The 144179-nt window shown below is 45.2% G+C and overlaps 2 protein-coding genes across 2 annotated transcripts; both read right to left on the bottom strand.

Moving 5' to 3' along the window:
• Window positions 1–1548: 1548 nt before the first annotated feature.
• gja9a (gap junction protein alpha 9a) lies at window positions 1549–3087 on the bottom strand. The gene has a single exon (XM_070898486.1). It carries the CDS (start codon window positions 3085–3087, stop codon window positions 1549–1551), a length of 1539 nt encoding a protein of 512 aa, XP_070754587.1.
• Window positions 3088–26170: 23083 nt separating this feature from the next.
• rhbdl2 (rhomboid, veinlet-like 2 (Drosophila)) lies at window positions 26171–119949 on the bottom strand. The gene is made up of 8 exons (XM_070898487.1): window positions 119830–119949; window positions 78248–78486; window positions 74217–74365; window positions 66295–66407; window positions 62928–63028; window positions 52773–52833; window positions 52179–52240; window positions 26171–26350 (listed from the first exon to the last, which is right to left on the bottom strand). The coding sequence occupies exons 2-8, from the start codon at window positions 78449–78451 to the stop codon at window positions 26171–26173; spliced, it is 870 nt and encodes a 289-aa protein (XP_070754588.1). The 5' UTR covers window positions 78452–78486; window positions 119830–119949.
• Window positions 119950–144179: the final 24230 nt, after the last annotated feature.

The following is a 144179-nucleotide window of genomic DNA, read 5'->3' as shown; positions in this document are numbered from 1 at the left end:
CACATGGCCTCCGATATTTCCCCCAGGCTTCTGAGTTCCCCCAGGCCTCCAATCCACCCCATGAGGCCTCCCTGCCCCCTGCACTCCCCCCACCATCCATATGCTCCTCCAGCCCCCTTGATGTCAGCTGCTGTCTCCGCACTTAATGCCCCCAGCCCTGGATCAGCCTTCAGCCCTTGATGAGCTCCTGGCCCCACCGATAAGCTCCCAGGCCCCCTGTCATGCTCCGGCCTCCGATCATTATCCTCCCCGCCCCCCGATCATGCTCCGCTACCCCCCCCCCCTCCCGATCATGCTCCTCCACTCCCCCCCCCAATCCCCCAATCAGGCTCCTTCCCCTCACCTCCCGCGATCATAAGAACATAAGAAATAGGAGCAGGAATAGGCCATTTGACTCCTCGAGCCTGCTCTGCCATTTAATAAGATCATGGCTAATTTCAAATTCAGTTGGAGGGTGAGAAAGTTGGATCTCAAACCAGTGAGCTGAGCTTAAATAAAGGAGACTACAAAAGTATGAGAGCAGAGTTGGCTAAAGTGGACTGGGAAGATAGATTAAAGTATGGGATGGTTGATGAGCAGTGGCAGACATTTAAGGATATTTCATAACTTGCAATAAAAATATATCCCAATGAGAAGGAAAGACTGTAAGAGAAGGAATAACCATCCGTGGCTAACTAAGGAAATAAGGGATGGTATAAAATTGAAAGCAAGGGCATACAATGTGGCCAAGAATAATGGGGCCCAGAGGATTGGGAAACTTTAAAAAGCCAGGAAAGAACGACTAAAAAAATGACAGAGGGTAGATTATGAAAGTAAACTAGCACAAAATATAAAAACAGATAGTAAAAGTTTCTACAGGCACATAAAAAGGAAAAGAGTGGCTAAAGTAAATGTTGGTCCCTTTAGAGGATGATGAGACTGGGGAATTAATAATGGAGAACAGGGAAATGGCAGAGACGTTGAACAAATATTTTGTTTCGGTCTTCACAATAGAAGACACTAAAAACATCCCAATAGTGGATAATCAAGGGGCTATAGGGAGGGAGGAACCTATTACAATCACTATCACTAAAGAAGTAGTACTCGGTAAAATAATGGAACTAAAGGTGGACAAGTCCCCTGGACCTGATGGCTTACATCCTAGGGTCTTAAGAGAAGTGGCTGCAGAGATAGTGGATGTATTGGTTGTAATTTAATGAGTCCTAGATTCTGAGTCCATGATCAGATCAGCCATGATCTTATTGAATGGTGGAGCAGGCTCGAGGGCGAAATGGCCTACTCCTGCTCCTGTTTCGTATGTTCTTATGTTGTGATCAGCTGCACTTCCCTGCTCACTCCCCATAACCCTTTATTCCCTTAACGCTCAAAAATCTATCTCCGCCTTAAATGGGGAGAGATTACAAAATGCTCCTCCATCCTCAATCATGCTCCTCCAAATTAGAATTAGAATTCAGGCCCAAGTATTTGAGACAAAACAACCCCATTTTGCTCAGATCCAAGTACGTACTCTTGTATTTAAAAGAGGTAAGGTATTAATTAAACTAACGCTCATATCTGGAGATCGGTGGGAGCACGCCTGCTGCTGGCGTTACTTGCCAATGACATTCTCTGTGAGGGAGAGAGGGCCTGGGGACTGTCGCTGTTTCCGCTATGCTTCGACTCTGAGCTGGATTCACAGATTGAATCGGGGGTGGCAGGTCTGCTGGGCTGTTTGTGATCCGTTTTCAAAGCTGCCCGGGCCCTGGTAGCACTGAAGCCACATCTTCCCTTGTTACTTGGTTCAGATTCTGTGGCAGAGCCGTTGCGCTCGACCACTGTGGCGCAGTTAAGTGAGGCACTGACTCGACGTGGCTTGTGACTGGAGCTGGCTGTAATTGCGGTGAATGATGCCATAGCTGTGTAAAGTGACAGGTATAACGTACCGGCTGATAGTTCCATCTGACTAGCTGAATATAAGCCTGGGGTGGAGCCTCCAACAGGAAGGGAGACTGTGTTTGCGTGCCCATTCAACTCTTCACTCCTTTGGCTGAAAACCTCTGATCCACTTGACTTTTTTTGTCCTTCAGTGCAGCTTGATGCTGCATTAAAATGTGCATTAAATTGATTGGCCAGTGGATGCTCCTGTTGCTCATCTTTATGACTTTGTTTCCGATCATCTTGAATGGGTTTGAATCCAGGCTGCGGTGTAAATATTGGACACATTGTCGACTCCACTTGCTTCTCAAGCAACGAAGTGTAACCGCTGGGGACAGTAGGGGCCATGGTCTGTGGAGGTACACAGATTTGTTGAGCATTCGAGTTCTTCTGTGACTTGTTTATGGAGAGGTCTCCCATGTCCTCTTTTAGTTTGGGATAATATCCCAAAAGTCCCAATTCAATTTTCTTGCAGCCCAAATGAATGATTTCGAGAATGTTTAGAAACAAGGAAACTGCTGCAATGCACAACATGAATAACATGAACACCGTCTTTTCGGTGGGTCTGGATACAAAGCAATCCACAATGTTGGGGCAGGGAAAACGTTCACATTTGTACAGAGGATCCAGTTCAAGTCCATAGAGCAAAAACTGACCCATCATAAATCCTACTTCGACCACAGACCTGGTGAGAATGTGCAGGACGTAGGTACGCAGCAGAGACCCTCTGAGTGGTGCTTTGTTTAGTTTCCTGCGCTCCAACTGCCTTAACTCTCGCTCCAACCGTCGCTTGTCTTCCACCATGTTCTCAATCTCTTCCAGTTCACCTTTCAGCTCAACTTTCTTCTTCTGTCTTTCTTTCTCCAGTGCCCTGAGTCTGTACAGGGTGTGGCCCATGTACACCAGGGATGGTGAAGACACAAAGATCACCTGCAAGACCCAGTACCGTATGAGAGAGATGGGGAATGCCTTGTCGTAGCAGACGTTTCTGCACCCGGGCTGCTCAGTGTTACAGATGAACTCTGATTGCTCGTCATTCCACACGTCTTCAGCAGCCACTCCGAGGACAAGCATGCGGAATATAAACAGGATTGTCAGCCATATTTTTCCAACAATGGTGGAGTGGGCGTGAACTTCCTCCAAAATCCCTCCTAGGAAATTCCAATCGCCCATCCTCACAGCTTTATTTCTGTACAGAATCCTGACAACAGAAATGATTGGAATATTAGATGGGCCGTTTGTTCAATTAACAGTAACTTGATACCTTGTAAACTGATAGATGTTTGTTAGGCAAGGGTATTAAGGGTTCAGAATCAAGGAGGATAGATGGAGTTAAGATACAGGTCAGCTATGATTTAATTGAATGATGGAACATGCTCGAGGGGCTGAATGGCCTGCTCCTGTTCCGAAGTTCTTGTACCTAATTTCACCTAAAAGGAACATGATATCCCAGAGGAGACTGACAGGTTAATTTTCTATGATGTTATATATTGTACTTGACAAGATTATATTAGTGAATGTCCCTTCAATGTAGCCGCTACCAATAAATACCCTAGAGGTGCATGAGCATCAGGATGAACTATTTCATTGAATTTCACAAATGAAACATGTATTAGTTACTTTGGGAATCTGTAGCCTAGACACTACTGAACCATCACATCACAAATCAATAATCACACTCATTTTTAGTCAAAATATTTTTTCACAGACTCTGGGGGATTGAGTGAATATTTTGCACTGCATGGAGTATTTGTTTTTCTAACAATGAACTTTGATTAATATTGATGTATTCTTCTAAAAATTTACATATTTAATTCTAACGTCTTGCTTATCTTCACAAATCCTCTCATGCACATTGAATAATAATTACTCTAAAGATCAACTTTTATTTTGGTAAAAGTTATCTCATCAAGGGATGGAATGGCTCAATTTCAGAACCATGGAGCGCTGATATATGCCATAGGTTAGAGGGACGGGAAATAGAGCAGCATTAAACAGGTTTGTATAGAAAAGGAACAGATGGTTCAGGAGACTGAAACAATGTGGAAAACATATGCACAAAGATTTACACACAAGTGGGCTTCCCTGTAACTTCAAAGGGAAAACTATGTTTATTTTATTTTATTTTATAGATAGATGTGATTTTCCCCATGTAGATGGAAGCAGATTTATGATTAATTAAGTCTGATTGGAATCCCAGAGCTGCTAGTCATATTCTGCCACATCTGCTGGGAGCACTCTCCACGAATTCTTACAGCACAGCCAAATGAAGCATTTTATGTCATACTGGCACCAACTAGGATTTTAATGGTCAGTCAGGAGGCAAAACTTTAAAAGCGACGTGGAAAAACAGGACATCGACACATGACCTGAACATTATTGTTATGGGATCATGATTCACTGTTCCCAGCAATTTTATTCCAGAAGCATCTCCTCAGGGAAAATGAATCAGCAGTGGACACTGGGAGGTTTTGGGGGGGGGGGGGGGGGGGGATGATCAGCAGTGGGCACTGGGAGGTTTGGGGGGGGGGGATGATCAGCAGTGGGCACTGGGAGGTTCGGGGAGGGTGGGAGATCAGCAGTGGGCACTGGGAGGTTCGGGGAGGGTGGGAGATCAGCAGTGGGCACTGGGAGGTTCGGGAGGGTGGGAGATCAGCAGTGGGCACTGGGAGGTTCGGGGAGGGTGGGAGATCAGCAGTGGGCACTGGGAGGTTCGGGGTGAGTGATCAGCAGTGGGCACTGGGAGGTTCGGGGAGGGTGGGAGATCAGCAGTGGGCACTGGGAGGTTCGGCGGGGGGGGATAAGCAGTGGGCACTGGGAGGTTCGGGGAGGGGGGAGATCAGCAGTGGGCACTGGGAGGTTCGGCGGGGGGGGATAAGCAGTGGGCACTGGATAGGTTTGGGGTGGGGGGGATCAGCAGTGGGCACTGGGAGGTTCGGGGAGGGTGGGAGATCAGCAGTGGGCACTGGGAGGTTCGGCGGGGGGGGGATCAGCAGTGGGCACTGGGAGGTTCGGGAGGGTGGGAGATCAGCAGTGGGCACTGGGAGGTTCGGGAGGGTGGGAGATCAGCAGTGGGCACTGGGAGGTTCAGGAGGGTGGGAGATCAGCAGTGGGCACTGGGAGGTTCGGGAGGGTGGGAGATCAGCAGTGGGCACTGGAAGGTTCGGGAGGGTGGGAGATCAGCAGTGGGCACTGGGAGGTTCGGGAGGGTGGGAGATCAGCAGTGGGCACTGGGAGGTTCGGCGGGGGGGGGGATCAGCAGTGGGCACTGGGAGGTTCGGGAGGGTGGGAGATCAGCAGTGGGCACTGGGAGGTTCGGGAGGGTGGGAGATCAGCTGTGGACACTGGGAGGTTCGGCGGGGGGTGGATAAGCAGTGGGCACTGGGAGGTTCGGGGAGGGGGGGAGATCAGCAGTGGGCACTGGGAGGTTCGGGGTGGGGGGGATCAGCAGTGGGCACTGGGAGGTTCGGGGTGGGGGGGATCAGCTGTGGGCACTGGGAGGTTCGGGGTGAGTGATCAGCAGTGGGCACTGGGAGGTTCGGGAGGGTGGGAGATCAGCAGTGAGCACTGGGAGGTTCGGGGAGGGTGGGAGATCAGCAGTGGGCACTGGGAGGTTCGGGGAGGGTGGGAGATCAGCAGTGGGCACTGGGAGGTTCGGAGGGTGGGAGATCAGCAGTGGGCACTGGGAGGTTCGGCGGGGGGGGGGATAAGCAGTGGGCACTGGGAGGTACGGGGAGGGTGGGAGATCAGCAGTGGGCACTGGGAGGTTCGGGGTGGAGGGGATCAGCAGTGGGCACTGGGAGGTTCGAGGTGGAGGGGATCAGCAGTGGGCACTGGGAGGTTCGGGGTGGAGGGGATCAGCAGTGGGCACTGGGAGGTTCGGGGAGGGGGGGAGCAGCAGTGGGCACTGGGAGGTTCGGGGAGGGTGGGAGATCAGCAGTGGGCACTGGGAGGTTCGGGGAGGGTGGGAGATCAGCAGTGGGCACTGGGAGGTTCGGGGAGGGTGGGAGATCAGCAGTGGGCACTGGGAGGTTCGGGGAGGGTGGGAGATCAGCAGTGGGCACTGGGAGGTTCGGGGAGGGGGGGAGATCAGCAGTGGGCACTGGGAGGTTCGGGGTGGAGGGGATCAGCAGTGGGCACTGGGAGGTTCGGGAGGGTGGGAGATCAGCAGTGGGCACTGGGAGGTTCGGGGTGGAGGGGATCAGCAGTGGGCACTGGGAGGTTCGGGGTGGGGGGGTTGGGTGATCAGTGGGCACTGGGAGGTTCGGGAAGGGTGGGAGATCAGCAGTGGGCACTGGGAGGTTCGGAGAGGGGGAGATCTGCAGTGGGCACTGGGAGGTTCGGGGTGGGGGAGAGAAAATCAGCGGTGGGCACTGGGAGGTTTGTAGTGGTGGGGGTGGGGTAATCAGCGGTGGGCACTGGGAGGTTAGGGGTGGGGGGGAGGATCAGCAGTGGGCACTGGGAGGTTCGGGGTGGGGGGGGAGAGAGAATCAGCGGTGGGCACTGGGAGGTTCGGGGAGGGTGGGTGAGTGATCAGCGGTGGGCACTAGAGGAAGCTCTGGGAGAGCGTTGTCAGTGGGTCAATATTCCACACTCTACAGAGTAGCTGCTTGAGAACATCAGGTGCGCAGTCTGGGGAGCGGCCCTTGTGTCTGCAATTGCTGCATGGCCCAGGTGACTGACTTAAAAATAACAAAAAGAAATAGTAAATATATTATGAGCTCTTGAGCAATTCTACTGCACGACTGGAAAATATGACCTTTCCTGCATGTTTTCTTCTTGGTGATCATATACACAACATTGTTAAAGTTTGAGAACCTTGTATTATGTACCACAAACAGCGAATTCTCAAATCAAGACGCTGATAAATATATATTAATATAATCATTAAAATAAGCTATTTCTTATTTTATTATTTTTTTTCTAAAGTGGCATTTTTAGCCAATTTTCGTGATTCGGCACCTAAACAAAATCTATCATTTGAAACATTTCTAACTGACTGCCGCATTACAGAGAACGTTCTTGAAATTTTCAGTGTGCAACAGGAGTGCAGTTCTACAGAGTCGAAAACGGGGAAGAACTGACCTTTACTAAACCCATTGAACACTTGAGCTGTAGAATCCAACCACACGCAGGGGTCTAGGTTGTGCTCCAGGTTGAGCGATCCACTGTCGAGCTGGGAACATGGTACTTCTGGATGGTCCGTGTTAAAGTAATTGCAAACAGTGTGTGCGTGTGCCACTGATCTCCGCTACTGCCAGCACAACTTTTATAACATGAGATAAATCGATTTGCAACGGATTGCATTGTGGCTGCAAGGACAATATCCTAAATCAACATTCCTGTATTTATGGACAGGGATGCCCGGCGGGCACTTGTTGAAAACAAAATTGAATTAAACTAAAACATTTTAACAGATAAAGAAGAAAGGACTTGCATTTATATAAAACCAATATAATATGCAAATTTCAGGATTGAATTATGTATTTGTAATTAAATCATGTTGAGGATAAAGCTTGTTTTGTGAGGACCAGGTCATGTGGGTCTAGAGGGTGCAACCAGCTGATCAATAATTTTGTATTTTACAGACAGGAACGAATCAATCGGTCATGTCCGATTTCACAGTTAACTGAATAGTCTCTTGTTTCATTTTAAAACAGTGCTTCTACCCATCTATGTCTTTCTTTAACGTGTTTCGCACAAGTTGTAAGATGGTTTTGCAAGGAGCAGGCTTGTATTTGCTAGAATATAGAAGGTTATGGGTTGATTAAGGACAAAGCAGCCTGCTTGATTTCCCTTAGATGGTCTCTCGTATCGAGGATGACTTGCTTCCACACCAAAAAGGGATTCACAGGTGTTTCAATGAGGGACCTGATATTTCAGGTCCAGAACTACATGTTGCAGGGTGGAAGATCTCTGTGTGTGGATTTTTTTAACATGTGGTGGCCTTGCAGTCGTCTTGGTCCAGTGGCAAGGATTAACCAGGACGATTGGAGACTTGCTCTGCTGCACGGACCAAGTGTTGCCCCTGGGCCCTTGCATCTGCTGGGCCCTGAACTCATGCCTCTCCTGGGCCCTGATCACGTCACTCCATGATCTCTCGCCGCTCCTGCGCCCCGAACTTGCCGCTCCTGCTGTACCTGCCCAAGCTCCAATCAGCGGCCTGGATTATGAAGACGTCCAATCCAGTCGCTCTCTTCACTATCGTCGTCCTCTTGCACCAGCTCGCGCTGCTCTCTGGAGTGGCATGCCGCCACGCTGCCCATGGGAGTGTTTGATGGGACAGTGTAGAGGGAGCTTTACTCTGTATCTAACCCGTGCTGTACCTGCCCTGGGAGTGTTTGATGGGACAATGTAGAGGGAGCTTTACCCTGTATAGCGGTCCCGACCTGCGAGAGACCATCAGCGGCAGGTGGGGGCCATAAAAGGAGCGGCGAGTGGTGGCCAACTCACACACACTCATACACATATTCATACACACACACACACTCATATACATACACACACACTCATATACATACATCATCATAGGTGGTCCCTCGAACGAGGATGACTTGCTTCCACGAGTTCACAGGTGTTTCGATGAAGGACCCGATGTTCCAGTCCTGAACTTCAATTGAGGGGGTGGAAGATGCCTATGCGTGGATTTTTTTAACATGTGGTGACCGTTGCACACCAGCCATCACACGGGCTTGACAGAGCTAGGTCTTGGTCCAGTGGCAAGGATTAACCAAGACAACTGGAGAACTGCTCGGCTGCACAGACCTAGTGCGCACACGTATCGCAGTGTGGGCTGGCCCGTGCTGCCCCTGGGTCCTCAGCTCTTCTGGGCTCCATACCCTCATCTATCACACCTCCGCCATGATCTTTCGCCATTCCTCCGCCACAAACATTCACTGCATCTCGCCACAAACACTTGCCGCTCATCTGCCCCGACCTTCCCACTCCTCTGTACCTGGGTCCTGCCGATGTTCCTGCCCACACTCCAAAATGGCGACCAGGGTATTGATGACGTCACCAAGTCGCCCATCTCAAAATCTTTGCACACTTGGAGCAGCTCGCGCTGGAGGTTGAAGTGGTACACCGCTCCAGCTCTTTTATGGCCCAACCTGCGGAGTATACACACTCACTCATACACACACTCCTACGCACACACATACATTCACTCATACACATACACACACTCACACATACACACACTCACACACACATTCACTCACACTCATACACATACACACACACAGTCCGCCACGATCTCTCACCACTCATCCGCCCTGACCTACCCGCTCCTCTGCTGTACCTGGGCCCCGCTGATGTTCCTGCCCACGCTCCAAACGATGACCTGAGTTTTGATGACGTCACCCAGTCACCCACCTTGAAGTCGTCGCACACTTGGAGCACCTCGCGCTGGAAGTTGTAGTGGCATGCTCCAGCTCTTTTATCCTCCTGACATGCGGTGGTGTTCTCTCGCAGGTCAGGGTGGCCACGATGTTCCCACACTCGCACACGCTCACACACACACACACTCAGACACACATACACAATGACACACACACACTCACTCACACACCCACTCACACACACACACATATATGCACATACACACACATACTCACACACACACGCACTCACATGCTCACACACGCTCATACACAATGTTCACACTCACACACACACTCACACACACTCACTCACACACACACTCATACACACACACACACACACTCACACATTCACACACACTCACTCACACACACACTCATACACACACATGCACTCACTCACACACACACACATATATGCACATTCACACACACACACATGCACTCACATGCTCACACACGCTCATACACACAATGTTCACACACACACACTCTCACTCATACACACGCACTCATACACACTCACACGCACACACACCCACTCACACACACACACATATATGCACATTCACACACACACACACATACTCACACACACACGCACTCACATGCTCACACACACTCATACACACAATGTTCACACTCACACACACACACACACACACTCACACACACACATTACGCACACATGCTTGATTGGCACCCCATCCACCACCTTAAACATTCACTCCCTCCATCACCGGCGCACTGTGGCTGCAGTGTGTACAATCTACAAGATGCACTGCAGCAACTCACCAAGGCTTCTTCGGCAGCACCTCCCAAACCCGTGACCTCTACAATCTAGAAGAACAAGGCAGCAGGCGCATGGGAACACCATCACTTCCAAGTGACACATCATCCTGACTTGAAAATATATTGGCGCTCCTTCATCGTTGCTGGGTCAAAATCTTGGAATTCCCTCCCTAACAGCACTGTGGGAGCACCTTCACCACATGACTGCAATGGTTCAAGAAGGCTGCTTCACACCTTCTTCTCAAAGGCAATTAGGGATGGGCAATAAATGCTGGCCTTGCCAGCGACATCCACATCCCAGGAATGAATTTTTGAAAAGCAAGGTTTTTTGATTTTGAAAGCAATTGAAAGGGTAGAGAGCTTTTTCTGCATTTGGGTAGGTCTAAAACAAGGGGACAGAACCTTAAAATCAGAAGCAGGACATTCAGGAGAGAAGGTAGGAAACACTTCTTCACACAAAGGGTCGCAGAATTTTAAATCTGGGATTGATAGATTTTTGCTAGCCGAGGGTATTAAGGAATATGGAACCCACCCTACTTCATCTAACCCTATCAGCATATTCTTCCATTCTCTCCTCCCTCATGTACTTATCTTCAATGCATCGATGCTATTCACCTCACCCACTCCCTGTGGTAACGAGTTCCACATTCTAACCACTCTCTGGGTAAAGAAGTTTCTCCTAAATTCCCTATTGGGTTTATTAATGACCATCTTATATTTATGGCCCCTAGTTTTGTACTCCTCCACAAGTGGAAACATTTTCTCTATGGCTACAAGACAGTCACATGTCACACAGACAGCCAGGGGACTTTATGATTGCTTTGGTTTATCTGGTAATATTGAAAATGATAGTGTAGCATCTGCCAATAAGATGCCAAGTGTTCACCAAAACTTATGTCAAATTTTATCTTGTAACATTAATCACACCACAGATAGGAGAACTGTAGTGTGATCTCATACTTTTGCTCAGTGTCCCTGGGCTTTGCCTGTTCGCAGTGACACAGAGTAAAAGTTTTACACTAGCACTAAATTGGGCGAGGGTGGGGGGTGGGGGAGGAAGAATGTATTCACTGTCCCGTAGCTCATACCTCTTATCCTCAGTGTAAACACCGCATGGATGTGCCACCCTCTTAATAAATGAAATCTTGGGGCTACTTCAGGCCAGACATTGATGTCCAGCAACTGTCAGCAATTTGTTTGTGGAGCCAATAATTTCCGCTTAACTGATAGTGAACTGATTAACTAGGCTATGAAACATCCGTGTCCTAAAATAATGATTTTCCATTTCATATTCATCCCTTTACTGCCATTGGAATCTCTGTCACCGCTGTGGGTGATTTTGAATTAAGCCGTTTCATTTACATCACTGCAACCAACTTTCCACGAGACAGGTAACTCCCTCTCAGCAATATTTTATATGTGCAAATGCAGAAAATACCACACCATGGTTTGGTGCAACTGCATGTGGTTACGGCAGTGTGCTGTCAAAATAGCCTTTGCCACCACAGGTAGAATGATTCTGGCCAAAGTCACTTGCAAGTAAAATATCCTGAGCTTCACAGAAAAAAAAGATATTAAAGGCACGAATGAAGAACAAAATCTTCATTTGGGTCAATGGTGCCTGAAATGGAGTGGACTATACATAGCAAAATGACCCTGGTTAGTAGACATTTGGCTCCACTTCAAAAATAATAGAAAAGTAAAACTACAAGTTATTTCAACAGTTTAGAATTACGGTATTTACTGACCTTGTGCAGACACAATTGTCACATCAATTTTTTTTAAAGCTATGATTCTGAAGCAGCAAAATTTTATACTAACGACACAAACAACCCATGTTATTTTTGTTAAATGTCCTCAAAGTAATGGAAAATGCTATGTGCAAAAAAAAAAATCAATCTTTCCAAATTTAATGAGATGTCATTTGATCACTGGCTAAATGAGGTCAATCATTACAGTCGCTTACATTTAAAGGAGAGCTCAACCTTCCCCATCTTGATTGCAGAGTCAAGGCAAAGTCCCATCAGATGCTTGGTCATTTCTACAAGAAGGTGAAAACTGTGCCGTGTAATACCGTGAGCTGCGTTTGCAATTCCCCCAGCAGTAATATTGCTCGAGGCCTGGGAGTGCATTATCTGCCCAGCCACTTGACCGGATAAAATGTGGTTGATTCACACTATGCTGTTGTAGAGCACCTATCCAGAATATTGCAGTGGAATTGGAGGGCGGGAAGGCATCTTTGGTTTGCTCTCTTCAGTAAACACTGGGCAACATTCCCAAAGTGATGTCCGAACTATGTAGCCAGCAATTTTACGAACAACTTTCCAGTGAGCTTAATTTAATATTAGTACCAAGAACCTTACAGATCCTAATGATCACTGTCATCATTTATTATTTTCAAGAGGTACGTCTCCGAGCTAAGGCGACTTGCAGGACAATGTGAGTTTGATGTCTACCTGGAGCAAATGCTCAGAGACTTTTTTGTACTGGGTATTGGCCACGAGACCATCCTATGAAAACTTTTGACTGTAGAGACACCGACCCTCAGTAAGGCCATTGCGATAGCACAGGCGTTTATGTCCACCAGTGATAACACCAAACAAATCTCTCAGCACACAAGTGCTAGCAATGTTCATAAATTAACTGCAACTGTGTTTGCGAGCAGAAATGTACAGGGCAGAACCCACGAGTCTGTAACTGCCAGCAGGCCTCAGACAGATGACTCAGAGACCCCAACAAAGGATGAATGTAAGGCAATTCACACCTTGTTGGCATTGTGGAGGCTTCCATTCAGCCTATTCATGCCGCTTCAAAGGGTATGTTTGCAAGAGCTGTGGAACAATGGGGCACCTCCAACGAGCTTGCAAACGCAAGCTCTGCAAAACCTGCTAACCGCCAAGTGGCAGAGGAAGATCGGTCCATGGTGGATCAAAGCAATTTCGAGCCTGAGAGAGAGGAGGCAGATGCTGAAGTACATGGGGTGCACACGTTTTCGAAGAAATGTCCACCTATAATGCTAAACGTAAAATTGAATGGCTTACCCGTAGCCATGGAATGCGACACTGGTGCTAGCCAATCCAGCATGAGTAAAAAGATGTTTGAGAGACTGTGGTGCAACAAAGCATTCAGACAGCCCTGAGCCCCATCCACACGAAAATGAGAACATACACCAAAGAGCTTATCACTGTCCTGGGCAGCGCCATGGTCAAGGGCACCTACGAGGGCATGGTGCACGAACTGCCACTCTGGATTGTCCTGGGCGATGGCCCCACACTGCTTGGAAGGAGCTAGCTGGACAAAATCTGCTGGAACTGGGATGACATCCAAACGCTATCACATGCCGATGAAGCCTCATGTACTCAGGTTCTTAACAAATTTCCTTCCCTTTTTGAGCCAGGCATTGGAAACTTTTCCGGGGCGAAGGTGCGGATCCACTTGGTCCCAGAGGCACGACCCATTCACCTCAAGGCGCGAGCGGTACCTCACATGATGAGGGAGAGAGTGGAAATCCAGCTGGACAGGCTGCAACGTGAAGGCATCATCTCCCCAGTGGAATTCAGCGAGTGAGCCAGCCCGATTGTTCCAGTACTCAAAAGTGATGGCACGGTCAGGATTTGCGGCGATTATAAAGTAACCATTAATTGTTTCTCGCTACAGGACCAATACCCATTACCTAAGGCAGACGACCTATTTGCAATGCTGGCAGGAGGCAAGACGTTCACCAAGCTAGACCTGACTTCGGCCTACATGATGCAGGAGCTGGAGGAGTCTTCGACACACACAAGGGACTGTTCATCTACAACAGATGCCTGTTTTGAATTTGGTCGGCTACAGCGATCTTCTAGAGAAACATGGAGAGCTTTCTCAAGTTGATATCACACACGGTGGTCTTTCAGGATGACATATTGGTCACGGGTCAGGACACCGCCAAGCACCTACAAAACCTGGAGGAGGTCCTCCAGCGACTGGATCACATAGGGCTACAGCTGAAGAGGTCGAAATGCGTCTTCATGGCAACAGAAGTGGAGTTTTTGGGGAGAAAGATCGCGGCGGACGGCATTCGGCCCACAGACGCTCAGACAGAGGCTATCAGGAACGCGCCCAGGCCACAGAATGTCACGGAGCTGTGGTCATTCCTGGGACTCCTCAACTATTTTGGTAACTTCCTGCCGGGGTTAAGCACCCTTTTAGAGCCCCTACATGTGTTATTGAGCAAAGGTGAGAACTGGGTATGGGGAAAAAAACCAAGTAATTGCTTTTGAGAAAGCCAGAAACATTTTATGCTCCAACAAGCTGCTTGTATTGTATAACCCGTGTAAAAGACTTGTGCTAGCATGTGACGCGTCATCGTATGGAGTCGGGTGTGTATTACAACAAGCTAACGTTGCGGGGAAGTTGCAACCTGTCGCCTATGCTTCCAGGAGCTTGTCTAAGGCTGAGGGGGCCTACAGCATGATTGAGAAAGAGGCATTAGCGTGTGTGTTCGGGGTAAAGAAAATGCATCAGTACCTGTTTGGCCTCAAATTTGAGCTGGAAAAGCCCCTCACATTCCTGTTCGCTGAAAATAAGGGGATAAATACTAATGCCTCAGCCCGCATACAAAGGTGGGCACTCGTGCTATCAGTGTATAACTATACCATCCGCCACAGGCCAGGCACCGAGAACTGTGCGGAAGCTCTCAGTCGGCTACCATTGCCCACCACGGGGGTGGAAATGGTGCAGTCTGCCAACTTGTTGATGGTGGCGCAGCCCGCAGACTTGTTGATGGTCATGGAAGCATTTGAAAATGATAAATCACCTGTCACGGCCCGCTAGATTAGAACTTGGACCAGCCAAGATCCTCTGCTGTCCCTAGTCAAAAACTGTGTACTGCATGGGAGCTGGGCCAGCATCCCCGTTGAAATGCAAGAGCTAATTAAGCCGTTCCAGCGGCGAAAGGACGAGCTATCCATTCAGGCAGACTGCCTGTTGTGGGGTAACCGCGTAGTGCTACCAAAAAAGGGCAGGGCGACGTTCATCTCGGATCTCCACAGTACACACCCGGGTATAGTAATGATGAAAGCGATAGCCAGATCCCACGTGTGGTGGCCCGGTATTGACTCTGACTTAGAGTCCTGTGTACGGCAATGCAGCATATGTGCTCAGTTGAGCAACGCGCCCAGAGAGGCACCACTAAGTTTGTGGTCCTGGCCCTCCAGACCATGGTCGAGGATCCATGTCGACTATGCGGGCCCGTTTCACAGTAAAATGTTCCTGGTGGTGGTGGATGCTTTTTCAAAATGGATTGAATGTGAAATAATATCGGGAAGCACCGCCACCGCCACCATTGAAAGCCTGAGGGCCATGTTTGCCACCCACGGCCTGCCTGACATACTGGTCAGTGACAACGGGCCATGTTTCACCAGTGCCAAATTTAAAGAATTCATGACCCGCAATGGGATCAAACATGTCACCTCGGCCCCGTTTAAACCAGCGTCCAATGGGCAAGCAGAGCGGGCAGTAGAAGCCGTCAAACAGAGCCTTAAACGAGTCACAGAAGGCTCACTCCAAACCCGCCTGTCCCGAGTACTGCTCAGCTACCGCACGAGACCCCACTCGCTTACAGGGGTGCCACCGGCTGAGCTATTCATGAAAAGGACACTTAAAACCAGACTCTCGCTGGTTCACCCCAACCTACATGATCAGTTAGAGAGCAGGCGGCAGCAACAAAATGTAAACGATGGTCGCGCCACTGTGTCACGGGAAATTGATCTGAATGACCCTGTGTATGTGCTAAACTATGGACATGGTCCCAACTGGATCGCGGGCACGGTGATAGCTAAAGAAGGGAATAGGGTGTTTGTAGTCAAACTAGTCAATGGACAAATTTGCAGAAAGCACCTGGACCAAACGAGGCTGCAGTTTACAGACTGCCCTGAACAACCCACAGCAGACACCACCTTTTTCGAGGCCACAACACACACCCAAAGGATCAATGACACCACGCCGGACCAGGAAATCGAACCCATCACGCCCAACAGCCCAGCAAGGCCAAGCTCACCTAGCAGCCCTGCAGGGCCAACAACACGCCAGCCCAGCGAGGGCACAGCCAACACAACAGAACAGACATTTGTACCGAGGCGGTCCACCAGGGAAAGAAAGGCTCCCGACTGCCTCACCTTGTAAATAGTTTTCACTTTGACTTTGGCGGGGGGAGTGATGTTGTGTATCTGTAAAGTATGCACTCCCATGTTCCGCCACCAGGGAGCTCATCACCTGAAGTCCCAAGGGATCCCAGCATCCCTTGGGAGCACTGCATATAAGCCGGCGCCTAAGGCCTGTTCCTCACTCTGGAGTGTCTTATTAAAGACTGAGATCACTGTTACTTTAACCTCCCTGTGTGCAGCCTCATCTGTGTTAGGAACACAATAGTCTCAGTACAATCCCAGTGCTTTCTGAATCTCTCACGACTTGGGGCTGGGCGTCGACCACAGTGGGTTCTTCTGATGGCTGAACGTGAGTTGGTTGTCGTCTAAGCTCACGGTGTCTTCTTCCAACTGTTCCGGTTCGACACTGTGTGTTAGCTTGATTTGATCAATGTGTTTCCTGCACATCTGCCCATTCTTGAGCTTAACCATATAAGCCCGGTTACCCTCCTTATCCATAACATTGCCCAGGAACCACTTGGGCCCTTGACCATGGTTAAGTACATACACTGGGTCATTTACAGATATGTCGCGTGACACTGCGACGCGGTCGTGATACCACTGCTGGCGTTGACGTCGGATTTCGACATGATCGTTAAGGTCAGGATGGACTAGAGAGAGCCTGGTTTTGAGGCCTCTCTTCATCAATAGTTCCACAGGCGGGACCCCAGTGAACGTGTGTGGCCTTGTCCTGTAACTGAGCAGTATGCGTGACAGGCGTGTCTGCAAGGAACCGTGAGTTACGTGTGTCAGATTCTGCTTGATGGTTTGAACTGCCCGCTCTGCTTGACTATTGGACGTGGGTTTGAACGGGGCTGACCTCACGTGTTTTATGCCGTTGCGTTTCATGGACTCTTGAAACTCCAGGCTCATGAAACACGGTCCGTTGTCGCTGACAACGATGTCTGACAGACTATGTGTGGTAAACATGGCTCTCAGGTTCTCAATGGTGGCAGTGGAAGTGCTGGATGACATGATCACACATTCTATCCATTTGAAGTATGCATCCACCACCACAAAAAACATTTTACCAAGGAAGGGGCCCGCAAAGTCGATGTGGATTCTAGACCACGGTTTGGATGGCCATGACCACAGACTGAGCGGAGCTTCCTTTGGGGCATTGCTTAACTGCATGCAAGTGCTGCACTGATGCACGCATGACTCTAAGTCCGAGTCAATGCCAGGCCACCAGACATGGGACCTGGTGATGGCCTTCATCATGACAATACCGGGATGCGTAACTGCCGTACAAATCTCGCCCTGCTTTTTTTGGGCATTACAACACGATTACTCACAGTAAACAGTCGGACTGGATGGAAAGCTCATCTTTGCGACATTTGTACGGTTTGGTTTCATCACCCATTTCCTTGGGGATGGTTGACCAGTCCCCGTTAAGAACACAGCGTTTTACAACCGATAGGGTCGGATCCTGGCTGGTCCAGGTCTTAACTTGTTGAGCAGTGACAGGCGATCCTTCACTCTCAAAGGCATCCATGACCATGAGTAGCTCTGCGGGTATTGGCCTTTCCACCTCCGGTGTGGGCAACGGAAACCGGCTCAATGCATCAACGCAGTTGTCGGTGTCTGGTCTATGGCGAATGATATAATCATAGGCAGATAATGTCAGCGCCCACTTCTGGATGCGGGATGACACGTTGGTATTGATACCTTTGTGTTCCGAGAACAATGATATAAGCGGCTTGTGATTGGTTTCCAGCTCAAAGCGAAGCCCAAACAGGTACTGGTGCATTTTTTCTTACCCCATAAACACATGCTAAAGCCTCTTTCTCTACCATGCCGTAGGCTCTTTCTGCCTTGGACAGGCTTTGAAACGCGTATGCAACTGGTTGTAGTTCGCCTGGCTCATTGGCTTGCTGGAGTACGCAGCCGACCCCATAGGACGACGCATCACAGGTCAAAACTTGATGCTTGTATGGGTCATACAGTACCAGTAGCTTGTGGGAACACAACAGATTTCTAGCCTTCTCAAAGGCTCTGTCTTGAAGTTCAACCCACACCCAGTCATCTCCTTTCCTGAGCAGCAAAGACTCTAACACTGTGCTCAATTTGGGTAAGAAGTTACCGAAGTAGTTGAGAAGACCCAGGAACGAACACAACTCTGTCATATTCTGGGGCCTTTGATGGCCTCTGTTTTCGCGTCTGTAGGCCTGATTCCGTCTGCAGCAATCTTTTGTCCAAGGAATTTGACCTCTGGTGCCATGAAAATGCACTTCGAACGTTTCAGCCTGAGTTGCACTTTGTCCAGACGATACAGAACCACTTCCAGATTGTGCAGGTGCTCGGCGGTGTCACGACCTGTGACTAGGATGTCGTCTTGGAATACCGCGGTCCTGGGGATGGATTTCAATAGGCTCTCCATGTTTCTCTGAAATATGGCTGCCGCCAAACGAATGCCAAAAGGGCACGTGTTGTAAATAAACAGTCCTTTGTGCGTGTTGATGCGCGTAAGTTTCTTTGATGATTCAACCAGTTCCTATGTCATGTAGGCCGACGTTAGATCCAATTTGGTGAACGATTTTCCCCCGGTTAGCGTTGCAAACAGGTCAGTAACAGGTACTGATCTTGTTTCGCAACTTGGTTGATCGTGACCTTGTAGTCTCCACAAATCCTGACCGTGCCGTTGCTCTTTAACACCAGAACAATGGGACTGGCCCATTCATTAAATTCGACCGGTGAGATGACCCCCTTGCACTGTAGCCTGTCCAATTCAAGCTCGATCTTTTCTCTCATCATGTCCAGGACCGCCCTGGCTTTGTGATGTATGGGCCTTGCGTCTGGGTCTGGGTGAATCTGCACCTTGGCTCCCTTGAAGCTGCCAATTCCCGGTTCAAACAGTGAGGGAAATTTGCTCAGCACTTGAGCACACAAATCATCATCCGCTGATGACAAAGCCTTGATATTGTACCATTTCCATTTTATTTTCTCCAGCCAACTCCTGCCGAATAACGATGGGCTGTTGCCCGGGATAATCCATAACGGTAGATCATGAACCATCCCTCGTATGACATGCTTACTGCTGCACTACCGATCACTTGTTGTAGGTATGCAACTTTGCATTTATCGGACTCAGCTTGGGTCTCTCTGCCTTGGTCTGCCACAGCTTTTCGAAATTCCTCAGGCTCATTATCGATTCACTCGCACCCGTGTCTAATACCATGTATACTGGCACGCCTGTTAGCTTTACCTCCATCATTATCGGTTGGCTCTTTGTTAGGAACGCACTTATGCTCTACACTTCCTCCTCGGAGCTCTCAAATTGATCATCATCCACGTGGTGTGTCGCAGCTCACTTGCTCTGCTGTGGACACGTCCGCTGAAGATGTCCTGTCTTCGTACATCCTCTGCCTACATACTGCCTGAAGCGGCACTGATGGGGCCGGTGATTGCCCCCGCAACGCCAACACGTTGAGCTCGGATTTGCACCCGATGGTAGGCTTTGAGCAGCTCCCGTTCTCGCATACGCAGTTGAGTAGGCCCTCGATGGCGAACTTTGAGCGGCTCCCGTTCTCACATACGCAGTCGAGTAGGCCCTGCCATGTGCAGCTCTGCCGGCCATCAATGCAATTTTGTACACAGTACTTACCGTGGGGTTCCTGTTTTGTCACGATATCTGCTTCGTCTTTTCTGTGTGGACATGCATGCCTGGGTGATGGTGATGACCTTGCTGAGGTCCGGCGTCTCCGCAGCCAGCAGCTTACCTAAGATCGCCTTGTGGTTGACCCCGATCATGAAAAAGTTATGCAGCATGTCTTCCAATGCAGGCTCAAATTTGCAAGGCCCTGCAAGCTGTGTCAGGTCGGCATCAAATGCCGCTACGTCCTGGCCTTCTGGACGAACGTGCGTATAGAAATGATATCTGGATATGAGGATTTCTTCCGTGGATTTAAAGTGTTTCCGAACTAGAGCACACAGTTCTTTGTAATCCTTTTCTGTAGGAAGAGTGGGTGTGAGCAGATTCTTGATGAGTGCATAGATCATGGGGCCACTGACGGTGAGAAGAACTGCCCTGCGCTTCTCTGCATCCTTGTATTTGTTTAGGTCGTTTGCCACGAAATACTGGTCAAGACGATCCATGAAATCTCCCCAATTCTCTCCCTCACTGAATCTCTCGAGAATTCCAACAGTACTCGATTGTGATGTGCTTGCCATACTTTTTGCATGGGTTTTTTATTTGCCTCATCGTCAGTTGTGGTGTATGAAATGATACAATGAACTCCGTACTGTGAGCCAGTGACCAGGTGTAACCTGGTCAGTCTTTAATGGCTTCCAGAAGTGAAGATACAAAGGTGAAGTTCCTGTTATATACCGGACCCAACACGAGTGTACCTATGACCCTAGAACGTCTGAGGGTAGTGCCTTCTGCTGGTGGACAGACCTTATGTACATACATTACATATAGTTTACATATGTATTAACAAAATCAAATCAAAAGGCAGAGAGCACAATTACTGGTGTCGCAAAAGAGTCAGATCTGAATTTTCTGATCAGGGAATCAGATGGAACATCTAAGATCTGTAATGACATCTGTTATTTGAAACCACTGAAGCTGAGGTGCCAATTTGAAATGTAGAGATCCTAGTGATCAAACACATATACTTAAAAAATACTGCATGTACACACATACTTTGTAGTAATGCAACCTTTATGGAAGAATTCACTATCTTAGTTATGCTTCGCCTCATTTTGCCACTGGCAGATGTGTTCGGTGTGATGGCACACCTAAGTATACTTAGCTTGTTAATAATGAACTTTCACTGTGCATTGACCTGCATTTCCACATTTTTAACAAAGGTAAAGGTATCAAAATATTTTTTAAAGCATAATTAATTTAGGGAGAATTTCACTATAGTATCTGGATAATACTGAGTGGATCCAGAGCTAGATAAATATACAATAAAGTTTGTACACAACAAAATACTCCACTCATTCAACATTTAGGGAGCACAGTCCCACATTCATTTGATTTATTTACTAACAAAACATGTACAGGCAAATCTATTATTTGGATTTTTTTACCCATATGTTAACGTAAAAAATGGCATCAAAATGGTTTTAAAATAAATCAGATGTATGAGGTTCAGCTCAGACTTTTAGAAGAGGATCTGGAGCAGACTGGGCAATCTGAATCTAAAAAGTGGTTCGATTCATTCTGACAGGAAAAGAAATGTACACGGCTAACACAGCCAGATGTCACAAATTTGGCCCTGGACATTGCTGGGAGCTGAGGCACATTTGGAGAAACTGTGCAGGGTACAAAAAGACAAGTCAGGACTGGTTAAAATACAAGGTTCAAACTGCCTGACCACCAGACATTTTTGTCAGCCACTAACACATTTAAAAAATTTTAACCACTAAACATTCAACAATAGAAAAAACCCTTAAAACCATAACACATTTTAAATTCAAGTTCTCAACAGATACAAAAATGATAAAGATTTACCCCAAAACAAATGTAGAAGTTGCGTTCCTAGAACTGCATAAAATTTTAAACAATTTTTTTAAAGCGCTGTATGAATTTCACTGAAATAAAGTGAATAAAAACAATAAATTTAATAACCAGCATCTGCAAAAGCGAGGTGTGAACATGTGCTCAAACTTGGGGATCAGGCCATCAGTTCCTATAATCTCAATTCTGGAATTTTGCAACTCTCCTTTCAGCAGCACAAGAGCTGCCCGTGATGTATACTGTAGTCTCATCGAGAGGCAGAGGGTTGGATCAATACAAGGGTTATGGTACCACATTGACAGTAAATGACAGTAGAGCAAGGACAACAATAAATAAGGTTGTGTAACAAGAACCGCTGTTTCTGATTTAGGTCAGCATGTTTGATGAACATCTGCAATTTGCTTTGTGTCTGTCATTGCACCACAGGCTTTCATTGAGTGTCTCCGGATCACAATATCCAGGGACACTAAAATAATCTCACAATTTAGGGGAGTACAGTGAAACCTGTCAAGAATGGTTATACTTAGGTCAGACTTTGGCTGCACTTTGTAAGCAGATGGTATCCCAATACAGATTTAAATATGATTCATTGATGTATTTTTGGGTCATACGTAAAGCAGGCAGGTCACCATAGCGAGGTGACCTTTAACACAGGTTTCACAAACATTCTCTATGTACTCTTATTCTATTGATAAAAATAAAATATACATCTCTTCATCCTTTTTTCTCTTAAGGGAAAACAAAATATAGACTTCCTTCATTACTTTCCACAGGAGCCAACTCCTGTTAAACAAGCAATTGAATTTTCTGCACACATAATTCATCATACTCACAAGTTACCAATTTATCACTAGTTACTTACATAAATATTAGAGTTTTGATAGTTCCCGTATCTCAAGCGTATCCTGTCAGACATGTGGGATGATTGGAGGCCATTTTGTGCCCTTCCACTTTCAGACTGGAATTCGCCTCATCTCAGACAATGAAAGACTATAAACAAGTCACTGAATTGCAGAGGCCACAAGTCCTTAATTTGTGAAATCAAACATTATAAACCTTAAATGCAGGGAGGGGACTCCGGATTATCCTTCATTTTACCTCTGAGCTAATTCTAAAATACTGGTAAGTGATAATATTTAATATACCTTTAATCTCTACCTCTTAAAATTCATAACACACCTCATAAGATCACTGTGGATAAGTGAAGGTATATGCCACATTATAAACAAGGATTATTTTTACTAATCTGCAGACCTGGCATGACTTTTGCCCATTGCGAGCATGTCTCCAGGATTGTGGAGTGCATGCCCCATCATTTTCCATCCATTAAAATTGATAGACAGAAAATAATGGGAAGCATATGCCCAAATTCCTGACATGAGTGCTCCGCCTGGAAAGATCCTTGCCAGAACAGCAATTTAGTAAAATTACCCACCACCTATTCAGTCAGAACAGCATTGGGCAAGTAAACCTCCAATATGTACATCGTTTTTGGCTGTCAAAAAACCTACACCCAGTATCATAATAAATTCTTCTCAAGAATTGTCTTTTGGCTACTTCTACACAAAATAGGCAAGTAATCTCCAATCTAAGGTAATTCTATTAATATAGCAGTTGCAGAATGATGTCCTGCAAGTGCTGTAAACATGTTAGGTTTCAAGTATGAGAAAAGGTCGTCCCTCTAGTGCATTTACACTCCCATCATGGAATATAATCATATGTTTAATAACCCCAATGTTTTCGATCCATTAGTTTCTTCAGGTTCCATGAGGTTGACGCTGAAAACTTCAGAGGTGTAGTGCATTCTAGATATATTTATAAATTAGACATAGAAATAGATCAGTCCATAATAATGTCATCAATCCCAGGATGCATTGTAAAGGAAAGGAGTAAGGCTTCCCTGGATGTTTAAATTGTTTTTTCATAGACAGTTACACCGTCTACATACTGAAATTTATAACCCAAACTGCATTACGATAAATAAATCCATTTGTTTAGATATTACAATTAGCATTATTTTAACAAGAGTATTCAGCTCATTCATTTTAAATGGTTAATACCAATGTTAACATAACACCTATTGGAAAAAATCAAAGCAATTGAGTGTTCTGGTACCCCTTAATTATATTTCCCAAGTTAGATACACTCTCCACATGACATTCTGTGTCACTAGGCAACATGGACGTATCTGCCTACTACATACCATTACAGCCAGGGAATACAGAGATGTGCATCACATCTATACTGACTGAGCACAAAGTGAAGCATCTCCTCGTGCTGATAAATCTATTATCACATCAAAGAACATCATCCTGCACCACCGCTAATACCATGAGGACAGAGGCCTGGAAATTGGACAGAGACAGCCAAAGACCACCAATTAGACCAGCAGAGTATCAGAAGGAGTCTGCCAATGAGATTAATAGGACAGATATAATACAGTATATCCTAGTATGTACTGGGATAATAAAAAACATGATTTATACTTGCAGAGAAGCAAGATAAATGGCTGGGCCACCATTTAAAAAAAAAGAAAGATTGCATTTATATAGCGCTTTCATGGCCATCAGACGTCCCAAAGCGCTTTACAGCCAATGAAGAACTTTTAAAGCGAAGTCACTGTTGTAATGCGAGAAACGCGGCAGCCAATTTGCGCGCAGCAAGCTCCCACAAACAGCAATTTGATAATGAGCAGATAATCTGTTTTTGTTATGTTGATTGAGCGATAAATATTGGCCAGGACACCAGGGATAGCTATCCTGCTCTTCTCCGAAATTGTGCCGTGGGATGTTTTATGTCCTCCTGAGAGAACGGATTCTGTTTGTTTGTGAAATGGTGCTGCACAGGTTTAGCGGTGCAGTCTGTCCTTAAAAACTGACTGTTGTTTTCAAACCTGAATATGGCCAAAAAATGTGGATATTTACTCAATGAATCACAATTAGTCCAATCTGGCCACATTGTGTGCAGAACGCAGTTTGTTGCTCATCCCTTCAGAAGTGTGACTATTTGAGTACAGCAGAGATTGAGATTTCAGTACTGGGATTGGAAAAGGCTGCTGGTACCTCAACACAGCAAAGGGCCCAATTTTGGCCATGACTTGCATCAACTTTTTTGGAGTAAGTTGTTATTTCTGGCATAAGTTAGAAAATGCCATTTTCCCCCCAAAGTTTGCTCCAGAGTAAGTTAGTTAGGTACGATTTTTTTTAGGTCAGTTTTTTTTTTCAAAAGGGGCATTCCCAGACACTTACGTCAGTTTTGGCCATTTATGCCACTTTTGCCAGCAAAAAAGTACTCCAGATCCACTTAGGTCAGCGTATGTGGCCAGCTCTGAAAAACCTTGCGGGCAGTTAAGGAAAAGCAGCGCACATTCAACAGACATTAGGGCAGGGATAGGGGAGGGAAGGGACGGGAACTGGAGAGGACCTCAACATACAAGCAGCAAACATAAAGGATAAGCTCAAACCAATAAAATACAATTAAAAAAATAAGTAAATCCTACCTTATCTTTAAAGTCTGCCCGGGAAAGGCAGCCGGCCGGCCTGTGTGCGAGGCCATTCGGCCTGGGAGAGGGGAGAGAAGACGCACCGGAGAAGTTGCAGCTACTGAGCTGTTGCGCGTTTAATTGCGAGGGGGGGGGTGGGGTAAGAGAGAACCTGCTGAGCCACTCGAGATGCTGCTGGAGTTGAGTTTAATGTGGGGGCGGGGGGTTGGGGGGAGGGAGAGCCCACCGAGCCACCCAAAAAGGTCTGTCTGGGAAAGGCAGCGGACAGGCCTGTGTGTGAGGCCATTCAGCCTGGGATAGGGGAGGAAAGTTGCAGCTGCTGAAGCCAAGTTTTCTTTCTATCTTTGTCTATTGCGCATGCGCGCACGTCGGGGCCAGCACCACCGCGCATACGTGAAGGTGCCGGCAGCGTTTTCGGCGCGGGCGTTTGGCTCTGCGCCCCCCACTTCAACATCGACACCATGCCAGGACTCCGGGGACTGCACGCAGCGGCCAGGATGGGGCGGGATTTTGCCGGCGCCATTTCCAGCGCTCAAAGTTGCCGCGCTTGAGGTCAGTGCGCCGACAAAACCTGTGGGGGAAAATCTAGCCCAAAAATAGGGCAAATTAAAGCAAGGTCACATATTCAGCTTGCCAAAAAACAAATCATTTCTCTACTCATTCTCTTTCTCCAAATTCAATTCAAAACACCAGTTGCTATGTGATGGTGATTAATAAAAGTGAAGCTAAATGTACAAATAACGGCAATGGGAAGGTGCTAAGAGTAAGTTACTGGCATTGTGCGATTTTGAGCAGGTTGTGGGAACTGATTGTTCCAACTGGCCTTCAGGTGCTATGATGTGCTTTTCGTCATTCTCTGTCAGCATTGCTGTACATTTAAAAAGCATTATGACCAATCCATTCCCCCGCCCCCCCCCCCCCCTATTGTTTAAGCAGCAGGAGACAGGAAGATGTTGAATATGATGGCAAACACTACGCAGGCAACATAGGCCAAAATTGAAGCCCAAAATCTGGGATCCTTTAAGAGCTTCTGGTCGTAGCAGCTGAAAACCACGTAGCCAATGGTCATCCCAGCTAGGCCGCCTGCAATGTGAGCCACGAAGGACACCTATAAGAAGTAGAAGCATAATGTTAGAGCAAATCATCAAAAGGATTGTTTTTAATGTCACAATATACATTAATGATTTAGCTGAAGGAATTGAATGTAATATCTCCAAGTTTGCAGATGACACTAAGCTGGGTGGCAGTGTGAGCTGTGAGGAGGATGCTAAGAGGCTGCAGGGTGACTTGGACAGGTTAGGTGAGTGGGCAAATGCATGACAGATGCAGTATAATGTGGATAAATGTGAGCTTATCCACTTTGGTGGCAAAAACAGGAAGGCAGAATATTATCTGAATGGTGACAGATTAGGAAAAGGACAGGTGCAACGAGACCTGGGTGTCATGGTACATCAGTCATTGAAGGTTGTCACGCAGGTACAGCAGGCGGTGAAGAAGGCAAATGGCATGTTGGCCTTCATAGCCAGAGGATTTGAGTATAGGAGCAGGGAGGTCTTACTGCAGTTGTACAGGGCCTTGGTGAGGCAACACCTTAAATATTGTGTACAGTTTTGGTCTCCTAATCTGAGGAAGGACATTCTTGCTATTGAGGGAGTGCAGCGAAGGTTCACCAGACTGATTCCCGGGATGGCAGGACTGACATATGAAGAAAGACTGGATCGACTAGGCTTATATTCACTGGAATTTAGAAGAATGAGAGGGGATCTCATAGAAACATATAAAATTCTGACGGGATTGGACAGGTTAGATGCAGGAAGAATGTTCCCGATGTTGGGGAAGTCCAGAACCAGGGGTCACAGTCTAAGGATCAGGGGTAAGCCATTTAGGACCGAGATAAGGAGAAACTTCTTCACTCAGAGAATTGTGAACCTGTGGAATTCTCTACCACCGAAAGTTGTTGAGGCCAGTTCATTAGATATATTCAAAAGGTAGTTAGATGTGACCCTTATGGCCAAAGGGATCAAAGGGTATGGAGAGAAAGTAGGAATGGGGTACTGAAGTTGCATTATCAGCCATGATCATATTGAACAGTGGTGCAGGCTCGAAGGGCCGAATGGCCTACCTCTGTACCTATTTTCTATGTTTCTATAATCATGTGGTAACAGATTTTAGACTCAATTTAATTCCTGAAAATCAAGCTATGGAGCTCAGCACTTATTCTAATTGGCGGCATGAAATTTACATTCGTTTATGACTATTTTGCTGGTCTACTTTCACTTTCACACACTGTTACTGGAACTTGGCAGCAGCAGTCGGGAAGAATGATGGCCTTAGAAACCTTGTGCGATATTTTCCTCCAGTTACTATGTTAGTGAAAAGAATTGATGTGAGCATAATTAGTTTTCCACTTTACACACATGAGTGATGAAAAACATACCCCCTTGTGTGATTGCAGCTATTCTCTGCCCCCCCCCACCCACCCCCACTAGCCCCGCCCCCGCCCCCCTCCCCCACCACACCTAAAATGATATTACTGGCAAATAAAGGTATTTACATTTATTTTGTATTTTGAGTTGTCCAGAGACCGTCACCACACTGTTCCAAAATAGTGTTCTGCAGTGTTGCTTATGGGACAAGTTTTCATCCCTGTTTTTTTTGCTCCTGTGGAAAAATACAATCTGAGATCCTTTACGAGTTTCTAATGGGTCAGTGGATAAGTGCAGCACATGGTGTGATACAGGGCCATAAAGAGCAGATAGGTCCCAAATTCAGTCTCCAGTCTGTACTAAGTTCATTGATCTCAGCTCAGGAGGTAGTAATAGTCTTGCAATCGGTTTCATGTCAAAACTTAACCAGTGTTTCTATTGATTGCTATCCGGTGACCTTTGCTGAAAAGTCCATCGAAGAGGACATAAAGTGAGGACGAGATTGGTCTCAGCTGTGATGCCTTCCGTGGATGAACAGCCTAAGGAACATGACCACCTTGGAGAACGACCACTTGGATAGTGCACCAGAAGGCTTCTGGAATTTGTTATATAATATCCCAGCACATAGAAGAGATGGGGAGGAAAGATGAGAAAAGTAAGGGAGAAACAGTACAAGTACAGCAGAAAACGTATGGGGGCAATTCCCTGAGCCCCAGTTTCTATTAGACTGCCGCCTGGATGATCAGAAATGATATGGTTCCTAATTTAAGGTAAACTGCTTGTTTAGTGTGCTGCTTTACAGCATCAGCACTATAGTCTGTGGGGAAATCACTATTCAGGGTTGGCACTTGCAAAGTATAATCTGGCCCTTAAGCCTTCAAATTTAACTACCGTTTGTAGTGATTATCAGTTATTACACACTTGTACTGGCTGCAATTTCAAAAATGTAATAATTAGATGAGGTTTACAATCAGAATTCTCAATTGTTATACATTTTGTGGAGTGCACGAATAGGAATCCCAATATGAATTTTGTGTTGTTCTCATCATTCAATGTTGTTAATAAATGTTCCAGTGTCTTACTGATGATTTCAGAGTTAGATCCTCGTCAGTTTAATTCTAAACGGAAACACTTACGGGTAGAAATTGCATTGTACCCCGATTGGGGGCGGTAACATCGGGAGGCGGGACATTTTGCGGCAGGCGTAGAAGTCGCGCCCGGTTCAAAAAATTGGGGTTACAGTCCCCGAAAGGAAGTGGAGTGCAAAATAACGTGCTCCACGTCCTTTCTGGGGCGGTAGTGCGGCGGAGGGGTCGGGAGCGGGACACAGTGCTACGCAGTGGGTCGCGTCGCGCTGCCGGGTTGGAGGGGCTCTTCATTGTAGCTTGGGCCCCCCTCTTTAAACTCTGCAGGTAAGAACTGAGCCTCCATGGACCACTGGGGAATGGGGGTGCCGTGCCGTGCCAACAGCCGGCAACTCAAGCAGAGTGCCGGGCTGAACGATCGCAGCACGGACCCCGCAACCACGGCACGAATGGGGCGTTGAAGAAAATCGGCATAATGTTTTTAACATGGCCGCCACCTCCCCTTTAACTAGTGCCCCGCGAGTGGCCTGCAGCCAGGTTCACGTCCCCTGAAGCTGTCGCTGGCATCGCGGGGCACCGTGCACGGTGATGACGTTGTCATCGCCGGCGGAGCGGGCGCTATGGGTTACCGCCGCTGCTAAAGTTCCGCGGGGACGCTAATGGGAATCGCAAACGACCCGAATTTCTAGGCCTAAGTTCTGTATCTGAGGCAATACACTCCAGCAAGAATAAGGAAACTATTTCACAAGTTAATCGCAGAACAAATTTGGGTATCAAACGACTGCTGCATAATTTTGTCATGTGCTACACATTGCACTCCACATTGGCTCTTTAATATGTTGAGTGGTGGTGTTTATAGAGGTAACCCATAGTGTGCTATTGCTGAAGGCAAATACGAAAAACATTATTGCACACACTGGGTTATGCCTATTATTTGATAAGAAATGCAGCCTTTAAGCTTTTATGTGGCATAATATTGCATATTATTCTCATCCCTTACCACAATTTATACTTGAATAGCTTTGCACTTACCTTCTGTATTTGTCAAAGCAGAGGTTAAAGAAACTCCCAGCAGAAGGGAATCACAGCAGCAAGGAAGGAAAGCCAGAAAAATGTTAATCTATCTCAAGAAAAGCAGAAAAAAAGAAAGGCAGAATGAGGAGAGAAAGAGAGTTGATGGAGATACATTGCGGGAACCACCAGAACATTTCCAAGCAATTAAAGCTAGTTACTAAATCATTCGTATTATTCCTTCTTAACATTCTGGGCCGTGAGCCTTGCAGGCACCCAAGCTCCACAACGATTATTAAAATCCGATATTGTCGAACGTTTTGTTGCTTCTTACAGTGTGAAGAAGCTGCACATAGCTCGTTATATAGTATAAAACACAGAATAGTCAGCTTGGGGACTAGGTGGTCCTGCAGGTTAACAGTGACACTATGTGTAATTTTAACTTTGGATTATTGTGTAGAATGTGCAATATCAGCTCGGCCACCCGTTAAAAGAAAGATTTGCATTTCTATAGCACCTTTCATGACCACCGGATGTCTCAAAGCACTTTACAGTCAATGAAGTACTTTTGAAGTGTATTCACTGTTGTAATGTGGGAAACGCGGCAGTCAATTTGCGCACAGCCAGGTCCCACAAAGAGCAATGTGATAATGACCAGATAATCTGTTTTCATTATGTTGATTGAGGGATAAATATTGGCCAGGACACTGGGGATAACTCCCCTGCTTTTCTTCGAAATAGTGCCATGGGATCTTTTACATTCACCTGAGAGAGCTGACGGGGCCTCGGTTTAACGTCGCATCTGAAAGACAGCACCTCCAACAGTGCAGCACTCCCTCAGCACTGCATTGGAGTGTCAGCCTAGATTCATGTGCTCAGGTCCTTGGAGTGGGACTTGAACCCACAACCTTCTGACTCAGAGGTGAGCATGCTACCCACTGAGCCACGGCTGACACTTCAATGGAAGCAAAAACCGTCCAAAATCAATGAATATATTCAAGGCTGAGAGAGACAGATTCTTGAACTATATAGTCAAGGGTTATGGGAACTGGCAGGATAGTGGACTTGAGGCCAAGATCAGATCAGCCATGATATTATTGCATGACGGAGCAGGCTCAAGGGTCTGTATGGCCTACTCATCCTCCTATTTCTTATGTTCTTACCCCAACTTGTCCTTTCTCTCCTCGACTTTGAGTGCAAATCCAACTCAAACTGATGCGATGAAGGTCTCTTCTATCAGTGCCCTAAGAGAAATGAGCTTACAATGTCTCTGCCATTCAGGCAGCCCCGAGCAGGAGCACTAGATTACAATTACGAGCTCACACTTGGCACTGCTGCGAAGGATTTAAAGGCCCTCAGCAGTTTAAAGGGGCTACAACACAAAAACTTAGTTTGGCATACCCCGCTAAGAATTGTCCTTATGTAAAACTGTCAGAGGCCAGCTGGTGGGCATAGAGACCCCACGTGTGGATTCTGATGTTGAAATGCTGCTTCAGGAGGTCAGGTTCAGAGGCGAGATCCTCTTGCAAAAAGAGAAAATGAGAGCCACAAACGAAGGAGATGGTCAGTTACAATTCTGCCTAGTCACACACGGCCATTCAACGTCTCAAAAGGTTTATTGGCCTTGCTAAGAGACGTCCGCCACACCTTCCAAAAATGCACAGCTCTCTGCATGTCTGCCACGTGCAACCAACTGTATTAAAGTGCTGGAATAGCTTATAGGCAATGCGCATGAGGTAACGCATCCTTTATACCCTCAGCCTACACCTGGAAGTCCTACAGAAGCACACTATTTTCCACTCTCAAGTGGGCTCGGGCCAAAGATTGTTAGGATGCCGAGAGTTTGGGCATAATATTCAAATTAAGCTAAACCTGGAAAATACAGATGAGTTAGTATTAGCGCCATTGGGCGGCTGCAAGCCCTGTCCTGCCACATTTGTATGCATGGAGTGTAGCTGCTTGTTGCACAGCCCTGCTAATGTCTGGATTTTACTGCAAGTCATAGGAACATAAGAACATAAGAAATAGGAGCAGGAGTAGGCCATTTGGCCCCTCGAGCCTGCTCCGCCATTCAATAAGATCATGGCTGATCTGATTCTGGCCTTAACCCCACTTCCCTGGCCGCTCCCCATAACTCTCTACTCCCTTATCGTTCAAAAATCTGTCTACCACCACCTTAAATATATTCAATAACCCAACCTCCACAGCTCTCTGGGGTAGAGAATTCCAAAGATTCACAACCCACGGAGAGAAAAAATTTTCTCCTCATTTCAATTTTAAATGGGTGACCCCTTATTCTGAAACTATGCCCCTAGTTCTAGATTCCCCCACGAGGGGAAACATCCTCTCTGCATCTACCCTGTCGAGCCCCCTCAGAATCTTATACGTTTCAATAAGACCACCTTTCAGTCTTCTAAACTCCAATATGTATAGGCCCAATCTGCTCAACCTTTCTTCATATGACAACCCCTTCATCTCAGCAATCAACTTTGTGAATCTTCTCTGAACTGCCTCCAATGCAACTATATAAGGAGACCAAAACTGTACGCAGGACTTCCCTACCTTTATACTCCATCCCCCTTGTAATAAAAGTCAACATTCCATTTGCCTTCTTAATTACTTGCTGTACCTGCATGCTAACTTTTTGTGTTTCATGTACAAGGACCCCCAGATCCCTCTGTACCACAGCATTTTATAATCTCTCCCCATTTAAATAATAATTAGCTTTTTTATTTTCCCTACCAAAGTGGACAACCTCACATTTTGCCACATTATACTCCATCTGCCAAATTTTTGCCCACTCACTCAGCCTATCTATATCCCTTTGTAGATTCTTTGCGTCCTCCTCACAACTTGCTTTTCCACCTATCTTTGTATCATCAGCAAATTTGGCTACATTACACTCGGTCCCTTCATCCAAGGCATTAATATAAATTGTAAATAGTTGAGGCCCCAGCACTGATCCCTGTGGCACCCCACTAGTTGCAGTTTGATAACTTGAAAATTATCCATTTATCCCGACTCTATTTTCTGTTAGTTAGCCAATCCTCTATCCATGTTAATATATTACCCCCAACCCCATGAGCTCGTATCCTGTACAGTAACCTTTTATGTGGCACCTTATTAAATGCTTTCTGGAAATTAAATACACGACATCTACTAGTTCCCCTTTATCCACACTGCTCATTACATCCTCAAATAACTCCAGCAAATTTGCCAAACATGATTTCCCTTTTATAAAACCATGCTGGCTCTTCTTGACTGCATTATGGTTTTCTAAATGTCCTGCTACTACTTCCTTCATAATGGGCTCCAGCATTTTCAAAATGTTAGGCTAACTGGTCTATAGTTTCCTGCTTTCTTTCTCCCTCCTTTCTTAAATAGGGGCGTTACATTTGCTGCTTTCCAGTCCGCTGGGACATTCCAGAATTCAGGGACTTTTTGGTAGATTACAACCAATGCATCTGCTATCTCTGCAGCCATCTCTTTTAAGACCCTAGGATGTAGGCCATCAGGTCCAGGGGACTTGTCCACCATTAGTCCCATTAGTTTGCCTCGTACTTATTCTCATTCACATGGTACACATTCTTTCTCATGAAGTCAACCCATAAAATCTGGAAGGGACTGGTGACAAATTGCAGACCACCAAACTCATCAACATGTACTCCCTGCATTCCCTCTCCTGCACTTCTCCCTGGAAGTAATGGCGGAGGGGAATCGCCAATAGGAAAGCTATTTGTGTCTTGACTGAAGAAGGGACCAACAGCAAACCGCAGAAAGACAGACTGTAGGATAGTTGGCAGAAATAGAAAAAAAATCTAAAAACGTTGGGAAATACGTATTCTACAAAGCTTTAAAATATTTATTTGGATCTTTAAATTTACTTCCACCTTTTTCCTCACGCCGAGCAAGCCTGGGTGACCATTGTACACAGATGTGATCACTGCTCAGCAGTAATGACAGAAAATGGAACAAAATAACTCACCGTGTAATGACTGTCTCGTTTATACATATCCACCCAACTTAGGGGGGGCATTTCTACCATCTTCTAGAAATGACATTGGAAAGTTTAGCAGTGGCTAATGTGGGCAGGGATCTGGCATAAAGCCACCTTTTCCCACATGAGCCTCCCATTCCGCCTGTTAAGAGGATCCAAGCCGAGTGTCAAAAGTCGAAAAATCGCATTGACAATAATAAAATCAGGAAGTATGGAAATGAAAAGACTGAGCCAGCAGCGTACAAGATAGGCGTATACCCAAATATTTTCCTACCACCAAAAGGCTATCCAATGTGAGACTCCAGGTTATCAATCTAACTTTACAATCAGCATCATTCATCCTTGACTGACTGCATTCCACAACTGGTGGTCCAACTGGAACCATACTTCCTAAATATAGACTGCTTTTGAGAAATGTAACTTCACACGCAGTAGGGTTCCAGGTGAAAGCAAGGTGCAATAATACCTTTGTTCTATAAAGGCTTCGTTTTCTCTGTCAACACTGCATGTCAAAAGTATCTATTCAAAGTTTCTTTGTAAGTCTTGGCTATTTTGTATCTTTGCAAGTGTCTTAAAAAATAAAACAACATCAAAAATGCAAAGAAAGCACTGGGGTTTATTTCTAGAGGGATAAAATTGAAAAGCAGAGAAGTTATGTTAAACTTGTCTCGAACCTTGGTTAGACCACACTTGCAGTACTGTGAACAGTTCTGGTCTCCATATTGTAAAAAGGATACAGAGGCACTGGAGAAGGTGTAAAAAAAGATTTACTAGAATGATACCAAAACTATAAGGTTATACCTATCAGGAAGGATTGAACAGAGTGGGGCTCTTTTCTCTAGAGAAAAGACTGAGGGGTGACCTGATAGATGTCCTCAAGATTATGAAAAGGTTTGATAGGGTAGACATAGAGAAGATGTTTCTGTTATATATATAAACTTGTATATACTCTATACAGCCACTAGAGGGCTCATCCCCTGGAGTCCCAGGGGATCCCATAATCCCTTGGGAGCACAGGTATTTAACGAGGCCTCACAGGTTGGAGAGGCACTCTGGAGACCTGCAATAAAAGACTAAGGTCACACTTTACTTTGAGCTCACAGTGTTCAGTCTGACTCTTTCCCCATACATAACAGTTTCCACTTGCGAATGAGACCAGAACTAGGGGCTATAAATATAAGACAGCCAGTAATAAATTCAATATAATAACAGCGCATTTGGAAAGCAGTGACAGGATCGGTCCAAGTCAGCATGGATTTATGAAAGGGAAATCATGCATGACAAATCTAGAATTTTTTGAGGATGTAACGAGTAGAATGGACAAGTGAGAACCAGTGGATGTGGTGTATTTGGACATTCAAAAGGCTTTTGATAAGGTCCCACACAAGAGATTGGTGTGCAAAATTAAAACACATGGTATTGGGGGTAATGTACTGATGTGGATAGGGAACTGGTTGGCAGACAAGAAGCAAAGAGTAGGAATAAATGGGTCCTTTTCAGAATGGCAGGCAGTGACTAGTCGGGTACCGCAAGGTTCAGTGCTGGGACCCCAGCTATTTACAATATACATTAATGATTTAGACAAAGGAATTGAATGTAATATCTCCAAGTGTGCAGATGACACTAAGCTGGGTGGCAGTGTGAGCTGTGAGGAGGATGTTAAGAGGCTGCAGGGTGACTTGGACAGGTTAGGTGAGTGGGCAAATGCATGGCAGATGCAGTATAATGTAGATAAATGTGAGGTTATCCACTTTGGTGGCAAAAACAGGAAGGCAGAATATTATCTGAATTGTGACAGATTAGGAAAAGGGGAAGTGCAACGAGAACTGGGTGTCATGGTACATCAGTCATTGAAAGTTGGCATGCAGGTACAGCAGGCGGTGAAGAAGGCAAATGGCATGTTGGCCTTCATAGCGAGAGGATTTGCATATAGGAGCAGTGAGGTCTTACTGCAGTTGTTCAGGGCCTTGGTGAGGCCACACCTTGAATATTGTGTTCAGTTTTGGTCTCCTAATCTGAGGAAGGACAATCTTGCTATCAGGGGAGTGCAGCAAAGGTTCACCAGACTGATTCCCGGGATGGCAGGACTGACATATGAAGAAAGACTGGATCGACTAGGCTTATATTCATTGGAATTTAGAAGAATGAGAGGGGATCTTATAGAAACATATAAAATTCTGACTGGATTGAACAGGTTAGATGCAGGAAGAATGTTCCCAATGTTGGGGAAGTCCAGAACCAGGGGTCACAGTCTAAGGATAAGGGGTAAGCCATTTAGGACCGAGATGAGGAGAAACTTCTTCACTCAGAGAATTGTAAACCTGTGGAATTTTCTACAACAGAAAGTTGTTGAGGCCAGTTCATTAAATATATTCAAAAGGGAGTTAGATATGGCCCTTACGGCTAAAGGGATCAAGCGGTATGGAGAGAAAGCAGGAATGGGGTACTGAAGTTGCATGATCAGCCATGATCATATTGAATGGTGGTGCAGGCTCGAAGGGCCAAATGGCCTATTCCTGTACCTATTTTCTATGTTTCTATGTAATAGGAAATTCAGGAGAAATGTCTTTATCCAGAGAATGGTTAGAATGTGGAACTTGCTCCCACAGGGAGTAGTTGAGGTGAATAGCATTTAAGGGGAAGCTAGATAAGCACACGAAGGAGAAAGGAACAGAAGGATATGTTGATGGGGTTAGATGAAGAGGGGTGGGAGGAGATTCATGTGGAGCATGAACACTGACATGGACCTGTTAGGGTGAATGGCCTGTTTCTGTACTGTATATTTTGTAACCATAGCTCCATTTTTGCCATGGACAGAAGCAATATTACTAATTTCACAATTTTTCTTTTTTTAAAAAGAGAAATGAAGGGAATCCTTTTGAATAGGAGACATGTTTGCAACCAATAGATATTTTTGTGGCAAAGGTAGAAAAAAAACATTGGATGGCGAACATGAAACACTGATAGGTCCCGGTATGGACTGGAATGTCCCCTCCACACCAAGATTCAGGATTTTTGCCAATATTGGAAAAGTTAGGTGAAGGACAAGGAGATTTTCTGCTGGGCACCACTCTCGGATTTGCGTGACTCCCAGCTCAGACAATATCTTGAAGGAAATTCAAGTCATAATGCAAAAACTAAAATCAATAACCCTCCCCCTCTTTGTCTGCCATCATTTCCTGGTAATCGAGTTGCACAGTACATTCTGCAGTTACCATTGTCTTGTATCAATGTGCCAAAAGCCAAAGAAGAAAGGAAGAGCTGCTGTTTATATATTGCCTTTCACAATCTCAGAGGGTCACAAGGTGCTTCGCAGCCAATGAAGTACTTTTGTAGAATAGTCACTCTTGTTATGTAGGTACGCGCAGTAGCCAATTTACGCACAGCAAAGTCCCACAAACAGCAATGTGATAAATGACCATATAACCTGATTTTGTGATGTTGGTTGAGTGATAAATGTTGTCCAGGACAATGGGTTAACCATCCTGATCTTCTTCAAATATTTTTCTTACTTCCACGAGAGAGGACAGACGGGTCCTCGGTTTAACGTTTCATCTGAAAGATGGTACCTCATACAGTGTAGCACTCCCTTAGTAGTGCACTGAAGAATAAGCCTAGATTGTGCGTGTTATGTATGTAAACATTACCAATGTGTAAGACTTGCCACCAGGGGGTGCACCTTTGCGAGACCCAAGGTTCACCTGCACACCCTGGGCAAGCAGGTATAAAAGGCAGTCTTACCATGCTGCCTCCTCACTCTGGAGTTACAATAGAGACCAAGGGCACAACAGTTTGAGCTTAAGATGTACAGTCTTGTGGAGTTATTCTAAATGTAACAATTGGTGATGAGTAACAGATCACAAACTTTCACGCAGTTATGGCTGCCGTTGGTATTCTTGAGAGATTTGTTGAGGGTGATGATTGGGAAGCCTTCGTTGAGCATCTTGACCAGTACTTCGTGGCCAACGAGCTGGAAAAGGAAGAAACCGCGATCAAGCACAGGGCGATTCTCCTCACCGTTTCCGGGTCCACGATATATGGCCTCATCAAAAATCTGCTAACACCGACGAAACCAACGGAGAAGACATATGAAGAGCTGTGTTCGGGAACACCTCAAGCCGAAAGAGAGCATCTTGATGGCCAGATATCACTTTTATATGCACCACTGCTCCAAGGGCCAGGACGTGGCGAACTATGTCGCCAACCTAAAACGCCTTGCTGGACCGTGCGAATTTGCTGGATTTTTGGGGGAAGTGTTGCGGGACTTTTTTGTGCTTGGAATCGGCCACAAGATCATTCTTCGCAAACTGCTGTCTGCCAAATCCCTAGATCTGAGCAAGGCCATCACGATAGCCCAGGCTTTTATGTCCACGAATGATAACACTAAACAGATATCATTGCAGCATCGGAATTCACCGGCAAGTACTGTGCATAAAATAATGCCTTCAGCGGGCAGAACTGTACATGGCAGGGCCTACACGTCTGCAGAGGCTGGACCTAGGATGACTCAGAGCCCGCCGTGGAACATGAATGCGAATCCATTAACACCATGTTGGCGCTGCGGGGGTAATCATCGAGCCCATTAATGTCGATTCAAGCACTACGTGTGCAAGGGCTGTGGAACAATGGGGCACCTCCAGCGAATGTGCAGACGTGCTGCGACTCACCACATGGCAGAGTCAGCAGAAGATGACTGATCCGGCGCGGATCACACTGAACGAGTAAGAGAGGCAACTCAACCCGAGGCTGAAGAGGAAGTGTATGGGGCACACCTTCACCACCAAAAGCCCTCCGATAATGTTAAAAGTCAAATTAAACGGCATTCCAGTTTCAATGGAATTGGACACGGGGGTGAGTCAGTCAATTATGAGCCAGAAGGCTTTTGAGAAACTGTGGGGCAACAAGGCACAAAGGCCAAAATTAAGCCCGATTCATACCAAGCTGCACACTTACACCAAAGAGCTCATAAGAGTCATTGGCAGTGTCATGTTTGTAACCTTTATGTAACAACACTGTATACTGTATACACCTGAGTAATACACACCTTGACCACAGGGGGTGAACTTGTGGGAGACACTCCTCACCTGGTCATCAAGGTATATAAAGGGAGGTCCCTCGCAGGGTCGGCACTTCTTGGTCCTGGGAATAAAGGTTCAGGTCACATAGTGACCTTGTCTGCAGTACATGCCTCGTGTGATTCTATAGTAAGGTGTAAGGACACTACATTTGGCGACGAGAAACGGGAATCAACGACCCACGAGGATGGCCACTGGTAGCACAGAGGAACGGTACTGTGTTGGTGAGAACCGGGACGATTTCGTTGAGAGGCTCCAGCAGAGCTTTGTCATGAAGGACTGGCTGGGAGGGGAAGCGGCTGGCAAACGGAGGGCGCATCTACTGACCAGCTGTGGATCCAAGACTTATGCGCTGATGAAAGACCTGCTTGCACCCAAGAAGCTGGCAGACAAGTCCTTTGAAGAGTTCAACACTCTGATCAGTGAGCACCTCAAACCGGCGAGTAGCGTACACATGGCCCGGCACCGGTTCTATACACACCGGCGTCGGGAGGGACAAAGCATATTGGACTTCGTTGTGAACCTTTGGCGTTTGGCCAGCCTCTGTAAGTTCACAGATGCCTGCAGGGGGGAGATGTTAAGGGATTTCTTCATTGAGGGCATTGGTCATGCCGGGATTTTCAGGAAGCTTATTGAGACCAAGGACTTGACTTTGGAAAGGGCAACACTGATAGCTCAGACCTTCATGGCAGGGGAAGAGGAGACCAAGATAATTTACGCGCATAGCCCTAGTTCCAATGTGGCGATGGACCAGGGAGTTAACATTGTAAACGAGGCACAGAACCCCGCAGGCAGGCAAGGGCAATTCGACACAGCCCAGGCAGCAACAGGCTTTAGGGTGGGCCAGCAACAGAGACAATGGCAGGAGGATCAGCAATTCATGCCATCACAAGGGACAATGCGTCCCGGGATGGGACCATTGACACTCAGCAACAGAGTACTCAGGAGTAATCAAAGAGACAATCAGAGAGGAATGTCTGTTAACAGTTCCTTTGTTCACAACAATCTCAGCTCATGCTGGAGGTGCGGTGGCAGACATGCTGCGAAAACCTGTAGGTTTCAACAATTTACCTGTAGAAACTGTAACTTCAGTGGACATCTGGCCAGAATGTGCAGAAAGCCCGTAGCGAGGCTAGTTTATGAGGCAGAGGAACCAGGCGAGGGGTCTGCAAGGCAGGGTGATGCTTGGGGCAAAGCTATGGATGCTGAAATCCAGCAGGTTCATGTGGCAGACGTCCACAGCTCGTACACCAAAACGCCACCTATGATGATGAAAGTCCTATTAAATGGCATCCCAGTACGCATAGAGCTGAACACAGGAGCCAGCCAGTCACTTATGAGTGCCCAACAATTTGAAAAACTATGGCCACTCAAAGCTAACAGGCCGAAACTGGAACGCATTGACACGCAGCTACGGACGTACACCAGAGAGATCATCCCAGTACTAGGCAGTGCAAACTTGGTGGTCATACACAATGGATCGGAGAACCGGCTGCCACTCTGGATTGTCCCGGGGAATGGTCCCGCGCTCTTGGGAGGAGCTGGCTAGCCGAGATGAACATTGAAATGGGGGGATGTGCACGCTATTTCATCTGTGGAGCGAAGTTCATGCTCACATGTCGTACAGAAATTCGAGCCACTTTTTCAACCAGGTGTCGGGACCTTTAACGGCACCAAAGTAGTGATACGCATCACCCCAGACACCAGACCAGTGCACCACAAAGCCAGAGCCATGCCGTATGTGATGCGTGAGAGAATTGAGAGTGAGTTGGACAGGCTGCTAAGAGAGGGCATAATTTTGCCTGTTGAATTCAGTGACTGGGCAAGCCCCATCGTTCCTGTCCTTAAAGCGGATGGCTCGGTCAGGATTTGTGGCGACTAAAAGGCCACCATCAACCGAGTGTCACTACAGGACCAATGCCCGCTTCCGAGAGCGGAGGATCTTTTTGCCACGCTGGCAGGCGGCAAGCTGTTCACCAAGTTGGACCTTACTTCAGCCTACATGACTCAGGAACTGGCTGAAGAATCCAAGCTTCTGACCACCATCACTATGCACAAGGGGCTATTCGTTTACAACAGGTATCCATTTGGCATTCGTTCAGCAGCTGCTATCTTCCAGAGGAACATGGAAAGCTTGCTTAAATCCATCCCTGAACAATCGTATTCCAAGATGACATCCTTATCACGGGTCGAGACACCGAGGAACACCTCCACAACCTGGAGGAGGCCGACTGGACCGGGTAGGCTTGTGACTAAAGAAGTCCAAGTGTGTGTTTTTCGCCCCAGAGGTCGAGTTTTTTGGCAGGAGGGTTACCGCAGATGGGATCCGGCCTTCCGAATCCAAAATAGAGGCGATCCGTCGTGCGCCCAGGCCCGGCAACACATCGGAGTTGCGATCATTTCTGGGACTATTGAACTACTTCAGGAATTTTGTGCCGAACTTAAGCACATTGTTGGAGCTGCTGCACGTGCTCCTGTGTAAGGGTTGTGAATGGTTATGGGGGGACTGTCAAGAACGGGCTTTCAATCGAGCGCGGAATCTGCTTTGTTCTAACAAGCTGCTGACCTTGTACAACCCCTGTAAGAAACTGGTTTTAACATGTGATGCATCATCCTATGGGGTTGGGTGCATGTTGCAGCAGAGTAATGATGAGGGCCAACTCCAACCTGTAGCTTATGCCTCCAGGTCTTGAGCAGTGGTGCAGCAGGGAGGGATTCAAATTCATGGTTCTGGGGGAGGTGGGACCAGTACAAACTGGACGGTCTGCACTTGGGCAGGACCGGAACCAATGTCCTAGGGGAAGTGTTTGCTAGTGCTGTTGGGGAGGAGTTAAACTAATATGGCAGGGGGATGGGAACCAATACAGGGAGACAGAGGGAAACAAAAAGGAGACAAAAACAAAAAACAGAAAAGAGATGAGTAAAAGTGGAGGGCAGAGAAACCAAAGGCAAGAAACAAAAAGGGCCACTGAATATAAAAGGGCTGCAGGAGGGGTCAAAACTAAAAATCATGGTTTAAAAACTAGGATGAAATCACACTACCTAAATGCACGCAGCATTCGAAATAAAGTAAATGAGTTGACGGCACAAATCATTACAAATGGGTATGATTTGGTGGCCATTACAGAAACATGGTTGCAAGGTGGCCAAGACTGGGAATTAAACATACAGGGGTATCTGACGATTCAGAAAGATAGGCAAGAAGGGAAAGGAGGTGGGGTAGCTCTGTTAATAAAAGATGATATCAGGGCAGTTGTGAGGGATGATATTGGCTCCAATGAACAAAATGTTGAATCATTGTGGGTAGAGATTAGAGATAGTAAGGGGAAAAAGTCACTGGTCGGCGTAGTTTATAGGCCCCCAAATAATAACTTCATGGTGGGGTGGGCAATAATCAAGGGAATAATGGAGGCATGTGAAAAAGGAACGGCAGTAATCATGGGGGATTTTAACCTACATATCGATTGGTCAAATCAAAATCGCACGGGGTAGCCTTGAGGAGGAATTCATAGAATGCATACGGGATTGTTTCTTAGAACAGTATGTAACAGAACCTACAAGGGAGCAAGCCATCTTAGATCTGGTCCTGTGTAATGAGACAGGAAAAATAAATGATCTCCTAGTAAAAGATCCTCTCGGAATGAGTGATCACAATATGGTTGAATTTGTAATACAGATTAAGGATGAGGAAGTTGTGTCAGAAACGAACGTACTATACTTAAACAAAGGGGACTACAGTGGGATGAGGGCAGAGTTGGCTAAAGTAGACTGGAAACAAGGACTAAACGGTGGCACAATTGAGGAACAGTGGAGGACTTTTAAGGAGCTCTTTCATAGTGCGCAACAAAAATATATTCCAGTGAAAAAGAAGGGCGGCAAGAGAAGGGATAACCAGCCGTGGATAACCAAGGAAATAAAGGAAAGTATCAAATCAAAGACCAATGCGTATAAGGTGGCCAAGGTTAGTGGGAAACTAGAGGATTGGGAAAAGTTTAAGCAACAGCAAAGAATGACTAAAAAAGCAATAAAGAAAGGGAAGATAGATTACGAAGGTAAACTTGCGCAAAACATAAAAACAGATAGTAAAAGCTTTTACAGATATATAAAACGGAAAAGAGTGACTAAAGTAAATGTTGGTCCCTTAGAAGATGAAAAGGGGGATTTAATAATGGGAAATGTGGAAATGGCTGAGACCTTAAACAATTATTTTGCTTCGGTGTTCACAGTTGAAGACACAAAAACCATGCCAAAATTTGCAGGCCACAAGAATGTGGGAAGGGAGGACCTTGAGACAATCACTATCACTAGGGGGGTAGTGCTGGACAGGCTAATGGGACTCAAGGTAGACAAGTCCCCTGGTCCTGATGAAATGCATCCCAGGGTATTAAAAGAGATGGCGGAAGTTATAGCAGATGCATTCGTTATAAGCTACCAAAATTCTCTGGACTCTGGGGAGGTACCAGCGGATTGGAAAGCAGCTAATGTAACGCCTCTGTTTAAAAAAGGGGGCAGGCAAAAGGCAGGTAACTATAGGCCGGTTAGTTTAACATCTGTAGTGGGGAAAATGCTTGAAACTATCATTAAGGAAGAAATAGCGGGACATCTAGATAGGAATAGTGCAATCAAGCAGACGCAGCATGGATTCATGAAAGGGAAATCATGTTTAACTAACTTACTGGAATATAACGAGCATGGTGGATAGAGGTGTACCGATGGATGTGGTGTATTTAGATTTCCAAAAGGCATTCGATAAGGTGCCACACAAAAGATTACTGCAGAAGATAAAGGTACGCGGAGTCAGAGGAAATGTATTAGCATGGATAGAGAATTGGCTGGCGAACAGAAGCAGAGAGTCGGGATAAATGGGTCCTTTTCCGGTTGGAAATCAGTGGTTAGTGGTGTGCCACAGGGATCAGTGCTGGGACCACAACTGTTTACAATATACATAGATGACTTAGAAGAGGGGACAGAGTGTAGTGCAACAAAATTTGCAGATGACACGAAGATTAGTCGGAAAGCGGGTTGTGTAGAGGACTCAGAGAGCTGCAAGGAGATTTGGATAGGTTAAGCGAATGGGCTAAGGTTTGGCAGATGGAATACAATGTCGGAAAGTGTGAGGTCATCCACCTTGGGAAAAAAAACAGTAAAAGGGAATATTATTTGAATGGGGAGAAATTACAACATGCTGTGGTGCAGAGGGACCTGGGGGTCCTTGTGCATGAATCCAAAAAGGTTAGTTTGCAGGTACAGCAGGTAATCAGGAAGGCGAATGGAATGTTGGCCTTCATTGCGAGAGGGATGGAGTACAAAAGCAGGGAGGTCTTGCTGCAACTGTATAGGGTATTGGTAAGGCCGCACCTGGAGTACTGCGTGCAGTTTTGGTCACCTTACTTAAGGAAGGATATACTAGCTTTGGAAGGGGTACAGAGACGATTCACTTGGCTGATTCCAGAAATGAGGGGGTTACCTTATGATGATAGATTGAGTAGACTGGGTCTTTACTCGTTGGAGTTCAGAAGGATGAGGGGTGATCTTATAGAAACATTTAAAATCATGAAAGGGATAGACAAGATAGAGGCAGAGAGGTTGTTTCCACTGGTCGGGGAGACTAGATCTAGGGGGCACAGCCTCAAAATACGGAGGAGCCAATTTAAAACCGAGTTGAGAAAGAATTTCTTCTCCCAGAGGGTTGTGAATCTGTGGAATTCTCTGCCCAAGGAAGCAGTTGAGGCTAGCTCATTGAATGTTTTCAAGTCAAAGATAGACAGATTTTTAACCAATAAGGAAATTAAGGGTTACGGGGAGAGGGCGGGTAAGTGGAGCTGAGTCCACGACCAGATCAGCCATGATCTTATTGAATGGTGGAGCAGGCTCGAGGGGCTAGATGGCCTACTCCTATTCGTAATTCTTATGTTCTTATGTTCTTAGGCCGCTCTCCCAGGCAGAATGGGGATATGGGATGGTTGAAAAGGAAGCACTTGCATGTGTCTACGGGGCGAAAAAGATGCACCAGTACCTTTTCGACAGAAGGTTCGAATTAGAAATGGACCACAAACCGTTAACATCCCTGTTGTCCGACAGCAAGGCTGTCAATGCCAATGCGTCAGCTCGCATACAGCGGTGGGCCCTTACGCTGGCTGCGTATGACTACACCATACGGCACCGGCCAGGCACCGAATATTGCGCTGACGCACTCAGCAGGCTCCCACTGGCCACCACTGAGGGGCATCGGAGCAAACCGCGGAGATGGTTATGGCCGTTGAATCTTTCGACACCGTAGGCTCCCCCATCACAGCACGCCAGATCAAAATCTGGACCAACAGAGATCCCCTCCTATCCCTGATAAAGAAATGTGTCCTGACTGGGGATTGGGCGCACGCACACGGAGCATGTCCCGAGGAGGTCAGGCCGTTTCACAGACGGATGGACGAGCTCTCCATCCAAGCCGACTGCCTGCTATGGGGCAGCTGGGTAGTCATGCCCCAGAAAGGAAGGGAAGCATTCATCAGGGAACTCCACAGCGAGCATCCAGGCATTGTGCTAATGAAGGCCATTGCCCGGTCACATGTATGGTGGCCGGGAATTGACTCAGACCTGGAACACTGGGTTCGCAAGTGCACGACGTGTGCCCAGCTGGGCAATGCCCCCAGGGAGGCCCTACTCAGCCCGTGGCCCTGATCCACCAGGCCATGGTCACATATTCACGTCGACTACGCGGGCCCATTCATGGGAAAAATTTTCCTGATTGTTGTCGATGCATACTCGAAATGGATCGAGTGCATCATATTGAATTCGTGCACAACATCCACCACCGTGGAAAGTCTGCGTGCGGTCTTTGCGACCCACGGCTTACCGGACATCCTGGTTAGCGATAATGGCCCGTGTTTCACTAGCTATGAATTCCAGGAGTTTATGTTGGGTAATGGTATCAAACACGTCAGGACAGCACTGTTCAAGCCGGCTTCCAATGGCCAGGCGGAATGTGCGGTTCAAATCACAAAACAGGGCATGCTCCGGATTCAAGGACCCTCCCTTCAGTACCGCCTATCGCGCCTCCTGCTGGCCTATAGGTCCCACCTGCATTCGCTCACGGGAGTCCCGCCCGCGGAACTACTCATGAAATGCACGCTTAAAACATGGCTGTCCATCATTCACCCAGTCCTGTCAGACATTGTTGAGGGCAAGCACCAGTCCCAAATCGAGTGCCATGATCGTAACTCAGTGACGAGATGCATAGAAATTAATGACCCTGTATTTGTTCTCAATCATGCTTTGGGACCCAAGTGGATTGTGGGTACTGTAATTGGCAAAGAGGGGAATAGAGTCATAGTGGTCAGACTTAACAATGGGCAGATATGCCGCAAACATCTGGACCAAGTAAAGAAAAGGTTCAGCATGGACACTGAGGAACCTGAGGAAGATCATGAGATGTCACCCACACCACTGCCAGTGAACGAGCAACAAGGACATTCACCAGCATGCACAGTCCCTGTGGCCAGCCCGGACAGGCCAGAATCACCTCAGGTGACAGAGACACATGCCCAGGCCCAACCACCAGAGCCCCAACTGCGGCGCTCCACGAGAGAGCATCGACTGCCTGAAAGACTCAATCTTTGACCCAAAGACATTGGGAGGAGGTGATGTCATGTTTGTAACCTTCACATAACTGTAACCTTTATATAACAACACTGTACACTGTATACACCTGAGTAATGCACACCTTGACCACAGGGGGTGAACTTGTGGGAGACACTCCTCACCTGGTCATCGAGGTATATAAAGGGAGGTCCCACGCAGGGTCGGCACTTCTTGGTCCTGGAAATAAAGGTTCGGTCACGTAGTGACCTTGTCTGCAATACATGCCGCGTGTGATTCTATAGTAAGGTGTAAGGACACTACAGGAAATACGGCAGTGAAGGTATCGTACGATGGAGCTGTGCATGATTTATCACTATGGATTGTACTAGGCGATGGCCCAACGCTGTTTGGCAGAAGCTGGCTAGGAAAGACCCGATGGAACTGGGACAACATCAAAGCACTGTCTTCGGAGGATGACGCCTCGTGAGCCCAAGTGCTAAACAAATTCCCGTTGTTATTCGAGCCAGGCATTGTCAACTTCACAGACGCCAAAGTGCAGATCCATCTCGTCCCTGATGCATGATCCGTTCATCACAAGGCCCGAGCAGTTCCATACATGATGTGAGAGGAAGTCGAGATTGAGCTGGACAGACTTCAACGAGAGGGGATCATATCACCAGTCGAGTTCAACGAGTGGGCCAGTCCAATCATGCCGGTGCTGAAGAGCAAAGGGACGGTCAGAATCTGCGGGGACTACAAGGTAAGGATCAACCGAGTCTCGTTACAGGACCAGTACCCACTACCCAAAGCAGATGACCTGCTTGCAACACTAGCAAGGGAGACATCGTTCACCAAGCTGGATCTAACTTCTGCTTACATGACACAGGAGCTGGCTGAACCTTCAAAAAAATTGCCGTGCATCAACACGCACAGAGGACTGTTCATATACCACAGATGCCCCTTTGGGATTCGCTCGGCTGCGGCCATCTTCCAGAGGAACATGGAGAGTCTGCTGAAATCGGTTCCGCGCACCGTGGTGTTCCAAGATGACATCTTGATCACTGGCTGCAACAGCACCGAATACTTGCACAACCTGGAAGAGGTTCTCAAGCGACTGGACAGAGTGGGACTCAGGCTGAAGCGCTCCAAGTGTGTTTTCCTGGCGCCAGAGGTCGAATTTCTGGGGAGAAAGATTGCGGTGGATGGTAGCAGACTCACGGACTCCAAGACGGAGGCCATCAAGAATGCACCTAGACTACAGAATGTGACGGAACTGCGTTCGTTCCTGGGACTACTCAACTATTTTGGTAACTTTCTACCGGGATTGAGCACTTTGCTGGAACCATTGCATTTATTGCTACGCAAGGGTGATGACTGGGTTTGGGGTAAATCTCAGCCTTTAACAAGGCCAGAAACCTGCTATGTTCTAACAAGCTACTTGTATTGTATGACCCATGTAAACGTTTAGTACTAGCTTGTGACGCATCTTCGTACAAGGTCGATTGTGTGTTACAGCAAGCCAATGGGTCAGGCAAACTGCAACCGGTTACATATGTGTCCAGAAGCTTATCTAAGGCTGAAAGAGCCTACAGTATGGTTGAGAAAGAAGCATTAGCATGCATATACGAGGTTAAGAAAATGCACCAATACCTATTTGGGCTCCGGTTCGAGCTCGAAACCGACCACAAGCCGCTCATTTCGTTGTTCTCAGAAAGCAAAGGTATTAACACCAATGCTTCGGCCCGCGTCCAAAGATGGGCACTAATGTTATCTGCGTATGACTATGTAATCCGCCACAGACCAGACACAGAGAACTGTGCGGATGCCGTCAGTCGGCTACCATTGCCCTCCACCGGGGTGGAAATGGCGCAACCCGCAGACTTGCTCCTTGTAATGGATGCATTTGGCAGCGAGAGGTCGCCCGTCACGGCTCGCCAGATCAGGACCTGGACTAGCCAGGGCCCTGTGCTATCACTAGTGAAAAGCTGAGTCCTCAATGGGAGCTGGTTGGCGGTCCCAGGGGAAATACAAGACAAAATTAAGCCGTTCCACTGATGTAAGGATGAAATGTCCATCCAATCGGACTGCCTCCTATAGGGGAATCATGTAATTTTGACAAAAAAAGGCAGGGAAATGTTTATACGCGACCTTCACAGTACCCACCCAGGCATAGTCATGATGGTGGCCCGGCATTGACTCGGAGTTGGAATCATGCGTACATCAATGTAACACTTGCTCACAGTTGAGCAATGCACCAAGGGAGGCCCCACTGAGTCTGTGGTCATGGCCCTCCAAACCGTGGTCAAGGGTATGTACAACAATTGTACATTTCTGTCTGGCGTAAAAATAAAAAAGGGAAGGTGGCTCAACCGTGGCTATCAAGGGAAATCAGGGATAGTATTAAAGCCAAGGAAGTGGCATACAAATTGGCCAGAAATAGCAGCGAACCCGGGGACTGGGAGAAATTTAGAACTCAGCAGAGGAGGACAAAGGGTTTGATTAGGGCAGGGAAAATGGAGTACGAGAAGAAGCTTTCAGGGAACATTAAGACGGATTGCAAAAGTTTCTATAGATATGTAAAGAGAAAAAGGTTAGTAAAGACAAACGTAGGTCCCCTGTAGTCAGAATCAGGGGAAGTCATAACGGGGAACAAAGAAATGGCAGACTAATTGAACAAGTATTCACTAAGGAGGACACAAACAACCTTCTGGATATAAAAGGGGTCAGAAGGTCTAGTAAGGAGGAGGAACTGAGGGAAATCCTTATTAGTCGGGAAATTGTGTTGGGGAAATTGATGGGATTGAAGGCCAATAAATCCCCAGGGCCTGATGGACTGCATCCCAGAGTACTTAAGGAGGTGGCCTTGGAAATAGCGGATGCATTGACAGTCATTTTCCAACATTCCATTGACTCTGGATCAGTTCCTATCGAGTGGAGGGTAGCCAATGTAACCCCACTTTTTAAAAAAGGAGGGAGAGAGAAAACAGGGAATTATAGACCGGTCAGCCTGACCTCAGTAGTGGGTAAAATGATGGAATCAATTATTAAGGATGTCATAGCAGCGCATTTGGAAAGAGGTGACATGATAGGTCCAAGTCAGCATGGATTTGTGAAAGGGAAATCAAGCTTGACAAATCTTCTGGAATTTTTTGAGGATGTTTCCAGTAGAGTGGACAAGGGAGAACCAGTTGATGTGGTATATTTGGACTTTCAGAAGGTTTTCGACAAGGTCCCACACAAGAGATTAATGTGCAAAGTTAAAGCACATTGGATTGGGGGTAGTGTGCTGACATGGATTGAGAACTGGTTGTCAGACAGGAAGCAAAGAGTGGGAGTAAATGGGTACTTTTCAGAATGGCAGGCAGTGACTAGTGTGGTACCGCAAGGTTCTGTGCTGGGGCCTCAGCTGTTTACACTGTACATTAATGATTTAGACGAGGGGATTAAATGTAGTATCTCCAAATTTGCGGATGACACTAAGTTGGGTGGCAGTGTGAGCTGCGAGGAGGATGCTATGAGGCTGCAGAGTGACTTGGATAGGTTAGGTGAGTGGGCAAATGCATGGCAGATGAAGTATAATGTAGATAAATGTGAGGTTATCCACTTTGGTGGTAAAAATAGAGAGACAGACTATTATCTGAATGGTGACAGATTAGGAAAAGGAGAGGAGCAACGAGACCTGGGTGTCATGGTACATCAGTCATTGAAGGTTGGCATGCAGGTACAGCAGGCGGTTAAGAAAGCAAATGGCATGTTGGCCTTCATAGTGAGGGGATTTGAGTACAGGGGCAGAGAGGTGTTGCTACAGTTGTACAGGGCCTTGGTGAGGCCACATCTGGAGTATTGTGTACAGTTTTGGTCTCCTAACTTGAGGAAGGACATTCTTGCTATTGAGGGAGTGCAGCGAAGGTTCACCAGACTGATTCCCGGGATGGTAGGACTGACCTATCAAGAAAGACTGGATCAACTGGGCTTGTATTCACTGGAGTTCAGAAGAATGAGAGGGGACCTCATAGAAACGTTTAAAATTCTGAAGGGTTTAGACAGGTTGGATGCAGGAAGAATGTTCCCAATATTGGGGAAGTCCAGAACCAGGGGTCACAGTCTAAGGATAAGGGGTAAGCCATTTAGGACCAAGATGAGGAGAAACTTCTTCACCCAGAGAGTGGTGAACCTGTGGAATTCTCTACCACAGAAAGTAGTTGAGGCCAATTCACTAAATATATTCAAAAGGGAGTTAGATGAAGTCGTTACTACTAGGGGGATCAAGGGGTATGGCGAGAAAGCAGGAAGGGGGTACTGAATTTGCATGTTCAGCCATGAACTCATTGAATGGCGGTGCAGGCTAGAAGGGCCGAATGGCCTACTCCTGCACCTATTTTCTATGTTTCTATGTTTCTATATGTAGATTTCGTTGGCCCCTTTCTAGGAAAGATGTTCCTAGTAGCAGTGGACGTTTACTCTAAATGGATTGAATGCATAATAATGTCGTCATGTACGTCTACTGCCACTATTGAAAGCCTCCGGGCCATGTTCGCCACCCATGGTTTGCAGGATGCCCTTGTTAGTGACAATGGACCATGCTTCACCAGCTTCGAATTCAACGAGTTCATGACCCGTAATGGCATCAAACATGTCAGTTCTGCGCCATTTAAACCCACATCCAATGGTCAAGCGGAACGGGCAGTCCAAACCATCAAGCAGAGCTTGAAACGCGGGACGGGCGGTTCCCTGCAGACCCGGTTATCTCGGACCACACGCGATCCCACTCGCTTACTGGTGCTCCCCCTGCAGAACTGCTAATGAAGAGAGCACCCAAAACCAGGCTCTCCTGAGTCCAACCGGATCTCAATGATCATGCTTCACCGGCATAACATGTATCACGATCGCGCGGCTGTATCACGCGACATTGAAGTTAATGACCCTGTGTTTGCTCTTAATTATGGTCATGGTCCCAAATAGGTTGTTGGCACTGTGTTAGCCAAGGAGGGGAATAGAGTGTTTGTTGTTAAACTTTTGAACGGACAAACGTGCAGAAAGCATTTGGATCAGACCAAACTGCGATTCACTGACAACCAAGAACAGTTTGAAGAGGACATTACCATCATTGATCTACCAACACACACCCAACCTGCAATCGACCTCGCTGTCAATCACGATGATGAAACCACCATGCCCGACAGTCTGATCAGACCAGCCACACCGCAGTGCAGCAATGATCCGACTGACTCACCCATGCCAGGACTTCAACTCAGGCGATCAACCCGGGAACGCAGAGCCCCGGATCGCCTCAACTTGTAAATAACTTGTACATAAGACCTTGGCGGGGCGGTGTGGTTGATGTTATGTATGTAAACATTACCAATGTGTAAGACTTGCCACCAGGGGGTGCATCTTTGGGAGACCCAAGGGCCACCTGCACACCCCGGGCAAGCAGGTATAAAAGGCAGTCTACCATGCTGCTTCCTCACTCTGGAGTTACAATAAAGAGACCAAGGTCACAACAGTTTGAGCTTAAGATGTACAGTCTTGTGGAGTTATTCTAAACGTAACAGTGCACTGAGTCTCTAGAGTGGGGCTTGAACTCACAACCTTCTGACTCAAATTACCACTAATCCAAGACTGTCATATGTCATAGTTATCAAGCACTAGTTTGCTCTCTGTTAAACAAACAGTTGGTTTCATTCTTAGGTTAAGCCAGTAACGATTGTGTGCAACAATGCATCAGTATTGAAAGGTTAGAACAGACATCTACAATACTTACACGTAAAACCTCTCCTTCAACAAGGAACCTTCTGTATAGAGCAAACCCCACATCAGTGCCCACTGTAAATAAATATATTTACATTTATTAATTATTCATTTCATACTTATCATTGAATAACCAGAAAATATAGGCTAATAACTAAATTTTAAATATTTCAGATGTAGAAACTTGGGCTGAAATCATTCATGGAAGAAATATTAAAATAAACCTGTGTGTCAAGCGTATGGAATTGCTGGTTTCCAGTTGAGTAATTGGATGGAATGTAAAGAGAATTGCATGCAATGAGAGATTACATCTCACCGTTCTGATGAAATGAATACTACTTATTCAAACGTGATTAACGTACCTCATTTGGTACTCCAGATTTGATATGATATTTGTTAATCCCCTCCGACACAACACAATAGCAGTAGTGTAGCGTTACCGAAAGCTGCAAAGGATCTTATCCCGATATTGTCCAACTATAGAGTCACTGTTAGCTACACCTCTACAGCCAGATCATGACATCTTTATGAAGTCAAATGAGCAAGGCAGGAAATTGAGAGAAGAGGGGAAGTATAAAACAGTAATACAAAATTTAAAAGCACTTACCTATAGTCAAAATAAAGGCTAATCTGAAAATACCAAACAGTGGCACCATTTGTTTAAAGTTCTGGAATCAAACAAATAAAAATATTATGGAGCTACAGTTATTTTTAACTACATGAGATAAGTTTTCTTTCTGAAAATACTTTACATTGTGATATTAGCATCTGAATGAAATATCTGTTACGATAATGGAGTCATTGAAAGAATAAATAAATGCATTAACATGTTTGTATGTTAGTATCAGGCAGCTCAAAATTTTTTTTTACTATGCTTATGTTTTGAAGCTTTTTCAACTGAAGGAATGAACACTGCTCGAAAACATTCAGACAATATAACCCATTGCAGTGGGTACATTACCACTTTGGAGTGCTGGTGGGTATAGGAAGTGCTAAAATTAAAAATAAAATGAAAGCACTGATGATAGAGTGTGGGTTCCCAACAGGCTCTAATAAATAGGACGTGCACAGGCACTGCACTTTAATCACTAGTGTCAAGGAATTTACTTATTGCACAGCATTACAGGATATAAGAGGAACAAACAAGCTCATCCCAGAATGAAAGATCTGTGAAAAACTAAACACATGGAACAAAAGATATGAGTGTTTATGAATTAAATGAAAAAGGAATAATTTTACTACTTTAATAAATTTCATCGTTTCACATCAGTATCAGTATGTAATTTAGAGACATTCCCTTCATCAATATCTGACGAGGCTTCAATTAGACAGCCAGTTTGACACAAACTGCTCTAGCCAGAACATTGAGGTAGAGGCTGAAATGAATATACGGTTTTAGAGTCTAATAATACCGTTTGCATTCAAACTTGGATTACAAAGGACGTGGATACAAATTCAAAATAAGAACATTACTCAGCAATGAAAAGAAAATTCACCTATACACAAGTCACTAGAAATATTCTATCATAAGTTTTCAAACTGGGGTCCGTGAAATCCAAGCGCACTGTAATGATGTCAGTGTTTTCCTCTGAGTAGCTGATGTGGGGCGGAATTTTCAATCTTGGCAGGGGTGTAAAACTGGCGGTATTAGATCAATAGAACAGAAGCCCATTGTCTTTTGGAAATTAGGCAGAAGGAGCTAGGAATGTGTAGATATTTGCAGAGGTGGGGAGCGGGGGGCAGGATTTAAATTAGATAGAGAGGAGGAATATTTAATTTTTTAACAAAAATATAATATTTGAAATGTATGTGTGGGGAAGAAATATCTATTGGTGTGGAAATCCCTGCCTCCCCAGGTCCGTGCTGAATGTGTACAATGCACATGCGCTGAAAACAGGCTTTTCCGATCTGTCGAGCTGGAGCTTGACAGATCTTCCGCATATCGGGAGCAATGACATTTGCAAGGGCAAGATTGTGGGATTTACCCATACCTTGCCCAGCAAATGTCCTCAAAATTCTTGCACCTGATAAAAGCAGCCGTATAGCCTATTTTTACAGGTGTAAGAGTTTAAAAACATACAAAAATATAATTTAATTAAATTTAAAAAACATACATTATTTTAAAAACCCTGCCCACTATGTTACATTTATTTTTAACCATAATTAAAAAAACTTTAAAAAAACTCGGAACTATGCTTTCTCGAAGATATTTATTAACTTTAATATTAATAATGTGAGGCGTGTTTTTTTATTTTTTATTATGGTGTTTAGTGTGTTTGGGTTTTTTTTCTCATTAGATACGGAGTTCCCATTGCTATTCATGAGAAAGCTGTGGAATACTGTACCTGATTGGCTGAGCAGTCACACGTGACTGCATCTATTGCGTGGGAACCTGGAGGATGGGAGCGCGCATCACAGCGCGGGAAGAGAAGGCGTCCCCAGCGGAATCCCACGCTCCTCCCGGACCAGCAGGTACTTCAATAGAAATGTTTCAGGCCGGAGGCAATTGCCCGCGGGAAACCTCCGACCGCAATTTCAGCCTCATATTGAAAGAGAAGATGTTCAATGATAGGATCTAGAATGTATGCTGCTTAATTCATAACTTAGTGCCACAGTTCCTCAGTGCATACTAATGGTATGTGCTCCCAGGAGAAAGCTTCCCCTGCCAGAAACCCATTAGTGATTTGGGCGTTACCCACATGACTTTCTAACCATTCAAATTAATGGTCAGAAATCATGCACTTGGCTCAACCAAATTTAAAAAAACGTACCACTAGCTGGCAAGGCTCCCATCAAAGATAAAAGCCAGAAAATGAGCCCTACCATGTAACTATTGCAGCCATTTTCTGTTAACAAATTCTGAACAGATAGTTTATTCACTCTTTTTTTGGAATTTGATGAATATTGATAGATAACAGCCAATTATCTGGATTAAAAATGCTCTGCCTTTCATTGTGAAATCCAATTAATTAGACAGCAATGTAGCCAACAGCAAGCTTGTCATTGAACATTGGCTTTATGAAGATGGAGTCAGTTATTTAATAAATGCTATTGTTTACTATCACATGGCGCTGGGCTTATTCATGTATATGTAAATCTGGCATCAAACTGTGGTTCAACAATAGGTTATAGAAAGATGAAATGGTTCCCATACTGCACTTCCTGTGAGAAAGCTTCCCTCCCCAGTAAAAGGAAATGATTTCTTAATATGTATTTTTCCCTTTGTTTCTGTTGCCTTTGGCAGGCTTTAATGTATCTTTAAATTGCGGCTGTGTTTGTGGGTGAGATACTATTGTGAGCCAGTGGTGACACAATACATTCTAACGAAAGCCTCCCTATAGAATTACATCTCTGTCACATTGTAAAAGAAGCAGAGCTTCATCGTGCCTCAATCATGAAATGTTCTGTATAATTTCTATATGACTTTAGATGGACAGAGTAATGTAGATTACAAATTGGTTTTAGCCTTGAATACGTGCACTGTGATATCAAAAAATAAGTGCCAGCTGTAAGATGAATAATCTGTGCTAAGTTAAATCACCATAAAAAATCGGAGAGAATATGGTGTTAGGTATTTTCATCAATTTAATATACATCTGTGTTTTTCCTCACCTCCCCCACTTAACACACGTATAGTGACACTCCTGGTGAGAGTCGATAGGTTAAATTGGGAGAGGGAGGAGGAAAAACAAACTATCAGAGAAAGGTAATTGGTCAGGAAGGTCTCGCTAAAAGATCACACTCTTACATTAGGGGTTATTCCCTTCCTATACAGTTGGCCACAGAATATATCTGCCTCTTACATATCACTAATAGATTTGCTAACTATTAAGGGACGATTTTTATGAACTACGATGCAACTGCCTACTGCCAGCTCTGAGATCAACTCAATATGTCGCCTAGCAACGGTGTTCTAGGCCATTGTTCTTCTCCAGCTTTATAAAAAGGAGAACAAGCATACAGCTGCTGGATATGTAACGGTAAATCGTTTCTAGAACAATGGTAGGAATACAGCCTGGTATCAATCTCTCACAACCCAAGTTAAAGAGACGGCAACTCATATTAACTACATAGAAGATAGAAACTCTGACCTTTAACAGACTTGCAACAGATTAAACAGATGGAGACAAATATGGTGGATTTGAGTGAAAAGAATAATGATCTTATGAATGGAGCAGAAAGTAAAAATTAAAGAAACTAGAATTCAAGGGGTAAAAAAAAGCAAATGGGAACATTGGAAACACTTCTCTGCTTCTATTTATGTGAGGTGTCCAGACACGAAGCCCCGATTTTAACCTAGTCTCCCCTGCGGAAATGGGGTGGGTTCGAGGCGGGCACTCGTTTTACACCCCACCCGATTTTACGCTCAATTGATGTTACTGCCAGACGGGTTAGGTTACAATTGAGGCTCAGAATTGAGTTCTTCAGCTCTGCCACAAATGAGTCATTGGGAGTTGTGTTGATATGCAAGTATGCGGCAAAATGATCACATTGTAACAACAGCAACAGCTTCCATTCCTTTTTTAAAAAAATATACAAAGCGTCTTTTCATTCACCTTTATATATGAAAGATGCGCATTCTTTAGAGTCATTGCTGGTCACAGCACCAGCTGACCCAAATAAAAGAATCAATCTTTTGGGAGCAGAGTTTGAGTTTCAGGACAAGTTAACGGAACTTAAGACAGTGAACTCAGGCTCATGCATCCTGTGATAAAAACAGAGATTCTGTTTCAAATTCTAAAATTTGATCATATCTTTCAGCTCGGGAAAAGTTGGCAAGTTTAAACTAGTTTCTGATTAAGAGTTCTATCTGAGGGCCTGGCACACCAATGGTCACAGAAATTGTCATCTGGCTCTGAAAACCTGATTCATCCCAATGGCTATTGCAACTATTGCTAATTAAAAGGTGTATCCTGTGGCAAGACAGGAGAGCCCTGTGAGTGGAAAGGCTGGCTTATAAAGCTCATGTAAAGCACTTTAAAAAAACAAGAATCTCAAAACGACTTCTTGTGTTGGAAGTAAAACAGTCTAATGTATTAGTGGAAGTTAAGAACTGTCCAACTATTCTCCTTTGCTGATTTAACATGCTTCAGTTTATATTTATTTCTTGTAATAAACAATTCATAACTGGAGGACTAATACCAGAAAGTGACCAGTAAAGCTGCTGGACTGTCATAAAAGCCTAATTAATGCCTTTCAGAGAGGGGAACCTGCCAACTGGCCTGGCCTACATGTGACGCACTATGTGTTTGACTCTTAATGCCATCAGGGCAGTCAGAGATAGGCAGTCATAGGCCTTGAAATCCCGGCCTCCCCGAGTCCGTACGTAGTGTGTAGGGACCCACGAAGGCATCACAAAAGCCGGTTTTCAGCACGCAATGCACACGGGCCAAAAATCAGCTTTTCCTATCTGTCAAGTTTCTGGCTTAATAGATCCTCCGCATCTTGGGGAGAAGGACATTCTTCCACGGCAGAGATTGCGCTATTTGCTCATCTCTTGCCCAGCGAATGTCCTTAAAACTCTTGTGCCTGGTAAAAGCAGGTGCATAGCCTACTTTTACCAGCGTAAGAATTTTAAAATATACAAAAACATATAAAAATAAAATGTAAAAAACACATTTTAATGTTAATAAGATAAGTTTGTTTTAAACCATAATTAGAATGTTTTTAAAAAATCAGCAAATATTTTATTTTTGCAAAGACATTTATATCAACTTTAATTTCTATAATGTATTTATGTGAGGTGTTTTAAAAAATGTTTATGTAGTGTTTGGGTGTTTGGGGGTGTTTCTCATTCACAGTAATAGGAGTTTCGGAATCGTGAAACTCCTATTACTATGAATGAAAAAATGCTTTACCGTGATTGGGTGTTCAGGCCCTCGTGACTCCTACGAACGTCCCAACGTTAACGGGCTCCGTTGCGCAAGAGGAGGAGGCCTCAGGACCGGGATCTCTGGTGGACGCAGCAGGAAAAGGTAGGTGCGCATCTTTTTAGCCATTTTCTGGTGAGCGCCTGCACGAAGCAGGAGACCGGGATTTCAGGACCAATAATGCCTTGCCCATGTCAGACACAAACCAAGAACAAATAAAAATAAACTGAAGTGTTTCAACCATATGTCCTCAAGTCAGTTACTTAAGAGCTATATACTCATTGTTCATAAAAACACTTCGGAAGGTTAGACATGAGCAAACATTATCTCTACAATAGTCTGAAACAGCACAATTAGCAGCCAGTAATGACTGCGGTCTGAATGAGCCAATTACATCTGATTAGAAGCTTATAGAGTGCATTCAATAAGACAGGAGTCAAAAAACGTACTCAGAAGGAATGGGATCTATCCTCTATCTGTATGGCAAAATCTTGGAGAGTTTTACTGGTGAAAATGTTCTACTGCCTGCAACTAACACTTGATGTTGGTGAATTGATCTGAGTCGTTCAGTGTCAAAATGTTACAGCTGAGTTACCTCTCTGGACTCAAGTTCATGGAATAAACAAATGCCTAGTACAGCAAACAAGGACATAGTTGAAGTACTCAAATAACATAGATAGTTTCTTGATTCACTGAGGAGTAGAGGCTTGGTGCTAAGGCATGAGATAGATGAAAATTGCTCCTGGTGTTTGTGTTGTTTTTCCTTAAAACGCAAGAGCTTATTTTGTTTATCGCCCATGTTAACAGTCAGGAATGCTGAAATTGCTCTGGACTATTTATGGTCATTAAGGCAGAAATCCATGTTTAATTTTTCTGGTACAATTTTTACCCACAGGAATACACAAATGCGTGTCTCTCCATCCATGTATAGTTTTCTTTGCATTGTGCAATATTCTAGAACAGACTAGAAAGGTCCAGCTTTCAGCCTGTGCTGAGTTAGTTGATCTCCATTAAGAAATTAGTTGGCAGGAGAATAAATAAATAAATGGGGTGAAAACATAAAATATAACAAAGGTTGAAGTGCAAAATGAGAATTTTTTAAAAAAGTGTTTGAGGATTAAGAAAATGAGAAATATAGCAAAACATTTTTTTTAAACAAAAATGCACTGAAAATACCATGCAAGAAAATATAGTGAACCTTTAATTTTAGTAGCTCTACAAAATGATTTTTAAAAGCTCAATGCCTCATTTGTAGAGCAAGCACGAGATTTACGAAGATAAAAGATAATGGGCTAGACTTTGTATTAGTGTCCAGATCACCCAAAGGTGGGCGATATTTCCAACATTAGCGTTTATATTGGTATTTGTGATCGCTAAAATATCGGCCATTTTCAAACCCGCTAGTTTCCACTTTATAATTTGGGCGTTAGCAGGAGCGATGTGAAATGGCCATTAGCGTTTTTTTCAGTGGTAAAAGGCCGGCGTCCATAGCAACGGTCTTTTCCCGTGGTTTCAGGAGGTTAGGGGCATCTGCACATGCGCAGAAGAGAGTGAAACTGAAAGAGGAGAGAGAGAGAGAGAGAGAGATAGTGTAGAAAACTGGCGAGAGGTTGTGGTGGTGGTTTCAGTGATTGTTGTTCTGTTTTGGTTGAATTTTTTGAATTTCTGGATGAAAATGGATATTAGTGAAGTGAGGATGGAGAAGGAGATTATTTTGAGCGAGGAGGTGGAGGAAGTGGCTGAAGCAGGAGGACGAAGGTGTGCAAAGCGCTTGACTGAGGAAGCCAATGCGGCCTTAGTTAGTGAAGTTGAGAATCCGTGGGCACAATTGGTGGGAACCCCGCCCCCAAAGTCTATCAACGAATTTGGTCGGAGATTGCAGAGGTAATCTCGGCCAATACCCATGAGGCGAAGGAGCCGAACCAGTGCCGGAAGCGCTGGAATGACCTTGTTGGGTCCGGTAGAGTAAGTATTACATTTATTTATATAATTGTAATTAATTAATTTAAATGCAGATCTGATGCATTGTAGTTAGATCGGTAATCATTTAATCCAAACCTCGATTTATTTGCAGATGGTAGATATAACCATGCATGTGATATGTATAACATTTACGGTGGACGAGCAATAATACTAAAAAAAAGTTTCTTATTCTCGAGAAACCTAGAGCTCTTTGACTCTGTGTCTCCCTGGTCATAGGGAAGTTATAAAGTCCATCCTCCGAGCGTAAAGGGCTTCAGACAACTGTCGAATGCAGCAATGTGTGTCATGCTGAGAGATAGCGCAAATGTCGCCAGCTGAGGCCTGAAAGGAGCCCAATGCATAGAAGGAAAGTGCCATAGTAACCTTGACCTCAATGGACAGTGCGGTCCTGATAGTGCTGTTAGAAACATAGAAACATAGAAAATAGGTGCAGGAGTAGGCCATTCGGCCCTTCGAGCCTGCACCGCCATTCAATGAGTTCATGGCTGAACATGCAACTTCAGTACCCCATTCCTGCTTTCTCGCCATACAGCTTGATCCCCCTAGTAGTAAGGACTTCATCTAACTCCTTTTTGAATATATTTAGTGAATTGGCCTCAACAACTTTCTGTGGTAGAGAAATCCACAGGTTCACTACTCTCTTGGTGAAGAAATTTCTCCTCATCTCGGTCCTAAATGGCTTACCCCTTATCCTTAGACTGTGACCCCTGTTTCTGGACTTCCCCAACATTGGGAACATTCTTCCTGCATCTAACCTGTCTGAACCCATCAGAATTTTAAATGTTTCTATGATCCCCTCTCATTCTTCTGAACTCCAGTGAATACAAGCCCAGTTGATCCCGGGAATCAGTCTGGTGAACCTTCGCTGCACTCCTTCAATAGCAAGAATGTCCTTCCTCAAGTTAGGAGACTAAAACTGTACACAATACTCCAGGTGTGGCCTCACCAAGACCCTGTACAACTGTAGTAACACCTCCCTGCCCCTGTACTCAAATCCCCTCGCTATGAAGGCCAACATGCCATTTGCCTTCTTAACCGCCTGCTGTACCTGCATGCCAACCTTCAATGACTGATGTACCATGACACCCAGGTCTCTTTGCACCTGCCCTTTTCCTAATCTGTCACCATTCAGATAATAGTTTGTCTCTCTGTTTTTACCACCAAAGTGGATAACCTCACATTTATCCACATTATACTTCATCTGCCATGCATTTGCCCACTCACCTAACCTATCCAAGTCACTCTACAGCCTCATAGCATCCTCCTCGCAGCTCACACTGCCACCCAATTTAGTGTCATCCGCAAATTTGTAGATACTACATTTAATCCCCTCGTCTAAATCATTAATGTACAGTGTAAACAGCTGGGGCCCCAGCACAGAACCTTGCGGTACCCCACTAGTCACTGCCTGCCATTCTGAAAAGTACCCATTTACTCCTACTCTTTGCTTCCTGTCTGACAACCAGTTCTCAATCCATGTCAGCACACTACCCCCAATCCCATGTGCTTTAACTTTGCACATTAATCTCTTGTGTGGGACCTTGTCGAAAGCCTTCTGAAAGTCCAAATACACCACATCAACTGGTTCTCCCTTGTCCACTCTACTGGAAACATCCTCAAAAAATTCCAGAAGATTTGTCAAGCATGATTTCCCTTTCACAAATCCATGCTGACTTGGACCTATCGTGTCACCTCTTTCTAAATGCGCTGCTATGACATCCTTAATAACTGATTCCATCATTTTACCCACTACCGATGTCAGGCTGACCGGTCTATAATTCCCTGTTTTCTCTCTCCCTCCTTTTTTAAAAAGTGGCTGCAGAACTCCCCTAATGTGCTGGCATATCTCACTGATGAACTCCTTTCGGAAGCGCAGTCGCACGTGTTCTCGGACAAGTTCAGGTAAGACCGCTTCTCCCTGTAAGTGCGTCGAGAGTAAGCTCCTCAGTCTGCCACCTCCTTGATTGGGCACATAATGCTCTTCAATATAACTTCTCCCATCTCTAGTCTGCAGCATGTGAGTAGTCATCAATACTGGTTGAGAAATTACAGGCCCCATTACAATGACTATTATACGTATTCTTCAGAAATAATAAATTTTCATCTGAAAACTCATAAAAGAAAGTCAATTCGTCCACAATATAAGATGTTTCTTCAGAATTTATATTCACCTTAAAATAACTCACAGATTAAATCAAAGCTCCCCAGAACTTGAAGCAGCCTTTTACATGAAAAGTCCTTTGATTTACAAAATGGATTCCATACCGCTGGATTAAGGTCAGGTGAGTGCAGCTTTCTTTCAGCGTTTTTTTGGGCGAGCAATCTTTTCGGTGATATATGGGCGAGATGCTGAAATTAACGCTCGGCGATATTCTGGGCGGTTTCTGGCGTTAGTTTCCTTTAAAGATTGTATTCTGGGCGGTGCACTATTGTTGACGTCATAACAATATGGGCGGGCGGTTTAATTAATTCTCGCCGTTAACTTGATGCCAAAACTAACGCTGGCGATAAATGGGCGTTAAATGGACGTTAGTTTCCATTTTTTGTGGAAATGGGCGATAAATGGGCTTATAACTCATCTCAGCATTTAAATGGACGGTAGGTGGGCGGTGGCAAGGCAAAACTAATGGAAAGTCTAGCCCCAAAGGTGCAGAGCTGTTTTGTTGTCTTTGATATATTTTTTCTCATAAACCGTCAAAAAAACATTGCAACGCAGTGAATGGAGATGGCGAGGGAAGAAAGGAAGAAATCATCCCGATCAGAAAGGTTTAAAGAGAAAAAAACAAATCAGTGGTCATTCAGTTAAAATAAAACACACGAATTGGTCAAAACTCTTTCTTCTACCAACAACTACACCCTTCCCCCACACTACAATGTGAACCGGACATTAGTTAATTCTAACCACTTACCACCAGCACGTTCATAAAGTAGCCTCCCATTAGGGCATAGCCTCCACCTGAAGCTCCAACTAGCCCAAGCATTGGATCAAATATTGAGCTAGCCAATGAGCCTGCAACAAAATAATGCAAAGCATAACCGGATTTAATTTCACTTGCTCAACTTCAAGATGTAAGTCTAGACATGAAATGTCTTGGGGACCAGCCCAGGTTATTTAATCTGTAAACTAATCAAGAACAGACATGCTCGTTCTAGGTGCCAATCAAATTATTTAGGACTAAAGCATTAAGAGATATGTAATATTTAGGTATGATCAGAACATCTCAAGTCATTCTATGCACAATCAGCTCCACTGAGTCTTTGAACTTGATTGATTGACAGCTCTTTATTCAGAAGCCTCTGATATGAAATATATACCAGAATTCTTTTTCCAGTGTCTTTAGTTTGGTTCATTTCATATTGCATTCATAACAGAAAAATTGATTCAACTGAGTACAACGCAACTTAACAGAGCTAAAGGTTCATTTACAAAGGTTCTGGTCTGATTACATGCAAGACTAAAACGCATCCTCTTAGTGGATCTGGCTCTTCTCCTTTCCATCCTGACCCTGGTCACATGTGCACATATACCCACAGCACGCTGAAGAGAATCAAATGCTTTTGCTACCTGCAGAAAGCACTTATGTGCTTAGATTCTGTGCTTGGCTGTTGAACCAACGGAAGCATATTGTGGCCAGATTTGTGCCAGTCACAGGCAATGTTCCCTCTTGTATTTTTCTTTGGTGCATGGTCCCTTTAAGTGGCTGCGCGGTCCATTCAGATTTCCGCACATGCGTGGTTTCTCCCGTATAAAAACCGGTGCGCAGCCTGCGTGGGACCTCCAGACCGCAGCACGGCCACACGACTGCGCAGCTTAGCGGGCACGTTGGTCACAGGGATGTTCCCTTCAGCCAGGCTGATTTGCCGCCTGAGGATCCGCTGCCTCTGTCACGTATCTTCCTAGCCTCCAGCTGGGGAGGGAGGGCACATGGAGATTGGCAGATCTCAGTGGCATGCTACAGTGTGGTGTGCTCAGCCCAATTCTAATCTTTTTAAAAACGTGATGCCTAAGCCTGTGCGATAGTTTGCATTGGCTTTTTAACCACTTAAAACTTTAAAAGGGACACTCTGCCATCCCCTAGCCTATAGCATTGCTGGATACCAGGGACAAACATGTCCCATGGATCCAGCACTGCTATTGTGCACTGGCTGATGTGCAACAGCCACCACACGTTAAAACAATCCACGCACAGGCATCTTCCACCCTTCAAGATTTAGTTCGGGACCTGGAATATTAGATCCTTCATTGAAACACTCGTGAACTTTTTGGCGTGGAAGCAAGTCATCCTCGATTCGAGGGACTGCCTATGATGATGATGATGATGTCCAAATGACAGGAAAAATCTTGAAACACATGTGCACAATGTTTGAATAGGCCCAGGTTTAGGCAGCCTCTTCACTCTCTTCACTTCTGCCAAGAAATTCTGTCGGTGGCAGCGAGAAGCAATTATCCTGCTTGATAAATCTAGGCCATAGTTTCTAAATTATTCATCTCACCACATTCAGTGTATTGTGTTATAATGTAATGTGCCACGAAGGAAGCTCCCATTTTAGCAGCAGGAAACACAAGGCCGGTCCAGATGGAGCATGTGGTTGCTATCAGCGTGCAAATGCCCTGCTTCTAATAATACAGAACTAGTTCCTCATACAATCTCTGAAGTGGGAGTGACACTGCTCGCATACGACAGCTTGCAAGATAGGACCATCACAGCAGCAAGCACGTGCGGGGCTTGCTATTAATGTGAAGCCAGGATCGGAGTGGCAGGGGACCAGGAGTGGGGGAAGCAATAGCGGGCGACAAACGCACAACATTGTGGGACGCATGGGAATGGCCAATTTCAACAGGGATGCCTCATTATTATTTTACTTCTGGGTTTTGCACCTCAAATGCACGTGAGCAGGCGTATGCGGACTCACATGACACGATTATTAAAGGACCCAGTTCACAGATGTAATGGTGGAGGGGTTTGGAGTTTTGTGTATTGTCTCGGGTTAAGTAGAAAAAGAAAAGACTTGGATTAATGTAGCGCCTTTCACGACCACCGAATGCCTCAAAGCGCTTTACTGTTGTAATGTGGGAAATGCGGCAGCCAACTTGCACACAGCAAACTCCCACAAACAGCAATGTGATAATGACCGGATAATCTGTTTTTGTTATTTTGATTGAGAGAGAAATATTGGCCAGGACACCGGGGATAACTCCCCTGCTCTTCTTCGATCGTTCACGTCCACCTGAGAGAGCAGACGATGCAGAATAGAAGCAGAGTAATGGAAGCAAGGAGGGCAAAGGCTGAGTCCAGGTATAATGAGGCACCCCTGGATGTGTTACTGGGTGCAGTATGGGTGAGGAAAGAAGTCCTGTTTCCCAGCAAAGGGAAAATGAAACATGCAGCCACGACAAAGAAGGCAGGGCTGGAGGTGGCCCAAGAAGTGAGTAGCAGGAGCGTGATTAATAGGATGTGCATCCAGTGCAGGAAGCTTTTTAATGTCCTGTCCAGGTCAGGAAACATGAGCAAAGTTGCAGATTCACCTACATCCTGTAGTGCACGCCCTACCCCCACTGTGTCTTGTCAAACGTACTCCATTCACATCACTCCTCACAGCCACTTAAGCTTCAGCAGCACCCTTCATTCAGTTTCAATGCATGTCCTCACCTTCCTCTTCCTCCATCAACCACTGCCACTCACCCTAATCCTCATGTAATCTGATACCACCTCAGTCAGCTCCCCGGATTCTCAACACACTTCCTCAAATGGCACTGTCAACATGTTCGCACCAAGTGCATGTCTGTGCCACTCGTGATGCATCTGTCCGATTGTCACCCTCACTGAATGCACTGCATCCACTGCATGCACACATGCCTTACAACCACTCAGAGGTCTGTCGTGCCCCCCTTGCAGGAGAAGAATACAAGGGAGAGGGGGGGAACCAGAGCCGGACCCCCCCCCCGAGATCGTGGAGCTCGCCACAGTAGAAGAGGAGAAGTTGGAGAAAAGTGACATCTTTGCTTTCTTCTGCAGCGGCGATGGCGGGACTAGTAGTGCATTGCTGCAGGGTGAAGGAATTCATCTCTCAGACCCACATCTTCTACAAGACTAAGTCATCTTGACTTGAACACTTAATTAAATATGATCACCTTGCTTACTCCTGCTAGACCTTCACCCAGACGGTCCTCTCAAGGTATTTCACCCTCCCTCCTAAAATGAAATCATTCCGCAGTGCAAAACACATGGTTTGGAATAGCCCACAAAGGATCATGAACCTGTAAAACTAACTCACCTCCAATCACACCTGCAAGATAGACCAGGCCAACCCGATGGCCCTTGTGAACCAGCTCCAATGGAATTCCCAGAATAAGCTGCATAAAAAGGTTCCCTATTATGTGCTGGACCCTGGAGAAAGGAGAGCAGATTCAAAAGGTGAACAGGTTCTTTTTGGTTATTTTCATGTTTGCACACAAAGCATTACCCTCAAAACTGGTTTCTTGACCAAAGATTAATGTACATTGTATTCAGCAATGCAGTGGCCCTAGTCATTCTGATAGACCACTACGGTGGCGATTTTAACCCGACTTGCTCAGCAGAAACCTGGCGGGTGGGCAGCTAAACTCTTACCTGTCTGAAAGCTGCCATGATCGCAACATCTGCAATTTTAACCTGCTCTCCCGAGCAGGCAGCAAGGACATGTGCTCAGAGCCAATAGGGTTCCTCTTTACATATGCATGTTGTGGGCCAATAACATCATTAAGACCTGACTGTAATTTTAACTCAAGCCTGAGTGGGAAATCCACCTGGAGTTAAAATCAGGGCCAAACACTCATCCTTTGATCCTCACTGCAACATGTGTTCTGGCAGACCACTGGCTATTCATGGTTCCAGACAGCATAGTTACCCTTCACCACAGCACATTTTTATACAGTTCACAGAAATGCTGTTCTAGATAAGGGACTCAATTTTCCCCAATTATCTGCGGTGTTTTTTTTGGCATGCAGTTTTTTTTTTGAGTAAATAAAAATCTCCAAGTTTCCCCAAGGTTTCTGCGCCAGCATAATTCACTACGGTACGATTTTTTTAGCCTACGATTTTTTTGCATCATAGCGGGCATAACCTGATGTCTGCAACAGTTTTTCACATTTCGGCAAGTTTGACCAACTTAGGATGTTTCTACGATGGCGAATGTGACCATTCCCAAAAAACCTTCTGGGCACTTAACAAAAACCAGCGCACATTACAAAATCGGTGCAGAAAGACGCCATTGTTTTTAGGCGAAGTTTTGAAGAGAGTGAAGAAGGCAGAGAATATGCATCATATATCTTCACTTATTGAAAGTCATAAGGGAGAAATTGGAAGTGCAATGCAATTCTGGAATTTTTGATTTTATTCAAAATACCACCCCACCATCGAACCTCTCCTCACCGGGCTCGAGGGTCGGAGCGCTGGCCGTCAGAATCGCTCCGTCGCCCAGACACAGGGGCTCAGGAGTCGGCTTCAAAAGAAGCCCGGGGGGGGGGGGGGGGATGCAGTGGAAGCCGAGCCCCGAGCCCCTGTGTCAGGGCGAGGGTGCAATTCTGCCGGCCAACGCTCTGACCCTCGAACCCGGTGAGGAGAGATTCGGTGGTTGGGTGGTATTTGAAAAAAATCAAAAATTAAAGAGTTGCATTACACTTTGTTGCTCCAAATATCTTCATTGAACGCCTAGCTTCCCATTGTAAGCAAGCCTATTGTGCATGCGCAGACCAGGGTGTGGTCCATACTAGGGAGTGCACCTTGGAGAGAGGGAAGAGGTGTGAGTGCTTTGTCCGCAAAATCCTACAAATCCCCTGGAAGGACAGACACACCAACATTAGCGTCCTCAGCCAGGCCAACATCCCCAGCGTTGAAGCACTGACCACACTTGATCAGCTCCGCTGGGCAGGCCACATTGTTCGCATGCTTGACACAAGACTCCCAAAGCAAGTGCTCTACTCGGAACTCCTTCACGGCAAACGAGCCAAAGGTGAGCAGAGGAAACGTTACAAGTACACCCTCAAAACCTCCCTGATAAACTGCAACATCCCCATTGACACCTGGGAGTCCCTGGCCAGAGACTGCCTAAGTGGAGGAAGTGCATCCGGGAGGGTGCTGAGCACCTCGCGTCTCATCGCCGAGTGCATGCAGAAATCAAGCGCAGGAAGCAGATAAACATGCGGCAAACCAGTCCCACCCACCCTTTCCCTCAACGACTATCTGTCCCACCTGTGACAAGGACTGTGGTTCTCATATTGGACGGTTCAGCCAGCTAAGAACTCATGTTAAGAGTGGAAGTAAGTCTTCCTCGATTCTGAGGGACTACCTATGATGATGAGTGTTTTGAGGTTGTTGCAAAGCTATAATTTAATTATGGGGCAATATTGACAATGCCATACATTCTGCATGATGATGCTGTGGAGGAGAAGACTGATTTGACAGCATCACCTGAGGAACCTCAGAGCACGTAGGATGATGGGCAGGAGGCCTACGCACATCGGGTATATCAAGACAGGCATTCATACCTGCACCTGAGGCAGACTGTATGAGAAGGCTGCATTTCTGCAAAGAAGTTGTAACCGAGATCTGTGCGTAAATAAAAGCAGACCTGCACCCTAGAAGCGTCAGGAGGACTGCTTTGTTAGTTGAAGTGAAGGTTACAGCTGCACTTTCATTTTATGCATTTGGATCATTCCAGGCCACAACTGAGGATGGTGTGCACCATTTCTCAACATGCAATACATATCTGCATTCAGCAGGTGACTGCTGCACTGTATGCCTGGAGGAATGATTACATAAAGTTCCACATGACCGCCCAGGCAATGCTCTGAGGACTATGGGCTTCGCTAGGATTGCTGGCTTCCCCAAGGTACAGGGCTGCATTGATTGTACCCACATCGCCTTGTGAGCACCTTTGGAGGATTCCGAGATGTACAGGAACAACAAAAGCTTCCATTCGATGAACGTGCAGCACGTCTGTGACGATATGCATCGCATCATGGCAGTTGATGCAAGATACCCTGGGAGCACCCATGATGCTTTCATCCTACGCGAGAGTGTTATATCTGCCATGTTTCAACAGCAGCCAGAAGGGCAGAGCTGGCTGCTGGGAGACAAAGAGTACATCCTCGCCACCTGGCTCATGATGCCCCTACGCGTAACCCGGACAGAAGCTGAACGGGAATACAACATGTCGCACATTGTGAAGTGCAGCATAATAGAGAGGACCATTGGCACCTTGAAACAGCATTTCCGATGCCTGGACTATTCGGAGGCTACTTGCAATACTCCCCTGAGATTGTCGGTCAGTTCACTGCATGCTGCATGCTGCATAACTTAGCCATCATGAGGGAGCAGCAGCTGGTAGTAGAAGACCCACCTGAGCTGAGAGTGGCTGATGATGAGGAGGAAGATGCAGATGATGAGGAGGAGGAGGACGAGGAAGCCATGCAACTACCTGAACCCAGAGCACGACAGCGGAGGAGGGCGGGCCGTCGTGCCCCTTTAACGATTGCTTGAGCCTTGCTCCAGCAGCTCATCCATGAACGCTTTTCTATCTGAAGGCTCAGCGACAACTATTCAAAATGGATGATGTTTACTGTTTAGACCTGTTCTGTAAAGTTGTGTTGTGTTAATGGATCAAATAATGTAAATGATTCAGTTAGAATTTAAAATATATATTTTATTCAAAATTTTAACACTTGTTTGTACTTAACTTAACTTTAATAAAAATATTCCTGTATCAAACTTTAAACTAGTCAGTTAAGATCACTTACAAAGTTTAAGATCACTTACAAACTTTTAAACTTGTAAATTTACATCACTTACAAAAAACTTTAAATTTGAGAACAGTTAAATAACAATAACATAAGAACAACAGTAACAATAATAACAACAGCAACAGCAGCAAAGAAAGGCTGCCCTCATCTCTCCTCCACTTTATTCTAAGACCGCCCGCTGCACTTGGTCTTGGTGACTCCACCCCTGCCCGCAGGTGGTGGCGCAGCATTTCTCGGGTTGGTACCAAGCTTATTCTTTCGAACATCTCGGGTAATGCGCACTTCTTGATGTGGAGTGTGGGCAGGCGGCAATGTGGAAGGCCCGGCTTGGGCCTCTTCAGAGGCTGGTCTGGGGATTGGAGTGGGAGTGGCAGTTGATTCCGTCAATCGCCATGGGGTCTGGGCGTGTTCCCTTATTGCAGCAGCTAACTCCGACATTCCCTCCCTCATGTGCCCTGACAACGTCTCAAATACGTCCGACATTACCTCCCTCATGTTCACCGACCTTGTATCAGCTACCTGCGACATTCCCTCACTCATGTTCACCGACCTTGTATCAGCTACCTGCGACATTCTATCCCTAATGTGCCCGGACAGTGTTCCCATTTCTCATAAGAGTGTTGTTACTTCTCCTGACAGTCCCGACACCTCATGACCCACCTCACTGATGGTGTCCAGGAGTGATTGTGTACGGTCAATGCTCTCCCCACTCATTGCCACCATCTGAACCACATCTGTTAGATCCTGCATCTCAGGAAAGCGCTGTTGAGCTCTCCTTACCCTCCTCACCATAGATTTGGCTCGCTGCATCCCACTGGGACCCGATGCCTCGGACGGTGGGGTCATGGGTGTGGCTCGCTGCACCCCACTGGGACCCAATGCCTCGGACGGTGCGAAATCATGGAATGTCCCAGCACTCGTACCACTCAGCAAAGGGGCTGGCACATCAATGGGTGGCACTAGCACCTCTTCCAAAGTGAGTACAACAATGGGGGCTTCATTCTCCCCCTCCCCCTCACCACCATGCTCCTGGTCTGGAAGGTGGGATTGGAAGATGTTCTCCTCTTCAGGCTCGTCTGCGTCTGAATCTTCTTCTACATCGGCTTCAGCCTCGTCAGGGTTGGTTTCAAGTTCTGCAAAATATAACAGAACAGACAAATGGTTAGCAGCAGAGGAGGGGCAGGGTGGGTGGCATGAGTAGGCACACACAGCACAGGCAGCAGGCTCATTTGAAGGACCACGATGAATGATAGCACATTGCATCAACTGAAACGTAGCTGACAGAGACATCCCCATGAACCGAAGCATGGCTAGCCCGCGCAGTACTTAACATTTACAAAGCCAGACTGTGGAATTTGCAGGACTTACCCTCTCCCTCGAGTGTGGACCCAGCTTGTGCAGTGGTGGTTGATTTTCTCCAGGCAGGATCCATCAAAGCTGTCACCCTGTCTTCCAAGGGTGTCAGTGGATGCAGATTTGCCGGGCCTCCTCCTGTTCGAGTTCTCTCTCTTTTGTTGTGGGCCACCTTCCTCTGCAAAGATGAAAATGTAACTTTTTAGAGAGGGTGTCTTTCTGTTGGGTGGGACATACAGGTGGTCACATTTACAAATGCAATTCCAATGAATAAATTAAAATATTACGTACACCAACTGCTTGACCAAGGTCCTGCCATTTCTTTTTGCACTGGCCTGCGGACCTCGGGGTGGTCACCATTGCACTGTAATCTTCTGCAAGTTGGTTCCAACGTTCCTTAATTTCTTTTGATGTAACTTTTATTTGACCTTTGCTGGTGTCCAGCTCGTGCCATCTGGCCTCAATTACAGTAACCAGTGCCTCCACTTCGTCCTGTGAGAAATTCTTGGTCCTTGAGCCACATTGCATATTGCAGCTCTGACTTTTTCCACTCAGAGGAAAGGTTCTCACACACAACTGGCTCCTTAAAAATACTGAGTGCAGACCGGGAGCTGTACTGGGCATGCGATTCCATATCAGTCATGTAGAAAACGTCATTTTTTCCCCCCGCATGTGCGGAAGGGCGAGGGGCCTCCTTTTTTCGGCGCAGACCTTCGGCTCCACCCCCCAAAGCTAAAGGACAGACTGCGCATTGCAAAAATCAAAAATGACAACAGGGAAAGTTGCAAGTTTTTTTGGGGGTAGTCAGGCCCCCAAAAAATGGGCATAACTCTTCAATTAGGTCAAAAACCAGCATTGGGGAAAACTGAGCCCAAGGACTTGTTTGGTCAGACTTAATAGATGTTCAGGATGCTTATCACTGTTGCAATGTATGCACCTGTAAGTATGCTTACAGGCTTATAGAGCTGTTGCAGGGTCCCCAATGGAGGGCTCTCTATGCGGGAGACCTCCCTTTGTCTATTGGGGACTTGGCCAGGAGCAGTCCCGTGCAATAGGTAAATAAGTCGGTTCATGGACTCCGAGGACACCTGCATTTTCTGCGGTCTGGAGGAGTTCCATGTTTTAATACTGTGTGTAAGGTTGCAGCCCCTTTTTATTTGAAGGGGCTGCTCGTCGATTTCTGGCTGCATTTCAGTCCCACGTTCTTGATCGTTGGGCACCCAGTGCGGAGGAGAGCGGGCAGGTCAGAGGGCCTCCTTGTAGTACTGCTCCTGGGCCTGGCCAAGGCAGCCACTAACAGATCCAGGCAGCGGGCGGTCGAGGGGGTCATTCAGCCCGACTGACTGCCTCTCTTCCGCGGTTACATCCGAGCCAGGGGGTCCCTGGAGATGGTGCATGCGGTGTCCACCAGTACGCTCGCGGCCTTCCGCGTGAGGTGGGCGCCGGAGGGACTGGAGTGCGTCATCACCTCTGGTAAACTGAATTTTGATTTAATTTGTTAGCTTTTCTAGTTGTTGTGCCCCGTTAACAAGGCGGCACTTGGTTAATTGTATAATTTAAAGAGTTGTAGAGCTGTTGCATTGTGAGTGTCTTAGCCAGTCACGTGATGTTCACAAGACTCAATAAAACCCCAGTCAGTTGAGTCTAGGTCATTCACAATGAGGAATGCAGTTGTGAGCCTTGTGGATGAACTGGTATTGTGTAGTGTGATTGTTAAACCTTGTGTAACCAACTAGTTCTTAATAGCAATGTGTTGCTATGAATTCTTAAGCAAAGAACCCATGAAGCAAATTGTTTACAATTGTTTTGATGTGATTTGAATTTACTTGTGTTGTCTTTTCATTTTCTCAACTTCAAAAAGTCCGTGACATTGATTAGGGTTTTCCGTTTCTGTGCTTGCCAGCCTATTATTTTCTTTCCATTAATGTAAATGTGTGGAAAACTGTAGTTAGGAGATGTAGAAGCAGAAAACCATGGCCATTATGTCTAGCAAATATACTTTTTCTTAAATCAATTGTATGTTTAATATACTTTCAAAATAACTAACCAACCTTATTGTACAAACTAAAAGAAAAAGGGAGCTTAGCCCAAATGAAGTTATTCCATGCATTATTTCACTGTTCTCTCAATTTGAAAGACCTTTATATGGCCAGTATTGAGGCAACAATTGAAGAGCTGAAAATCAAAACAATGTGGGGAAGTGTCACTGGAATGGGATTAAGAGGATTACATGGTGGTAATTCCACAGAGCTAATATAGGCCAATTCTGTGTTGTAAAATTCTATACTCCCATAGCCACTGGTCTGTCACTACATTTCCTCCTGGGAGTCGAGTGGATTAAAAAAATACATTTTTAACCATAGTCAATTTGGAAGGTTGTAAGGACTTTAACAAATCCAGCCTCAATTTCAAACCCTGTTATTACATAAAATGGGCCAGATTGTTTTTTTCCATATACAATATATAAACGTCAAGTCTTAACAGTTTAGTGCAACAAATCACTCCACTGAGAATAGGCAATTAAATGTTAGTTGGGCTGCCAAATGTTTGATTTGGTAGATTATTATTGGTAGAACTGTAATATTAAAACGAATAACGATTCAATGACCAATGATGTCAAATACTGGTTATACAGCATTTCTTCCCAACAGGACAGTCTTCATTTGCAAGTGTGCACAGGCTATATATATTATTGAGGATCTAGTGCCAGGGCCCAATCTTAGTTCCACCTGAGCTGAACATTGCATTCCCCCCCCCCCCCCCACCCCCCCGAGCTGTAGACAACAACCACAACTTGTATATATATAGCGCTCTTAACATAGTAAAACATCCCATGGCACAGGGAAGCGAATTATAATGCTCTAACATTTCACCAGATGACAACAGCCAACTCATTTGGTCGGTACAGCTCGGTATCACACCTTTAACTATTGTCTCCATCACACACAATTCTTTTTATAAAAGTCAACACTAAAACCTAATTATTATAGGTGTGTGATTTCAGACATTTCCTGTGCTTTATTTATCCATAGAATAAAACAATATTCGTGTGAGAAATACTTACCCGGCATGCACAAACATGTAAGAAACGAATCTCCAAGCCTCTTTCCTTTTGTCAGGCCGATATATGAATGGACTATCCCACACCCCTTTGTCCAAGGTAATCCACTGCTTCTGGGGCATCCAGACTGCATAGTAAATAAAAATAGCCAGCTGAAAAATAAAATGAGAATTTCACAATGGAATATTTAAACTCAAATTCTCCAGCAGTAAATAACTTAACCAATCACAAAGTATAGTCACTGTGCTTTATGATAGTTATGAATTCCCAGCAAATGAAGGTGGTGTGGGTGGGGGGGTGGGTGGATTTGACTTTTTAAAGCATTCAGAGAACCAATATTTCATAGAATCATAGAAATTTATGGCACAGAAGGAGGCCATTCGACCTATTGTGTCCACGCCAACCGAAAAAGAGCTACTCAGCCTAATACCACTTTCCATCTCTTGGGCCATAGCTTTGTAGGTTACAGCACTTCAAGTGCATATCCAAGTACTTTTTAAATGTGGTGAGCATTTCAGGCAGTGAGTTCGAGACACCCACTACCCTCTGGGTGAAAAAAGTTGTACAATGGAATCCAAGAATCTGATCCCACACAACATGCTTTCTACGCCACCAAGGAAAATAACAGAGACCTCATCTTATTCTCGTTTTCCCCTTCTCTCCTTCTCAGAGCATTGTGTGCCACTGGAGAAAATTGATGTACACTCACTCCCCTCTAAATGACCAACCTTGAAGCAGCCAGCCAACACCAAGAAGGAAAATAAACACCGACTTAGACCCTGAAGGAAGCCAGACTCTTGCACCACAACTAGCAAATGAGCTTGATGATTTGGAAGCAGCTAAAGTCCCTTCTGTATTGCTGCTGCTCCAGCCACGACAGGACAGGACAGTGGGGCAAATGTGCAATGATGTAGCCAGAATTCAGGCCTATATTTTTCTCCTGCATTTTCAAGCCCATCATATTTTGAAGCAACAGACCACCCTAAAATGATCCCAATTTGCCAATATACAAGTATTCGTGAACTCATTCAAAATGGATTCAGCTCATATCTCAACTCTACCAACAACTACTGTGAATCTTGTTAAACTCTGTGTATATGTTTTGTTTTATTCTCCAAAGTGAGTCATGGCCCTCTTAAATCATGGTAAAATAAATGATACTACTTTTTAACACATGGAACCAGGATAAGCCCAAGAACGAACTGCACTATTGTGGCAACTTAAAGCATAGAAATGCAATTCTCATTGGCATCAATTTAGAATCACATAAGCTATAAAATATCTCAGGCCAAATCAGGCTGCCCTAATAAACCAGGAATGCTCTTTAACTTTTAACATACCAATGAGCAATTTGTGAAGTAGATGGCAAACCGTTGACTCGGGGTCATTGTTCTGCACAACTCAAATAAATTATTATATTTAAAATTTCAGCATGAATTGTTTACATTTCTTAAAACACTCTTTAATATGTATATTTAAAACATCTTAATAGCCACCATAAAGGCATTTGTTTTTTGCAATATTCTTTCTCGCCTTTAAGGGATTTCCACAGGCATGTCAAGCCTAAGATCGAGGACAGTTGTAGCAAAGACAATTTAAAAAAGGCTGATTGTCGTCATATCACTGACTCTAGAGCATAACTTTTCAAACTGTGATTCCCCAGATCCTTGGGGTCTATATGGGAATTCCTGAAGTCTAAAGGTTCTATTAATCAGATTGCTATATTTTTTCCTCAACCAAGGATTCCCCTCTACCGTGGTTAACATGGTCCTCGACCATGTCCGTTCTATTTCACGCACTTCTGCTCTCACTCCTTCCCCTCCCTCCCAGAATCATGATAGGATTCTCCTTGTCCTCACCTTTCACCCCACCAGCCTCCATGTTCAACGGATCATTCTCCACCATTTTTGGCATCTCCAGCTTAATCCCGCCACCAAACACTTCTTCCCCTCCCCTCCCCTTTCAGCATTCCAAAGGGACCGCTCCCTCCGTGACCCACTGGTCTACTCCTCAATCCCCCCAGTACCCCCTCCCCTTCCCACCGCACCTTCCCGTGCAAGCATAGGAGATGCAACACCTGTCCTTTAACCTCCTCCCTTCCCACTGTCCAGGGCCCCAAACATTCCTTCCAGGTGAAACAGCTTGTACTTCTTGCAATTTAATATACTGTATTCGCTGCTCACGACGTGGTCTCCTCTACATTGGGGAGACCAAATGCAGATTGGATGACCGCTTTGCAGAACACCTCCGTTCAGTCCATAAGCGTGACTCCAATCTTCTGGTGGCCTGTCACTTTAATTCTCCGCTCCACTCCCACTCTGATCTCTCCATTGTCCATCTCTTACACTGTTCCAACGAAGCTCAACATGAGCTCGAAGAACAGCATCTCATCTTTCGTTTAGGCATTTTACAGCTTTCTGGACTCAACATCAAGTTCAACAATTTCAGACCATAAACTCTGCCCCTTTTTTCACATGGCAGTTTGATGATTCTGCCATTCCCATTTACACCTCATCTAGACTCATTTTTTGTTTCTTAACCATAATTTTGCCTCTTAATCTCTCCTGCTTTCCATCCTATCACAGACCTTCCCTTTTGTTCTTTCCTCCCCTCCCCCCACTTTCTCTGCCCGCACATTTGCTTAAAAATCTGTCACATCTCTTAACTTTTTCCAGTTCTGAGGAAGGGTCATCGACCCGAAACGTTAACTCTGTTTCTCTCTCCAAAGATGCTACCTGACCTGCTGAGTATATCCAGCATTTTCTGTTTTTACTTCAGATTTCCAGCATCCGCAATATTTTGCTTTTGCTGTATTTTTCTGTATTTGTGGACTTGTTAGCACAATGTTTCCGTACACTAGATAAAATATTTTCTAAACTGATAGCACAGTTTTTCTTTGGGTATCGGACACTGTCTGTCGAAAGTTAAGGCACAGGTTCCACTGAAGTGTCTTAATGTTTGAAGGAGTTCCCCACACAGAAGAGCTTGAAAATCACTGCTCTAAGCCCAAAAGAAAACCATACCACAAACAGAATGTTATATATCCCACCACCGAGTTGTATTTTCAATGAAGAAGATAGAAACATGTCCATTGGTAAGAAATAGGAGTCATTATCTCAACATCTCCAGTTTATTATTTAGTATAGTGGCCTTTCAGATCTAGTGAAGAAAATAACAACCAAATAGGTGCATTTATTTAGCAACTTTAGCATAAAGAACATCGCGCAAGGAAAACCGATGGTGAGTAGGAAGGTTTGGAGGAATGACAAAAGACTTGTCCAAAGAGTTGGCGACAGAAGGTTTGTGTTGGTGGGATAACATCTTCCATTTCTTAAGGTCTTCCTCACGTCATCATAAAAGGTTCTATCTCCAGTATAAATGATTCCAATGTAAATAAAATGTTTCATTGCCGTAATGCAGTAGTTTACACAGTTGCATCAATATAAGTGGAACACACAATGGGGAACAGTGTGATGGGTCTTTTCTATTAGTTTATGGGAACTTCATAACCCATTTTATCATCAGGCTATCAAGTCTTGTGGAAAAATGAAGGATACTGGATGCCAACTATTACATTAGGAAGAGGTAATTCAGATCAAGGATTTTTGATTACATTCCAAAGTGCAAGTGCAAGGCTCGAATGTCTTGTTCATCAGCTGAGTAGTGAGACTGGATAGCTGCCAGTTATCTTCTAATAGACATCTATTATTCATATAATGGAGAGTTTACCATTTTTTGACGGTGATTGCTTCTTTCGATATTTCTGGCTACCGGTGAATAACAAAGGATCTCATTGGATATAATGCAATGGTGTTGCATCTCAGAATATACGAACATAGGAATGTAGAGGACTGAAAAAAAGGTAATTTTGGTCCATCTGGCCAGCCCAAATATGGAGCGGTAATATGAACTCTCAGAAAACCAGCTCATGTGCAGCGGTGAAACAGAGAAATTCACTGTTCCCCAATGATACATTCTACATCAGTTACAGTTGTGCACTAAAGGTTATATTTTGGCATAAATGTGGACTCTACCTCAGCCAAACTAATGGAGATAATGAAGATCGGCGGAGGAAGGCAATTTGCTCTTTCCATATAGCGACTTCTGGTATCTTCAGGAAGCATGAAATTAGACACTGTTGTGTGAACCTTGTGGCACCATGAGCAGCATTGTGGCGATTCCCGATTCGCCACTTCATTCAGATTTTCTTTTTCTGCTTCTCTTGGCTTCATCTCCATCTTTAGCACCTGAGTCAATCCTAATTCAGTGTTATCTGTTTTAAAAAAAGTCACAACATAAACAATTACCAAGGCACCAAAATCCAACAGTTCAGAATTACATTGGGCAAGATAGGAGGCGTCATTTCAAACCACCGGCATATCGCTGAGATCAAAGAGGACAAAATTGGTCAAAATGTTTTCGCTGTTATGTTGGCGGTACGCCAGCGGTCTGCAACAGGCGGTGTGTAACCTAATAGTCGATCCAGATCAAATTTCTCTTCGATGGACGGTGTGGCACTGAACTACGCATGCGTGATTTTTTCCCCCTGTTTTTTACAGAAGCGTTTTACCCACGATTTCAGGGGTCACCCGCGCATGCGCAGTGAGTTCAAAAGGAGGGAAAGAGAGTGAGAAGGAGCAGCAAGGTAGTTGACATGCAGTTACTTTAAAAACACATGGCAGAGTTAAAAAGTATTCCTAACAGCTAATAATTCTACAGTTTGAAGAATAAGAAGACATATTTTACGAAACAAAAATCAGAAATATTATGGAAATGTAAAAAACAAATCCAAGCGCAGGAACATCGAGAAGGACGGGAGGTTGAGGGCGCCCGCCTTCGACGAGATGGAGTTACCCGCCCTTCTCGAGCATATCACAGAGAGGTACTCCGAGCTAACGAAGGGTGGTCGTGGAAACTCCCTCTCCCCCAAAGGAGTACAACAGGATATGGGATGAGATCGGGGAGGCTGTGTCCTCCAAAAGTACCATGGTACACACCGGGGAAAGATGCCAGAAGAAGTGGAACGATCTGGTGAGGGTAGCAAGAGTAAGTAATGATTTTATTTGTGCATCCCCCATGTGCCATGTACCACGTTGGTTCAGTGTCACACGGATGATGTTATTTATCGTAAGGTTACAGCGATATAATTGTGCTTTCAGGCAATGACAAGAGGATCATGTGTGTGTGTGTGTGTGTGTGTGTGTGTGTGTGTGTGACCCTGTGTGTCTGCAATATTAAATGGATTGAAGATTTTTACTTTGATTTACTTTACTTTCTGCAGAAGAAGACATCTGCAATAGCAGCAGATCAGCGGTGTACGGGGGGAGGACCCATAACCCAGGAGCCTCTGACTGACATCAAGATCCGTACCCTGTCGCTGGTCGGGAATAGCAACCGTGCCACCACCAGCATTAGAGCTGACCCACCAACACAGGATGGTCAGTTGAATACAATGCAGTCTGTGTTGCAGTTCTCTCATGTCATGTAAAGTAACTGTAACTGTAATGTTGTCCTGATGTAATGTAACGTAAGTTTATCGTACTGAAATGTTGGCCGCATGTCATGTACTGCAATGTTGGGGGCATGTAACGCAATGCATATAGAAACATAGACATAGAAACATAGAAAATAGGTGCAGGAGTAGGCCATTCGGCCCTTCGAGCCTGCACCACCATTCAATAAGATCATGGCTGATCATTCACCTCAGTACTGCTTTCCTGCTTTCTCTCCATACCCCTTGATCCCTTTAGCCGTAAGGGCCATATCTAACTCCCTCTTGAATATATCCAATGAACTGGCATCAACAACTCTCTGCGATAGGGAATTCCACAGCTTAACAACTCTCTGAGTGAAGAAGTTTCTCCTCATCTCAGTCATAAATGGCTTACCCCTTATCCTTAGACTATGTCCCCTGGTTCTGGACTTCCCCAACATCGGGAACATTCTTCCTGCATCTAACCTGTCCAGTCCCGTCAGAATTTTATATGTTTCTATGAGATCCCCTCTCATCCTTCTAAACTCCAGTGAATACAAGCCTAGTCGATCCAGTCTTTCATCATATGTCAGTCCTGCCATCCCGGGAATCAGTCTGATGAACCTTCACTGCACTCCCTCAATAGCAAGAACGTCTTTCCTCAGATTAAGAGACCAAAACTGAACACAATATTCCAGGTGAGGCCTCACTAAGGCCCTGTACAACTGCAGTAAGACCTCCCTGCTCCTATACTCAAATCCCCTAGCTATGAAGGCCAACATACCATTTGCCTTCTTCACCGCCTGCTGTACCTGCATGCCAACTTTCAATGACTGATGTACCATGATACCCAGGTCTCGTTGCACCTCCCCTTTTCCTAATCTGCCGCCATTCAGATAATATTCTGCTTTCGTGCTTTTGCCACCAACGTGGATAACCTCACATTTATCCAAATTATACTGCATCTGCCATGCATTTGCCCACTCACCTAACCTGTCTATGTCCCCCTGCAGCCTCTTAGTGTCCTCCTCACAGCTCACACCGCCACCCAGCTTAGTGTCATCTGCAAACTTGGAGATATTACATTCAATTCCTTCATCTAAATCATTAATGTATATTGTAAATAGGTGGGGTCCCAGCGCTGAGCCCTGCGGCACCCCACTAGTCACTGCCTGCCATTCTGAAAAGGAGCCGTTTATCCCGACTCTCTGCTTCCTGACTGCTAACCAGTTCTCTATCCATGTCAGTACATTACCCCCAATACCATGTGCTTTAATTTTGCACACCAATCTCTTGTGTGGGACCTTGTCAAAAGCCTTTTGAAAGTCCAAATACACCACATCCACTGGTTCTCCCTTGTCCACTCTACCAGTTACATCCTCAAAAAATTCCAGAAGATTTGTCAAGCATGATTTCTCTTTCATAAATCCATGCTGGCTTGGACCGATCCTGTCACTGCTTTCCAAATGTGTTGCTATTTCATCTTTAATAATTGATTCCAACATTTTCCCCACTACTGATGTCAGGTTAACCGGTCTATAATTACCCGTTTCCTCTCTCCCTCCTTTCTTAAAAAATGGTGTTACATTAGCTACCATCCAGTGCATAGGTACTGATCCAGAGTCGATAGACTGTTAGAAAATGATCACCAGTGCATCCACTATTTCTAGGGCCACTTCCTTAAGTACTCTGGGATGCAGACTATCAGGCCCCGGCGATTTATCGACCTTCAATCCCATCAATTTCTCTAACACAATTTCCCACCTAATAAGGATTTCCTTCAGTTCCTCCTTCTCACTAGACCCTCGGTCCCCTAGTATTTCCGGAAGGTTATTTGTGTCTTCCTGCGTGAAGACAGAACCAAAGTAGTTGTTTAACTGGTCTGCCATTTCTTTGTTCCCCATTATAAATTTACCTGATTCTGACTGCAAGGAACCTACGTTTGTCTTCACTAATCTTTTTCTCTTCACATATCTATAGAATCTTTTGCAGTCAGTTTTTATGTTCCCAGCAAGCATCCTCTCATACTCTATTTTCCCCCTCCTAATTAAACCCTTTGTCCTCCTCTGCTGAATTCTAAAATTCTCCCAGTCCTCAGGTTTGCTGCTTTTCCTGGCCAATTTATATGCCTCTTCCTTGGATTTAACACTATCCCTAATTTCCCTTGTTAGCCACAGTTGAGCCACCTTCCCCGTTTTATTTTTACTCCAGACAGGGATGTACAATTGTTGAAGATCATCCATGTGATCTTTAAATGTTTGCCATTGCCTATCCACCATCAACCCTTTAAGTATCACTTGCCAGTCTATTCTAGCCAATTCACGTCTCATACCATCGAAGTTATCTTTCCTTAAGTTCAGGACCCTAGTTTCTGAATTAACTGTGTCACTCTCCATCTTAATAAAAAATTCTACCATATTATGGTCACTCTTCCCCAAGGGGCCTCACACAAGATTGCTAATTACTCCTTTCTCATTTCACATCACCCAGTCTAGGATGGCCAGCCCTCCATGGTTCCTCGACATATTGGTCTAGACAACCATCCCTAATATACTCCAGGAAATCCTCCTCTACCGCATTGCTACCAACTTGGTTAGCCCAATCAATATGTAGATTAAAGTCGCTCGTGATAACTGCTGTACCTTTATTGCACGCATCCCTAATTTCTTGTTTGATGCTGTCCCCAACCTCACTACTACTGTTTGGTGGTCTGTACACAACTCCCACTAGTGTTTTCTGCCCTTTGGTATTCTGTAGCTCCACCCATACCGATTCCACATCATCCAAGCTAATGTCCTTCCTTACTATTACGTTAATTTCCTCTTTAACCAGCAACGCCACCCCACCTCCTTTTCCTTTCTGTCTATCCTTCCTGAATGTTGAACACCCCTGGATGTTGAGTTCCCAGCCTTGGTCACCCTGGAGCCATGTCTCCGTGATGCTAATTACATCATATCCGTATTGTCTGTCTGTGATATGTAATGCAGTACTGCAGCAGTGGTGGACAATTAAGTAAGACTGCGATAAGTCACTGTTCTATGTACTCATGTAACCCTGATCCCTCCCCTGGTGCCAAGCTTTTTTCAATGTTGTTTTGTTCTTCCAGACTCAGATGATTCAGACCACAGCGACACAGAAGACAGACCCACTGCCTCCACCTCTGGCATCACCGAGCCCTCTCCCGACTTCACCACTTGCAGAGATGAGGAAGATGAAGAGGAAGAGGAACAGGAAGAGGAAGAGGAAGCCAGTGGAGGTGGAGACGGAGGAGGATATGCCAGCTCCATGTGGGACAGCTGGGACATCCTTCATCACGGAGTCTGTATTCAGGGGATTCCCCCATGACTCCTCTGACTCTGCGGGATCAAGCGGTGCGCAGCAAGGCACTCTCAGTGTTGCAGCGCCTTTGCTGCAGCGACGGAGGTTGGTGCAGAAAAGGTCGGTTGCTGCATGACAGATAGGCGCGAATCAGGACACGGCGCGTCTGTCACAGGCCAGCCACAACATAGGTCAAGAGCTGCTCAAGGCCATGACTATGATAGCCAGAAACATCGCAGCTCTATCAGAGCGGCAGTCGGAGGATATGTCGTGTATGATCACCGCGATGGAGCGAACCGCTGATGCCATCGAAGCCATGCGGCAATCGACAGGATCTGGACATGGCGCGGAATCCCCCTGCGCCATAGTTGTAGTATATGCAAGCACTCTAATAATGACTCCATGAGGTAAGGGTATTGTATTTCAACTGCAGTGAACTTAGTTCGTTTATTGCAGCTCCTTGTGTAAGGACACAATGAGGTGAGCTCCCTTTTATACTTGGTTACCTGCAGTGTGCAGGTGACACTTAGGTCTCCACCAATAGCACGCTCTTGTGGTATAGGTATGGTGTATACGGTGTGAAGATACATTTAATGGTCTAGTGTTACTATACATACATTATACATACATAACAACACTCCCCCCTAAGTCTTGTGCCACAGGCTTTTACACTGTGTGCTCTGGCCATCGACTTGAGTGCCCAAAGCCCTTGCACTTTGTCTTTGCTTGAGAATGGCTCTCTCCCTATGGACCCCCAAGTCCTTATTGCCACAACATTGGGAAGTGGTCGGCAGTGGACGGTTGGAGGTTGTAGTGAGGGTTGTGTGGGTTCTGGGTTGTGATCCATGTGTTCATGACTACATACATCCATTTTCTCCCCCCCCCCCCCTACATAGACCATGTGTGTGGCTCAACACTTGCATTGGCATACATGTACAGAGAATAAGGAATCAGATTGGTTATGTCCCTGTTTTTTAGTTCAGTGGTGGTGGAGCAAGTACATGTTACAAGTAAGGTACATATGTGGTGTTGTCTGGCCCCTGGCGTGTGGGTGCAGGTGGGTGAAGATGTTTAGTGGTGGGCAGAGCCACAGGGGTGTGTGGCCTCCCTATCCTCCATTGAGGGCTGCAGGGTCACCCTGCTGCCCTTCAGTGGTGTGGGAAGTCTGGTCATCCCAGGTCCCGCCGGGAGGGCTGGAGGGTTCTGGCCTCTTGCTCCCGGTGCTGGCCCTGGTGGCCAGCGGGGTAGGGCCGATCTGGGGCAGAGTGCCAGTGGTGGTGCCCGTGATGTCCATTGATCGCTGGACCTATAGTGGGTATGCTCCCACTATGTGTGTGTGGCCACCCTCCCTGGGGCATCATATTGGTCCCGGAGGCGCATGCGACGCGATCATGTAGCCCGCTGGACCTGGGTGCTTCCCACGGGAGGTTGCCTTTGGCTTTGTCAGCGTACATGTAGAACCCAGCATCATCTCTCATTTTAGCATTGGCATTCATGATACATTGGTTCCGACCGCAATCAGCCGACTCGACATTGTTATTTGTCATTACACTTTCACATTTGTCCATGACATCACTTTCCTGTGTACTATCAGCATCTCTGTGCAAGGTTACATTTGGATACCTGCATTTGTTAGTTACATTTTTCTCATTAGCATTACCAGCAACACTGTTCAACAGTACATTTATATACTTGCATTTGTTGATTGCATCTTTTATATTAGTGTCACCAGCATCGCTTTTCAATGGTACATTTGTATACTTGCATTCGTTAATTACACCTTTATCATTAGTGTCACCGGCATCGCTGTACCAAGAGTGTAACTGTTCCTTTAATTATTTTGGGTTGTCGGTTTCCTTTCAAAGGGCCTTGCAATATTTATCCCAATCTGGTTCGCTGCTCGGCATCACGTGTTGCTCCCTCAACGCTGCCCCTTGTGGTCTGGTTGCGGCCAGCTTGATTTCAGGTGCTTCACCTAGTGGTGCGGGCGCCATCTTCTTTCTCTCCACAAGGTAGGCTGTGGTGATCCTTTTCTCCCCAGGTTCTGTCACGGACGCGGGGAATCTATCTTCTACGCCGATCTTCTTCTCTCGGAGTCCTGCCACTGGAGCCCGAAAGGTGAGGTCTGGTCGTTCAGGTTGGATCATCTCGCCGTTGAGTTGTGCAGTCTGTGTCGTCGCCACGCAGTCGAGCTGGATGGTAGGATTTCCAGGTGCTGTGATGAATCCAAGTTTGGGGCCACATAGGACGTCGGTCGCTGGGGCCTGGAGGCTTTCCCAGCTGCAACAGATTTGGATTTGCTTCATCCATCTTCTTCCCAGCAGCGTTGGACCATCACCGCAACGATCCACAGAGGTAGCTTGTGCATCACGCCGCCATGGGACACCTGCACACCCACTCTGCCAACGAGTGGGATGGTGTCTTTTGTGTAAGTGAGCAGCTTCGCCTGGATTGGGAGCATTTTGGATCATTTGGCGGGATTGTCCCAGAGTTTCTCAAAGGCCTTCTGATTCATCAGCGATTGGCTCCCCCCGTGTCGATCTCCATCGAGACTGGAACACCATTGATTTCTACTTCCATTTTCCATGGGGAACTCTCGGTGGAGCAGGTATACACTCCGTACACCTCTTCCAGGGGCTGAGCCACTTCATAGACTCTCTCTTCGTTTTCATCAACGCTGGAACCCGGGTGATCGGCCAACTCTTCAGCGACTCGGTGAGTAAAACTCGGTGAGTTCAAAAGGGAGTTAGATGAAGTCCTTACTACTGGGGGGATCAAGGGGTATGGCGAGAAAGCAGGAAGGGGGTACTGAAGTTGCATGTTCAGCCATGAACTCATTGAATGGCGGTGCAGGCTAGAAGGGCCGAATGGCCTACTCCTGCACCTATTTTTCTATGTTTCTATGTTTCTAACATCAAGTCAGGGGACCAACCATGGTTCAATGAGGAGTGTAGAAGAGCATGCCAGGAGCAGCATCAGGCATACCTAAAAATGGAATGCCAACCAGAGAAAGCAGCAACACAGGACTACATGCACGCTAAACAATGGAAGCAGCATGCTATAGACTGACCTAAGTGACCCCACAACCAACGGATCAGATCAAAGCTCTGCAGTCCTGCCACATCCAGTCATGAATGGTGGTGGATCATTAAATAACTGACGGGAGGAGGAGGCTCCATGAACATCCCTATCCTCAATGATGGCGGTGCCCAGCATGTGCATGCAAAAGACAAGGCTGAAGCATTTGCAGCCATCCTCCTAAACTGAGGTAGGACGTTCTTGCTATTGAGGGAGTGCAGCGAAGGTTCACCAGCCTGATTCCCAGGATGGCAGGACTGACATATGAAGAGAGACTGGATCGTCTGGGCCTGTATTCACTGGAGTTTAGAAGGATGAGAGGGGATCTCATAGAAACATATAAAATTCTGACGGGACTGGACAGGTTAGATGCAGGAAGAATGTTCCCGATGTTGGGGAAGTCCAGAACCAGGGGACACAGTCTAAGGATAAGGGGTAAGCCATTTAGGACTAAGATGAGGAGAAACTTCTTCACTCAGAGAGTTGTTAACCTGTGGAATTCTCTATTGCAGAGAGTTGTTGATACCAGTTCATTGGATATATTCAAGAGGGAGTTAGATATGGCCCTTATGGCTAAAGGGATCAAGGGGTATGGAGAGAAAGCAGGAAAGGGGTACTGAGGTGAATGATCAGCCATGATCTTATTGAATGGTGGTGCAGGCTCGAAGGGCCGAATGGCCTACTCCTGCTCCTATTTTCTATGTTTCTATGTTTCTATGACCTTTAGTGTTACAGCCTTTGCAAGTATTGTCTTTGTATCGGCACTGGTGGGCCCTGTGATTTCCTCCACAGCGCCAGCATGGGGCTAGCCGGTTGGCCCCATGTGGCAGACTCAGGGTTGCGGGACTCGGGGCAGCAGCCTTGCCTCTGAAAGGCGTCATTCGGTTCACTGTACTCATCGAGTTAGAGTCCTGGGGGTGAGTCATCACCCTCTTGGAATCGCAGGCGAAAATCATGAATGCCTGGCTGACGTTAATTGCCTTCTGCAGGGTGACGGTAGTGTCCGCAGAGAGCAGCTTGTGGAGGAGGCCCTCGTGGCCAATTCCAATAACAAAGATGTCTCTTAGTGCTTCAGTGAGGTGGTCACCAAAATCACACGGTGCAGCCAATCTTCTCAGGTCTGCAGCACATTTTGCAATTTCTTGGTCTTTGGGCCGCCAGTGGGTGTAGAACTGGTGTCTGGCTGTGAGGATGCTCTCTTTAGGTTTGAGCTGTTCTTGTATTATTGTTACGAGCTCCGCGTAAGTTTTGGTTGTCGTCTTCGCTGGGGCTAGCAGGTCCCTGACGAGGCCATGGACAGTGGGCCCACAACTGCTGAGCAGGATGGCTCTGCACTTATCAGCCAGTGAGGTCAGTGTGGCTCGAGCCAGGTTGATCACGATGAAAAAGTGTTCAAGCCTTTCCACAAAGGCATCCCAATCTTCCCCATTGGCGAATTTTTGGAAATTGCTTAGGTTAGACATATTGTGCGTGGAAATTCGTAATCTCATCACCAGTTGTAGTATATGCAAGCACTCTAATAATGACTCCATGAGGTAAGGGTATTGTATTTGAATTGTAGTGACCTTAGTCTGTTTATTGCAGCTCCTTGAGTGAGGACACAATGGGGTGAGCTCCCTTTTATACTTGGTTACCTGCAGTGTGCAGCTGACCCTTAGGTCTCCACCAGTAGCACCCTCTGGTGGTACAGGTATGGTGTATACAGTGTGAAGATACATTCAGTGGTTTAGTGTTACTGTACATACATTATACACACATAACAACAGTAGTCAGGTCGACAGCACCTGAGGGTGGGGAGCTGACATCAGCTTCCAGCCCCGAAGCCATGCCTTCCACATCACGAGCTTCTCCTGAGGCCCCATTCATTGCGCCTGCAATGTCTGACCCCCAACGACAGCAACAGCCCTCGGGGTACGGTGCTGCACGCCGGCTTGGTAACAGCACAGGGAGGTCCAGGCTCAGGGGCAGTGAGAAAGTGAAGGGTGGGAGTAAGAAAGGGAGGACTAGTCCCAAGGGTGGTGTAGCACGCGGTTGAGAACAGGGCCTTTTCACATCTGGTTCCTCTTTTCGACAGGTTGTCAGCAATACAGGCTGAGATAGTACAGGCCCCATTCTTTTTAAATCTCCACAATATTTATTGATGAAAAAAGTTACTCAGTAACAATAAATTACCTTTTCCACTCTAACTTGCACTGTAAAATCACTGTTCACCTCAGAAATACAAAGGTGCTGCTTTAGCTGATAGTTCCCGATTTCCAAAATGGCGGATCAGTGCACTCCGGCCATTCCCACCCCCTTAACATCGTGTAAAGCCACCTTTTCCAGGACGGTATGCAGCTCCGGTGGTATGTCAGCGGTATGCGATGAAAATCAGACTTTTTGGGCGATATGCAGGCGGTCCTGCACAGCGGATGGTGTGCATACCGCTCGGCGATATGTCAATGATGAATATTCCGCCGAGCGGTATGTCGGCGGTATGCAGGTGTTTTTTGACCAAAATCACATTTTTGGGCGGTACACGGGCGGTAGGTCGACCAATTTTGGGCCCTTAAGGTTTTAGATGGGATTTTTTTGATTTTTTGAAGTAGTGGCTTACTGTTATAGGGGTTAAAAGTTTTTTTTAAGTGTATAGGGAATGCTGCTGGTGCTTACAAGGGCTTTGATGGTAAATGAAGGCCTTTGAGAAGACAGAAAATGCTGCCAATACTCAGCAAATCAGGCAACATCCGTAGAGAGAAAAACAGAGTTCACGTCTCAGGTCATGATGCTGCCTGACCAGCTAAGTATTTTCAACATTTTATGCTGTCATTTCAGATTTGCAGCATTCACTCGCAGATAGAAGACACAGAAGAGGAGGAAACAGACAGAAGGATGCACCCCAGACAGCCCCTTTGTGGCCGAGATATCCGGATGGAATAATCCGTCCAGTGACCACAACCTTAATTCCCCTTTCAACATTAGTCCCACAGCTTACCTTCCCTCTATTACTGACCATCACAACGATCTCTTGGCCATGATGCTGAAATAAAAGCCACCACAAAGCAAACTTTCCAATCCAACTTTATACATCTTTCCATCCAATATGACATCAAGAAATTAACTCATCTCCCATATGCAATCTCTTAGTGACTGTTTTGTGTGTGCCTTTGCCTATCCGAGAGGTGTTACGCAGTGCTAGCCCAGTGGCTGCAGCATGGCTGGTGGAAGGCTGCTGACTTTTATTGGGGGGTACTGCAAATGGCCTTGCTGGTTGACCTTGAGGAGATGGTGGCTGGGAGAGTCAAATCAATCTTCTTCTTCTTGTTCTTCTTCACTCTCTGATCCCACTTCGTGTCACCCACTGGCTGGGCAGGCTGCACTTCTTGGGTGTGTGAAATGAGGAAGGTACAAGGGTGGAGTTGTGGTGATGGGAGGGTGGGAAAGCATAAGCTGCATGCCAGAAGGAGGATACCAACATCTTTTATCCTTACCGCCCCACCACAGACCAAGGGTTCTGCCATTTTCCTGCTAAGAATGGCTTGCACCAAATCCTTCAAGGAGTTGAGGTGAGGTTGGGACTGGGAGATGTGCCTCATAATTGTTGTAGATTGTTGGTAGGTGATTGCGGGGGGGCGGGGGGGGGGGGAGAGTCATGCATTGAGCAGTGCATGAGGCTAGTGGTGCAGTTGGCAGAAGACAGCTTTTGAAGATACATTGACTGACCTTGACCAGTGATCTGAGGCCATGAAGCTTCCTTGGGCACTGGAGCCAGGTGGTGGGGGCAATACTGCTGGCAGTGATGACCTCAGTGATGTAGTCGTACATCTTTCTTTCTGGAGAGCCTCCTGGCCCCTATGGGTAGAGAATCTGTCTTGCAATGTTAAACCCCTGCACAAAACGGGAATGCTGTGTGCGAGATCCTGTATGCCCCCTCCCAAGCTTGCTGAGCCATTTGTGTTAGCGCTGAAGCAGTTTTCCCATTTTTTGAGGTTAGGAAGGGAATTCGGCTTAAAGCACTGAATATTCACATTTGGGACTTCTTTTTAATGTTACTTTTTTTTTTGAAAGGCAGAATGGCTGAAAACTGCATGTTTCACTGCATTTTAATTTGTATTCGTTCTGAGTGCATGGCCCATTTAATTCACGGACCTTTTAATTGCCCACAATTCCTTGCGAGCTCCACTGCCTCGCTCCCGGAAGTTGTGCAAAGTTACCACGCCATGTCAGGACGGGATCTTCGCCTCGGAGATCTCCACTAACACCACCAGGACGGCGATGCACAGAATGTATGCGCCTCACCACCAATCTCCAGCCAAATTTAGTCTCGTTAGAGTTGCAGCCATTTTCAGCGGCCGTTAACTCCAGTTGTCGGTAAGACCGGCAACTTCCGTGGCAAACACGAATTTCTAGACCCAAGGATCTATCTTGGCCCCCTTCTATTTCTAATCTACATGCTGTCCCTTAGTGACATCATCTGAAGATAAGTTATAAGGTCCCATTTGTACGCTGATGACATCCAGCTCTATCTCATCATCACCACCTCTCTCAACCCCTCCACTGTCTGTGTTGTCAGATTGCTTGCCTGGCATTTAGTCTTGCATGAGCTAAAATTTCTTCCAGTTAAACATTGGGAAGGTCAAAGGCATTGTCTTCGGCCCCCACCACAAACTCCATTCCCTAGCCAACGATTCCATGCCCTTTCCTAGCCATTGTCTCAGGCTGAACCAGACTGTTGGGGAGGAGTTAAACTAATATGGCAGGGGGATGGGAACCAATGCAGGGAGACAGAGGGAAACAAAATGGAGACAGAAGCAAAAGTCAGAAAGGAGATGAGTAAAAGTGGAGGGCAGAGAAACCCAAGGCAAAAAACAAAAAGGGCCATTTTACAGCAAAATTTTAAAGGGTCAAAGTGTAATAAAAAGGCAAGCCTGAAAGCTCTGTGCCTCAATGCGAGGAGTATTCAGAATAAGGTGGACGAATTAACTGTGCAGATAGCAGTTAACGGATACGATGTGGTTGGCATCACGGAGACATGGCTCCAGGGTGACCAAGGCTGGGAACTCAGCATCCAAGGGTATTCAACATTTAGGAAAGAAAGACAGAAAGGAAAAGGAAGTGGGATGGCGTTGCTGGTTAAAGATGAAATTAATCCAATTGTAAGGAAGGACATTAGCTTGGATGATGTGGAATCAGTATGGGTGGAACTACGGAATACCAAAGGGCAGAAAACGCTAGTGGGAGTTGTGTACAGATGGAGAAGGAAACAGTTAATTCAGAGACCATGGTCCAGAACGTAAAGAAGGGTAACTTTGAAGGTATGAGGCGTGATTTGGTGAGGATAGATTGGTGAATGATACTTAAGGGGTTGACAGTGGATGAGCAATGGCAGACATTTAGAGACCGTATGGATGAACTACAACAATTGTACATCCCTGTCTAGTGTAAAAATAAAAAAGGGAAGGTGGCTCAACCGTGGCTATCAAGGGAAATCAGGGATAATATTAAAGCCAAGGAAGTGACATACAAATTGGCCAGAAATAGCAGTGAACCAGGGGACAGGGAGAAATTTAGAACTCAGCAGAGGAGGACAAAGCATTTGATTAGGGCAGGGAAAATAGAGTACAAGAGGAAGCTTGCAGGGAACATTAAAATGGACTTCAAAAGCTTCTATAGATATGTAAAGAGAAAAAGGTTAGTAAAGACAAACGTAGGTCCCCTGCAGTCAGGATCAGGGGAAGTCATAACTGGGAATAAAGAAATGGCAGACCAATTGGTTCGGTATTCACTAAGGAGGACACAAACAACCTTCCGGATATAAAAGGGGTCAGAGGGTCGAGTAAGAAGGAGGAACTGAGGGAAATCCTTATTAGTCGGGAAATTGTGTTGGAGAAATTGATGGGATTGAAGGCCAATAAATCCCCAGGGCCTGATGGTCTGTATCCCAGAGTACTTAAGGAGGTGGCCTTGGAAATAGCGGATGCATTGACAGTCATTTTCCAACATTCCATAGACTCTGGATCAGTTCCTATGGAGTGGAGGGTAGCCAATGTAACCCCACTTTTTAAAAAAGGAGGGAGAGAGAAAACAGGGAATTATAGACCAGTCAGCCTGACATCGGTAGTGGGTAAAATGATGGAATCAATTATTAAGGATGTCATAGCAGCGCAGTTGGAAAGAGGTGACATGATAGGTCCAAGTCAGCATGGATTTGTGAAAGGGAAATTAGGATTGACAAATCTTCTGGAATTTTTTGAGGATCTTTCCAGTAGAGTGGACAAGGGAGAACCAGTTGATGTGGTGTATTTGGACTTTCAGAAGGCTTTCGACAAGGTCCCACACAAGAGATTAATGTGCAAAGTTAAAGCACATGGATTGGGGGTAGTGTGCTGACGTGGATTGAGAACTGGTTGGCAGACAGGAAGCAAAGAGTAGGAGTAAATGGGTACTTTTCAGAATGACAGGCAGTGACTAGTGGGGTACCGCAAGGTTCTGTGCTGGGGCCCCAGCTGTTTACACTGTACATTAATGATTTAGACAAGGGAATTAAATGTAGTATCTCCAAATTTGCAGATGACACTAAGTTGGGTGGCAGTGTGAGCTGCGAGGAGGATGCTATGATGCTGCAGAGTGACTTGGTGAGTGGGCAAATGCATGGCAGATGAAGTATAATGTGGATAAATATGAGGTTGTCCACTTTGGTGGTAAAAACACAGAGACAGACTATTATCTGAATGGTGACAGATTAGGAAAAGGAGAGGAGCAACGAGACCTGGGTGTCATGGTACATCAGTCATTGAAGGTTGGCATGCAGGTACAGCAGGCGGTTAAGAAGGCAAATTACATGTTGGCCTTCATAGCGAGGGGATTTGAGTACAGGGGCAGGGAGGTATTACAAGGGAGAACAGTTGATGTGGTGTATTTGGACTTTCAGAAGGTTTTCGACAAGGTCCCACACAAGAGATTAATGTGCAAAGTTAAAGCACATGGGATTGGGGGTAGTGTGCTGACGTGGATTGAGTATTGGTTGGCAGACAGGAAGCAAAGAGTAGGAGTAAATGAGTACTTTTCAGTTGTACAGGGCCTTGGTGAAGCCACACCTGGAGTATTGTGTACAGTTTTGGTCTCCTAACTTGAGGAAGGACATTCTCGCTATTGAGGGAGTGCAGCGAAGGTTCACCAGACTAATTCCCGGGATGGCGGGACTGACATATCAAGAAAGACTGGATCAACTGGACTTGTATTCACTGGAGTTCAGAAGAATGAGAGGGGACCTCATAGAAACGTTTAAAATTCTGACGGGTTTGACAGGTTAGATGCAGGAACATTGTTCCCAATGTTGGGGAAGTCCAGAACCAGGGGTCACAGTCTAAGGATAAGGGGTAAGCCATTTAGGACCAAGATGAGGAGAAACTTCTTCACCCAGAGAGTGGTGAACCTGTGGAATTCTCTACCACAGAACGTTGTTGAGGCCAATTCACTAAATATATTCAAAAAGGAGTTAGATGTAGTCCTTACTACTAGGGAGATCAAGGGGTATGGCGAGAAAGCAGGAATGGGGTACTGAAGTTGCATGTTCAGCCATGAACTCATTGAATGGCGGTGCATGCTCGAAGGGCCGAATGGCCTACTCCTACACCTATTTTCTATGTTTCTATGTTTCTATGTTCACAACCTTGACATCCGAGTTAACCCTGAACTGAGTTTCGGACCACATATCTTCGCCATCATAAAGATCACCTACTTCCACCTCGGTAACATTGCCCGTCTCCACTCTTGCCTCAGCCCGCTGCTGAAATCCTTATCCATGCTTTTGTTATCGCCAGATTTGGCTATTTCAATACTCTCCTGGCCTGCCTGTGTGTCAGCTGTGGCTCAGTGAATAGCATACTTGCCTTAGAGTTAGAAGGTTGTGGGTTCAAGTCCCGCTCCAGGAACTTGAGCACACAAATCCTCTCTAAACCTTCACCTAATTACTTTAAATTTATGCCCCCTGGTTGTTGACCCCTCTGGTAAGGGAAATAGGCCCTTCCAATCCACTATATCTAGGCCTCTCATAACTTTATACACCTCAATGAGGTCTCCCCTTAGCCTCCTCTGTTCCAAGGAAAACAAACCCAGCCTATCCAATCTGTCCTCATAGCTAAGATTCTCCACTTCTGGCAACATCCTCATAAATCTCCTCTGTACCCTTTCCAGTGCAATCACATCCTTTCTGTAATGCGGTGACCAGAACTGCACGCAGTACTCTAGCTGTGGCCTAACTAGTGTTTTATACAGGTCAAGCATAACCACCCTGCGCTTGTATTCTATGCCTCGGCTAATAAAGGCGAGCATTCCGTATGCCTTCTGAACCACCTTATTTACTGGCCTTATACCTTCAAGGATCTGTTGAAAGGATGCAAAATTCACAAGAATCCCTCCCTGTGTTTGGGCTCATTCGAAAGGAAATTTAATTTGGGACTATCTACCAAAAAGTTTGGAACGCTAAAGTGCTTATGGAAGAAACTATGAACTTTAATAGAATTTTGGATTTTAAAAGACAAACTCAAGGCTGTGGGTGGACCTACGGAACTAGCAAGAGACAGTCTAATTAAGTAAAGCTACCTAGGTGTGAGGACTGAGTTAACCTGTCTGGAAGAATGAGTATTCGAAAATCCTTCCCCCACAAGAGACATTAACATCACAAAATCATCCAGAGGTAGTTACCCATCAACATGGGTCTGGACAACCATTTCAGCATATACATCACAAAGAGGCCCAATCAACCTGTATGCGAAAGACTAAGCACAAAAGGGCATTGCAATTACCAAACTAATATTTCCATCAGGAAACAGTTTTCGAACATCAACCCACCCAAGACATATCAACTTTTAACGAGCCCAACAAAATATTACAAAGAAGAACCAAGCCCGTCAAAATTATACAAAGGATTTTGAACAGATTTGGCGGCAAGATTAGAACACTGAAATCATATAACTGACCCCTGTTTTCAACAGAGGTTAGGTGGTTGCTAGGTAGCTACAAGGCTGCTACTACCTCAGATGCTATACTACACAGGTGCTATACTGCAAATATGTCATCAAGACAAGGAGAGAAATCAACGCGACAGTTGTAAACTAACTTCTCCAGTCTCAAAGTCCTGAAGTCCTGAAGGAAGGAAGAACATCACCATCGCAGCAGTGACCGACCACAGTCAACATGATATCAAGGGAAAAACAACCGCGATCTTCTGTTAACTATCAAAAGGGTTGGTAAGCATAGTCCCTGCATGCCCTGGAGTCTAACCTAGCTAGAATTAGGTATTGGGAGGTGGGAGGTATAATTTACTGTGACCCCGCTTTGAATGTGTAGTGCATGGTTCTTTATTATAGTGATTTGTGATTTTAAGTTTGACATTGTACCTTTCCGTGTATTGTTCTTTATTAGAGTGATTATAAGTTTGACCTTGAACCTTTCCTTGTATTGTTCTTTATTAGAATGATTGTAAGTTTGGCCTTGTATTTTCTTACTAGAGTAATAAGCCTGTATTACCGTGACTGTATTAAAAACAAAGTTCTTTGCATCAAACCAGTGTCCTTTGCACTTTTGTCACATCCCCCAAATAAATCCAGAATACAGAACCCAAGGGAGCGGAAGCGATTCGAACCGCTCAAGTTGGTCAGAAGGGAACCTGACCCCCTCATAGAGACCACACCCCCCCTTACACTGTGGACATGCACTCCAAGGTCCCTTCGTTCCTCTGTACTTCTCAGTGTCCTACCATTTAATGTGTATTCCCTTTCCTTGTTAGCCCTTCCCAAATGCAATACCTCACACTTCTCCGGATTAAATTCCATTTGCCACTGTTCCGCCCACTTGACCAGTTGATTGATATCTTCCTGCAGTCTATAGCTTTCTTCTTCATTATCAACCACACAGCCGATTTTAGCATCTTCTGCAAACTTCTTAATCATACCCCCTATATTCAAGTCTAGATCATTGATGTATACCATAAAAAACAAGGGACCTAGTACTGAGCCCTGCAGAACCCCACTGCAAACATCCTTCCAGACACAAAAACACCCCTCAACTATTACCCTTTGCTTTCTGTCTCTGAGACAATTTTGAATCCAACTTGCCACTTTGCCCTGGATCCCATGGGCTTTTACTTTCGTGACCAGTCTGCCATGTGGGACCTTACCAAAAGCCTTGCTGAAATTCATATACACTACATCAAATGCACTGCCCTCATCGACCCTCCTTCTTACCTCAAAAAATTCAATCAAGTTAGTCAGATACAAATCTGTGCTGATTGTCCTTGATTAATCCGTGCCTTTCTGAATGAAGATTTATCCTGACTGGCCTGTAATTACTCAGTCTATTCCCTTCTCCCTTCTTAAACAAAGGTACCACATTAACAGTCCTCCGACACTACTTAGCCAGAGAGGATTGAAAAATGATGGTCAAAGTCTCTGCTATTTCCTCTTTTGCTTCGCATAACAGCCTGGGATACATTTCAGCCGGGCCTGGGGACTTATCCACGTTCATAGCTGCTAAACCACTTAATACCTCCTCTCTCAATCTGTTCATTTCATCTAATATTTCACACTCCTCCTCCCCGATAGCAGTGTCTGCATCGCCCCCATCCTTTGTGAAAACAGATGCAAAGTATTCATTAAGAACCATCTAGGTCCTAAGCTCTGGAATTCCCTCCCTAAACCTCTTTGGCTCTCTGTTTTCCTTTAAGATGCTCCTTAAAACCAAGCTTTTAGTCACCCACCCTAATATCTCCTTCTTTGGCTCGCTATCAATTCTTCACTGATTACACTCCTGTGAAGCGCCTTGGGATGTTTTACTATGTTAAAGGTGCTATATTAACTCAAGTTGTTGCTGTTATCGCTGACTAGGTCGGTTGTGCTCCACTGATTTTGTGAAGAAATTGGAGAAGTTATTTTCAATGGGCGGAAGAAAACTGAGATTGGAGGAGGGTAGAGGGATGTGGGCAATAAAGGAGACAACGAAGTTGTCAGAGATTGCTTTAAGACCATGGGTGAAGAGAGGTCGTGAGTGATAACGAGGTTGACAAGATGGCCAAAAGTAAGTATTGGGCTGTTTATATGAAAGGAAGGAAGGAAGCAGTGAAGTCAAAGGAGAGGGGAGTGGAGGATTTGAGGTGAAGGTAGAAATGTCCAAGGATACTCAGTACAGTTGCTGAGGCAGGTGAGAAGAGAGAAAGGAGGCTGAAGTGGGGCAATAAACAATAAGGATTTCAAAGGAGTAATGTAATGGGTGGAAGAGAGGAAGTGCTGTCTCAGAACAATGGAGGGAAGGCAAAGGGAAGATTTGGCAATAAGCCCATGTCACAGCTGTTTTGGCAGGACAGATGGAGTCACATAGGGAGGCATATGTAAGGGGAAAGGAGTCGCTATTCAGGAACCATGTTTCTGTCGATTAGAATCATCTATGATCAAGTTTCAAATGACCTTGTTTTTGAGGGAGTGACTGTTGTGGAGGGATATATGCAGAGGGATAGTGATTGTTGATTGGCTGATGGAGTTGGGAGGGTGCTCGTGAGGGAAAATAGCCAAATGGGGAGGAAGTTAGCGAGATTAAACCAAGCAGTGCGCAGAGTGAGGTGATCACCGGGAGCTGGGAATGAGGCTGCTGAAGTCTGGTCTCATGGAGGGAGAGAAAAAAAAATTGTAGATACATTTGATATTTTAAAAGTGCCTTGAAAGATTTCTCCCATAAGAACCTGTTCCAACAGAAAAAATACTTCACTCTACAAGATCCTTATTCTGCATGCAAAACGGATGCTTTGGACTGGAGCATTTCGCTTCCCTCATCCCAGCGGTTTTTCTCCATGTTTTCTAATCACTAATTATGACTTCATTTTAAACGGTGCACCTTGAGATAGGAACAGGATAGAATACATTTATTTTAGTCAGTCTTTGTGACACAGTTGGAGACTGTGTCAGCACATCAAATCTGGTATTCTGCTAAACAAAAAGCAGAGATGCGGAACTGATTGCTGATAGGCTGACACTGTCCTAAACAAATAACTAGTTTGCTTACGAGTGGAAATCCTGTTTAGACAGGAAATTCCACGCATCAGTTTAATAATGTGCAGTATTAGAAACATTATCATGAAGCCCTGAGAGTTACTCATTCTAAACCCTTGATGTGGTACCATCCAAGTCTTATTCATCTAGGTTGAGCTTAGTTATTCATGTGACCTACACTACAAACTGTAATGTATGTATTTTAAGGGTCATAATCACTTCCTGTGTTTTAGGCTCTAAGTTAAAAGCTGCTTGGATGGGCACTTGAAGTGCAGGGTTATGGACATAGAGCTGATAAGTGGGATTACACTGGATAACCTCTTGTTGGTTGGCGCAGATACAATGGTAAGTACTGCAGGGAATCGAATACGGCCAGGGTGATCTCCTGGACTAGTTTCGATCACCTGGATGGGTCGGATAGGAATTTTCCCAGATTTCTTTTCCCCAGTTGGACTGGGTTTTTATTTATTTTTTTGCCTCTCCCAGGAGATCGCCTGGCTCCGGTTGAGGTGGAGTGTAGAATGTTGCGGTGCAAGGGGTGTCACAGTTGTGTGGGGCGGACTGGTTGGGCCAGATGCTCTTTACTTTTCTGCCATTGTTCATTGTTTATAGCTTTATATGTAACCTTCAGGGCTGCTGACCGAGGTCCGTGTGACTCTTTGTCGGCCGTCGCGGACACGATGGGCTGAAATGGCCTGCGTCTGTGCTCCAGACTTCTAAAGGGCTGATTTTCACCAAGGCCTCCGTCCACCTAACTGCCGCCCAAAGTGCCGCCTAGGCTGTCGAGGTACCGGACAGCACTTTGGGCGGGATATTCAGGCAGTCTCTCGCAGGTAAGTGAACATTTTAATACTTTTTTCAAGGTCTTCGGATAGTTTTTGTATTTTTTTATTTGTGATTTTTATTTTCAGGTATTCAACCCTCCGTGCGCCCGACTCCATTCTCAGCGGCACTTGGGCGACAAGCGCCTCTACGGCCGACACTGCGACCTCCCATCCGCTGCCCCCAAGATTGGTGTCGTACGTCTTCCATTTGCCGCCCGCCAACCTTCAAGGGGCCTTCTTCAGGAATATCCCACTGTAAGCATCAGCGTAAACATCAACACAGACTTCAGGATTTTGGACTTTAAGTTTTGGACATTGCTTTTCCATATTTCATTTACTGCAGAAGAGCTGACAGCATGACTGGGACAGGCCCAGGAATGTTCCACAGGAATACACATCAGGTGGGCGGAGATAGTCTGGGATAGGTCAATGACTCAAAGCAGGAACCTTATGGAGGACCCTTTTGTCATGTAATGGGAACCCATTAGTGAGAGATCAGATAAACTGGTCAGTGCTCAAGCCATCATAGTGGATGAAGTAGCCCCGGAGCGCGGGAACCTGAGGACAAAGGAAGCTATGGGCCACCCAGACTCGGAGCCTTTATCCCCAGGAAGAGCCCGGTAACAAAGGCACAGATCGGAGCTGTAATTCATACTCGTTAGTTGGACTGCCTCAGGCAAAGGACTGGTTTATGGCACGATGATTCAGCAAACATTTTTTCAGGGATAAGAGACGACAGTTTGCTGCCATCTCTCTCTCTCTCATTTTCTATGCTTGCTTGCTTCGTTCAACGCATTCAAGGACCGAGCACTCTATCTGGGATGGAGAGAAGAAACCTTCATCTATGAGCAAAGAGAGCCTCGCTATTTCGACTGGGAAGCTGACCTTGAGACTGGAACTTGGAAACCACAGATTGATACGGAACCAGAAGATATGCCTCATCGGGAGAAACAGCGAGTAAGCCAAAGGGGTAACTGGTGAGCATTACCCCAGCCCACACCTCCTTTAGACCACCGCATAATGTGAAGGGGTGTCGTGTGTCTCAACCAAGCCTGAGGGATTTCGTGGGGAGGTTCTACGCAGATCATAGGCATACGCACAATTTGTTGGACAGATTCGGTGGTGCATTATTGATCCAAGCAGGGGTGTTTTAGTCATGGGTACTTTGCGATAGGGGCCTGTTCAGGCGGGCCAGTGTTCTGTGTTGTACTGTGTTTATTTTACACCATCAGGGTGTGCTTTACTGGCTGCAGGTGTGTGCTTTAACTTGAATAAAAGCATTATGACGGTTGAGACCAAAAGATCTGTCTATAACTGAGTATTCTGTTCACTACTATAATTCCCGGGTCTAGAACTGTTGTAAGGAGGGATGATTCGAAACCACCAAGGGCAAAAACTTTGAAAGATTTCTCACATAGGAACCTGTTCTAACAGAAAAACACTTCACTCTACAAGATCCTTATTCTGTATGCAAAACAGATGCTTTGGATTGGAGCATTTCGCTTCCCCCATCCCAGCGGTTTTTCTCCATGTTTTCTAATCACTAATTATGACTTCATTTTAAACGGTGCACCTTGAGATAGGAATAGGACAGATTACATTTATTTTAGTCAGTCTTTGTGACAGAGTTGGAGACTGTGACAGCACATTAGATCCGGCATTCTGCTAAACAAAAAGCAGAGATGTTCTGACACTGTCCTAAACAAATAACTAGTTTGTTTCTGAGTGGAAATCCTGTTTAGACAGGAAATTATACACAACAGTTTAATAATGTGCAGCATTAGAAACATTATCATGAAGCCTTGAGAGTTACTCATTCTAAACCTTGATGTGGTATCATCCAAGTCCATGAGAAAGGAAAAATCTTTTAGACTTATTCATCTGGTTTGAGCTTAGTTATTCATGTGACCTACACTACAAACTGTAGGTCACATGAATAACTAAGCTCAAACTGTAATGTATGTATTTTTAGGGTCATAATCACTTCCTGTGTCTTAGGTTCTAAGTTAAAAGCTGCTTGGATGGGCACTTGAAGTGCCGTAACCTGCAGGGTTACGGACCTAGAGCTGGTAAGTGGGATTAGACTGGATAACCTCTTGTTGGTTGGTGCAGATACGATGGTAAGTACTGCAGGGAATCGAATACGGCCAGGGAGATCTCCTGGACATGTTTCAATCACTCGGGTGGGTCGGACAGGAATTTTCCCAGATTTTGTTTCCTCACTTGGCCTGGGTTTTTATTTGTTTTTTCCTCTCCCAGATCGCCTGGCTCCGGTTGAGGTGAAGTGTAGAATATTGCAGTGCAAGGAGTGTCGCAGTTGTATGGGATGGACTGGTTGGGCCAGATACTCTTTATCTTTCCACCATTGTTCGTTGTTTATAGCTTGATATGTAACCTTCAGGGCTGCTGACAGAGAGCCGTGTGGCTCTTTGTCGACTGGCGCAGACAGGATGGGCCGAAATGGCCTCCATCTGCGCTCCAGACTTCTAAGGGGTCGATTTTCACCAAGGCCTCAGCCCGCCCAAGTGCCGCCCAAAGTGCCACCACTGGCCGTCAAGGTACCGGACGGTACTTTGGGCGGGATATTCAGGAATTCTCTCGAAGGTAAGTGAACATTTTAATACTTTTTTCAAGGTCTTCGGAGATTTTTTGTATTTTTTATTTGTGATTTTTATTTTCAGGTCTTCGACTCTCCATGGGCCCGACTCCATTCTCAGCGGCACTTGGGTGCCTCTGTTGCCAAGAATGAGACCTCCCACCTTCTGCCACCTAGATTGGCGACATACGTTTTCTATTTACCGCCCACCGACCTTCGAGGGACCTTCTTCATGAATATCCCGCCCAAAGTACCGTCTGGTACCTCGGCGGCACTTTGGGCAGCACTTGGGCAGGCAGAGGCCTTGCTGAAAATCAGCCCCTATGTTTCTAAACTATCAACAGAGACAGTTGGAAAACGCATACACTTTTCATAATTTATATAATAGAAAAATCTTGCATTTGTAAAGCACTAAGTCCTTAAGACATACAAAGACACATCCATTCCCTCAGTACTATACTGTCATGTAGTTGGGCTTGAACCCACAAACTTCTGATTCATAGGCAAATGAGTTACTGGTTGTGCCAAGATAATACATACAAACTAAATATTATCAGATCTGCAGAACCAGTTGAGTTAGCCTATCTCAAACATCTTTGTTTATAAACAAAGGCCCAGATTTTCTTGGAGACTTGCTCTATTCTAATGGCACATCTGCAGTTTCGGGACCCTTGAACAGCGCTGAAGAGGACTAAGTGATTTACGCCATTAACTATGCCACTCCCTATTTTCCTGGGACCTTTGCGCTGCTCTGCCATTCCCCTCGCCAAAAACAGTGAGAGGTTAATTATCATAGGTCCACCCCTCATAAATCAATGATCGCTATTTTCCTGCATTTAAATCAGTTTTCACACCGCTGCCATTTAGACATAAAAATAATGGCACCATTGACCTGATTTATGTGTACAAGTCTGTGACTGTGATTATAAGAACATAAGAACATAAGAAATAGGAACCGGAGTAGGCCATATGGCCCCTTGAGCCTGCTCCGCCATTCAATAAGATCATGGCTGATCTGATCATGGACTCAGCTTCACTTCCCCGCTCGCTCCCCGTAACCCCTTATCCCTTTATCGTTTAAGAAACTATCTATTTCTGTCTTAAATTTATTCAATGTCCCAGCTTCCACTGCTCTCTGAGGCAATGAATTCCACAGATTTACAACCCTCTGAGAGAAGAAATTTCTCCTCATCTCAGTTTTAAATGGGCGGCCCCTTACTCTAAGATTATGCCCCCTAGTTCTAGTCTCCCCATCAGTGGAAACATCCTCTCTGCAGCCACCTTGTCAAGCCCCCTCATAATCTTATACTTTTCGATAAGATCACCTCTGATTCTTCTGAATTCCAATGAGTAGAGGCCCAACCTACTCAACCTTTCCTCATAAGTCAACCCCCTCATCCCCGGAATCAACCTAATGACCCTTCTCTGAACGGCCTCCAAAGCAAGTATATCCTTTCAGAAATATGGAAACCAAAACTGCACGCAGTATTCCAGGTGTGGCCTCACCAATACCTTGTATAGCTGTAGTAAGACTTCCCTGCCTTTATACTTCATTCCCTTTGCAATAAAGGCCAAGATACCAGTGAACTTCCTGATCACTTGCTGTACCTGCATACTATCCTTTTGTGTTTCATGCACAAGTACCCCTAGGTCTCACTATACTGCAGCACTTTGCAATCTTTCTCCATTTAAATAATAACTTGCTCTTTGATTTTTTTTCTGCCAAAGTGCATGACCTCACACTTTCCAACATTATACTCCATCTGCCAAATGTTTTCCCACTCACTTAGCCTGTCTATGTCCTTTTGCAGATTTTTTGTGTCCTCCTCACACATTGCTTTTCCTCCCATCTTTGTATAGTCAGCAAACTTGGCTACGTTACACTCAGTCCCTTCTTCCAAGTCGTTAATATAGATTGTAAATAGTTGGGGTCCCAGCACTGATCCCTGCGGCACCCCTCTAGTTACTGGTTTCCAACCAGAGAATGAACCATTTATCTCTGTTTTCTGTTAGCCAATCCTCTATCCATGCTAATATATTACCCCCAACCCCGTGAACTTTTATCTTGTGCAGTAACCTTTTATGTGGCACCTTGTCAAATGCCTTCTGGAAGTTCAAATACACCACATCCACTGGTTCCCCTTTATCCACCCTGTTTGTTACATCCTCAAAGAACTCCAGCAAATTTGTCAAACATGACTTCCCCTTCATAAATCCATGCTGACTCTGCCTGACCGAATTTTGCTTTTCCAAATGTCCTGCTACTGCTTCTTTAATAATGAACTTCAACATTTTCCCAACCACAGATGTTAGGCTAACTGGTCTATAGTTTCCTGCTTTTTGTCTGCCTCCTTTTTTAAATAGGGGCGTTACATTTGCAGTTTTCCAATCTGCTGGGACCTCCCTAGAATCCAAGGAATTTTGGTAAATTACAACCAATGCATCCACAATCTCTGCCGCTACTTCTCTTAAGACCCTAGGATGCAAGCCATCAGGTCCAAGGGATTTATCCGCCTTTAGTCCCATTATTTTACTGAGTATCACCTCCTTAATGATTGTGATTGTGTTAAATTCCTCCCCTCCCTATAGCCCCTTGACTATCCACTGTTGGGATATTGTTAGTGTCCTCTACCGTAAAGACTGACACAAAATATTTGTTCAGAGTTTCTGCCATCTCCATGTTCCCCATTACTAATTCCCCGGTCTCGTCCTCTAAGGGACCAACATTTACTTTAGCCACTCTTTTCCTTTTTATGTACCTATAGAAATTCTTGCTATCTGTTTTTATATTTCGTGCTAGTTTACTTTCATAGGGCCCAAGTTTCGAGCCGCGCCTAGAACAGCGCAGTCCCAACCTGGACGCCCGTTTTTCGCGCCACAAAGTGCGCCTAAAAAAACCCTCCAGATTCTCCACCTCCCTGCAGGTCCTCTGGCCCTCGGCGCAGTGCAGCAGGAGCTGTAGGGGGCGGAGCCAGGTCCCTGCGCTGAAAACAGTGCCGGGACCTCTGCACATGCGCGCTACAGTGGGCACGCAAGTGCAGTAGCTCCAGGCGCCCGAATCTGTGTGGGAGGGGCCCGAAGCACGCAGCCCCTAGCCCTGGCCGAATGGCCTCACTGGGGCTGCGTGAATAAGGCTCCTCCCACACCCAGCTCCTTCCTCCCGACTCGACTCCCACTTCCCGCCTCCGAACCGAACCCGACACTGACTCCCGCTCCCCCCCGCCTCCCCGCCCACGAACCCGACCCGACACCCGCTCCCCCCGCCCACCTACCCGGACCAGACCCGACACCCGCTCCCCCCGGACCCGACCCGACCCCCGCTCCCCCCCCCACCCCGCCCCCGCACCGGACCCGACACCCGCTCCCCCCCCCCCCCCGCCCCCGGACTGGACCCGACCCGACTCCCGCTCCCCCCCCGCCCCCGGATCCGACCCCCACTTCCCCCCACCCCCTGCCCCCGGACCCGACCCGACTCCCGCTCCCCCTGCCCCCGGACCCAACCCGACTCCCGCTCCCCCCGTCCCCGGACCGGACCCGACACCCGCTCCCCCCCACTCTGCCCCCAGACTGGATCCGACCTGACCTCCCTACCCCCGACCTGACCTCCCTCTCCCTCTCTCCCTCCCCCCGACCCGAACCGACCTCCCTCCCACCACCCCCCCAACCCGACCCAACCTACCTGTAAATCTGGTGCTGGGGACGGGCCCGGCCCATTCAGCTTCCCTCCTTCTCCTTCCCCCCCAATCTCCTTCCCCCCCAATCTCCTTCCCCCCCAAATCTCCTCCCCCCCCAATCTCCTCCCCCCCCAATCTCCTCCCCCCCCCAAATCTCCTTCCCCCCAATCTCCTTCCCCCCCAATCTCCTTCTTCCCCCCCATCTCCTCCTTCCCCCCCAATCTCCTTCTTCCCCCCCCAATCTCCTCCTTCCCCCCCACAATCTCCTTCTTCCCCCCCAATCTCCTCCTTCCCCCCCACAATCTCCTTCTTCCCCCCCAATCTCCTCCTTCCCCCCCACAATCTCCTTCTTCCCCCCCCAATCTCCTTCCCCCCAATCTCCTTCTCCCCCCCAATCTCCTTCTCCCCCTCCTCAATCTCCTCCCCCCAATCTCCTTCTTCCCCCCCAATCTCCTTCCCCCCCAATCTCCTTCTCCCCCCAATCTCCTTCTCCCCCTCCCCAATCTCCTTCTCCCCAATCTCCTTCTCCCCCTCCCCAATCTCCTCCCCCCCAATCTCCTTCCCCCAATCTCCTTCCCCCAATCTCCTTCTTCCCCCCCCAATCTCCTTCCCCCCCCCAATCTCCTTCCCCCCCTCAATCTCCTTCCCCCCAATCTCCTTCTCCCCCTCCCCAATCTCCTTCTCCCCCTCCCCAATCTCCTCCCCCCCAATCTCCTTCCCCCAATCTCCTTCCCCCAATCTCCTTCTTCCCCCCCCAATCTCCTTCCCCCCCCCAATCTCCTTCCCCCCCTCAATCTCCTTCCCCCCAATCTCCTTCTCCCCCTCCCCAATCTCCTCCCCCTCCCCAATCTCCTCCCCCCCATCTCCTTTCAACCCCCAATCTCCTTTCCCCCCAATCTCCTTTCTCCCCCTTCTCCCCTTTATCCCCTTCTCCCCTCCCCCTTCTCCCCATCCCTCCCCCTTCTCCCCATCACTCCCCCTTCTCCCCATCCCTCCCCCTTCTCCCCCTTTGCTCCCCCCCCTCTCTCCCTCTACCCCCCTCCTCCCCGTCAGAAACACAGACACTGACAGACAGAAAATGAGAGAGACACACAGACAGACAGAGAGATAGAGACACTGACAGAGACACACTGAGGGGGGCATCCCAGCACGCTGTTGGAGGGCTCCCGGTGCTGCAGTCGGTAAGTAGAAAATGTTTTATTTATTGATTTAAAAAAAAAAATAATTTCTTATTTATTTTTTTTGATTGATTTATTGGTTGATTTATTGATGTATTTATCATTTATTATTGATGATGGCTCTTTATTTGTAAAACTGAAGTGTTTAATGTTTGTAAACTTCCTTTTAAACCCCCCCCCCCCCCCCCCATTCCCTACGCCTGATTTGTAACCTACGCCTGATTTTCTAAAGTGTAGACAAGGTTTTTTCGAGCGTACAAAAATCTTCACTTACTCCATTCTAAGTTAGTTTGGAGTAAGTTTTCACTGACGAAACTTTGAAAACAGGCGTAAGTGGCCGGACATGCCCCCTTTTGAAAAAAAAATTCTGTTCCAAAGTGAAACTGTTCTAACTGACTAGAACTGGAGCAAACTAAATGACGAGAATTCCGATTTCTAAGATACTCCGTTCTACACCAGTTGCTCCTAAAAATCAGGAGCAAATCATGTGGAAACTTGGGGCCATAGTCTCTCTTCCCTTTCCTAATTATTTTTTTAGACATTCTTTGCTGGCTTTTAAAAGCTTCCCAATCTTCTGTCCTCCCACTAGTTTTGGCCACTTTGTATGCCCTTGTTTTTAATTGGATACCATCCTTTATTTCTTGAGTTAGCCACGGATGGTTATCTTTTCTCTTACACCCTTTCCTCGTCACTGGAATATATTTTCCTTGAGAGTTGTGAAATATCTCCTTAAATGTACACCACTGTACATCAACTGTCCTACACTTTAATCTATTTTCCCAGTCCATTTTAGCCAACTCTGCCCTCATACCTTCATAGTCTCCAAATGGATCCAAATGTCATTGTGACCTTCACCATGAGCCACGTTGGTCTACTGTTTTTCAAACACAGCATACTTTGGGGATTCCTGTGTTCTAAGCAAGACGGAAATAGCTTTATCTTCAAAGTCACTGTTTCCTTTAACTGGCGGCATGAGTCAAGTCTAAATCTACAATTGTGAAGACGTTCACAGAAGCAATAGGAAGTTGATGTAATTTGCAGCTGTCATGCCTCTTATTGAACTATAGCTTCAATGCACCGCCATTTTAACCATTAAACCATTTCCTAAAATAACCCAAGCTTCAAAAGATTTGTTTCTAATTTTTAATAACAGACATATGCCAATTTAAACCTACATACATATTAGTTTAATTTATAGACATGCTTGCCAACTGAGTGGGCAGTTCTTGGGTCTCATAGTTCCACTAGACTGGAGCCTGTGCTCCATTGCACATCCTCACAGTTTATATTAACAGCTCTACAAGGTTAAAGCAAATAATCCTCAGCGTGCAACCAAAATTTAAATTATTTTTTCTCGATTGGAAGCAGTTTACATGTACAAGTTAGGGTCACATTTTAAAATTATAATGGTCTGGAAGTTCCTGCTCCCGTTCCACTGTCGTAACTTGGGCGGAAGTGCAATGGAAATAGTCTGGCAAAATTACGGCGGCAGAGCGGGAGTGACTCCAAGGACATCCCCGGCCAATATATTGTTGCTTTACCTGAGCTATTTTTTAAATGATCATTTCTACTGAGACTGCTTCCTGGGCTGAGCTGCCTCCATTCCAATACCCGGTCTGCTTCTGCAAGCTCAGCTTTCTGCTCCTCTCCTGCAAATGGGTCATTCTACATTCAGCTAGCTTTGATCCGTTCCTGTCATTTCCATCCTGCTCTTTGAACCTTCTCATATCGTCTCTTCCATGTCGACTGTTTACAAACAGGTCATGTCTCTCCAAATCCTTACTATGCCTGTGTAACCCAAAATCCCTCGGTGGCCATTCATATGCACATTTTAGCTACCACTCTGGACCCACACTCATTACTTCCATCTCCCTCTTTTACCTCTTGGCCTTTCTCTCCTGTCTCTTCCACTTCCTGTCACCCAGTCCTGCCACCGTTCATTTCTCTGGTCTCAGATAATTTACCCCAGCTAATTACTACCCAAACCCATAATTTACTGCCTTCCTACTCTTCCGTGCAATCCTAGGCTTCTGTGACGCTTGGCATTCCCCAAAGGACCCATCAAGGTACCCGGCACTGCCTCCCGACGGATAGCAATCCTAAAGGGCCCATCCTCCTCTCTCACTGACTGTCCCATCCAGCGTGCCCATTGGGGGGGCAAATGTTGCCAATCTTCTTCCTGTCTCGCTCATCCCACCACCACTGCTCACTCAGATTCTGCCAGCTATCACTTACCCTCTCCGCATTACCCTCCAGAATGTCCATTGATTTATGGGCTCTTGGCACCCACGACTTTAATGTGGATGGTTGCATCGACATCCTGGCTGACAGAAACTTGGTTCACGGATGGTGACATCTTACCCCGGACTGAAGCCTCCTGACCCGCCTGGTGAGACCTTCCATCAACTGCCTTTCCCAAACCGCAGTGTGGTCTGTATTACCAAATCACATTTTGGTCTCTCCCCCTACTCCCCTCCTGAAAACATCTCACCTTGTTCTACCCCTTTCATCCTTCACCTCCTCTTTTAAATACTCATTCTCTACAAAGCCCCGTCCCCAGTTTCTCCCCGAAATATCCTGCCTCATTTGCTCCCTCAGCCTTTGCATTGAGCGACTCCTCATCCTCGGTAATTTTAATCTCTACTTTAACTCACCTTACCTTCTCTCCTCTGATTTCGCTATCCTCCGATTCACCCTAAACCTCTCCCTCCATATAAGCTAGAAGCTCTCCTACCCATATTCATGACATCCCCTTGACCTGCTGTCCCTCATGGCCTCTCTATGGTCTCAATCACAGACAAGGGCATCGCTGGCCATTTGCTTGTATCCTTCACTACAAATAACAGCTTCCAACCCCACTTCCTTTGATGTCAGCCCCGGAAAAATTCTCTGAAGTTAATTATTTACAATTGCACTTTCAAGCTGCCAACTACCTTGCCTTTGGCCTTCCATTCATCATGATACTTTCTGCAGCTGTAGATTTGCTCAACCATTCCCACACCTCTACCATGGATGCCCTTGTCCCATTAAAACCTTCACTCTCTCCCATCCTGAACATTCCCCACCCACCAAACCCTCCTCCCCCCCCCGCCCCCGCACCCCCCACCCCCACCCATAGCTACGTCAAGTTCAAAGGACGCAGTCTTGAGCGTATTTGGTGCACATTTTTTAGCCATCCATCACCGGATCTGGCTGACCACATCAAGTGCTATTGGGCCTCACTTTCTTCTGCCAAAATCGCTCACTACTTCAGGATCATGCTGAGAGCAAGGATAATCCCCAGCATAGTTTTTCCACTACCCACGGTTTCTTTAAAACATTTTCCTTCTCCCCTGACTGCAACAGTCTCATCTTCAACAGGGTTTGAGGAGCTCACAGACTTCGTCAATAAAGCTCCGACTTTAACCTAACCCACCCAGTGAGAATGGGGTGAGTTCGGGTCGGTTGCCCATTTTACACCCTATCCAATTTTACTCTCCGTTGACTTCAACGAAAAGTAAGATCGGATGAGGTACAACACGGGCATCTGACTCAAATCTGCCCAGTTCCTGCTGGGTGGGTTAGGTTAAAATTGGGGTTTAAGATTGAGACCATCTATTCAGCTGCCTCTGTTGCTGCCCCCTTTTTCACCAAGCCAAATCTCATTTCCCGGCTCCAAACTACCTTAGCCCTGATGCCACATCTTTCGCTGGTTTCTCTAACTCCTGTGATGCCTTTGGCCCATCAAAGCTATTGCTTCCCCTGATCACATACAATTGCTATTTTAAAAATTCTACTCTTTAATTACCACTGTTCCTCAGTGGTAATTTAGCAAAACCTCAGCTTGTCTATTCGTCCCCATATCTCCAGTATTCAATCCTGACTGACCTACACATTTTTTACTTCTTAAGTCACTGTGTGCATGCAAGAAATGGCTTTATCAAAGATCCTACTTTTTTTTTACAAATATCGGCTTTCTTTGTCATTCTTTTTCTCCTGTCATTTCTTTCATTTTCTTGTGACCTTTCATTTACTCCAAGTCTCAATCAGAGTCTCAGTCAATCGCACACGGCAACCCTGAGATTCTCCAAGAAATACTTAATGACACAACTAGTTAACTGTTTTAAAGACTACCAAGATAAATTACAGCATCTTAGTAGCCTTTTAAGTACTATAGTTAACTAGTGCCACAGAAATGTGTTTGGAGCTGGGTTTCTGTGACACACAACAATTGCCATAGAGATAGGAATCAAGTTTCCACTGAATATACACTGCCATTTTGTCTGAATGAATAAATTACAGACTGAAGCATATATGCAAATTACATAGAGGAAAAACATTCAAATGAAACTTGCTATGCATTAAAATGTACCTTTAGGTCCCTATCTTTGCCAAAGTCAGAAATACAATTTTAAAACAAGAATTCAACATGCTAAGCAAAACCAGTACAATTTATACAATGCAGTGATCTTAGTCGCAAATCAAAACATACAAGATTGTGAGGGGGATTGACAGGGTAGATGCTGAGAGGTTGTTTCCGCTAGCTGGAGAGTCAACAACTAGGGGGCACAGTCTCAGGAAAAGGGGTCAGCCATTTAAAACCGAGATGAGGAGTAATTTCTTCACTCAAAGGGTTGTGAATCTTTGGAATTCTCTGCCCCAGAGGGCTGTGGATGCTCAGTCGTTGAGTATATTCAAGGCTGAGATAAAGAGATTTTTGGACTCCAGGGTAACCAAGGGATATGGAGATCTGGCGGGAAAATGTTGAGGACAATGATCAGCCATGATCTTATTGAATGGCGGAGCAGGCTCGAAGGGCTGTATGGCTTATTCCTGCTCCTATTTCTTATGTTCTTAAAACAAAATAATTACTGGTTACTCCATGCTGGACTTAAAACTGGTTTGCCAAGAATGATTACACCAAGTCACTCAACAATAGCTATTAGTTTTTTGTACATTCTGCAGTACTATGCCCAGTTTTATTCCTCTCACATGGTGATATCATGCTCTTGGAAAAGATTCAGAGGACAACGAAATTGATTCCTAGCTTAAAGAATCTTTGTTACTCAGGTAGGCTTCAGGGGCTGGGTTTATATATTTTAGATTAGCATAGACTTAGGGGCGACCTGATAGAGATATATAAAATAATGAAAGGGCTGGATTGCATGCCTATTGATAGATCATTTCAGTTTGGCAGATTGGGGAGGACTAGAGGACATGCATTTAAAATACACAAAAGTAGTAATAGGCTAGGTCATAGGCTGTTCTTCTTTTCCCAGAAAATAATGAACCTCTGGAATACGTTTCAGGCTTGTCCAGTGCATGCTGACTCTCTGAATGCCTTCAGGGGAGAGCTGGACCTGTACTTGCTGGGGCAGAGATCGCATCATATAAAAGGTAAGTGGTTTAATAGTTAACGTACACATCGTCAATGTGATCTCCTAGACTGGTTTCTATCACCTGAGAGGGACGGAGAGGAATTTTCAAGATTTGTTTTTCTCTTAATAGCCCTGATTATTTTTATGTCATTTACTACCTCTTCCAGGAGATTACTTAGCTACGGAGGAGGGGGTAGGAAGTCTCTGGTCATGATGCTCCAGGCATCCTAAGTGTGGGGCAAGCTTGATGGACCAGTCAATATTTTCCTGACCGTCATTTTCGTATATTTGTAAGTCTTGAACAATTGATTGGTGATCCAAACACAGATAATCATTTGATTTTTCCTATATTAGTTAAGTTTCTACAGAAAGTGCCTATATTTCCTGATAGATGTTTAACCAGGTATCCATGTAGTGCACGCAGAAGCTGCTGTTCAAATATAAAGTCATGTTAGTAGACAGAGGAGTCTCAGCAATGCATTACATGTTCATCCATCAATATCATCAGCAATACTTTTAGGCTTTAAAATATGGTGAATGCACAATAAACTGGAAACTATTATTGAGTAGGATTGTTCTGCTCTATAAGACAGTCCAGCAATTATATCATCAGAACTTTTTCAATAATAACTGTTGTTGTATATCTAAAAGCCCACTGGGTAATACTGAGATAGGATGGTCAATCTGCGAAGGAGTTTAAACGTCAATGGTCATTATTACAATGTTAAAAGATTATGAGACTGAAATTGCCTTTTTTTTGCAATGGCCTTTTTGCCCGGGGGCAGGCGGCTGAAGCGCCTCAGGTGAAGTTGGGGGCGATTTGCCAGTAGCGCCGCACTCCAAGCCAGTGCGCAACAGGCGATGACGTCATCGCCGTGCAAGCTGACCCGTTTGCGCCCCGTGCCGATCTCTTTGCGGCCCACAGGGTAATTGCCCCACAGGTCATGAGGCTGGTGTGGGCCAATGTCGGCACCAGCTTCGCGGGGCACTGACATCCGCCCGGGGTGCTCCTTAAAGGAGAGGCCGAGTGCGCTCGGGGCTGCCATTTTATTTTGTCGGCCAACTCTTCAGTCAACCCGACAATGGCGGCCCTCGTCTCGACTGGGCTGCCTTCATACAGACCGCACTACCTTTTGGGTGCCGGGCCACTGGCCTGGTCGAGCGCGCCCCTGGTGGCCCAGTAACTGAAGGGAAGGGCATTGTAGCGGGTTTGTACTATGCTGAACTTCCACATAGCACTGATCTCTTCAGCGCGGCATTGAACTCAGCGCCACATTAATGCCCCAGGAGCATCCCTCCAACAAGGTGGAGCGCCTGAGACAGCGAGCCGCCTCGTTTGAGGGGCGCAAAACCCAATTGTACGCCGGGAGGTAAAAGTCCTGGGCCCGGAAGATTACTGCCCCCAAACGGGTGTGGGGCAATTTTGGCCCCTATAATCTTAAGAAAAAGAATGGGAACTAAAGAAGCAAATATGAAAATATGCCGCTAAAAATCACCTTGTTATTGGAATATCAAACACGATAGGCTCTGTTGGGCCTCTGAGCATTATGAGAACCTTATGATCAATTATATATTTAAGTTTCACCAAAAATGGAGCAAGAATAGGAATAATTGCTTTAAAGACATCCAACTGATGAAGGACCCAAATGTCGAACCATGTAGATTCTAATTTAGAAATGGAAGAAATGCACCACCGCCCTTTTTACTTTAGTAAATATCTTCATTTTTGTAAATTCCTCTCATTGTTCAACCTCAACATTGCATCAATCTAAACTGCTAAGAAATTTTCATAGCTGGATCCAATATACACTTACGCAGACCCTATTGCAAAATAAAAGGAGACCTGTATCTGATTGAGTTTTTTTTTAAAGTAAACCCTTTATAACATACTAATTTTCTCATGTAATTTCCCTGTTTTGAGTACACAATGAGCTCAATGCAGCCTTCAAAATACCCTCACTCTGCCTTCCATTTTGGGAGCTATGGTTCAGATATTAAGAGTAGAAGTGAATAACAGACTCATGACAGTCCTGCAGTGCATGTCAATTAATGCATGAAATGACTGCACAATTTTATTCACTTGTCCGCAATATGCATGGCAAATAAATATTTTGCAAAATCATTGATTTTAATCGATGAGGCAAAGTACAATAGCTTAATAGCATTTGGTTAGACTAATAGTCAGCAAACAATAAGATGTCAAATTGATCCTGTTGGATCCAGCAAGAATGTGTAAGTATCTGCAAATCAAGAATTAGAGGAAATTGCCTGTATCTTAAATAAACATTCTGTACAAGGTAACCACTAGGCAATTGGTTAATCAATCCTCCTGTCATTGAAAAACCATTGAGCAAAGCTTCCAATGGTCCTTTTCTACATGTAATATGGTGACAATTACAAGCAAAAAAAATATGACTTTACATAGGTATACAGTGTAACAGACATAAGCACCAACATAGGGGAGCAGATGCTAACATTAGAACTGCACAAAAGGGTTATCTTTTATTATTAAAAAATATGGCAGACACCTACAATGAAGCTGCAAGTTTCTCTAAGATCCTACACCTTCTTTACAGAATGTAATAAAAGCTATGTAATTACATAGAATTTAAACACAGAACCTGACAGAAAACCTGTTTCACTTTCAATAGCATTGATTTTAACTCCACCCGCCCGGCACAAATCAGACAGACGGGCAGATGAAATTGGCCGGGTCACTTGACAACCAAAGTCCCGCACCCATCCTGCTGCCTTCTATTTTAACCTGCTCTTCTGAGTTATGGAAAGCCACAAGGCAGCAGATTCCATCTTTAAATATGCAGATGACATCATCAGGCCCCCATTGCAATTTTAACAGAGGCCTGAGCAGAGAAGCCATTATGGCTTTTCCAACAGTTGAAGACAGTAGAAAGAGGATCCAGTACCAGAAGAGGCCCATACAAGTAAGAACGTTTTTTTAACTTTCCTCGTGGTGCCGAGAGGAGCAGGATTGCTACTTCAGGCCCCACAAGGAATGCTTAGGCCTCCCCCACCCCAGGCTCCCACACAGCTTTCCTCTTGCAAGACTCTCCCGAAACCCCTTCCGTACAATTTATCTTGTTGTCGGCAACTGTTCCGATGGTGCCGGCTAGCAGCCATCTGTCATCAAAACTTGTGCTTCCGCCCGTATCAGGCGAGCAGCTGATTGGTGGCACGGAGATGAGTCCCGAGAGTTTAAATCACCCAAACCTCATGCTGTCAAGGTCAGGTCGGATCGGGTGGGGTGGGGGTTGGACGCTCAATTTGGCTGCCTTGTCCCCCAACAACTACCGTTTCCCACTCCCGGTTATAATCAGGGTTAATGTCTTGTTTCATCTGTCTAATTGAAGGAACTAGTTAGTTTTATAAAAGTAACAAAGCATGGAACAATTAAAAAATTATAATCTAAATAATAAAGTAAGTACATATTATAAATTACTTATATTTTCAAATCATTTAATGAAGAGACTTTTCTTTTTGGGCATATTCAAGAATCCAGTGTGCTAACCTCAATAGCAACATAAGGAATTGAGAAATGTGAAGGTGCAATTTGGTTTGTTAATCCCATTCCTCTATAATCCACACCACTCAACCAAACACTTAGACAAGCATGTCTGTCCTATTAAGTCTTCACTAATTTTACTTCCCTTCATTCCTGAATTTGCCTTTCCTTATGTTTTTTTTATCATTCAATCCCTTCCAGAGGTGAGGTGAGAGTGACTGCCCTTGACATCAAGGCAACATTTGACTGAGTGTGGCACCAAGGAGCCCTAGTAAAATTGAAGTCAATGGGAATCAGGGGGATCTGCAGTCATACCTAGCACAAAGGAAGATGGTTGTGGTGGTTTGAGGTCAATCATCACAGCCCCAGACATCACTGCAGGAGTTCCTCAGGACAGTGTCCTAGGTCCAACCATCTTCAGCTGCTTCATCAATGAACTTCCTTCCATCATAAGGTCAGAAGTGGGGATGTTCGCTGATGACTGCACAGTGTTCAGTGCCATTCGCAACTCCTCAGATAATGAAGCAGTCTATGCCCGCATGCAGCTTGACCTGGACGACACTCAGGCTTGGGCTGATAAGTGGCAAGTAACATTTGCGCCGCACAAGTGCCAGACAATGACTATCTCCAACAAGCGAGAATCTAACCACTGCCCCTTGACATTCAACGGTATTACCATCACCGAATCCCCCACCGTCAACATCCTGGGGGTCACCACTGACCAGAAATGTAAATGGACTACTGTGGCAACAAGAGCAGGTCAGAGGCTGGGTATTCTGCGGCAAGTGTCACACCTCCTGACTCCCCAAAAACTTTCCACATCCACAAGGCACAAGTCAGGAGTGTGATGGAATACTCTCCACTTGCCTGGATGAGTGTAGCTCCAACAACACTCAAGAAGCTCGACACCATCCAAGACAAAGCAGCCCACTTGATTGGCACACATCCATCACCTTAAACATTCACTCCCCCATCACCGACGTACTGTGGCTGCAGTGTATACCATCTACAAGATGCACTGCAACAACTCACCAAGGCTTCTTCGGCAGCACCTCCCAAACCCACGACCTCTACCACCTAGAAGGACAAGGACAGCTGGCACATGAAAACACCATCACCTCCAAGTTCCCCTCCAAGTCACATACCATCTTGACTTGGAAATATATCTCCATTCCATCATCGTTGTTGGGTCAAAATCTTGGAACTCCCTCCCTAACAGCACTGGGAGAACCTTCACCACAGGGACTGCAGCGGTTCAAGAAGGCGGCTCACCACCACCTTCTCAAGGGCAATTAGGGATGGGCAATAAATGCTGGCCTTGCCAGCCACGCCCACATCCCAGGAACGGATAAAAAAAGAGTATTTCTCTTCTGTTACAGTTGTTTGACAAGTTTTTGAAACAAATTACTAACATCAAAAAGTACACTATTACTTTCAGATCAGCCATGATCATATTGAATGGTGGAGCAGGCTCGAGGGGCCAAATGGCCTACTCCTGTTCCTATTTCTTATGTTCTTATGTTCAAATGTGGTTTATTTGGATTCTTGAGAAAGAATCTGGAATGGAATTGAAGTCAAAATAATCTATTTTTTTGGCAAATCTTTTTAAATTTTACTGCAATATATATATTAATCATCTGAAATCCTTACACCCATACTACAAGAATGTGCCTAACTTTTGTAAAGTTGTGATGTCCTTTGGTTGCCTAAAGATTTAATTATTACAGTTCCAGAGTCCTATCTAAGGGGAATAAGTGTCATGGAGGGGGAGGGAAAGGATTAAATCACTATCATTTCACTTCAGATACAGGGTGGAATTATCAACTTTTGCAGGAGCATAAAACAGGCGGTTGCGGATCAGATTTAATTGAAAGAAAAATCGTGTACCGTGGCCGATCCCACACCTGCGTTTTACACCTGCGCCAAAGTTGAAAGTTCCACCCATGGTTTCAAATGCAACTTAGACTGATGGAGTGATAATCTGTTCTCTCTTTCAGTCATAATGTTCCTAGGTGAAATGTAACCTGGAGGTAGTGGGCACAAGTCTAGAGCACAAAACCACACAAAATTCAGTCTTACTCAGAGAAGTCCATCAGGATGTTGTTGTGGGAATGTCACACTGTACACCTCTTCTAGGTCTGGGATTATGGACCTTGTTGCAGCAGATGTGAGGGAAATGTTCCCTGCTTCCAACACTTAGAATACCTGACTTTGGAGCAATTGATGATCACAATGATTATTAACAGCAAAACGGTGCTCACTCTCCAGCATGGACCTCTTTCAGATGATACAATCCATCAGTATAACATTTTTTTACAATAATTCCTACCTCTAAAACAAAATGGTACCTTTTCACCATTCACTTCTCAGGTACCACACAACAGGTATGCTTATAGGACAGATTCTTGCCTTCAAGTTTTAGCACAGTATTGGGCAGGAATACAAAGAACCGAGGTCAGCAATATTGTTGTACCAACATTGATATCTGATTATGGATATTTATAGGGTAGACCATGTTATCTATACTTAACATGGGGGTTGGAAGGCAGGTGGGTGGAGGGGGAGAAGAAAAGTAAAAGTTCAAGGATTGCAAGCTACAGAATGTCATTAGTAAGTCAATGGCCAGTATCCATGGCAGCAGATGAAATGGGAGTCAGTTATTTTTATAATTTGTCACCAGCTTCCTTCTTGTGACATGATAGAAACTGTCAGGTCATTTGTGAAATAGTGTTTTCTGTTTGTGAAAAATTAAAGTGCTTCCTGTTTTCTTAGTAGCTGCTCAATGACTAATCACATAAAGGGAGAATAAACAGTGGCACTCACTGCACGAATCTCAAATGATGTCCATTACTTTGTTGTTGTTTTCAAGTGTGTTTACTGTTTAAATGTGCAGCGATAAATGAGGTGAAGTCACATTAAGCGCCTTGGGATGATTTTCTGCATTAAAGGCACTAGATAAATGCAAGTTGTTGTTTGTATTATCACATTTGTAACATAATGGGCTTTAGGATCTTAAACTTAATTTATGGGCAGCTTATATTCCTCATTGTACCTTTCCTTTTAAATCCCTCAACTACCCCCATCCTGTCAGGCTGCTTGTCTGACATCAAGTTCACAACTTCCTTCACTCAACACTAGGATGACCAAAACCATCATCTTCAGCCCCCATCACAACTCCACTCTTTCACCATAGGCTCCACCACTCCCCCTGGCCATTCTCAAGCTGAACCAGACCATCTGCAATCTTGCCATACTATTTGGTAATCAACTGAACTTTCAACTCTGTATCCTATCCAACACCAAGCCATTTGCTTCCTCATCTGCAACTTTACCTGTTTCTGTCCCTACTTCAGCTCCTCTAATATCAAAACCTTCTGCATGTTGTCACTTCTGGACTCAACTACTTGAATAGTCTCCCCGCTGGCCTCCCATCCGATATGCTCTATAAACTTGAACTTGTCAAAAATTCCACCGTGTGCATCCTACCCCACAGTAAGTCCTGCTCAATCATCACCCTGTTCCTCCTGACTTACCCATTCCCAAAACATTCAACTCAAAGTATTGGTCCTTGTCTATAAATCCCTTCATTGCCTTTCCCCACCCCATGTCTAATCTGCTCCAGCCCTATATCCCCTCCCAAATGCGCTGTTCCTCTGATGCAGGCCTTGTGTCCATCTCCCCCTCCACACTTCAATTCACCATGGGTAACAATGCCTTCAGCTGCTTTGGTCCTCCTTTCTGGAACTCTTTAAACCGTTCTGTCTCTGGATCGTTCCCCACTATCTTTAAAAACATTCTCAAATCCCATCACTTTAGCCTATGAATATGAATACTTAGGCAACCAGCGCCCATCAAGGAGGGGCGCCAACAGGTTAAGGAGAGAGAAGAGGGCATTAGTGAGAAAAAATTGGCGGGGAAAGGTCCAGGTGTTTTTCAACAAATATTTCATAACCTATTCCACATTTACACTAAAAAAGTACAGCTCTAATTGGCTTTAGATCCAACAGTTTGTGAAGAGGTAGGTGGGCTTTGCCTCTATTTGTATGTTAGGAAGGTTTCATTAAAAGCGCCAACTGAGACATTGCAGCTTTTGATTAGTCTACAAGTTATTGTGTTCATTCGTTCATTCCAGTCTGTCCCCAGGCAAAGAAGCGACTAGACCTGTTTTGTCTGGCGTGTTTATTTGCTATCATTCGCTCCTGCCCCACTTCCTGGGCGCAAAACATCAGTTGCTATTTTAAACATTTCCCTGTCGAACGTTGAGGATTACGCAAGGAGAGTGAGTCGCCAGATCAGAACTGCAACCAACAATCCTTATCAAAACATTTCTTAAACTCATTTTAATTTAAACTGCAACGTTGAGAAAACCATCTCACAACCGCAATATATTCTCACGATTGCAATATCTTTTGATGATATATTTCTTTCTGGTTTCGGGTTATAGCTTTGAAATAAAATAACACACGATTATCGCGATCCATAAAAGATTTTCGCTCGGTACTTATAATAAATGACACTGGGGAAAGAAGAAATGACAGACTGTTTTACCATAAGGAAAGCAGTTTGAACTCTGTTTACCTGGATCAGGTGCTCTTCAGCTATCTATGTTAAAGGATTTACTTTCGTGCGCTCTCAAACGAGATCGTGCTGTGAATTTGAAACGGACATCCACAAACTGATCCTTGCTGCCTCCTGTGTTTTCCTCAAACTCTCTGTAATCTTCCTAAAAGTTTTGATCAATTTTCCAGCCGCCAGGATCAAGCTGATTGGTGCATACAGGAGTCCGGAGGATTTGGAGAGGCTGGCTGAGCTGTCAATTATCTGATGTCTCTCATGTTTTTGTACTACCAGGAGGAAGTCACTCTCAACAAAAATAATCTTCTAAAGACCACAAATAAAAAGGTCTGCCAAAATGTTAATGACCAGAAAGTGGGCATAGGACAGTATCAAACACAACTTTAGTTTGGCTGTACACTTGTGATGTTATAACATGTTTAGGTCGTCGGCCGGGCAATTGGCACATAATGTGATATTAAAAGGAACAATCTTCATGAAAAGGGGAGTTTAGCAAAGTTGTTGCTTTCGGAGGCAAAAGAAAGCCATGGATCGTTCTCATGCTATCTTGAGTAAGTGACACCCTGACATGATGCATTTCCAGAATCAATCATAATAATCGTTTTAATATTTTTTAAGCTTTCTTTAAACTGTTTCAGACAGTCTGTGGGAATATATTGATGGGCAACATAAAAGGGAACCCAAAAGTCGTCTATAAATATATAAATAGTAAAAGGATAGTCTAAGGAAGGGTGGCGCCAATTAGGGACCAAAAAGGAGATATTCTTGTGGAGGCAGTGAGCATGTCTCAGGTACTCAATGAGTACTTTGCATCTGTCTTCACTGAAGAAGAGAATGCTCCCAATGTCACAGTAAAGGAGGTAGTAGAGAATTGGATGAGGTAATAATAGATAAATAGGATGTACTTAAAAGGTTGGCAGCACTCAAAGTAGAAATGTAACCCTGTCTGGATGGAGTGCATCCTAGGTTACTGCGGGAAGAGTGAAAATTGCAGAGGTACTGGCCACAATCTTCCACTTCTCCTTAGATATGGGAGTGGTGCCAGAGGACTGGAGGATTGCAGATGTTACATCTCTGTTTAAAAAAGGAGCGGATAAACCCGGCAACTACAGGCCAGTCAGCGAAATGTCAGTTGTGGGGAAACTTTTAAAGACATTAATCTAGGACAAAATTAATTGGGACTTGGAAAAATATGGGTTAATAAATGAAAGCCAGCATGGATTTGTTAAAGGTAAATCACGTGTGACTAACTTGATTGAGTTATTTGATGAAGTGACTGAGAGGGTTGATGAAGGTAGCGTGGTTGGTGTTGTGTATATGGACTTTCAAAAGGCGTTTGATAAAGTACCGAATGACAAATTTATTCGCAAAATTAAAGCCCTTGGGATTAAAGGGGAATTGGCTGCCTGGATATGAAATTGGCTAAGGGATGGAAAGCAGAGAGTAGTTGTTTTTCAGACTGGAGGGAAGTGTGCAGAGGTGCCCCCCAGTGGTCAGTGTTGGGACCACTGCACTATTCAATATATATTAATAACCTGGACTTGCGTATACAGAGCATAATTTCAAAGGTTGCAGATGACACAAAACGTAGTAAACGGTGAAGAGGATAGTAACAAATTTTAAAAGGACATAGATAGACTGATGAAAAGGGCAGACACATGGGAGATGAAATTTAACGCAGAGAAGTGTGAAGTAATTCATTTTGGTAGAAAGAATGAGGAGAAGCAATATAAACTAAATGGTGCAATTTTAAAAAGGAGTGTAGGAACAGGGAGACCTGGGTATGTACGTACACAAGTCTTTGAGGGTGGCAAGATGTTAAGAAGGCTGTTAAAAAGGCATACTGGATCCTTGGCTTTATAAATAGAGAAATAGGCCAGAATTTTCACCTTGGAGTTGGGGCGGGTGCTTACAGGCCATGTAGCGAGTCGCCATCATGAAGTTTCAACAGAGCATTCTGCACTGCACAGTTAACTGAATTGGATCAATTGAAAGAAACATAGAAAATAGGTGCAGGAGTAGGCCATTCGGCCCTTTGAGCCTGCACCACCATTCAATATGATCATGGCTGATCATGCAACTTGAGTACCCCATTCTTGCTTTCTCTCCATACCCCTTGATCCTTTTAGCCATAAGGACCACATCTAACTCCCTTTTGAATATATCTAACGAACTGGCCTCAACAACTTTCTGTGGTAGAGAATGCCACAGGTTCATAATTCTCTAAGTGAAGAAGTTTCTCCTCATCTCGGTCCTAAATGGCTTACCCCTTATCCTTAAACTGTGACCCCTGGTTCTGGACTTCCCCAACATCGGGAACATTCTTCCTGCATCTAACCTGTCCAATCCCGTCAGAATTTTATATGTTTCTATGAGATCTCCTCTCATTCTTCTAAATTCCAGTGAATATAAGCCTAGTCGATCCAGTCTTTCTTCATGTCAGTCCTGCCATCCCGGGAATCAGTCTGGTGAACTATCGCTGCACTCCCTCAATAGCAAGAATGTCCTTCCTCAGATTAGGAGACCAAAACTGCACACAATATTCAGGGTGTGGCCTCACCAAGGTCATGTACAACTGCAATAAGACCTCCCTGCTCCTATACTCAGAGTCTTGCATGTTTCCCAGCCAATTAAATGGAGCGGGTTTGATGATGTCATCAATGACTAACTTTAAGCTCAGATATTTAAAGGAGTCTTGCGCACATCACAGTTGAATATTATTGAAGGAGACTTAAAGGTGTTTGGGAGCGGTGGCTATTGTTATCTATCGAAGACCTTTGTGAAGATGCAAGCAAGGATGGAGTCACAACGCCAGAGGCTGTGCCCAGGTTCCCAAATGCCTCCCTGGAAGTCCTGGTCCAGGGAGTCAGAGCACAGAGGGAAGTCCTATTCCCTGGTAGTAGCAAGAAGAGAGCAGCCAGTGAAACCAAGAGGGTATGGTTGCACAAGAAGTGAGCAGAAAGGGTGTTGTCAGCCGCTCCTGGATTCAATGCCACAAGAGATTTAATGATCTCATGAGGTCAGGAAAGGCGAGTACAATACCACATGCCACATTCAATTACATCCTGATGTGCGTGTCACCCAACCCCATCACTCTGCCTTCCCAAGCCTACTCCTGCACGTCACTCCTCACACCAACCTACCTTGCAGGTGCACCCATCCCTCCCTGTCTATGCACTTACTCACATCCCTATCTTGCTAACCACCACTGACACTCAGCCGCATCCTAATGCACATAGAAAGTGACGCCACAGAAGGAGGCCATTTGGCAATGTCACGCCATTCCCTCATAGTCACCATCTACAGATGTAGCTCATCCATCCTTTACACTCATTCCATCACTCTCACTCAAAGTTCTCTTCTTTCCCTCCTGGCAGAAGAGAGCACAGAACAGGAGAGCAAGAGAAAGAACCGGAGGTGGCCCTCCAATATACACTAATTGGACGCCAGCAGAAGAGGAGGTACTTGGAGTAAGTGGAGTGGCAGAGGTGTTGGCCGTGTGAGATGGAGAAAGGGGAACCTCCCAGCAACCTGGTGACAGAATTAAATATCCTACATGGCATACAACAGTCACTCATGGTGACTGATGAAAGCAGCCAATGAAATATCATCATGTGCATAATGGTAATGTTACACATTCTTATCATAAGAGATCGAATGCAGCTTATCCAGCCGTGATGTGCATGATTGTCAAGAGAATGGAGGAGTCCATCGCTAACATGAGCAACACCATGTCGCAGGCAATGGCGACGATGTGCCGTTCCATGGAAAGGATGGCCACCTGCATGGAGCAGCAAATGTGCCAGTCAAATGAGAACATGCTTGCTGTGAACAACAGATTGCAGACTCTTATTGATCTCAGCTCTAGAAGAGATAGCAACATAGACTTGGGCGTTCATCGCCCCACTGATATGCAGCAAGGTGCTCGCCAGCTCCTTGCTAGGAGAGGAGTGCTGATGGCCCATGAAAGGGATGATGGTGAGAGGGGACATGGAAGTAGGGGCTCTGCTCAAAGCATTCCCATTGCCCCCCCCTCAGTCAGAGCCCCACATGCTGCCTCAGATCCCGATGGCCGAGTCTGTCCCTGCACAGCTGCAGGTGAAGAAGTCTTTGGCGGGGCCCTCAAAGGCTGCAAATTCAGAGGATGTCCGCCAAAAGTGTTGAAACAGTCACAGCAGTGAACTGAGCAGCCTGCCTCTACCTCTGTTGAAGCCACAGGGGTTGCACCACGTAGAAGCACTCGGAAATGAAAATAAGCACAATCGTAGATACACAAGGGTATGTACATGGATGTTTGCCAAAATCTTAAGTGTTAAGTTTCAGTTCTATTTATGATTCACATGAATTTATTTATTTGCACCACTTTCCACTCTTGTCCATTTTTGCCTGCTACCTGGAAAGTGACCTTGTCACTTGGAGTGAATGGTGAGACGTTACTTAACCTCTAGCAATGGGTATTAGATAGGAATGTTTGGTCATTTTAAGACTGCTTTGTGTTGTTGGTGGGTGGGGGATGGTGGGGGGGAGTTGGTACAGCGTCTGGGAGCCAGATGGGTGCACTGGTGCAAATTAACTAAATCGGACCATTATGAGGCCCTCCCAGGTCTCAATATGTGCCACTGCTGGTGCCATCTCCACCTCAGGTTCCTCCTCCTCCTCCTTCTGTTCCACCTGTTCCTCCTCCTCCTCTGAAGAGGCTGTGTGCTCTGTGCCATGCTCCTCCTGTAGCTCCAATCCTCGCTGCTGCACTATGTTGTGCAGCGTGCAGTATATGACAATGATTCTGGAGACCCTGGCTGGTGCGTGTTGAAGGGCTCCTCCAGATCTGTCAAGACATATGAAGTGCATTTTCAGCATGCCGATTGCTTGGTTTGTAACACATCTGATTGACAAGTGGCTTTCATGATAGCGCACCTCGGCCTTATTGCTTGGCCTCCTCAAGGGTGCCATCAGCCACATCTTCAGTGGATAGCCCCTATCTCCAAGCAGCCAGCCGATAAGAGTTTGAAGCTGCAAAAAGCTGAGGGAGGGTGGACTGGTGCGGGATGAAAGAGACATGGCAGCTCTCTGGGAATCTGATGATCTTTTTATGGTCGCAGACGAGCTGCACATTGAGGGAGTGGAAGCCCTTCCAGTTCATGAACATTCCTGGGGGTGCCTTGATGGCCACGCACCTGTAGGAAGCCAGGAGGAGCTGCAAAGCCAAGTGCCTACTCAGCAACACTGGCTTCATCAGTGCAAAGTTTACATAAATGACTGACTTATGAAACATGGCATCGGTCACCTGGATGATGCATTTGTGGCCGGTCGACTGCAAGATTCTGCAAATGTCTGCTGCAGATCCCTGGAAGGAGCCTGAGGTAAAGAAGTTCAGAATGGTGGTGACTTTGACAGCCACTGGTAAACCGTGTCCACCAGGTCCTCTGGGCAGCAGATGTACTTCCAGCAAGCTACAAAAGTCTGTGACGACCTGGCGCGATAGCCTGAGACTCCTGAAGCACTGTTGTTCAGTCCTGTCCAGGAAGCTCATCCTCTGCCTGTATACCCTGTGTTGGGGTTTCACCTCCAGCTCGATGCATCCCTGTGCTGATCCTCTCTCTCATGTGGAGCATCAAATCGGTGAGGAGAAGGCTGCTAGTGTTGTTGCTGCTGTTGGTGTTGTGTTGGTGCTGGGCTCACCTTGGTCCAAATCTGAAGTCTAAGGTGAAACAACATGAATGGCACCCATGCTGATCTGATAGATGCCAAGTAAAGTGGAGATCAGAGGCACAATTCTCCAATGTAATGAGAATGACTCTCAATGTGGTGAGAGTGGCTTCCGAGGTTGCCGAAATCACATGCAAACTCCTGAAAGCAAAATCTCTGCACAAAATGGTGTCAGCAAGAGCCTTTTCCTCAGGCAAGGAAGCAGGTGTAATGTGTGTGTATTTAAGTGCTTTTTTTCAGCTGTCACTTAATGAACTAGCACAATGGCTACTGAGCTCCCGCCTTCCCTTCACAGGCGAGCTTCCCAAGGTCCGTGAATACCATGCGCAAGGAGTTAAAGATGAAACCTCACGTTAAAAAGGTTCGTAAGGGTCTCCCAACAAGCAGTTAAGAACCTCAATAAGGTCGCCCACCTCTCCTGAGTGGGACTGTGGCGCACTTCGAAACACGCCCCAGTTAAATGTGGAAGTCGGCAAGTTTCCGACGCGCTGTCAATTTCAGCGCTTTTAACTGCCAACCTGCTCCCAAACTTGCACACTCTGCAATGTGAAAATTCCGGCCGTAGAGTGCAAAAGCAATATAAGGCACTGGCTAGGCCTCAGTTGGAGTATTGTGGGCAATTCTGGGCACCACACTTTAGGAAGGATGTCAAGGCCTTAGACAAGGTGCAGAGATTTATGAGAATCGTACCAGGGATGAAAGGCTTCAGTAACATGGAGAGACTAGAGAAATTGGGGTTGTTCTCCGTACAGCAGAGAAGATTAAAGGAGAATTTATAGAGGGTTATGAAGGGTTAGATGGAGTAAATAAGGAGAAGTGGTTTCTCTGGCAGAAGGGTAGGTAACCAGAACATTGAAAGTAATTGGCAAAAGAACCAGAGGCGACATGAGGAAAAATAATGTACACAGCAAGTTGTTATGATCTGGAATGCACTGCCTGAAAGAGTGATGGAAGCACATTCAATAATAACTTTCAAAAGGGAATTGGATAAATACTTGAAGTGGAAACATTTGCAGGGCTATGGGGGAAGTGCAGATACTAATTGGATAGCTGTTTTAAAGAGCTGGCACAGGCACGATGTCCCTCCTTCTGGGCTGCATCATTCTATGATTCTATGAGGTGCATAATCCACCCTCAGGCTTCCCCGAGAGGCTGTTGTAAGCATTTTGATCTCAGAGGAAAATAAGTTTAATAATTTCTTTATAAATTAATCTTTTGTCATTGTTATGTTACAACCTTTATTTCCATACACAGAACTCAATGGAATAGAGAAATCAAGGTGATAGCCAAAAGAATTTCCCCAAAACATTTGGATTAATGATTTCCTTTTTTATTCTAAAATCTTTTGCTGACTGGTGGTTATTGAATGGTAGTTGATTAGTAACTTTGTCTGCTTTCAAATGATGTGTTCTCTACCTCTTCAGTTGTGAGGTGTTGCCATTCTAATGGGGCTGAAATTGCAGTTGGAGGCTTCCCGCGGGCAATTGCCTCCAACCTGAAATATTTCTACGAAAGTACTTGGTGGCCCCAGAGGAGCGTGGGATTCCGGTGGGGAGGCCTTCTCTTCCCGCACTGTGAAGCGCGCTCCCGTCCTCGAGGTTCCCATGCAGAAGATGCAGTCACGTGTGACTGCTTAGCCAATCAGGTACAGTATTCCACAGCTTTCTCATGAATAGCAATGAGATCTCCATATCTACGAGTTCTCATTGCTATTAATGAGAAAAAAAACACACTAAACACACATAATAAAAAATAAAAAAACATACCTCACATAATGAAAATTAAAAGTTAAAAAATATCTCTTAGAAAAAAAAATTCCTAGTTTTTAAAATGTTTTTTAATTATGGTTAAAAATAAATGTAATGTAGTGGACAGGGTTTTTAAAAATGTGTTTTTAAAATTTTATTTTATTATATTTTTGTATGTTTTTAAAGTCTTAAGCCTGTAAACGTAGGCTATATGCCTGCTTTTATCAGGCGCAAGATTTTGAGCACATTTGCTGGGCAAGATATGGGCAAATCCCGCAATCTTGCCCTTGCAAATTTCCTCGCACCCGATATGTGTTGGATCTGTCAAGCTCCAGCTTGACAGATCGGAAAAGCCGGTTTTCAGCGCATGCGCATTGTGTAACAGATTATGAGGGGGCTTGACAAGATGGATGCAGAGAGGATGTTTCCACTGATAGGGGAGACTAGAACTAGAGGGCATGACCTTAGAATAAGGGGCCGCCCATTTAAAACTGAGATGAGGAGAAATTTCTTCTCTCAGAGGGTTGTAAATCTGTGGAATTCGCTGCCTCAGAGAGCTGTGGAAGCTGGGACACTGAATAAATTTAAGACAGAAATAGACAGTTTCTTAAACAATAAGGGGATAAGGGGTTATGGGGAGCAGGCAGGGAAGTGGAGCTGAGTCCATGATCAGATCAGCCATGATCTTATTGAATGGCGGAGCAGACTCGAGGGACTGTATGGCCTACTCCTGTTCCTATTTCTTATGTTCTTATGTTCTTTTAAGTCTTTGATGGAGGAACCTCTAATAATGGAATGCTTGGTGCCGGCCCATTTTATAATGTACTTTGGTGTTACATCCAACAACACCAGAAGTGCAGTATAAAAACAACTTAAATGGTGCTTTGGGTGTAAGAGGTAGTTACAATGCAAATTCAGGTTCAAAACAGAATTGAGGCAGTGTGTACAGTCAAAAACAACTGTCCTTGATTTTGGTGGATTATGTTCAAAATCTCAGCTATTCCATTTAAATCAGGCTATCCGAATATTAAAAAGGGCCTCTGAGAAAAGCAGCAGGAAACTGAACTCCCAAGCTGTCAAATTTAGCTGGCTTGCTGGTTCTACAGAAAAGCACCTTCTCATCTGAAAAACTGACTCGAATTCCTTTCAAAATATGGTCGGTAGAAAGATATGGGTATCCTTGCTTGGCAGATGTAAGTAAAATTACTCGCACTGATTAATCCCTATTATTTGGGACTTTTAGATCACAGTTCTGAAGACGGACTCACAACAGAATTAAACTTTTTCGTCATTGCATGAAAAAAAGATTGAGTTGAGTAGTTTTTGGAACTATGATAGACACAGCGAATACTGTGAGTACAGAAATTGAGGACAAGTAAATGAGACTAGAGATTAGCAGATTTTTTCCCCCCATGAATAGTGGATATATGGAATAAATTCATAATAGAAGCAATGAATGCTGTATTAATTAATTTATTTTAAAAGAGATGGACAAATATCTATTTAAGAATGGAATTAGAAGGAACAAAGATAAACAAAATCAAGTGCCGATTAGAACAAGATTATCTATGCATGAACTGTGATATTCAGATGGTCAGAATTGCAAGTGTGGGTTGTAAATTTGGATTATGTTCTGTAGTTATGTTTTCTTAACGTCTGTAAGCCAGGGAGATATAACACAGAGCTTTATCCTGGAAGTTATCCTCTAGTTGGCGATGGAGGGGGTTTGGTAGCACTTTATTTTCAAAAGTGTTACGATACCCATACTCAGTCTTTGAAAGTTTAAGTCTAAAAGAGTTGGCGCACAGGTGCAAGACATGAATGCCCAGTTCAGAGCACAAGTGGACACGATTGTTATACCTCTAAGTTATGCTATTATATGGTTAGAAATTGGGCAGTATAAGCACATTCCTCAGTATAAGATAAACAGAGCTCATACAGGAATGACAAGCACTGTTATACTCAAGAAAATATCTAATTGCACTGCCTGCTCTCATCCTACAGCCCTGAAAGAGAGAAACGTGAAACAGCTACTAAGATTCTAGATTTAAATAAGGCTGACTTCAACCGGATGAGGTGGAGACTGTCCATGGTAAACAAGGCAAATCTGTTAATGGGTAAAATGACAGATGATCAGTGGGAAATGTTCAAAAAATAATTTAATGTGATACTGAACCAGTTTATACCCCTGAGGGGCAAGAACTTTACTTGCCAAAAAAAACAGCCATGGATGACTAAAGAGGTAGGGGACAGCATAAAGCTTAAAGAAAAAGCACACAAAAATGAAAAAAATCTCACAGATCCTGGCAAATGGGAAAGATACAAAGAACAGCAAAGGGTCACAAACAGATACAAAATGGGAGTATGAAAAGAAACTTGCAAGGGATATCAAAATCAATACAAATAATGTTTACAATTACATTAGGAAAAAGAGGGTAGTCAGGAGCAATGTTGGCCCCTTAAAAACTGAAAGCAGTGATATTGTCAATGATAATAAGGAAATGGCGGACATATTGAATAATTACTTGCGTCAGTACCTACAGTAGAAGAGTACATTACAGTACATGCCGGAAATTCCAAAGAAACTAATATTGAATCGGAGACAGGGACTCAATAAAATTAATGCAAGTAAAATAACAGTAATGAAGAAAATAATGGCAGAAAATAATGGAAGAAAATAGTGCCAAATCCCCAGGATCAGATAGTTTCGATTCCAGGATTTTAAAAGAAGTAAGTAAGCACATTGCAGATGCCCTAATTATAATCTTCCAAAATTCTCTCGATTCAGGAACCATTCCTTTAAATTGCAACGTTTAGCCTGGAGTAGCTAGAGGGAGATTTAAACATCAGCGTCTCTCTGACAATAGAGGAAGTGCGAGCCTAGAGCAGCTGAAGGGAGATTTAAACATCTCCCTGACAACGGAGGCAGCGTGAGCCTGGAGCAGCTGGAGGGAGATTTAAACATCAGCGTCTCACTGACAACGGAGGCAGCGCAGGCCTGGAGCAGCTGGAGAGAGATTTAAACATCAGCGTTTCCCTGACAACGGAGGCAACTGGAAGGAGATTTAAACATCAGCATCTCCGTGACAATGGAGACAGCGCAAGCCTGGAGCAGCAGAGGGAGATTTAAACATCGGTGTCTCCCTGACAGCGGAGGCAGCTTGAGCCTGGAGCTATTACAGGTCCTACCAAGAGGACAAAATGAGAACTAAAAAGTAATAAAATTATGACATCACAGGGATGGAGGACAGTGAATAGTTCTTCCATATTAGTTGAATCACTGGACAGGGAATGAATCTTAAAGAAAGCTAATAACTGGTTTAATTTGATTCAATTGCTGATTTTCTAATTTTAAACTTAATTTATAATTATGGTATATATTATTTAATTTTGTTTAATTATAATTAATCTTTAAAAGATGAGAAGGGGGATTTAATAATGGGAAATGTGGAAATGGCTGAGACCTTAAACAATTATTTTGCTTCCGTCTTCACAGTGGAAGACACCAAAACCATGCCAAAATTGCTGGTCACGGGAATATGGGAAGGGAGGACCTTGAGATAATCACTATCACTAGGGGGGTAGTGCTGGACAGGCTAATGGGACTCAAGGTAGACAAGTCCCCTGGTCCGGATGAAATGCATCCCAGGGTATTAAAAGAGATGGCAGAAGTTATAGCAGATGCATTCGTTATAATCTACCAAAATTCTCTGGACTCTGGGGAGGTACCAACGGATTGGAAAGCAGCTAATGTAACGCCGCTGTTTAAAAAAGGGGGCTGACAAAAGGCAGGTAACTATAGGTCAGTTAGTTTAACATCTGTAGTGAGGAAAATGCTTGAAGCTATCATTAAGGAAGAAATAGCGGGACATCTAGATAGGAATAGTGCAATCAAGCAGACGCAACATGAATTCATGAAGGGGAAATCATGTTTAACTAATTTACTGGAATTCTTTGAGGATATAACGAGCATGGTGGATAGAGGTGTACCGATGGATGTGGTGTATTTAGATTTCCAAAAGGCATTCGATAAGGTGCCACACAAAAGGTTACTGCAGAAGATAAAGGTACGCGGTGTCAGAGGAAATGTATTAGCATGGATAGAGAATTGGCTGGCTAACAGAAAGCAGAGAGTCGGGATAAATGGGTCCTTTTCGGGTTGGAAATCGGTGGTTAGTGGTATGCCACAGGGATCGGTGCTGCGACCACAACTGTTTACAATATACATAGATGACCTGGAAGAGGGGACAGAGTGTAGTGTAACAAAATTTGCAGATGACACAAAGATTAGTGGGAAAGCGGGTTGTGTAGAGGACACAGAGAGGCTGCAAAGAGATTTAGATAGGTTAAGCGACTGGGCTAAGGTTTGGCAGATGGAATACAATGTCGGAAAATGTGAGGTCATCCACCTTGGAAAGAAAATCAGTAAAAGGGAATATTATTTGAATGGGGAGAAATTACAACATGCTGTGGTGCAGAGGGACCTGGGGGTCCTTGTGCATGAATCCTAAAAAGTTAATTTGCAGGTGCAGCAGGTAATCAGGAAGGCGAATGGAATGTTGGCCTTCATTGCGAGAGGGATGGAGTACAAAAGCAGGGAGGTCCTGCTGCAACTTTATAGGGTATTGGTGAGGCCGCACCTGGAGTACTGTGTGCAGTTTTGGTCACTTTAATTAAGGAAGGATATACTAGCGTTGGAAGGGGTACAGAGACGATTCACTAGGCTGATTCCGGAGATGCGAGGGTTACCTTATGATGATAGATTGAGTAGACTGGGTCTTTACTCGTTGGAGTTCAGAAGGATGAGGCGTGATCTTATAGAAACATTTAAAATAATGAAAGGGATAGACAAGATAGAGGCAGAGAGGTTGTTTCCACTGGTCGGGGAGACTAGAACTAGGGGGCACAGCCTCAAAATACGGGGGAGTCAATTTAAAACCAAGTTGAGAAGGAATTTATTCTCCCAGAGGTTGTGAATCTGTGGAATTCTCTGCCCAAGGAAGTAGTTGAGGCTAGCTCATTGAATGTATTCAAATCACAGATAGATAAATTTTTAACCAATAAGGGAATTAAGGGTTACGGGGAACGGGCGGGTAAGTGGAGCTGAGTCCACGGCCAGATCAGCCATGATCTTGTTGAATGGCGGAGCAGGCTCGAGGGGCTAGATGGCTTACTCCTGTTCCTAATTCTTATGTTCTTATGTTCTTATACTGATTTTACTATTGTATACTCAATTGTATTATTTACAATGTAATTTGAATTTCTTTTTTAAAAATTTCATCTGTGTCTATCTGCGTGCGCATTTTGGCTGCTGCTTCGGACCCGAGCTTTTCACCTCTTTTTACACTTCCTTCTCACGCTTTTTCTCTTTCTCCCTCAATGGTCAATATCTTAACATGTTGTGAAATTGTTGTGAAGCACCTTGGAATGTTTTACTATGTTAAAGGCGCTATATAAATAAAAGTTATTATTATTAAAGCTGCGTATGTCACTCCACTATGTAAGAATGGCGAGAGGGAAACCAGGGAATTATAGACCAGTTAGCCTAACATCTTTTGTTGGGAATTTGCTAGAGTCTATAATTAAGGATAGGGTAACTGAACATCTCGAAAATTTTCAGAGAGAGCCAGCATGGATTTGTGAAAGGTAGGTCATGCCTGACAAACCTGACTGAATATTTTGAAGAGGTGACTAAATAAGTAGGCAGCGGAAGGTCTATGGATGTTATTTATAAGGACTTCCAGAAGGCATTTGTTAAAAGTTCCATATAAGAGACTATTAACTAAGGTAGAAATTCAGGGAATTGAGGGCAAAGTATTGACCTGGTTAGGAAATTGGCTGAGCAACAGGGGACAGAGAGTAGGGATAATGGATAGGTACTCAAATTGGCAGGAAGTGACCAGTGGTGTCCCACAGGGATTAACGACTTAGATGATAGCATAGAAAGTCATATATCCAAATTTGCCGATGACACAAAGAAAGGCGACATTGTAGGCAGTGTAGATGAAAGTATAAAATTACAAAGGGATATCAATAGATTAAGTGAATGGGCAAAACTGTGGCAAATGGATTTCAATGTACGGAAATGTGAGGTCATCCATTTTGGACCTAAAAAGGATAGAACAGGGTACTTTATAAATGATGAAAAGCTAAATACGATGTGGGTCCAAAGAGACCTAGGGGTCCAGGTACATAGATCATTAAAATATCATGAACAGGTACAGAAAATAATCAATGGCTAATGGAATGCTGGCTTTTATATCTAGAGGACTATAATACAAAGTGGGTAGAAGTTATACTACAACTCTAGACCACACCTGGAGTACTGTAAGCAGTTCTGGGCACCACACCTTAGGAAGGATATATTGGCCTTGGAGGGAGTGCAGCATAGGTTTACCAGAATTATATCTGGACTTCAAGGGTTAAGTTACGAGGAGAGATTACACAAATTAGGGTTATACTCCCTAGAATTTAGATTGTGAAGGTGTGATCTGATCGAAGTTTTCAAGACATTAAAGGGGACAGATAGGGTAGATAGAAACTATTTCCGCTAGTTGGGGATTCTAGAACTAGGGGGCATAGTCTAAAAATTAGAGACAGACTTCTCAGGAGTGAAATTAGGAAACACTTCTTCACACAAAGGGGTTAAGTTTCGGCCTGAGTTACTCCTATTTTTTTGGAGCAACCAGTTTAGAATGGAGCATCCTAGAAATTGAAATTCTTGGCATTTAGTTTGCTCCAGTTCTATTGAGTTAGAATAGTTCCATTTTAGAACAGATTTTTTTTTCAAAAGGGGGCGTGTCCAGCCACTTCCGCCTGTTTTGCAAGTTTAGGCAGCAAAAACTTACCCCAAACTAACTTAGAATGGAGTAAGTGTAGATTTTTTTACGCTCAGAAAAACCTTGCCTACACTTAGAAATCAGGCACAGGGAACGAGAGATGGGGGGGGGGGGGAGGGGGGGTTTACAAACATTAAACACTTCATTTTTACAAATAAAGAGCCATCATCAATAATAAATGATAAATAAATCAATAAATAAACCAATAAATCAATCAAAAAAAATTAAAAAAATTAAAAATCACTCAATAAATAAAAAATTATTTCTACTCACCTACTGCAGCACCGGGGAGAAGAGAGGGGGCAGGAGAAGAGGGGGAGGGAGAAGAGAGGGGGGGAGAAGAGAGGGGGGAGAAGAGAGGGGGGAGAAGAGAGGGGGGAAGATGAATGGGGGGGGAGAAGAACGGGGGGAGGGGGAAGAAGAATGGGGGGGAGAAGAAGAAAGGGGCAGAGAAGAAGAATGGGGGGGCGGGCAGAAGAAGAATGAGGGGGGCAGAAGAAGAATGGGGGGGAGGCAGAAGGAGAACGGGGGGGGGAGGCAGAAGGAGAACGGGGAGGGGCAGAAGAATGGGGGGGGAGACAGAAGGAGAACGGGGGGAGAGGCAGAAGGAGAACGGGGAGGGGCAGAAGACGACGAAGCCGGGCCCCGCCAAGGACTTTGGGCGGGGCTCACATGTAGCCGATGCTGGGCTACCGCTGACGCCGGGCTTCCGCCAATGCAGATGTCTCTTCGGGCGGGGCCCGCCCCAGCGAGATGCGGGGCGGGCGGGCCCCACCACCGCCGACGAAGCCAGGCCCCACCGAGGACTTCGGGCAGGACCCGCACGCAGACAGCGCCGGCTGCCGCCGACGAAGCCGGGCCTTGCCGAGAACTTTGGGCGGGGCCCGCACGCGGACTACGCCGGCCGCCATCGACGAAGCCGGGCCTCGCCGAGGACTTCGGGCGGGGCACGCAAGCAGACGACACCACCGACTCTTCGGGCAGGGCCCGCGCCCAGCGAGAGGCCGGGCGGGCAGATCCCACCAACGATGAGGTAAGATGCGTCAGGCCACTCGGCCCAGGATAGGGTCGACGTCCCTTCGGCCTGGGATAGGGTCGTTGCCTGGGAGATGGGACGTGCTGGGAGGGACGGGAGCTACTGCGCATGCGCGCAGTTGCTGGCACTGTTTATGGCAAGGGTTGTAGCTCCGCCCCCAGCAGCTCCTGCTGCGCCGCGCCAAGCTAGAAATGGGCCTATAGCTATCGGAGAATCGCGAGCTAAGTATTCGGCATAATTTTTATTCTACAAATTAGGCGGGCCTCTCCGATGTGCGCTGTTCTAGTGGGAGTCCGAAACTTGAGCCCAAAGGGTAGTAAAAGTTTGGAACTCTCTTTTGCAAATGGTTGTTAATTTTTAAGCTGAGATTGATAGCTTTTTGTTAACCAAGAGTATTAAGGGATATGGGCCAAAAGCAGGTATATGGAGTTAGGTCGCAGATCAGCCATGATCTCATTGAATGGCTCAAGGGGCTAAATGGCCTACTCCTGTTCCTATGTATCCTCCTCTTCTTCAAATATTTATCCACTTTTGTCTTAAAAGATGCAATTGGCTCCGTCTCAGCCACTCCCTGCGGCAAAATATTCTATGCTCCAATAACCATCTCCCTCCTCACTATTAAAAATGTTAAATGACAATTTTAAATTGATGACAGCTCATTGTTGACTTCCTATCCTCAACTAGTGGAAAAAGTATTTCCCTATTCACTATTAAAACCATAATTTTAAAAACCTCTATTAAAAACTCTTCTTTGCCTTCTCTGCTCCAGTGGCAAGTCTCAGTTACCTCAAAAGTCTCTCCTAATAACATAGAAACATAGAAAATAGGTGCAGGAGCAGGCCATTCAGCCCTTCTAGCCTGCACTGCCATTCAATGAGTTCATGGCTGAACATGAAACTTCAGTACCCCATTCCTGCTTTCTCGCCATACCCTTTGATCCCCCGAGTAGTAAGGACTTCATCTAACTCCCTTTTGAATATATTTAGTGAATTGGCCTCAACTACTTTCTGTGGTAGAGAATTCCACAGGTTCACCACTCTCTGGGTGAAGAAGTTTCTCCTTATCTCGGTCCTAAATGGCTTACCCCTTATCCTTAGACTGTGACCCCTGGTTCTGGACTTCCCCAACATAACTGTAGATTATCATCTCTGGCACATCCCAGTGAATCTAAGCTGTATGTTCTCTATGGCTTTAAAATCCTTTCTATAATGAGGCACTCCAAACTGCACAGTTTATGGCTTTTATTTATTTATTTTTTTAACTCCTGTACTCTACTTTATATCTGGCCTTATCTCACAAAAGTGTTTTTTCAGTCTGCTTTCAGAAACATTGGAGGAGTGCATGTGTGAAAGACATGATGTCCAGTTCATATCACGTGGGTTCTATTGTTAAATTCCCAAGTTACACCATCATACAATTAGATATTGGGCTTAACTCCTTAACAAAAATTGCTGAGACAACTTGTGGGAGTGAACAGCACCAGTATATCCAAGAGCATATCTAAGGCAGACCTGAAACTTGAAAAACAAACTATATCAGAGCGAGATTAGGTGGACCACCCAACCTTCATCCTTTCACCCAATATGAGGAAGCATTAGAGTCCGCAGGGGAGAGAGGCACTAGGGAGTCATACCTAAATGTGAATTCCGACTCAGCAGCAACCTTGTGTTATTGTGGATGGGGTGGATTTTCCTCTTCTCTGTGCCAGGTGGAATGCTGATTTCCCAGGCGCAATGAGGAAAAAGGGGCAGAGACCCATTACATCAGGTGCCCATCCTCACTATTTTGTCCCCCGACTTTGTGTATCCCCGTGTGCCTGCTAAAACGTACTGAGGTGGATGAGATCGTTTGCAGCCTCCTGCCTCAATTTCCTTAAGGTTTATCAGCTGGGTGCCTGAACAAACCTTACACAAAGGCATGCGCAAAGACCCCAGCAGATCAGAGGAGTAGCCATAGGACAGGCCCAATCAGATATGGATGGATTTGAAAGTCTGGAGTCCCTGCTGTTTTCTGTTCTGCTTTCCATGCAAATGGTCTGGGACAGGAAAAACATGTGATCCCCTGACTGGTGCAGCGTACCTCAGGGTCATTGCACGTGTCATGTGCGCGGTCAAGTGCACATAGAGTAAAATCATGCCACTTATGTCATGATTTTCTGTTTCAATCAAATTAAGTTCCACAATTTTGTTTCTTATACTCTCTATTAATATATACAATTTTTGTTTAGATTCCTTTTGGTTTTGCAATTTTTCCTTTTCTGCATTACCAAATTCAGATTTTTTTAAAAAACTATCCTCTCCTTTTCAAATCTCTTTCAACCTTTCTATCTCCTTATTATCTGTATACCTAAAGCTTATTTTTCTTTCCAAATAGTTTATTCTACTTTTGCCATACCCCTCCACCTTGCCATGAGTTTAAACCTATCCCCACAGCTCGAGTTAACTTCCACTGTATTTTTGCACTTAAACTCCCCTTTTGGGTATTACTTGCTCTAAGGTAATGTAGTATTGTTTGTGATTTTCCTTCTGAGTTACCGTACTCTTCTGCATCACGGGTATCTGCATACCTATCAGAAAGCTCCAGGCCCCTAGGAGTTTTCCTCAGTGCCTCCACCTGAATCCTCTTCCCCCCCCACCCCCAACCGATGGCCCCCCATTCTGCTTATTCTGTTTCATTACCCCCTCTTTAGCAGTGGGGTCACCAACTTCTGCATTTAGTGCCTTAGGCACCTTTCATCTTACTGTATAGTGTGGTGTCTACAATTGTTTCCAAGCTCAGTAACCTTGAGCTGGAGAGTCCATCTGGATACATTGGGGTAAAATTTGGACCTAGTTGTGCCCGTTTTATGGGCGCAAAATAGGCACAATAAGAGCCAATTTTGGAGACTCACATCCAACCCAGCAGAGCTGGTCTTGAGATTTTTTTAAATTGACAAAATAATATTAATGAGGCACACAGCCCAAAATTTAAAAATCTGAACATTTTAATTGTACTGCCGCCATAGAACTCTAAGACAGCAAATATTCTTTATATTATTCTTGCATTCCTGAAATGAGAATTTCTTGTTCACTGAATATTAAAAACATAGAAACATAGAAAATAGGTGCAGGAGTAGTCCATCGGCCCTTCGAGCCTGCACCACCATTCAATAAGATCATGGCTGATCATTCCCTCAGTACCCCTTTCCTGCTTTCTCTCCATACCCCTTGATCCCCTTAGTCATAAGGGCCATATCTAACTGCCTCTTGAATATATCCAATGAACTGGCATCAACAACTCTCTGCAGCAGGGAATTCCACAGGTTAACAACTCTCTGAGTTAAGAAGTTTCTCCCCATCTCAGTCCTATATGGCTTACCCCTTATCCTAAGACTATGTCCCCTGGTTCTGGACTTCCCCAACATCGGGAACATTCTTCCCGCATCTAACCTGTCCAGTCCCGTCAGAATCTTATACGTTTCTATGAGATCTCCTCTCATCCTTCTAAACTCCAGTGAATAAAGGCCCAGTTGATCCAGTCTCTTCTCATAGGACAGTCCAGCCATCCCAGGAATCAGTCTGGTGAACCTTCGCTGCACTCCCTCAATAGTAAGAACGTCCTTCCTCAGATTAGGAGACCAAAACTAACACAATATTCCAGGTGAGGCCTCACTAAGGCCCTGTACAACTGCAGTAAGACCTACCTGCTCCTATACTCAAATCCCCTATTCCTTCAAAGACTTGAGTTTGTTTTCCCACTGATATTTATTGGCCAACCTGTGGAGAAATAAATTAGACTATCTTCTTTAGACACATCCGTAGATGGTTTACCAAAGTCATTAAAATGTTATACAGGTACATTCGTAGACTGTTGTTGATGAAGTATTGCAGGCTGTATAACTGTTTTTAAAGGTGTTCTGTGGATCACTCTTAATATCCTAACAATAGATTTCCATCACAGCTAAGGTTGTTCAATTCTTAAGCAGTTACTTAAGTCTGCCACTATAAAATCCAACTATGCAAGATTTTGAAACAAATTAGCTTTATTAATAACTATCTCTAATGCACATTAAATACAGGTACTACAATCCAATAGAAAATCAGATTAATTACAATTGAGACTAAAATACCTATATATAGAACAGTTATTCAAGAACATAGGTTAATTGTGATAAAAATCTATTATCTTAGAACAAATTGTACCTTTAAGTAAAGAAACAATAAAATCTTTGTTTAACCTATTGTATTTTGATATTTTTATATTTTGTTCAATTCTATTTCAGACCACTTTGTCGGTCCTTCTAATTTATCAGTGTCTTGCTCTCAGATTCTCCAACTCTGCTTTCATTTAACTCGATTTCCCTTGGAATCTCTGGTTCTTCTCCCATTAGTGCATCTCTTTCTCCATCTTGGACCTTTGAAATTTCTGCCTCATCTCTTTTCTTCTCTGGATCTTGGTCCGTCAGATTCTGTAGCTCTTCTTTTTGTCTCACTTTTGTTTGGTCCTCCAGAAACTCCAGTTCTTCTGTTCTTTGCTTCTCTTCATCTTGATCCTTCAGAATCCCCAGCTCTTTTTCTTCCTCTCGCTTTTGGTCCATCAGACTCTCCAGCTCTGCTTCTCTTTGTTCATCTTTCTCTTGGTCCTTCAAAATCTCAAGACTAATGACACTGAGTTTTTCTGTATCTATGTCCTTGATAATCTCCAGCTCTACTTCTATTTGTTTCTCTATTTCTTTCTCCTTCAGATCCTTCGTCTCTTCGCTTTGTTTCTCTTTCTCCTCTTCCAGAATATCCAACTCAGTGGCTCCTCTATTTTTTCTTTCCTGGTCCTTCAAAATCTCCAGTTCGGTTCTCTTCGGTTTCTGGTTCTCCAGACTCTTCAGGATCTCCATCTCAGGTCCTGTTTGATTTTCTTTCTCTTGGTCCTTCAGAATCTTTAGGTTCCTTCCTCTGAGTTTTTCTGGCTCTTGGTCACTCAGGTTATCTAGCTCTGTCTCTCTGTGCTTCTCTCTCTCTCGATCCTCAAGTATCTCCAAGTCAGTTCCCCTTTGCTTTACTCTCTCTTGGCCATTCAAATCCTCCAGTTCTGCAACTTTCTGCTTCTCCCTGTCCTCCTCCTTTGCATTCTTCAGCTCTCCTGTCTGTGTGCCTGCCTCCTTGTTGCACAGAATGCCCAGCTCTGCTGACTTTTGTGCATCACTGGCCCTGTGCTCCTCTGGCTCCCCAGTCTTGCTGCAGTTGATCTCCCTTTCCTTTTCTTTCGTTCCTTCCAGTCCCGCCCTAATGTGTTTCTCCTTCTCCCTGCGGATTCCCAGGTGCGCTCCCAGCTGTCTTTTCCTGCCCCGGATTTTGCAGCCCTTCTCTCGGTTTCTCTTTCTCCGACGGATTCTCCAGCTCCGCCCCCAATTCTCCCTCGGCCTCTCCCTCTGAACCTCCATCGCCGTGATTCTTTTCGCTTTGGTTTCAGCCCAAGATGCGGTTCTCCCCCCCACCCCCGCTTCTTGCCCTGGGCGGTGCCCTCTCCAACCGCCCCTTGCTTCAAACTGCCGTCCGCTCCTGAGCTCGAGCTCCCAACCGCCGTCCTCGTGCTGGGCCTCCCAACCGCCGCGGCACGTGGCCCTTTCAAACCCTCACCCGGCCGACCGAACGCTGCTTTCAACTCACTCCTCGGCAGAAGGTGCTAGTTCAAGTTCCGTCATTTCTGCCTTACCAGTCAATGCCAGACATTTGTGTTTTCCCCAGTAATCCATTGCATATTTTAAGTCCCTGCAATTTTACCCCGATGACATCATCATCATAGGCAGTCCCTCTGGGGTCGAGGAAGACTTGCTTCCACACTAATATGAATTCTCAGGTGACTGAAGAGTCCAATGCTGGAATTGCAGCCTCTGTCACAGGTGGGGCAGACAGTGGTTGAAGGAAAGGGTGGGTGGGGAGTCTGGTTTGCCGCACGCTCCTTCTGCCGTCTGCGCTTGCTTTTCTGCATGCTCTCGGCGACGAGTCTCGAGGTGCTCAGCGCCCTCCCGGATGCTCTTCCTCCACGCTAGGCGGCCTTGGGTCAGGGATTCCCAGGTGCCGGTGGGGATTTTGCACTTTATCAAGGAGGATTTGAGGGTGTCCTTGAAACGTTTCCTCTGCCCACCTGGGGCTCGCCTGCCGTGTAGGAGTTCCGAGTAGAGCGCTTGCTTTGGGAGTCTCGTGTCGGACATACAGACGATGTGGCCCGCCCAACGGAGTTGGTCGAGTGTGGTCAGTGCTTCGATGCTGGGGATGTTGGCCTGAGCGAGAACACTGACGTTAGTGCGTCTATCCTCCCAGTGGATTTGCAGGATCGTGCGGAGGCAGCCCTGGTGGTGCTTCTTCAGCGCTTTGAGGTCTCTACTGTATATAGGACCCGATGACATACGACAAAAACAAAAGAAAAATATTGCGGATGCTGGAATCTGAAATAAAAACAGAAAATGATGGAAATCTCAGCAGGTCAGTCTGTGGAGAGAACCAGAGTTGACGTTTCAGGTCTATAACCCTGGTCATGACAAATGCAATCCTTTGTATCACTGAATGGAAGCTTTCCAATCATGGATGCTAGCCAGGGGAGCAGAAACCTTACAAAGAATGATTAATTAGTCAAAGTAACACTGTTATAATAGACATGGTTATAGTGAATGGCTTCGAATGATTTTTTTTAAAAAGCTTCAAATGCTGGAGTGTTGCATTTTTGGAGCTGCCATCTTTCAGATGAGACATTAATAATATAACAAGAAATAGGAGTAGGCCATACCAGCAGCAGTGTTGTATATCGTCAAATTTGCAACTCATGGTCTGACTCTCACCCTTCTCTACCATCATTAAACTAAAAATTGACCTTGGTTCAGTTTGATAGAATTATGTCGAGAGTCTCATTTCCAGTCATCATCAACATAGCAACATTGGGCTCAAGTTTCGGCCCGAGTTGCTCCTATTTTTTTTGAGCAACTAGTTTAGAATGGAACATCTTAGAAATTGCAATTCTCGGCATTTAGTTTGCTCCAGTTCTAGTGAGTTAGAATAGTTTCATTTTCGAACAGATTTTTTTTTTTAAAGGGGGGGTGTCCAGCCACTTACACCTGTTTTGCAAGTTTAGGCAGCGAAAACTTACTCCAAACTAACTTAGAATGGAGTAAGTGTAGATTTTTGTACGCTCAGAAAAACCTTGCCTACACGGATGTTGGGATCGGATGTTGGGATCTATTAAAAAATCAATATTGAGTCGAAATAGTGAGGTAATCCTGCCACTTTATGAATCGTTGGTGCGACCACACTTGGAATACTGTGTGCAGTTCTGGTCATCATCATACAAAAAGTATATTGCAGCTATTGAAAGGATACAGAAGAGAGCTACCAGAATGATTGAGGGGATTAAGGGATTGGATTATGAGGAACGATTATGTAAATTTGCCATGTTCACACTGAAAAAGAGATGGTTAAGAGGAGATGATATGATTGCTGTTTTTAGGATTCTAAAGGGATTAGATATAGACCATTACAAGCCATTTCACCCCATCCAGCACCAGAGGACACGGCCTGCTCTCAAAGTGGGGTAAATTCAAAACTAATCTGCGGAAACAACATTTCAGTGAGTGAGTGATCAATCTAGGGAACAGGCTCCCTAGGGAGATGGTGGAAGCAGTTAGTATTGATCCATTCAAATGCAAATTAGATACATTTATTTCAGAAAATAACATTTTGGGATACAATATATGAGTAATTTCAGACATGACATAGTAAATGTAGCATGCTTGGAAAGAACAGGTGACTGGACCTATAGTTCCCAAAGCTCTCCACCACTGGGCTTTTCCTTGCTTCATGTCTGGATTTGTTGTCGATTAATTGATAGAGTTTGATTGTTACAATTAGTCAACAACTCCATTAGTGTTGTATCATGCGGCCAGCAGGATGGTAGAAAGCAAACTAGATGGTCTTTTCTCATCAAGCATTTCCAGTGTTCCTATGAAAGGTTCAGAAACCAAAAGGACGAGTGTAAGAAGGAAAAACAGACCAAACTTTTTACCCAAAACAGCATTGAGTTATGAAATAAGTTACCAGAGATGGCCATTGAAGAAATTAATATTCAAGACTATTTGATGAGTTTCTGAGAAAGGGAAGTGAAGGATGAAGCAAGGCAGATAGGCAAGGTTAATTGAAAAAAACAATACACTTGTTGGACCAAATAGTCTTTTTCTGTTCTTAAAATTCTTGTGTTCTATTGTGAACACAAAGTTTCAAATATGCCTTCTTTCTATTAGACACAGCGCATATTCAGTTGCCTGAAATTGTTGCAAGCTAAATATATTTGGGTCTTTTTTCAGGGGGGGGGGGTGGTGGGGGGAGTGAGGATTGGATATATAATTTTCCATTCTAAAATAATAAAATTAGAGTCAATAGTACCATCTGGGATATGTAGTCATATCTAATAGTTATTATATGGGTAATTCTGATTCTTCAAATAGTGCCATGGGATCATTAACATTCACCTGAGAGGACCAGTTTAATGTCTTAACTGAAAGACAGCACCTCAAGCTGTACAGTACTCCCGCAGGACTGCACTGAAGTGCTAGCCTAGATTATGTGCTCAAGTTTCTGGAGCAGGACTTGAACCAACAACCTCTGACTAAGAGGAGAGTGTGTTACCACTCAGCCAAGGCTGACATAAATAAAGCACTAAGTAAACAACAACAGAAAATCCAGACTGTCCCCTCATGGGCCGGCAGCACAGAATTTACCAGCCAAAATGAGGTAGCACCACCAATGTTTCAGGAGTGGAATTGCAGCCTCTATATTTCTTCCAACACCTGGGAAAAAATAACCAGTGCTATTAATATATTTCAAACCCTCAATTTCCTTTCGCAATAAATATCAACCCAGCTAACTTTTGAAAGTGTCTATTAACTATGAATAAACCACAGGGAACCTGTTCCACACAGAACCACAGAATTTTAAGTAACATTTTCACTTCTGAGTAAGAATGTCACAAATTCAAACCCACTACAGAGACTTCAGCACATAA

Source organism: Pristiophorus japonicus, chromosome 14 (genome assembly GCF_044704955.1).
Source record: "Pristiophorus japonicus isolate sPriJap1 chromosome 14, sPriJap1.hap1, whole genome shotgun sequence".
Taxonomy (NCBI): domain Eukaryota; kingdom Metazoa; phylum Chordata; class Chondrichthyes; family Pristiophoridae; genus Pristiophorus; species Pristiophorus japonicus.
The sequence above is the reverse complement of the archived record's forward strand: the minus strand, read 5'-3'. Positions and strand labels throughout refer to the sequence as shown.

Bases quoted from the DNA above. Each gene is read 5' to 3' on its own strand.
- gja9a (XM_070898486.1), bottom strand. From the start codon at position 3,087: ATGGGCGATTGGAATTTCCTAGGAGGGATTTTGGAGGAAGTTCACGCC.
- rhbdl2 (XM_070898487.1), bottom strand. From the start codon at position 78,451: ATGGAGATGAAGCCAAGAGAAGCAGAAAAAGAAAATCTGAATGAAGTG. The intron at 74,366-78,247 runs GTAGAGTCCACA...TTTATTTTTCAG, and splicing joins TCTCCATTAGTTTGGCTGAG to CTGGCTATTTTTATTTACTA. The intron at 26,351-52,178 runs GTAAGTATTGTA...TACTTCTTATAG, and splicing joins TTGAAGGAGAGGTTTTACGT to GTGTCCTTCGTGGCTCACAT.